The following is a 144,179-nucleotide window of genomic DNA, read 5'->3' as shown; positions in this document are numbered from 1 at the left end:
GCCATAGTGTGACTGACTCGCCGACCGAAGACGCCAACAAAACCGGTCGCCTGACTGGTCGCACGACGCGTCGTCAATCGACCGAGAAGCGAGAACTGCGCCCCGACAACATTCGTGCCGCAATGAACGCGGCTCTATTTTGTTAGTTTCTGGAGGGTAATAAGCTCAGTAAGTTCCATGAAGCCCATACAACTCAACACTAGCGCTAATGCGATCCGTATTTTGGCGTTCGACGCTTCGGCCGTGCTCTTCGGCGACGCCGCTACCCCGGAATGTGTGTGCGATCGGCTCGCCTGTTGAAAATATAAGGTCAGTTTCGTGCAGAAGAACAGTTACGTAGGGTAATTTGGGTAATAAGGGATCAGTATCGGCAAAGGTTTTTAACGTAAAACGTAAAACCAAAGTACGGCAAGCACTATCCCTTCAGTGCAAAATCGCAGTCGCAGCCGGGCACACTTATTTTTGCGAGCGCTTTCGCAGAAGAGCAGAGTTGATGGCGATAAGCTGTCGCGGGGGCTTCGCGGAACCTTGCTGCGCAAGCGCTATTTAAAAAATGTGAGTTTACAAGCCAGGAATTCTGTAAACTAGCTAGTAAACACCGACGTACGACTCCAAGGATGGGCCTCCATCTAGTACACCGGCCATATCGCGAAGCGCAATCGTTTGTTCGCTGGCTCAGTGGTCTCGCGCGTTCCGCCAATCCGGTCAACGTTGCCGGTTCGATTCGCGGCGGGGGCAGCTTTTTTTTTTTTTTTGCGTTTTTTTTAGCATTTTTATGGTTTGCAAATCCATGGTTTTCATTTGTCTGCATCCGAGGATGCAGACAAAGAATCCAGGTCGGAGCTGTCGCGGCTTGACGTGACGAGTTGGCGTGTTTACTTCCGTGGTGAAGCACGTATGTGGAGGAGCAGACGCCGCAGTAAAGTCGCAACGTACCGCAGCGCCGCATGGTAGACACGCGTGGCAGAGCGTCCGCGCAACCATAGCCTCCTATATAACCTACTAAAGGAGGCTATGGCGCAACGCATTGACGTCACTGCTTGAATCGGCGCCCAGAAACCGAAACCGAATCCTGTTCACATGAATCGTGCGATAATAAATTTTTCACTCAGAATATGTGCGTGTGAGAGCATGTATCATGCTTTCTAACGAATTATAAAACGTTTGCAACAAAGAATGCACAAGCAACAAATTTGGTGGCACAACACCTTTAAGGATGGGCGTAAAAGCTAGCGCATTTAATTGACAGACTGCCTATTTATCTCTGGCTTACTTATGTCAAAAATATGGTGTTTAGAGATGGGCACCTTTTCTTATTTTTCATTAACTATATACGCTCCGACATTTCATTTATCTACCACCAATTCACCGAAGACTGCGAACTTTATTGTGGCATATGTTCCAGTTCGAAAAAAAAGTCATTCACAAGAATGATTAAAAAAAGACAACAGGTGCCCGATGGCTGATGCAGTTCGATATACGGAAATTCTTAATTGTCGCGAATTCACAATGAAGAACTCTGTGAAATGAATTATCCTAGAAGAAGTAGAAGTACTTATTATCTTGGGGATAGGCCTTGAAGTGAAGTTAAATAGGCCGCCGCCGCCGCTGCTGCTGCTGCTGCTGATGTTGATGATAATCATGATGATGATGACCACCAGTGGGGTGTTTACTGAGAGGAATATGTGCACAAAACGCATTCCCTCGGCAAGTATGCCAACGCACTTCACTAACTATCACATCTTGCAGCTGTCCACACGGAATCCTTGATGAAGGCCAGAAACGTAACACTCAGTATTAAGGAGGCTTTCAAGAACGTCATCACGCATTCGTCCTGGATGCAAAACGAGACCCGTGAAGTGGCCCTACAGAAGCTCGCCAAGATGCCTGTCTTCGTCGGATTCCCGGGCAACATTCCAGACGCCAACAGCGTGGAAGACCATTACGGTTAGTTTAAGGGCTGTCGTCTAGTAGATAACGCTTTCGCATAAAAATATCTTGATTAGTTTGACTTTCCACGATAGTGTTAACAGAACGAAAGATAATGATAATCGATGGAGGTATTCAAATAGGCAAACGAAGTAAAACATTTTTACACCCTTTAAGGTGCTAGAAGGGTGTACTGAACATTTTGCACCCTTTTTGCACTTTTCAAGCGCCCAAATATTGCTCGGGCACCCCACATCGAGGGTGCCAAAATTCAGGGGTGTAATCAACAGTTTCAAAGGGTGCTACGACCGTTAAAGGGGTGCTAAAAAGAAGAAACATCCCCCTCGCGAGGGGCACGATCAAATGCAGAGACTTTCTGCGGGGGCGGCGTGCCTGCAAGTCGTATGGATTACGTATTGGTTGTTGTTGTAATTGTTGTCTTCCAGCGTAGACATTGTCGATGAAGTCGATGGTGAAACGTGCCGTGAACCCCCTGCCGCGGCTATGACGCAACGTGGAGCGGCTATGACGCAACGTGGCGCGGCTATGACGCAACACAATCCAACACAATCCACTTTAATCCAATCCAATCCAAATCCAAGCCAATCCAAGCCAATCCAATCGAATCCAATCCAATGCCCCTCGCGAGAGAGTGTTATAGCGCCGAAATCGCCACCAGGCGAACGCGTGATGCTGACGTCACGATCACGCCACAGATGTTAGCGACCGCAGCGCGCGCGAACGACATATGTGGTTTAAGCGCGAACCGACCACGGCGAGAGAGCGCGATGCGAGCGCCCCACCTGTTCTTGCGCGCGAACCTAACGCGGCGAGAGAGGGTGTTGCGCACGTCCCCACCTGTTGTGCGCCCGAACCGAACGCGGCGAGAGAGGGCGTTGCGAGCGGAGAGAAGGCGAGGAGGACGCGGGGGAGAGGGCGCACCTCTGGCCGACGGTTGAATGAGTCAAGGATATAAGGCACGTTCGTAACCTTCCGTTCTGTGTCGGCTTTGTGGCTCAGTTGGTAGAGTACCGTGCACCTTGCGTTCCGCCCGCAGAGTCGTAGGATCGAAACCTGGCGCCGGCAAGTATTTATATAGTGTAGGGGGGAGCGATGAGGACGCGGACTACGGACGCCAACGCGGGTGACATCGTGAGTTACTGAAATGCTCTGCATTTAAAACAAACAAACAAGCACGCGTGCAGACATCTTTGTGTGGAGTCTGGATAGCACGCCATTGCACAGAGATAGCTTGAGTAGGCTTCTTAACACAATGACTTTTCGCTCTACTTTACATTCTATCAGCAAATACATCTCTTGGTCGTATACTGTCTGTGCTCAGTGTAATCTCGGTGTGGTGAAAGCAATGCATATAACGTTGCATTGGTGGCACTACTGTAGCTGAGCTGTAGATAAAATAATGGCCGCCGTCCCTTCCTCCTGTAATGAATTTCTAGCGAAGGTGTTGTAAGCCGCAACACATGCTGTTGCGGAAGAGTATGGAATGTTCCACGTCGTCTCGGTGGGCTTGTCACTTGCGCTCGGCGTCTCCTGCGGCAAATGCTGGGCACTGTCTAGCCTGACGCGTGCGCTCGCCCTCGAATGACGTAAACCCCTTTTCGAGAGCAGCTGAAAAAAATATTTACCGGAATTGATTGTTCACAGGCACCTCATCAACCATCATGTGGTTGCGATGCTTAGAAGAACGACGAAATGGGCGAGTTGGTACCGATTTGGTGTTTTTTCTTTACATTGATGCTGAGCTCTATGCTGCATGCCCGATTAGCCTGACGCATTCGCTCAGCGTCTTGGACGAGAACTGCTGGTTCCTGCCTGGGTTTTTTGCTTACGGCCATGAAATTTTCAAACTAGCGAGAGGCTAACAGCTTCACTGTAGCAGCCTTTTACTGCTTGTTATGGCGGCTGGATATAGCCACGTAAATCTTCCATTGCGTGTACTAAGTTTTTTTTATTTATTTATTCCAAATACCTACAGCGCCCGTTGGGCATTTTTGTAGGGGGGTTAATTATTAATCACAAAAACAACAAGTAATCATAGAAATTCAAGCTATATAATGGGAATACAGGTTTGTCACTGTAATAAGAACGCAGCAGAACATAGCAACAGAACATAATTCAGAACAAAGCAACAATATACGGTCAAAAGCAGTAAATCAAATGTTAGCATTCAGGAAACACTTTCAAGAGCAGTCAAAACATTTAGTGAGCGCACAATTTCATTCGGGAGCACGGTCCAATCGTTAATTGTTTTGGGAAAGAAGGAAAACTTAAATACATTGATGCGGCACTGGAACGGTTTAATTTTTTCTAAATTGTCTCTTCGTGCGGACACGTAATTCGGCGTTTTTAGGTAAGTGTTTTTGTTAATTCCAGTTGACCCTATCTTAATGTTATGGAGAAGCTTTTCTACGCGAGCACAATGTTTGCGACCCTAAGTTATCTCGGATGACAGAGCTTCTTACATTGAAGTTGAAGTTCCCTGTAACAAATCTGGCTGCACGCTTCTGTACCCTTTCCAGCTGTTCTTTCAGCACTTCCGTATATGGGTCCCACACTGCGCACGCGTATTCCAAAATAGGCCTAATGTTGGTGAAATAAAGTGTTTCTTTTAGTGATTGAGGGGAATGTTTGAAATTTCTCTGAAAAAAATACAAGAGCCGAGAAGCTTTTGCAGCTGTTGCATGAATATGGTCTGTCCAATCTAATTTAGAGCTCAATGTTACACCTAGATAGTTCATTTGCTGTACACTTTGTAATACATTATTGTTTAAAAGATAACTACACTGCAGTGGTTTTTTCTTATTAGTAAATGTTACATGGTAGCATTTAGCTATGTTTAAATTCATCTGCCATTGCGCACACCATTCTGATACTTTGAATAAATCTGATTGTAATACATGTGAATCACTGACACTCTTGACAGGGTAGTACAAGACGCAGTCATCGGCGTACAATCTGATATTTGACCGGATACCATTGGGTAGATCATTCACAAAAACCAAAAACAGCAGCGGGCCAAGAACTGATCCCTGGGGCACGCCAGATAGAACTTCAACTGGTGATGATGAAGTGCCACTTATGACTACCCGTTGTTCCCGTGCAATAAGGTACTGTTTTAACCAACCAAGAAGGCGACTAGGGATTCCTAAAAGTGATAACTTATGCAACAAGAGGTTGTGTGGCACTACGTCAAACGACTTTTTAAAATCTAAAAATACTGCGTCTACTTGCAGGCCCTGGTCGAAAGAGAAGGCAACATCATGAATGAACTCAGTTAATTGTGTGACACACGATAAACCAGAAATCGAAATCGCTAGCTAAAATGACTGCTATGGAATGATGTGCCCCAGCGAGCTGCTTTTCCAAACAATAGAAACAAGTCTACAGAAAGGACGTTTATGACAGAATACCGCCAACAATGTGGTTTCATACATCTCTTTATCCATCTTCGTTCATGGCTGTGCGTTTGCTGAGCCTGCAACTCCACAGGCACGTGGAGCACCTCAGGATAAGTTTCTCGAAATGGAGAACTGTCCTACTAGCTTTTTATTACGATTGCAGGCAGACTCGGTGACTCCAGCGCGTCTCGCTTCTTTCACGACTGGCGAGTGGCCCTGGAACAGTTTTCGAGGCAACTGTTCCGTGACCAGAAGCACGCGTGGTTCCCTCTGGCCGAAGCAAAGGCCTTCTACCTGGCTACTAATGCCATCGGCGTGGCTGCCGCAGCACTCCAGCCACCTTTCTTCTACGGAGCAGGACCGGCGTCGTACAACTTTGGCGCCCTCGGCACTGTGAGCTGACGATAACGATGATAATGTTTACCTTGCCATTTTTCGAACCCTATATGTGTCCGTAGGGGTCGAGAGGATCGTTGACGGAGCCTCCTCGAGAGCTTCTTCCCTACCCTAATGCTACTTATGGCAGTAGGACTAAGTTGCCACATTTCAGTTCAGCTCTAGAGTGGTCCCACCTACTCAACTTTGAATCCTTTTATACATATTTTAATCTCACGATTTTCCACGATGACCAGCTTGCTTCCAGCGTACGGTTTTTCAGTGTTAGGAATTCACAACTGCAGGCATTATTTTTTTTTGTTCGTAAGTGGCTGGCTAAACACAAATTCTGTCAATTATGAACATACACACAACGCAAAAAACGTAGACCAGGAGTGAAGAAAAGCACAGACAAGCGCTGACAAGTTGGTTCATTCTTAACATTCACACAAGGCAATAAACGAGTACCAGGAGATAGGAAAAGCACAAACAAGCGTTGACCAGTTGGTTCATTCTAAACATTCACACAACGCAAAAAACAAGGACCAGAAGTGAGGAAAAGAACAGAGAAGCGCTGACCAATTGGTTCATTCTGATCACGCACGCAACGCAAAAAACGAGGACAATGAGTGAAGGAAAGCACAAACAAGCAGAGCACAGACAAGCGCTGATAAGTCTGTGCTTGTCCGTTCTTTCCTTCATCATAAGCTTTGCCTTCACTCCAAGTTGTGCGCTGTGTGTATGTTAAGAACGAACCAACTGGCCCCACTTCAGACGCTAATTCTTTCAATTACTTCGGTTCGTTCACTGTCCCTATCGTTTTGTGTATGAATTTAACGGCTTATGTTCTCAAGCACCCTGCTAGGAACTCGTACATCAACGCTGTGGCTTGAAATTTTCAGAGGACGTTTTCTTCCCTTGAGAATTTTCTGTTGCTTCTAATTCTTTCTTTGTAGAAAATAGAAACGCAATGTCTCTTTTACGTCGTCCACGTGTTGATGTTTTTTGAGCGCCCTTTCATCCAAAATGTGGGGACTGCGAATGCCAGTTTTCATGGAGAATTATAGTACATGTCAGGACTGCTAGGTGGCTTAAGCGCATTGCAGTTTGAAGTTCATTAGGAAGTCTGCATATAGTACAGTACATATATTGGTAAGGAATACAAAAACATGTCCATAGTTTCTTCCTGGAGGGGGGGGGGGTGGACCTCTTGTAAAAACGTTCATAAAAACAGGTAAAACTAAGCGGTCAGAATAAATAAGCAGAAATATAATGTAGATGTATAGACAAATCAATTGGACATAGATACATGGACTCAGTGAGATGATGGTCGTTCATTACTGGCCGAAAATTGAAGTGGTGGTTAAAAAAAAATCAAGACGCATCACTGGACATCAAAAATGTTGAAAATTAGAAGAAAAAGAGTTCAATTGCGGCCAAACAGCCTCGGCTGATCTGTTAAGCCCTCATAAAGCAGACAGAACATACACGTGTTGTTGTAAATTCATTTTGCACAATAAACGTTTAACGGGGATTCATAAAGCAAAGTGCGTGCACTGATATGGATCAAGAAAAAATTGAAGCCGTTCCACTCAATGTGAAAGGTGGTGGAAGTGCAGAGTAGTGATTCGCCGTAATGGGTGGTAGCGCCGTTATCCGCTCACTGCTACCTCCCATCACGCTCTTCGCCGCCCTGTCTCACTCCTCTCTTGATAAATATGCAATTCAAATTTCCCGCCTTCGCAGTGCTCGCGCGCAACCTGCCTGCAACTGCGCGAGCGGGAGCTCTGTTATTTCTTTGATTGTTTTAATTTCGTATGCTAGAGCTGTTTTGCGTCATTTGGAGAACGTAATTTTTTTATTGCGCGTCTCGAGCATTTCTGCGGCATTTCGAACGCGTCATTTTTTCTTGCGCGGCTGGAGCCTTTCTGCGTCCTTTCGGACGCGCCATTTTTCCTTGTGCAGCCGATTTTTTCGCTTACTGTCGTAAAAAACAACCCAACGAGCGTTCTTAACTGAATGAATGCGGGGGCTGCCGACATATACGCAGATATTGCCTGAAATGTACCTTTGGGCAATAAAACGGGGAGATGTATGACAAGCGCCAGTTGTTTACGAGGTTTGAACGGTTACGACCATTTAAACGGTTACGACTATCTAAACCGCGTGGTTTCTCGAAGCCTCAGCGGAACCCCAGACGACAGTACACCGCGCTTTACTTGGGTCCGTTATCTCACTGCGCCGCCTGATTCCGGCAGTAGCTTGACATCCACAGCCAGCGAGCTACGACGACAAGGCGAGCCCATGAAGTGCTGTGCACTTGGAATAAAATCGCGGCGAACAAGGTAACGGCGATTAGCTGGAGACACACAGCTGCCCGGTTTTTATACGTTTTCTTTGGATTTATAGGGTTAGAGTGAATGAAGGACTATTCAAGAAGGAACATCTAAGTGATCTCCTAGAAGATGATAATGGGTTTCGCCTTTTTAGGAGGAGGGGCAGGTTGTTCCACAATCCTATCATATTGAATTTAGCCGACTGTTTTCCGTAGTTCGTACGGACTGGAGGAAGCAAGAAATTATTTCCCCTTGAAAATTGCCTGTTGTTGTTGTTGGTGAGTGTTGCAACAAGCTTTCTGAATGAGTGTTGCGACAAGCTTACTGAATCAATAACACCGATTTACGCCGTATAACTAATAGGTCGCACGACATTATCCGCCTTATCACCCTTACGCAGGCTGTGGCCCACAATATCATGCATGCCTTCGATGCTGGAGACTCCAATATCGACGACGCCGGCAACTCTCGTCGGTGGATTGGTGACGAAGTCACACAACAATACGCCAACAAGTCCTTGTGCCTGCGAAAATCATATCAATACGTGCGTATCGTTCGTAGATATTTTTAAAACAAATTTTCACCTTTCACCACTTTTGTTTTTCGGGTGCGATCTTCGTTTCATACGCTATAATGCTGCCATGATGAGATAATTCGTTATACACAGGAAATTCGCTATAAATTGGGGCTGGTGGATAGAGTGATCGCGCCACGCGAGAAGGCCAATGGGAACGTATTTTTTTATTTGCTAGTACATAATAGTTGTCAGCAGTTCATGGACAATCCCGGACTGCTCTCGCAGTGTACGGAGCCGCTCTGGTACAGTTCTGGGCAGTGCAAAATTACCAATCGAAGAGAACTCTTCTTACGTAAGAGAGAGACTCGCCGTAGGACGCCAGTGAGCATCCTCGATTTACCAGTCCTGAACAGTTCGAGGGCAGTCCGAGGTTTGCATTCGGATCGGAAGCCGCACGAGAATACACGGGAACATAGAGCGCTGGACTGCACTCCGAGCAGTTCGCGGACTGTCCAGGATTCTTAATCGATGAGGCCCAGTGGCTCCCGTCGCCACAGTAACGGGCGCGTCCTTTGCCGATCACTGCCGCAAGAACGAGGCCTGGCCGAATCACCGAATCGGTACCGCGTGCCTTCCTGATGTCCTTAAGGATTAAGCGTTTTTCACCTTTGCGGGCAAAGCGATAATGCGGCGGTACAGATTAACCACACCTAACTTTTTGGTAAATATTCTGCGAGGAGAGGACGCACCAACTCTAGTACAAAGTATTAATTTCCTTCTTGCCAAATTCCCGTCGCTGACATGCGCCAGATCATAGCAAATTGATTCCGATTTTGCTGGCCACGGACGAAGAAAAATGTCGGAGGCTGTTGCCCTGAAACTTGACAAATAAACAAATAAGTGAAGGCAACCGCGTTGAACGGCGTATGGGAAGCCACCAATCCATTATTTTGATTTCCGACAAAAGCAAGACCATACCAGCTCAACATTAGACATTTCCCAGCCGATGCGGAACCACTGCTTTGACCGTACCGCCAACATGTATTTCCAGGTCGGTCTCAAGGTCGGCTCGGATCGGGACAATGGCGGTTGGGATATCGACTGGGGCCTCCCTGGCTATATCGATGCCTTCAATGGCCTGCTGTGGGCGAAGGAAGCCATCGCGGCGCCGCGACAAGAGAAGCGGGAACGGAGGCTACCGGACCAGTCGCGGAGCCTCAAACAGGTATTCTTCTCCAGTTCTGAAAACTAGCTTATTAAAGACCCAAGAGGACAAAACACAGCTTTTTATAGTTTGAGAGGAGGCTAACTCAACTTTATTTTAGCACGGTAGACGTTTTTGACCGAGAAAGCGTAAGAGGTATAGAAAAACTGCAAAATTCTGGGCTACAGTGAAGTAGCCATCTGTATTGTACTCCTTAGCCAGCGAATCGGTACTGCCTACGCGGTGGACTTTAAAAAACACCCAAGACCCGTACTAGGTACGGTAGATAAGATACCAATTTTCAGATACCACTGCTCTGAAATAAAACTGCAGAACACTGTGATTGTTGCAAACGAAAGTGTAACAAATTCAATAAGAAATTACTGCTAGAACTTTGAATTGAATACTTATAATCGCCATGCACTTCTTGCACTCTGTCTGTAGATGTGCTTTTATGAATCAGTGCCAGCGAATCGGTGCTATCGACATGGTGGACTTAAAAAAAAAAAAAAACTCCCAAGACCCGTACTAGATACGGTAGATGAGATACAGATTTTCAGATACCACTGCTCTGAAATAAAACTGGAGAACACTGTGATTGTAGCAAACGAAAGTTTAACAAATGCAATAAGAAATTACTGCTAGAACTTTGTATTGAATACTTATAATCGGCATGCACTTCTTGCACTCTGTCTGTAAATGGGCTCTTTTGAATGTATTGTTTATTACATGTTTACTATACGTTTATTAGGTACAACTTTAACCAATGGGTTGTGTGTTTGCAAACTACAAAACCGTTTTAAATTGTATTTAAGTATTCTACAGCCGTATATGAGAGCTTGTGAATAGCGGTATTCATCCCTGTCCCCCGTCTCTTGTTTTACGCTTCCAGTGTATTTTTGTGTGCATGATCTACGCATGGTGTAATTGATATTTATTGTGTTCATTGCTCATTGCACTGTACTGCCTGGAATGCCGCGTCCAGCAGGAGCCTATGTCAGGCCGTAGCCTTTAGCTCTTGTGACCCTTTCCACTGATTGAAAGAATTGAATAAACTTGGAACTCAAAACTTACTATTAGCAGGAATTGCATAATACCGTCCAACAAGGAAAACATACTTATCGGTGTGTTAAGCATTGAAGGGATGCAAAAAAAAATTGGGCCCATCTCCCCGCGAGGGGTACTCGAGTAAATGCGTCGCATAGGGGGTGGGTGTATTGCGTTAACGTTTAGTGTTTGGGGAGTTGGTGGTAGTGAATGCGTTGTATCAGCAGTTTCTTGACGGAGTCAAGGATATAAGGCGCGTTCGTAGCCTCCCATTCTGTGTCAGCTTTGTGGCGCAGTGGGTAGAGCACCATGTACATTGCGTTCCGCCCGCAGGGTCGAGGGATCGAAACCAGGCGCCGGATAGTATTTTTTTTATATAGGGTAGGGGGAGGGGTGCGGACTACGACTACGGACGTCAACGCGGGTGACATCGTGACTTACTGAAATGCTCTCCATTTAAAAGAGAGAAAAAGATGGAACTAGAAGGACCAGTCATGTTTCCTGGCGATGGCTTAGGGCTGCGGCCGCCAACCGCGCGTACAAGATTCTGTGACGTCATAAAAGATTCTGCGATGTCATCAAGAAATTGCTAAAAATTCCTGGGGGGTTGGCGCTGTTTCATCTTTTTCCCCCAATATCTCCGCTATTTGCTCAAAGTTTTGCGATAAAATTGGTATCGTTGCTACAGGGACAAAGCCGCCTTTTAAACGAACCAAACCTGTATTTTGTCTTCGTGGCCCCTTGAAAGAATAGCGTATCATCTGAACATTGGACTATTCGCCAGCATTCCGGGCGAGGTTTTGCGCAACCACCACGCTCACTCTCCCGCCAACTCCCCCGTCAACCCCCAGGTCAGTCCCAACATCCGCTCGGCTCTCCCGGATGACAATATCGACTCGGAGAACCTTGCCGACTTCGTTGGCCTGCTGTTGGCGACCGAAGCCTTCCAGGCGCTGCCAGAGCAAGAGATGTCTCTGAGGCTGCCGGAGCTGCCCCTGAGCGCCGAACAGCTCTTCTTCGTGGCCCACTGTCTCAGGTGGTGCGGCCTGGTCGCCAACGACACGGACGTCGCGCACCACGCACCGAGGCGGTTTCGGTGCAATGTGCCCCTCATGAACTCGGAGGCGTTCGCTCGCGCCTTCCAATGCCCTGCAGGATCTACCATGAACCCGGAGAACAAGTGCGCTTTCTGGTGATCGCGTGACTATCACCGTACAGGTTCTCTCTCTTTAAACCTGATATTCACGAACAGCCACCGGCAATTTTCTCTTCGGTATTTTACGACTTAATAGATTTTGATGCTCGTGATTCAATATGGTTCATTACAGTGCAGTTTTATGGTCCAGGCGCAGCCTTTTTTGCTCATGCAGTTGTGTTACTCTGGAAGTATTCAATGAAATGCAATTGTTTTTCGCGCGGCTAGAATTGGGGCCGAAGTGTTGCTTTGTGTACAGTTTCAAGGTTAGCACTTCGCTCTACCACGTTACCAGATTGGACGCTACCATGAACGCTATGTACGGACAGTTACTTTTGACAGAATATTGCACAAAAACTATTGAGTATTCTACAAAATATTTTAAAATGTTGATAGCCAATTCGACTTCTCGCTTTATTGCTAAATATCACTTGCATACTATGGTTTCGCTTGGTTCCTGAGCTGTCGGAATCGAGAAAGCTGGAGAAGACATCGGCGCCTGTATGAGCAGGCATTTAAATTTTCGCGCGTTTCCTTAATCGTTCTGCGTTGACGCGCTTCCCACATACGACATTGTTTGGTATTTTACTGGTTACAAAGCTGCCCTGCTGAAGCTATAATCTATTGGCAATGCATTTTTGTGCAAGTAATCACCTCATGCACCACCTCCCCGTATTCGGGCGCTAATAAATGAATCAAAATAACTGTGTTTAGAGGCTTTATACGGGCTCAAAGGCGGAGAAGCAACAAGCAATAGAACGCTTGATGGCATAGTACAGACAGGGTATTTTACACACAGTGGAAGCTCCTGCAGTGAAGGGAGGGAATTTGACTGGTAAAGAAAGCATGTATTTGTCACCATTCTGTGATCTTGAATAAACGCACGGCACGTGACCTTTTGGTTGGATACTAATTGCACCGAAGAGCTGAGCGGGAATTAAACAAATAATGCATACATTAAGTGATTTTCTGACGTAACTGCGTTAGAACTTTCTGACTTTCAAGAATCAGGGCCACTAAGAAACGTAGCAAACAGTATCGAATAATGGTGCACAACGCACCTTGTCCGGGAGGCGTGCCGCCATGGGGGGCTCCGGATTAATTTCAACCATATTGGGATCTCTAACGTGCACCGAAATGTCGACACACGGGCGTTTTCGCTTTTCGCCTCCTTCAGAAAAGCAGCCACCGCGGCAGGTACCGAACCCGCATTCCGTGGGCTCGGCAGCACAACGCCTTATTCACTGAGCCACCATGGCGGGGGGCAAGTGCCTGAGCTTCAGGACTTTTGGTTGAGCCTTGCACTCACGTTGCAAGTAGGTCACAGGAACCGTGCATGCTACAGATGAACTCGGCAACTGCGTAAAAACATTCCTAAGGGCACCTAAGTCTGCGTACGTGCGTCGAAGGCAAGCTTGCGGTACGCGTTAACAACTTTAATACTACTACATCATATCTGCGCCCCTTTTCTCGCTTTGCAATTTTTTTTTGTCTGCTGGCGCGAAATACTTCGACCGGCTTGTTTTCTGCCACATGGTGTTCGAGTCTGTTTACATTCCGTTGTCTTACTGCGCGATTTGCGTCAGCTTCGCTAGAGTCGGGAATCTTCCCGGCTGGTGTGTGTACTCACATGCCGTCGTGTACAGGTGTCATGCGGCGCGCAATATTCTACAGTTTTTACGTTTCCAATTCAGTTTAATTAGTTAATTATTTTTTATTTATTTTTGTTTATTTATTTATCACAGTACTCACAGCGCCAGTTTGGCATTACAGTGTAGAAGGGGGGTAAACAGTACACATTTCATTGATAAATGAAAGCAGCTAGTACTGCACACGTGTAGACAACAATTACAGTTCATGGCAAGTTTCTGAAGCAAGCAAAGAGCACGAGAAAAAAAAATCATACATGCCTGAAGCAAAACACAGCGGTTCTCGAGAGCAAAAAAAAAAGAAATCAAACGGCTGAAGCAAAGGCATCACTTGAAGATAACAATATGACATCACGGGGCAATTTGTTCCACTCACTGACCGTTTTAGGAAAAATATACATTTTAAGAAACTCAGTTTTACATCTATACTCTTTAATCTGAAGTGCGCGGTCACGCCTTGAAGAAGTGTAATCTGGTGCTTTCATGTAGGTATCACGATTGAGGCCAGTTTTATCATGCGATATGTTGTGCAAAAATTTCAGTCTGTATGTCTTTATACGATTCTGTAGTGTATTTTCCAGCCTAGGTTTCCCTTTGTTTGTGATGCCCTAAAATACCGTGTATAATTTTGAACTACAAAACGGGCTTCTAAGCTTGGTACTCTCTCTAGTTTCGTTTGTGGTCTCTATCGTCATTTTGTGGTCTGTATCTCATGGCAGAAAGCAAATTTGGGGGGGGTGGGGGGCGGTATGTTCCCGGTTCCCTGTTTGCCACCAACTGCAATCAAGGTGAACAACTGCTTGCTTTTATACAGCAGCGGAAGACATGAATACGGAATAAAGTTTCAGAGAAAAGGCAAGGTGTTTTCAGCAACGCCGATGCGAATTATACGACAGTATTCTTCAGTATTTTTCTCTATAGTCACGAGTCTGTACTAGTTAGGCTGGCGTTGACTCGAAGCACACTTGCCTAAAGCTCACCAACTTGTGTCGGATGGCAATAGCATGAGCCTTCATATATCAGAGGCATATCATATATCCCTGCTAAATTTTGAAGTCAAATTTTCGCGGTAGTGCCACCAAGATGACGTCACTTTTTGACCGGATCTTGCGTCACATCCGGTTTACAATTTGTTCCGCCGGAAGTGTTCCCTCGTCACACAGTTGGCGCTAAGCTCCATGAGCAGCTTAAGAGCTCTCTTGAGGTCCAGGGCCAAAATAAACTGTTAAAAAGTCATTTTAGAAACCCTCAGCGAAATAAACTGCGGCGAAAGAACCTTCAGGTTTGTCACAGTGTTCCTATCCAACAGAACAGCAACGGTACACTGTAAAAACAATCCGTAAGTTTACGGACAAATTACGGACCAGATGGCCGTAATAAAACAGAGCCGTGTTCTGTTTGATGCAGAACAAAGAAAACACCCGTAATTTAACGGAAGTGCACTCCGTTCCTCAGTATACGGATGCTCTCTTTATTAGACGTCAAACGGAATCTTTTTCTGCTTTGCAAAATACGGGCGTTTCCTGTATGATTCAGAACAGAAATAGATCAGTTTATTAATAACTGCAAAAAATATATTGTCGTGTCGATCGTCGGGAATCGATTGAGAAGCGAAAACTGCGCCCCGACAACATTCGCGGCGTAATGAATGCGGCTCTGTTTCGTTAGTGTCTAAAAGGTACCAAACTTAGTGAGGACCATGAGGCCCATACCGCTCAACACGAGCGCTGTATCTTGTCTTTACGACGCTCTGGCGACGTCGCTGCCCCGGACCTGCAACCTGCACATGCGTGTGTGACCGGCACACTTGTAGAAAATATAAGGTCACTGCAGAAGCAGAGTTGCGGAAGGTAATTTAGCTCTTAAGGAATCAATATCGGCCGAAGTATTTAGCCTAAAGCTTTAAACCAAAGCACAGCAAGCAGCACTAATAATGCAGTGGGAAATCGCAGTCGCAGCCAGTCACACACATTTTTGCTAGCGCTTTCTCGGAACAGCGGAGTTGTTGGCGATCAACTATTGTCGAACCTTCGCGGAACCTTACTGCGCAAACGCTATTTAAGAAATCGCACTTTATCAGCCAGGAAATCTGTAAGCCAGCTAGTAAACACCGATGTATGGCACACGCAGGGTCAGCATCCATGCAGTATACAGGTTGTTCGGCACATGTGCAGCGTTCGTGCGGTGGTGCAGTGGTCTCGAGCGTCGTGCCCATTCGATCAACGTCGCGGGTTCGATTCCACGTCGAAGTATTTTTTTTTCTTTTCTGAAGGTTCTATCAATTACGGAAAGACATGCTTTTTGAAACAGAGTGTTTGTTTTGTTACGCCCTTTCCGTACTACGGAATGTCCGTCCTTAAAATTCTTTCCGTTGTCTAAATTACGGAAATGTGTCCGGCAACATTTTACCAACAGCTTTATCTGTAAAATTAGCCATTTTATTTACAGTGTAGGAAGAGGCGACCTCAGATTGGAACCCTTTCACATGTCAAATGCCGGCACGCCACAGGGATTCGTCATATCTCTTCTCCTCTTACATTTCGATGATAAGGATCGCCAACAAGCTGATAGAACTCCCGAACATTGGACACGTCATCTATGCAGATGATAAAACGATATGGGCGATGCAAGGTTCAACTACAGTCTGATCCAGAGAGCCAAGGTGGGAGCCGTTGCATTTGGAACCCTGGACGTCGAACTCCCGCTCAACTTTTCACCCCTCGTGTAAGTCAGCGCGCAAGGAACAAGGACGAACGAAGTGAACGGGGTCACGGAGCTTGTTCATTTCCCGCTTACTTACATTATGAATGACCAACTCGCCCAAGAAACCACTCTGATGGTTTTCACTCCGGTCCCATTCCCCCTTCTGAATATAAAAGTTCTACTACTACTACTTCATCAAAGCACTCTGGCGGGTTAGTTGGTCTGACATGATGAAAATAAGCTTAAGATCAGCTTAACTAGCTTAAGAGTAGCCATTTTATGAACGTACGGGCTTCTATGGAAGTTTCGCTATCAGTTACCTTGTCCGCTCCCCGCCTCCATGTTATACAATTTTCCCTCTCTCCCTTCTTTCTACACTGCCGTGGTTGCCCTGCCACCGTTACAATGCATGGTCTTCACAGTGGCTTGCCCTCAAAGCCGCACACACATTTTCAACCCACGAATGCTCGCTGCTTTCGTTTTAAGAGCGAAGAGCGAAGGAATGAATTTACGTTTCAAGGGTGAATTTATTCTTTTAAAGTGAAATATTTCTTAGTGGAACCCATGGCGTTCTGTCAAAAAACAAATGCATTTCCCCATAGAGCGCTTGACCGATCTAAAAGCTCTGCTAAGATTTTCGGACATATGATATGGCGCGTGCGTGAAACTCCACTTCCATTGTGCCAGAACTTTTACTTGAAAGTCGCGAAAAAGGCACGGTTCTATGACAATACACTAATAGATCATGAATAGTATACCATAGTATAAGAAGTAGTCATATGACGTCACCGCAGCGCAAAAGTAGCAAAAGTATTCTGGCAACCTGGGCCGTGCAGGCGGCGGCCATAACGGTGGCGGCGATCAAACTTGCTTGGGCTAAGTGGGAGGCGGTTTCGTTGCGTTACTGTTGTGATCGTGCACGGCGTTGACAGTGATCAGACCAGTGGTGGTTGTTTGGTTGTGTTTGACAACTTATGCTTCAATTTGGGTGCAGACGCTTAAACGTTCATTGAAGAAAAAGCAGCGGTGGTGGTGCGTCGATCCGTCGCTGCTCGGGAACCGACTCTGTGCTTCTGGCTACAGTGCAAGGCTCGGACATTTACCTCGTTAACACGATTAGCTACGTGACGCATCAACCCTTTAAAGCCATTAAGTCACTAGGTGACCACAACCGTTTGACTAGTGGTTGATCGTTCAGCGGCCACAGCTGAAGCAAGTTGGCGGCGGCGTCATTGTGCGCGGAAAGGTAAGCACTTTTCGCAACGTTTTAAAAAGACCTTGCCCGTATCACTTTCGATTAGCGGCCGTGACCGTGGTTATAATTTCGTACGACAGAAACAACGGTGCTGGAAACTAGCGATCGCACTTGCAGCAACTTGCGAGACTACGCAAAGGCGGGGCGAGGCGAGGAAGCGAGAAACAACGGCGAGTTAGTGTTGTCTCTTTGTTTCGCTACGTTTTGGCTCTCGTTCATACGTTATGTTATGTACTGATAAGCTCACACTCGGGCGATCTCCAGCTAGCGGCTAAAAATGCTCTGAGCGCTATCGCGAAGCCGGTGTTCTCACGGCGCATATCGTGCTCGGCAGATCGCGGCTGCGCTCGAGCGCAGCAATGAAACGGGAACGCTCACAACGTGGTCCACGACAGGGCCATGCTTTTCGTGGACAATTGCAACCACGTTGCAAAAAAACTGCACAGAGAGGGCAGCCAGGTGAAGCAGTTGTTTGCCCTCCCCTGGTTTTAGTTGAGCACCTCGTAAGCATTATTTTGCTCATACTTTTCCTCATTTGCTCACGGATGCTTATGCCCCTCGGTTTCAGTTCAACATTCCATGCCATAACGATTGACTGCAGTTACCTTTACACAAGCTTTGTTATTGATGGCTATAAGTAGTGTTGACATTTGTTTGTACTGTGCCCAATACATACTTCATCACCCTTTAACCACGCTGTTTACATTCGCAGGTGAACAACTCCTAGGCGCTGTCGACAGAGCCACTGGGGGATGCTGCTGAATGGATGTAGAGGCTCGATGTGTCCGACTCACCTCGATGCTTATTCTTTGTTGACGTCTGTGTGTAACGATGTATCAATCAGCAGTTGCTTAGTGGAAGCACCATGTTGTGTGCACATTGCTTAGGATCTTTTCTTGTATGGAGGCAGTCGCAGCATTTCTCCCGGAGTTGCCGCTGGTGAGGTTACAATGAAAGTTGTACTCCAAGTGCGTCTCGTTGTTCTTTGTTCGCTATCATCGCTTAATGTTTGCAAATGTGGGTATGCAGGCGTGCATTTCGTTTTTAATCTCAATTGCCATCTTGTTTTGCACACTGAAGCAGCCCGTTCAGTGTGTCGTTTTACTTGTGCAAAATGTGATTGTTTGAATATTTATGAGAACCACTTAGCCACAGAATGGTTTATGAGAAAGGGGAGACGTTTATTACATACGTGAATTTCTATGTACAGAAGAGCAAATGTATGCACACGTCTCAGAGAGAAGATTGTCAGTCTCTGATTCCTAAAGCAGTCGAGCTCATGTTACATTTGAACCACACACAATTGCCAATAATACCCTATCACCTGGAGGCAAGCTGTCGAGTATGCTGTACTCTGTCACCTTCCTGTTGCTTGTCCTACCTTTCCAGCCTTCATAAATAAAAGTCATGACTCGCTGTCGGGCAATCCCAAATAGAAACGAGGCAGTATTGTGATTCTTGTAGCTAGACCACGTCTTTGCACCAAAGATGGCATGTAATACTTCGAAACCCATGCTACAACTGCCACCAAAGTTCCAAATGCCTGTTTGAAGCACGTGGGCACGGCGTGCCATAGGTATCCTTGTTCTGGCCCCTTTGCAACGCAAGCAGGTGCACATGCACAACATTGAGCCCCCGGCGTTCCACAATCCTTGTCCGAGTCGCTTGACAGACCTGCAGAGAAGGGGAGGGGCAGTGTAAATAGTGGCATAGTTGCACGTCTTGTCTTCAAATGCAACTACAAGCTACAGTATTTTGTTTTGAACGTCCTGTTATGTGTGTAGATCTTTCACAAGCATTGTAGTTCTGACTCGGGGCCCTGTAAACAAAAGGGCAGCCAGTAAGAAAAGAAACATGAAAACTTGGGTGTAATAAATTACGACAAAACATCCATTCACACTGTCATTATTTGGACAATTGTGCTTGAAGGTTGCAGTACTGAGCTAGGGCCTGCAACTTCATGGTGCTTCTTTTTGTCGGCTCTCATGGACTGTCATTTATGCCTGCAATTGCAACAATTGCACGAGAATTCTCGTGCAACAATTGTACGAGAATTCCTCACCCTGCATCTTATGCGATGGCAATAAAAATATTCATGGCACAACAGCACACATTTTGCACATAAACATAACAGGGCAGCATTCAGAGCAATGCCCCTCAGTTTAATTAGGGCACAACATCGGCTTTCTGCTGTCAGTACTGCTGTTGCAAATAAACTGGTGGATGTAATAAAACACAAGGTAGAAGCTCCACCTCACTAAGTGCTGCACTTGTCTCATAACCACTAGGCTGACAATCAGGGCACCATGTGTCAAACTTGTGCTGCAAAGAGTGAGCAAATACCTCAATCGAAGCAGCTTTGACGTAGCTTAGGTTAAGTCTTAGATCCCAGCGTTGAGTTAGTGTAATCTGTCAGGCAGCCTAGTTTCCCCGCAAAATGCAAGCAGACGCAGAATTGTTAGCGGCGATAACAGGAAACAGGACATCGAGGGGTTTTATGTAATGAGCGCCGAGCCGTACTGTGCATGTGGGAACATCAGAGCTTACGTTTCGAGCTTTTTCATAAAACATTCAAGCTGCCATCGCTTCGCACTTCCCCGTGGAAAAAAACCCGGGTGATAAGGCAGGTGATTACGGTCAGGGGGACACGTACTGTCAGTTGAATTTGCTGTTGAGTACACGACTGCGAGCACCTAAGCTCGACGATTGTCGCTGCGCATTGTTTGTGCGCGTCGTGGGCAGTAAATATTATGCGGAGGCACTTTCTACCCTTCTGACACGCAACTCAAACCTATTAGCGCGCACACGCAACATTAGGACCAGACGGCATCGTTCATTGCATTTTTATGTTGTTTTCAGTCCCAGCGAGATCGCGCTTGAGCAGCAAAGTGAGAAGCTCGATACACTGGCAGCGCGCTACTCCCGCCAGCGCGCTCGCTCGGCACGCACGAAAACAGTGCATGCACATGCGGAGCTGTAAATGTACTTACCAGAAACGAAATGATTGCAGTAAACTTTGGTGTGTATCGTGTATGTTGATTCCACCGCCGTTCGCCGTTGACAGGACGAAATCACCCCGAGTGCACTCGGCGCGACGCTTTGTCTACATTTCTTTCGCCTTGTGCACAGCGTCAGGCGCCAAAAGGAAGCTCACCTGGTGGTTGTTTTCACATCCACCTCGATTGCATCGACGGGTTGCAGCTGTGTACGTAGTACTGAAGTACTATTAACCGCCACCCACAGGCTGCTAACCAACAAGCACACCAGAAAACTACCGCCAACGTTATGGCGGATCGCCGAGTCGCCCTTCCCATAAGGCCTTGCGGCAGCGCGGCTGAACCGCTTGTGAATGCTCCCTATACCTTTAGCTCGAACATATGATGTTGAATATTATTATAGGGTTTAACGCGCCGACGCTATGCAGGTAATGAGGCGCGCTGCAGCAAAGGGCTCCGGATTATTTTTGACCAACTGGGGATGCTTACCGTGCGCCGAAATCATCGAACACACGGGAGTTTTCGCTTTTCGCCTCCGTCTGGACAGCGGCCGCCGTGGTCCGGAATCGAACCCGCTTAGCTCATAAACCACGTATCGGTTTCCATGTAGAACGTTCGCAGATGCGTTCACTTACTGCGCGAAAGATTTTCTCAGGGGTTCGTTCTCCGTTTTCGATTGGGGTAAATCTTTAAGGTTCGACAATGTGTGGTCGGTCAACGATCGACAGCCCACCCCTCCCACTGCCTTTAATCTGGGGCAGGCGTAACCTTCGCGGAGAACAGTGACAAGAGACGGGGGCATGCGCCTTCTTGCACGCCGCTATAACCAAAGCCAATTTGTGAAGAAGGGCATGTATGGCATACAGCCTGAAGAAAATATCCACACGACTTTGTGAGCTTCCCAAAGATGCCAAAACCTCCTAATAAGACGTTTGTGACGGTGCAGAAAAATTAAAGCGTTAGGCGCAGGAAGAACATTCATCTGATACAAGTCAACAAGGAAAGATATCGAAGAAAGCCGTTTTATGTGCTCCTGTGCGATGCGCGTGTAGTGGCCTGGTGCTTGGTGCCTAGAGCATTACAGACTTGGGCATCTTCATAACAACATCTCAAACATACTTAAGGCAGCCTACGCGTTTTGAATACTTATCGAGGAGATCTGGGCACTGAACCTCGCAAATAAGCTAGAAAGGACGAGTTTCACACGATCTTGTGACCGATGCTGTTGCTCTCTCTCTCCTCATGTGCTCCAAACTTGAGCGAGATACAGCTTGAAATTATTCAGAGGTGTCAGAAGTTGGAAAAATAACTAAACTACTGTAAATACACTTTTTTAATGCAGTAAAGCATCAAACCGGGCGATTTATAGCACAGACACTCCTGCCCCTCACGAGCGGAGTGTAGCAGACGACAGCAGCGCGAGTCCCTAAGCAGTCGTCCGTAGCCAGGGGGCGCCACTCAAACATCTCACCGCCGATAGGGAACGGACAGCTGGACGGGTGGCGCCACCACTCCGCATTTTCCCCGTTACTGGAATGGGCCGGCGCTTTGGTCTACGCAGTGTTCTGTCGTTTTTATTGTGTTTGCTCCGGTGCGTTTAATGCTTATGTGGTGTTGTGAGCGGCTGGACAGCCGTGTTCGATCTCGTGTGCGGCGCGTGGAACTGCTGACGCTGGCCAGGCACCGCTGATGATGATAGTGGCATTGATGATTACGATGACGATGCTGTCGCTACAATATCAATGATATTTTCAGTGCTTTTCCTTTCCTTTTCCTTTCACTCAAACCACAAAAACTCGTGCAATACGAACACCTCCAGAGATGAAATGTAACGACGGGTGCGAACAAAATGCTCGTGCCGATGATTCGAGAGCTGAACGAGCTTTGGAGGGCCGGCTGGTGACGCTGTGACGGGTTCGGCCTCAAAGTTCAACAACAGATTAACAGGAGGTCTCCAGGCGATGACCAGGGAGAGGAATGAGTCCAGGGGGGAGGGGGGGGGTGTATGAACGGGTACGGTCGCAAAGTTCGCCACAAGGATCAGCAGCACACCAAGCAAAGGTCCAATTAATCTTTTGCTTCCACATCCTTACAGATGCAAGCATCGCCCGTATTTTGAGCAAAAAAGCTGCGACGTTCCAAGAAAGGTCAACCTAGCCCTCCACACGTACACTATGCGCTGTCAGCATAATCATCACACCACCACTATCCCCATCACCACGACGCAGACTTCTCCATACAACGGCTCTTAACAGCGCAGCCCGAATTGCCACAAGGATCAGCAGCACACCAAGCAAAGGTCCAATTAATCTTTTGCTTCCACATCCTTACAGATGCAAGCATCGCCCGTATTTTGAGCAAAAAAGCTGCGACGTTCCAAGAAAGGTCAACCTAGCCCTCCACACGTACACTATGCGCTGTCAGCATAATCATCACACCACCACTATCCCCATCACCACGACGCAGACTTCTCCATACAACGGCTCTTAACAGCGCAGCCCGAATTAATTTTTTGGCTGCTCTATTCAACGTTTATTCCGCATCCTCATACTAAATTTTACCATTCCGTTCCTTCATCGAGAGAGAGAGAGAGAGAGAAGTAAACTTTATTGAGAATGTCCGAGTTAGGTCTTCCATAGAGCTCTGCCCTTACTACCCCAACTTCGAACCCCCATTGTGTGTCCCCATTTTATCGCTTAGCCGTCCGTTTACCCTGGTCCTTCGCCTAATTTCCATTCTCAGAATTCCACGCCCAATTACCGTAGCGGGCTGTACTGCATGCTTGACCAGGTGGGCGAGGAATGCCCTCAACATTCCTCCTAGGTATGGCGGGGATGAACTGCTTGCCTCGCAAATGCCTCGCAAGGATACCGTGATGGCCATGAGGCGCACAGGGGGGAGGAGGGGAGGGGCAGAGGGGCCTGCCGGGATACATAATGAAACAATTTCGGAACCATTGTTACCTTCCAAAAGCTGTTTACTTTCAGCCCTGAGAAGGGGGGGGGGGCAAAAGCAGGCCGTTATGGGAAACAAGTTATCACTTGACATTCATTTTTTTAATCTATTGGGGAGCTTGGCCTCTTTCGACTTTTCCTCGTTAATAACGTGCGTAGCACCGAGTTGCAAAGCACTTGTGTTGCAAATCCATCTCATTGAAATATATAACCACTCCCCGTCTTTGCACTTTCTTCTGACCTTTAGGCCCTAATCGAGAACCCTGCGCACGCCTATGGTGATGGTTACCATTAATACACTAAATACACTACCATGCACAAATGGCGGGAACATTCTATAGGTTTATGTGGCACAAAACTAGACTGAAAGCAGCCAGACCCTTGATTTGTACGAGAGTCTTCTAGGGCAGGGCGTTGACCATCGCAGAACGCAAACGGAAATCAACCTGAAGTAGAATAGTAAAGCATTATCCCGTAGAAATACTGCAGTATATGGTCAGTATAGTGAAGTTGGCTCCATGCACAAATGGCGGGGACATTCTATAGGTTTATGTGGCACAAAACTAGACTGAAAGCAGCCAGACCCTTGATTTGTACGAGAGTCTTCTAGGGCAGGGCGTTGACCATCGCAGAACACAAACGGAAATCAACCTGAAGTAGAATAGTAAAGCATTATCCCGTAGAAATACTGCAGTATATGGTCAGTATAGTGAAGTTGGCTCCATGCACAAATGGCGGGAACATTCTATAGGTTTATGTGGCACAAAACTAGACTGAAAGCAGCCAGACCCTTGATTTGTACGAGAGTCTTCTAGGGCAGGGCGTTGACCATCGCAGAACACAAACGGAAATCAACCTGAAGTAGAATAGTAAAGCATTATCCCGTAGAAATACTGCAGTATATGGTCAGTATAGTGAAGTTGGCTATTACTCCATACGATAAAAACTGCTCCCCCACCGAGCGCGCCTGCAAGAAATTAAGTGTGCGTGCAAGACGAGTCTGGTAGTTGGCATTCTTTAATCCCTTTTGAAGGCCGACGGCTTGCTCTCGTATCTGTAAACAGATCCATGAGAATGCATGCGCTGCGCCTGCTCGCCAAAGCTCCTCGTGACGCCGCTATCGCAGCCCTCCACCTCGCGGCCCAAATTCCTCGATGTCGAAATGGACAGGTTCGTCAACGCCGGCCTCGAGACGCCATTCTGTGCCGTCATCTCGCCGCCAAAATTTTGCGAGCGGCTCCCCTCTTCGATCCCGTACATCGGTAGCGCTTCTACGGTGTTCCTCGATGGCGGTCTGTAAAGACTCGCCTGTTCGGGCGACCGTATACCCAGCATGTTTAGGACGGGGCAGCCGTTGCCACCCCGCGTGGAACTTAGGGATTTTACCACCGCCTCGCAATGTTTAAGAATGCTCTCCAAGTCCCTCTGCGCTTCGGAGGACATCCGCCCGGTGACGCTTCGTTTAAACGCGACCCCTTCGCCTTTTTTCTTCCCCCGTCGAACGTCCGAAGAGGAGCTGGATGAAGACGAGGAGGACTCTTTCTTCGCGGATTTGCCCTTACCGCGCCTTCGGCTGCCTGAAGAGGAAGAGCTGGTTGACGAAGGCGACCTTCTAGTCATAGATTTAGACCGTCGCTTCGACCGCGACTTCGAGCTTTTGGTCGAACCATCCTTGCGCCATCGAGAGGTGCGCGAACGTCGCAATTTGCCGTCGGAGGATGAGGAAGTCGAAGACGACGACTCCTGCCGCCTCCTCGAGGGCTGTCTCCGTGGCGACGAGCTTTTCCTCGAGACGTCGTAGTCGTCCCGGAAGCGCCGAGATTTTCTCGATTCAACGTCTTCGTCGCGGATGCCTCGCGGAGACGTAGTTCTCTGCGCGACACAGCCGACTCGGACCCGGCGTTCCTCTCTTTCATCAATTTCATACCCCGTGACTCCTCGGTGCATTTCATGGTACATGCCGTCTGCGCAATGCTCCTGGATGTCCTCCCGTATCTTGCGTAAGAGGTCCAACGCCGTTTTCTGCGAGTGCGGCTTTTGTGCGGCCCGCCCCGGCAACTCGTCTTCCCAGACGCTTCGCGAATTTTCACCAGGAAAAGCACGTCTTCCATAACACCTCACATTTGGCGGTGGACCGTCGTAGATATCTGGTGGACGGTCGTAGCGCTGTGGTGGGCCATAGTAGCGGTCAGACGGACTGTAGTACCGGTCTGACGAACCGTAGTAGCGGTCTGACGGACCGTCGTAGCGACCTAGTGGACCATTGTAACGATCTGGCGGACCGGCATAATCGGGAGCCAGTCGCGTCGGCGGGTCGTTTCCAGGCATGGGCTGTCTTCCGAAGCCCCCAGTCGCAATCATCGGTTTTTCAAAACTGCCTGGCGTCCTCATGGGCGGCCCGGTGTAGCCGCTGCCGGACTGTACCATTTGTCCCTCGTAATTTCGGGGAAGGTTGATTATGTCTTCCAAACGGCCTCCCATGTCCATCAGTCTTTTGACTTCAGGCCGCAATTCGGAGAGCTCCGGGAACTTCAGCGCCGAGTGCATTTCCGCGAATTCCTTAAACCCCTCGCTGCTACGCTGCACGGCCAAACTCGTGCCACTGGACGGTCGTTCTGAGGCTATGGGCTGGCCGTAGCCGCTGCCCATTGGCCTCCCGCCGTCGTAGCCGCCGCCAATGGGCTTGCCGCTGCCGTATCCGCAGGGTTGACCCGGTCCCATGCCCATTGCCATATTGTACCCGAACTCCGCTCCGGGCGCCATTCCCGGCGCTACTGTCCGCGTAGAAAACCTCTGCTCGGGCGGCACAGCGTCCGCAGGCATGCTCTCGATGTACATCTTGCCCCGCAGAATGTTCGGCCCCAGCTGCTGCTCGTAGGCCTTGACCGCCGACAAGTACTCCTTCTTGGCACTCTCGGAGGGCGCGCCTTGGACCGTTGCCATGGTGCCGGTCCCCTCTTGCGGCTGCTGCTGCTGGCTGGGCCCGGTCGTCGGTGGCGCGGGTGGTGGTGCAGCGTACTGTGGCGGTGGTTCGACGGGAAAGGCTTCCCGAGACGGCGTGGCCGAAGCCGGGCGAGCAGGACCGAGGGCTTGCCCAGTTGGCGTGGCCGAACCCAGACGAGCAGGATCTGGGGGTTGCCAAGTTGGCGTGGCCGAAATCGGGGGAGCAGGACCGGGGGGTTGCCCAGTGGGCGTGGCCGTACCCAGACGAGCAGGATCTGGGGGTTGCCAAGTTGGCGTGGCCGCCGCTGGGGGAGCAGGAGGGGGGAACTGTCGACTCGGCGTTCCAGAAGCTGGCAGGCCAGTTGCGGAGCCCCTCCGACTTGCTGTGACCGAAGCTGGGGGAATGGCGCCGGGCGCACCTTGACCTGGCGATGCCGAGAGTGGAGGGAGACGCAAGTTCGGAGATTGCCCTAGTGGCGGCATCAATGCCGCGTTTGGTGTACCACCAACACCTGGGGCTCGGGGAGCTCCAGCCATATTAAGCGGGTAGCTGGCGCGCGGCTTCGATTTTGAATGGTTCGGGGGAAAGGTGATTCAACTCGGCTCGACGCGCTGCCGTTCGACGAGGAGGACGCACAGCAGGGGTGAACCTGCAAGGTAGATACAAGACTTGTGAAGGCGTAGAGCAAGTTGTTTACCCGTTACCCTTCTTCGCTCTTTTCATATTTCTTCTTGAATACAAACCGGTGTACTAGCAAGCAGCACGAGTGCTCGCAATGTTCACTTGCTTTTATTGCGCCTTTTTGTCACAGGGCATAAAAGGAATGGAAAAACGAATGCTCAAGTTTACACTCAGGTCTAAAGAAACAAACAGGGTAGGGAAAAGAAGCGACAGCATGCAGACGGCTTCATAAACTACAGAATACTGTATAAGCTAGTCTCAGCTCGAAAGTCCAACGGTTGCTTCTAGAGAGGACCGTGCCACACATGCTTCCGACCAAGAACGCCCATAGGGTAAGCGGCGAAGCACATCGCAGAGCACAGTGATAAAACTGTAATCTTTATACTAAAGAGAAAACAAAGTACCCAGTCGTGTCCTGTGTGTAGGCGTTAAAATCGCAAGGTTTTTGAAACCATTTAAAGAATGATATATTTTACGAAAACAAATGGCCGCGTATCTGCTTGCTCCGCTGCGGCTGTCGTTCACAGACGAATGTCTTTTGCGTCCACTGTGACTATACAGACCCCCCTCTCTCCCGCTTTCAAACAACGGGCCCCTCGCTTCCTCTCCCGCTTTTCCCATGAAAAATGTCGCGCCGATTTTCAAAATTCAAACTGAATTTTCCCGCGCTCGCACAACTCCCGCACCACCTGAGTAGAGAATGCGACACTTTCCTCACTTTTATCACATAAAAAATTAATTAAATTAACGTTGTTTTAATTAAAAGAACGTTACTTTTGACTAATTTTTTTTTGGCCCTGCATGAGTGCATGACCCAGTCCGTAATCACATTTGGAATGGTTTGGCCTATACATGTACTTCTTGATCGAGAAATATTTCGAAATTTGCGGGTGATCGGATTTTGCGAAAGACGGTCAGATTTTAGAGGCGAACCACCTTAGGAGGTCGGAGGAACGGCGTCTCCTGTCGTCTCATGTAGTCACTGTATTAAAACACCGGGACACGATTTTCAACGCTTCGCACTAAAACGTAACGCGTGCTAAAAGAACCCACCGCGACACTCGTTTTGCAAACCCACGCGCTAGAATGTTTCATCTGCATGGGCAAAAACGCGTGCGAGAAGAACACACCGGGACACTCGTTTTCCAACGCCAGGAGCTAGGACGTTTTATCTGCATTGGCAGAAAGGCGTGCGAAAACAACACAGAGGGACACTCGTTTTCCAACGACTCGCGCTGCTTAGCATGCTGCTGCATGTGACACGAAGACAGCCTATGGCCAGTCTGTCCCATTTAATTGCTTAAATCCGGTTCAACGCAAGTGACGTCGCCACCGTCTCAGCAAGCGCGTGATTGCTCCTCGCACCGGCGCTTCTCCGGCGCCCAATCAGTGCGCGCCGTGGGGCGACAGAGAGAGACTTACAATTTTTAAATACTCTTACACTGCATGCTTCGCTGTCCTTAGGTTTCGTGTAAGTGCAGATAGCCAGAAAATTGGTAATCTAAATTTTCGCTTTTAAGTAGCTCAAGGAAGAGTATTTAAAAGGCGAAAAAAAACCTTGAGCTATAATTGCCAATTAGCACATATCGCGGGAACGTCCGAATTTTTTAAAACGATGCTGTTTGTCTTGATGTTCATCTCGATATGCATGTCCCGCATGCACTCCCAATGGTACTAACCGAGCCGGCCAAAGACCGCCAACGGAAATCGGGCACGCCATGGTGGCACCCAAGATTTGGGAACGCGGGAGCAGCGGAGACACGGGAGTGGGGTATACAGTCAAACCCGACTATAACGAACACGGATAGAGCGAGTTATGCTGTATATCAAACAAAAATAAATAAGTTACGGAAATACGCGCGAAACATATTCCTTATAACTAACTTCACATCTGATATATCGAACTCGGCGTGCTTATAATGGCCGCCAAAATCCATGGTCTCAGAGCGGCGATTGAGATGATTGGCCGCGACTGAGCAAAGGCCGCGACTGAGGCATTGCGCCTCGTATGGAGTGACATGACGCCCGACACATTCGGTAACTGTTTCCTTCGCGCGGAACTCACGACGGAACCCGCCCAGTCAATGAGTCCGGACCAAGACGGCAGCTCGCCAACCTTCCCGATGCTGTGCCGAAAGGAGTGTCCTTCGAAGATTTCCTGAGTGTCGACGACGACGTTGCCGTCACTGTAAGCCCCTCAGACGCGGACACCGTCAGCAGCACCGTCGTAATGCTGATGAAAAGCACCGAGGAGGCACAGGATGTCGCGAGTGAAAGCCGTCCCACGCTTAATGAAGTGTTTTCGTTAGTAGATGTCATCCGCCAATATTTCTTCGATATTGAACGACACGGACTCGAACTGGTGCAAACAATGTTTCATGTAAATAATGCTGTGCTAGTTCACGCTGCCAAAACAAAAGGAAAAAAAAATCATCGCTTTTTTTGGAAGTAGGCAGTTAAGACGTTAAGGCGGAAAGTAGCTGTATTATTTGCAATAAATCGATTGTTTTGTGTATGGTAATGACATACTTTATTTTGTTCGTTACTGCATGCGGGGATGACAAGGGGATTCCCACGTATTGCGAACTTGTAAAAATAAACTCGTTATTGGCGGGTTCGGCTATATCGAACTATTCAATATATCGAACTAAAAGTGGCGCATATTGCAGTTCGCTATAACAGGGTTTGACTGTAGTAGAGAGTTTTGGCATATCGGGTGGCGGGACCACAACCCGACTGCGCATGCACGCGCGTGGACGGCGAGACAGGACACTTAGAAGAAGTCGCTACTAGCGAGGCAACACAGAAATGATTTTAGGGCTTGTTATACAGAACACCAGCCGGCTATATTTGCGCTCATCTATCACCGTTAAGGCCTGCAGGGAAAAACGAACTGGTAAACAGCACTAGTATAGGTTAATTTATTTTGCATGAAAAATGGACAAAGGATAAGCGAGACCTATTGAAAATGGTTGAAAAAGGCTCATGAAACGCGGGACGCTCGCATTTGACGGGTGAAAATTGGAACTTTAACGGAAATGCAACTTTTTCTTATGGGGTGTATTCAAGGGGCTTTGGTCCGTGCAGCGCCGCTACCTGCGCGGCGGCGATGACGCCACAGTTGCACGCCGTCGTGCGGGCAGCGCGTTTCCCTCCGCGAAACGTGGTTTGCGGCGTGGTGTAGGAAAGAACGTTCGTGTGGACTGTGTTAAGGGCGAAGCGCTTTAGGACCTCGCAATGTCCGTGCCGATGTCTGGAGTTGTCCGTGCGCAAGGGGCTTTACGTGCGCACAGCATTGTATGCCATCTATCGATAGCGGTGCACACTGTAGTAGAATCCTCGCGCGATCTGGGGATAGCGCTGGTAACTGCAGTAGCAAAGAGCGCGAATTTCAAAGGGTGCAAAGCGCAAAAATAAAGTGAAAAACCCTAAACTATCTAACGATAATTCGCGGAAAAAGACGCCGTGAACAATGCCGTGGGTGCGACATACTGGGACGCGAATTGTCTTTCGTGAGGCGCTTGTCATTTACAGTGCATTTACTCCACTTCAAAATCATTTAAAATGCAAAGTGCATCAGCACGAACGGGCGATGACGCTCATCACACAGGCAATACACAACTTGCGTGCCAGTGCTTCGCACTGTCGGCACCGTTCACGGCGTGGAGATGTGTGATTTCTTTTTCTGCTTGATTTGTGTTTTTGCGAATGCCTTCTCACAACGAGTAGCTAGCACTGTTTTCGCTTCGAAATTCCGGACTGCGCTGGTCTTTTACAACCGCAGACCTGAGGAAGGCGGAACGACGAAATCAAGCGCTTAAAATGTTCGCAAATTTAGGTAGCGGGTGTAGTTGATTAATGAAACGAACCAGACTGGGCGCCCACCCTCAACATGAACTCGTTCGTGTGCTCAGGCGGTGAGCACACGCGTACATGTAATGTCACGCAGGTAATTGCGGGAATCCATTTCATCGCCGCCTTCGACTTTTCTTAAATGACCAAGCGTGTTTCGTGATAACACAGTAAAGGTTGACGCTGGCTACATTGTTTGACTACTTCAAAAACTGCGCAGAGACGAAGGCGTATGCAGTGACAAACTAGAACACTGTCACTTGTCTCTGCGCTGCTTTCGAAGTAGACAAATCGTGTTTCGTAAAAAGGAAAACACTTGAAAACTCACATCGGTGGAATCTTTGTCGTCGCCAACAGGCCTAATTCTGTCACGTGCTTACCTCCCGATCGTTTCGCCAGACCCTGTGCGGAATCGCTCAATTGCATTGTGAGCTCACATGGACGACCTTCGTGCGTTCAACGGATCAGAACACTGTCACCAGATCACCTCACCTCTCATACTCTTCAAGAAGCACGGAACATGCCTGGGTGCACGGTAAAAGCAGCGCCTCGTCTCACACGCCACCACCACATCAAATATTCTCAACTCCAACCGCGTTCGTTTGAAGCAACGCAGGAAATAAGGAAATCCGCGCACAGGGATGACACCAAGATAGCGCGAAATCGCCGAAACTGTCTGGGTTATGCAAGCCGCTGGCCGCGCCTGTCAAACCGTTGGACAGTTGCATTCGTCGCGCGAAGTCATACCGTCTTCAAGAACTGCCCTGGGCTTTCGCTTCGAAACAGCAAAACAGAAAAAAAAAAATACCCAGCGCCCTTGCGTTCGTCGTTCGGCCCACTTAGGGTTAGGGTCCGCGGTTGTAGGAGACGTGAACAGCGCATCCGGAATTTTTCAGCGAAAACAATGCTGAATACTCGTTACGACAAGACATTTTCAAACCCACGAATCACGCAGTAAAAGACCGTTCGAACGTTCTTGCCAAAACCACGTCGCAAACCATGTTTCGCCTCGGCAAACGCGCTGCCCGCGCGCCGGAGTGCAGTCACAGGTATGGTGTCATCGCCTCCTCGCAGGTAGCGCTGCGGTGCGGCCCAAAGCCCAGTGAATACACCCTATAAGCTTGCAGGCGTTCCCCACTTCGCCGGAGGTTTTAGCGCTAACCCAACTGCGGTTCGCGTGTTAGAGATACACATAAATGTTTTCGAAAGTATAGTGCAACCTATTCCTTCATCTACACCGGAAAGCTTTCGAGGTGATTAATATTGTTAATAGGTGAAAGCAAGGGAATAAAATATATTACAAAGTATTCAACACCCATGAGTGAAACTTAAGCGCAAACAGGCACAGGGACGAGAAAGAGAAACGACACCAGCGACACAATAAGGGGCGTGCTTCTACCATCGACCACAGGACTCCGCAGCGGGCGTAGAATTTCATCGTCTAGTATGTCTAACAGCACCGACCCTGCTCTGAGCAATGCCCCCTTCTTCCCTCCCGTAGCACTCTAGACGACTTCTACGCTGATGCAGTCTCACAGAGACCTGGTGTGAACGCAACGCTGCGTGGCCAGGAAATATTCTTCCGCAGCGGTGTGAGCTAGCGCGCTGACCACGAACTCGCATTGTCTTCCAGGAAGCTAGCCGAAGCGGAGAGTGCGAGGTTAGGGCGGCGAACAGAACACTCTTAAGAGCTGCGACTAGCCCAAGCAAAAAAAAAAAAAAAAAAAAAAGGAAACACTCGGGAGCCGTTGGGCTCCTTGGCGAATTTGCCTAGCGATGCCGTTATGGGGAACGATGATGGACCCTTAGCGAAAGCTGTTTAGCACCCCGTTCAATTTGACAAGGCCCTGAGAGCAACGCAGGATAAGAGGCACTCACTCTTGCAGTCGGCAAATTTTGCGGTGTCCCGATCCGTGATGGGCCTTGGGGAGGCAGGGACTCATTGGACGGCCAGCGGCTGCGGTCCCTGCGTCCTCAGGGCTCGATGTTGGGCCGATGGGAACGATGGAAGCGCCCGGTCACCGCCGCCGCCGCCGCTGCCGAGGAACGAGGTGGCTCGCGCTGAACCCTCGCGATCGTCGCTTCGACCTCGTCTTCTACGCTCGAAGCCGATCCGCGAGCCTGTCGGTGAATAACGGTGGTGCAAAAGCGCGTCCCTGATTAAAACGCGCACTTCTTTAAAAGAGTTATGAAAACAAAATACAACTGTGTTTCGGTAGGAAATTTAATCAAGCCACTGGTAATTCACTCAGCCCCAATCGAGCCACGAAAGACGCCGGAAAAACGCCAGAAATATTAAAAAGCTTTAAAAGTCGCACCACATAGACGTAATACGAGCAGGAGTGACGCAGTATAGGCCATGAATAAAATATTTTGGTCAGTGTTAACTGCACATTTGCCTGCAAGTGATTCGATCAAACGGAGCTGGAGGCCTCTTGCGGTGGCTTAGACGGGCGGCCGCCAGTCGCGCAGGGAAGATTCTGTGACGTCACAGAAAAAAATTCCCCGCATTTCCCCGAGGGGAAGAACGTGAAAGTGCGAATGCACGAGTTGAATTTGCGCGGTTCGGTAATGTTCGCGAAAGAGAGATCACACACACACACAACTACAAAGAAAGAGAGATGCATTTATTCACAGACACCTATTTGTGTTGTCGTTGTACTTGATTGCTAGAGCGGATCTCAGCTTTGAAATTTCGTGTCAGTACTCCTTTAAGCGGGTGCATTAGCCCTTCTCACGCCCGATTCCTGGCCAATCCCCCACGTGGGTATGTGCCATGTCAGCGGCCAGGCAGCGCGCGCCCATCTCCCCCCGTTGCCAAGGAAGACGAGGAGATTCCTGGCCAATCCCCCACGTGGGTATGTGCCATGTCAGCGGCCAGGCAGCGCGCGCCCTTCTCCCCCCGTTGCCAAGGAAGACGAGGAGCGCGCGCACCCGCAGCTGTTGCTATGCGGACGGCGGCGGACGCTTCAGGCTCGCTTAAGAAGTGTATTCACACTTAAAATCGCCGGGGAGTGGCTGGGTGGGAGCAACTGCTTCATACGTTGCCCTCTAATATCTCGGCAACTCGCTCGAAGTTTACGATAGAATTGCTATCACTGTCATTATTACCAAATTTGTCTGTTGTCTTCATGGGTCATTTAGAAATTAATGAGCGCTACCCTAAAAAGTTTGTAGATCTGTATTTGTTGTAGTGGTGGTGGGGGAAGAGCAACAATAGTACTACTACTTTAATAGGGTAGTCTTGTTAAGAGTCGGCGTACAGGGTGTGGGGCACGTTGCAAGGAGCGTGGTATTGCGGGGGTAGGAGTTCGTTTGCAGCGGTCGGAATATGGGAGCTTCGGTTTTCGGAAAGGTGTGGGTATTGTTCTTTCAGTGTTGTTGTTCCTTAAATAAAGTTCTCTTAGTCGGTCAAACCCGACTGACCGACCGACTGACTGAAAGAACTAGTTAGGAAAGGAAGATGAGGAAGGGGCTAGGGAGTAGGACAGGGCAGTATTCGTACTTGGAACCCTAGGTCCAGGGCAGCAGTTGAGAATGCTACCAGCAGGTTGAGTTGGTCCTGTAGAGATGTGCTTGCCAGGGCAGCCGTCTTTGCTTCCATTCTGGCAAGCCCTTTTGGAGTGTTGTAACTGGAGAGTCCCGGTATGCTCCCAATGCCCTCTACTCGGTCGCCTGCAACACTCTTTCGGTTCTCCAGATTAGCTTCCAAAATATTCCCGATTTTAGGCCTCAGTAGCCTCGGTATAGAATCAAGGAATGAGGCTCGAGCAGCCCGTGTTAGAGCCACATATAGCAATGCTAATTTTGTTCCAAGACCCGCGATATTTTTACTGCACACTACGCAGCACCCCACCCATAGCTTTCCTGAACCGAAGCTACCAAAACCCCCAATCCACATGCGATCAGTTTCTGACCAGCTCCGACCTCTGCTCCCAGTGTTGCCTGGTGAAGAGTTCCCGCGTAGCCAGCGCAAGCCATAGAGGAAATGCCCCACCACGTGGGTGCCCAGACATCAGCACCTAAGTCCCGCCTTGATACAGTTGGGTACTCCTCCTGTAAAATTACTTGTTAGTGCATTCCTTTGGTAAATACGGATAGTTTCATATGAAGTTTACGTCGGTTTACGGGTTGCGCGTGGCATATGGACACGTGTAAAAACGCTTTCATTGCACTGGTACTATCGCTTAGGCATGGCAAGAGAGGACCGGCTAAAGGTTATGAGAGAGGATTCCGTCCAGAAGTGGATAGAAGCAGGCTGCTACTGCTGCTGATAATAAAGTTGACGGTTCGGATGAAGCTCTTTAGGACGACGCTGCTGATGCTGATGGTGAAAATGATGATGAATAGGTGACGCTTCCCAACAAGACTGACCGCTGTCGCAACCAAGATAAATAGAATATTTGACTGTATCCCGGACTGATATATCAGAAACACCCTAAACAGAGCATGGCCGTGCTCTCGGCTTGGCGTCCACTGCATAAATTGACGCGGATAACATTCCGGGGCCTAACTTGGAATACAGTCAACTTGCCATCATGGCAGCTACATCGAACGAAGATTGCTTCGGGTCCAACTTCTGGTAATATAAAGGATTGGAATGATGTTTCCGAAATTTGTGGCACAAGTTCGGCAGTGTAGATAAGGTGGAATTCCGCAATTTCTTTTTTTTTTCTCGCAGGGAAGGGGGAGAGGGGGTGTCATAATTTTGTGCAGATGTGTCGCTAGAAGTTAAGAGGGTGCGCTAAATCATTACTAGAAATCATTACTTGAACGAATTCACATTCGGACACCTGAGCGTTTATGTTCACATTTCTACACTCGCATTTGCCTTGGCCTATCGAAACAAAAATGAGCCACGCTGTTCAGTATGGCTTGCAACGCTTTGGCCAATCCCCCCGAGTATTGCTACGCATTACCTCACGCAGACCAACAACCTTTGCCTTTAAATACTACTATTACTGGTAGTGCCAGGCGACGACGACGACGAAGTGAAGTGGTGTCTACCCCATTCTGTGCTCTCCGGAGTTTATTTTGTGAACTGAAGGTTCTAGGCAGTTAAGTGTGATTATACTGGTGTTCACCGACGATCACGATGCTGCCCGCGGGCACCGCGGAGCCGCCCAGCCTCCCTCGCCCGCCCGCAGCAACCGCCGACATGCAAGCTGGGTCCGCTCCTGGGGCGCTAGGCCTACCGCCAGCTCCTGGGCCTCCGGTAGGATTGCCGGCGCAGCAACCAACAAATGCGTCACCTGCAGGGACTGCACCACAAGATCTGAGTGCGGCCACGTGCGCTAACAACACCCAGGGTGTCATGGACCGTGATGGCAGCTCGATCTCTTCTATCTCCTCTGAGTCCCTCAACACTGTGATTTACGAGTATGCCAACAATGCCACACCGCCTTCATCCGAAGACGACAAATTTCAACTTGTTGTTCCATCCAAACGGCGGCGTCGAGCCTCAAAAATGTCTCTCGCTACTCCCGACAACACTGTGAATGCGACTCCCCCGAAGCATGGGCTTACTGTGATTCTGAAGCCCGTGGACTCCACTAAAATAATCACGCGCTTCAACCCTTTGGCACTAAAGGAAAGCTTAGAATCAAAGATGCCAGATGGGGTCTTGCAGCTACGGCCAAATTATAGGCTAAACCTACTTGCCATCGATACAAGAAACACTGCTGCTACAGAACACCTCCTGAAGATAACTTCCATCGGAGACATACCTGTCCGCACCTACGAGCCCCGCCCAGAGAACTGTGCTCGTGGAGTCATCAGAGGAGTGCCACAGGACATCTCTGATTCTGAACTTCATGACAACTTGCGGCAGCGAACACCAGTGCGATCAGCGCGGCGTTTGGGAACCTCTGGGGTAGTGCAAATTGTATTTGCTACTGACACGAGACCAGACTACGTAATATTGGGCTACACTCGATACCAAGTGTACGACTATTCGGAAAAACCGACACAGTGCACCCGCTGTCAGCGTTTTGGCCACATCGCAGCGACATGTACCCGCAAGCTGCGTTGTGCGCGCTGTGGGGGAGATCATGAGCTTGCGGCATGTACGTCTGCTGAAAAGCTATGTGCAAACTGTGGCAAAACACACCAAGCCGATTTCCCTTACTGCCCAACGTTCCTGCAAGTGAAAGGCATATATCGGTACAAGAGCGAGAACAAGGTTGACTACAAGGCTGCGAAAGCGGCGGTCTTATCTAAAAAACGCTCTGGGAAGCGAAACGCGAGCAAGATTCACACAAAGGAGCCAAGTCAGCCAGTGTCTGAGGATATGGACTTCGACGTTACTGACTTTCCGCCGCTACAACCCCAGTCGTCAGACCAAGTTCCTCAAAGTCCTGCTCGGCCCGCAGGCCCACAGCAGCCTGCCTGGAAACGCTCCAACCAATTGCGCATGGGTCGTTCCAACAGAGAGCCGTCGGCAAACTCAAGCTCCTCCCTTCTTACGCTCATTGAAGCTGTACGTTCAATCCTAGCGCCTTTTTCGTCTCCTGTGGTTCAAGCCATTTTAACCCTCCTAAACACCATTACTCCGCTCTTACGGGAATGGCTGTAAACCATCTCGGGAGTAACGAATCAGTGCCCATGCAAACACTTCGAAATCGGGCAACTGTGTTTCAGTGGAATGCCTGTGGTCTGCGCTCCCGCTTGTCCGACCTGCGTCAGCTAGTTAACAAGCATAAATTCCCGGTCATTGCCATCTCAGAATCCCGCCTGCGATCGGATATTCGTCTGTCGGGGTACACACTGCACCAGTCTTCGACGACCTTCGACCAGAGCAGAGTGCTACTCGGAATTCGTCAGGACTTGACCTTTGCGCTTCACACTGTCGCACAAGACGCATCCAACGAATACATTGCAGCAACAGTAAAGCATGGCCGTGCAACCTTCACCATAATAACCGGGTACGTCCCACCGAGGGCAAAATTCAACACGAAGCTCCTGGAAGACATTTTGTCCACTACACCTCCCCCGCACTTGCTCACAGGTGATTTCAATGCACACCACCCAGCTTGGGGCAGCACAAAGACTACATCAAGGGGAAGCAGTTTGCTCCGTGTTGCCAACGAAGCGGGCCTGGACGTGTTAAACACTGGATGCCCCACATTTTTCCGCGGCAAAATTTCAAGTGTGTTGGATGTCACTATGGCCTCTGCTTCCATGCTGCCGTCCGTGTCCTGGCATTCCGATATTGAAAGCTTTGGTAGCGACCACGTGCCCACATACACAATAATTGAAGGAATTTGTGGAGGACCGTCTAAGCGGAAGGCATACTGTGTGAACTGGGACACCTACCAAAACCTATTAGAAGATAATGCTGGAGCCTTCACAACAACCGAGGAGCTCGCAGTTGCCGTTGGTCGGGCCAAATCAGAATCAACACGGCAAAGTCTACTTCCCAAGCCATGGTCTACGTTTGATGGGGACTATGAACATCTTCGCGCTATTCGCCGGAGAGCCGAGCGCCGGGCCAGAAAAACCCTACTGCCAGACGACATCCGAGCTTCCAGGCGTGCGCAGAAGCGCGTTCAGAAGCACATGGCCACGCTTGCCAAAAACCGCTGGGCCCAGTTTTGTTCTAAATTAGATCCACGCAAGCCACTGACACGCATATGGCAGGTATTCCGCAGCCTGAGAGCCCCACCCAGTCAGATTCACCCATTTTCTTCAGTAGCCCTCAAGCGTGGAGTCAGTGAAGTAGACGTCGCAGAAGAATTTTGCATAAAAGTCAGTACTCCCCAGAGCCCTTCTCTGATTCCCGCGCAGCTGACCGAGTGGCTTCCTACCACGAATGCTGTGATGATGGATGAGCCCTTTACCATCAATGAGCTATCTGCAGCGTTAAAATCTGTTAATTTGTCCACCTCGCCTGGGCCTGATGGAGTTAGCTATTCGGCTCTGCGACATCTCGGCAACAAGGCTCTTCTGCGGTTGCTGAGTATATACAACGCATCGTGGCAGACTGGCTGTGTTGAGGCAAGCTGCAAAATTGCCCGACTGGTACCGGTTCTCAAGCCGGGAAAATGTCCCACAGACATAAACTCTTACCGACCAATTGCTCTATTAAGCTGCATTGGTAAGGTAATGGAAAAAATGGTACTACAGCGGCTTGTCTGGGACCTCGAAAACAGGAATGTCTACCCGCCAGAGATGTCAGGATTCAGGCAAGGAAGGAGCAGCATTGACAATGTGATCGCCTTGGTAACAGATGTGCGTGCACAAAAGGCTGCGAAAAGGTTCACCATTGCTGTCTTCCTAGACATAAAGGCAGCATTTGACAGTGTTTCCCACGAAGCAATTAGAAGGGAGGTGGCCTTTGTAGGACTTCGAGGCCGAATGCAAGCCTGGATCGGTGATTACCTAAAGGATCGGTATGTCTACATGACAACCAAAGACGGTGACACGACACGACATGCCATCACGCAGGGTGTCCCACAAGGTGGTGTTCTGAGCCCGACACTGTTCAGTATATGCCTCATCCGCATCACAAAGGTACTACCTCAAGGAATTCACATCTCGGTGTATGCTGATGACATCTGCATCTGGGCTTCGGGCAGGAACCGCAGACACATACGAGCAAAAGTGCAGAAGGCTCTGTTCGCCATTGAAAAATACCTCAGCAGCTGCGGGCTGCTTCTGTCTCCTGAGAAGTGCGCTGCCATGGCTTTCACCAAGCGCGATGTATCTCGATACCCACTGGAGATACACGGCGTGCAGATACCCTATGTTTGCAATCACAAATTTCTAGGCATTACAATTGACCGTTCGTTGTCCTGGGCTCCCCATATCAGGCGGCTAAAGGAGCGACTCCTTTCGTTCGTTCACGTTTTGCGGATGATGACAGGAAGCACCTGGGGCTGCTCAGTGTCAGCACTCTTGCGACTCTACAAAGCGCTTTTCGTAGGCCTCTTGCGATATAGCCTTCCAGCTTTACATGCTGTGTCCAGGACGAACTTGAAGGTTCTGGAAGGCTTGCAAGCTCGAGCACTGCGAACATGCCTGGGCCTTCCAAAATGCACTTCCACGATAGGAACCTTATGTGAGGCAAGGTGCTTTTCTGCGACCACTCTCCGTTCACAAGAATTGCTCCGTACTGGCCTTCGACATGTTTCTCGATGCTTTGCTCATCCACTGGCTGCCGCTTCTGCATCTCGCGTGGTGCACGTCCTGCCATCTATTACCTCCGACCCAAGCTGCCTGCTACTCCACCGTGGTTGTACGCGGCATGGGCTGTGTGCACCACTGTACCTGGAATAGGCAAAAAGTCGTCTATGCCAGCATCTGCCTTGACATATTTCGTCTTGGAGCATATCCAAACCCGTTATCCAGACCACATCCAAGTGTACACGGATGGATCCGTGGCTTCGGCGTCTTCTGCAATCGGCGTATGGATTCCGTCAGCGGGACGGTCCATTAAAGAAAAGCTCAGCCACAGAACATCCTCCACGGCAACTGAGCTAGCAGCTGTCAGAGCAGCACTTCTTTACATAAGCGGAAGACCCGCTCGGCGGTGGGTAATTCTTTCTGATTCCCGTCCAGCCTTGCAACTACTAAATAAGCCGCCTGATTGTCGCAATCAACTTGTCTGCGATATGAACGATATATTTTCTAGTGCGGTGCGCGAAGGACATGAAATTTTCCTTCAGTGGATACCAGGTCATTCTGGTATAACGGGCAACAAGATCTCCGATGCGGTCGCCAGAGAAGCCCACGACCTCAACTTCACCGTTGGAATCCCGTTTTCCAACGAGGATAGCAAAGCAGCTGCAATCGACCTAGGATGGCAACTCCAGCTGCCGGCTTGGCAGGATCCTCTGAGCAGCTATGCGCCTCTTCATGCTATAGACCCTCAGTGCGATTTCCCCTATCCACGGGGTCTGCCAAGGCGCACTGAAGGCGTGTTACACCGGCTGCGACTTAATGTTGCATACACCCGAAGCTTCTTGTTTAAGCTGGGCTGGGTAGAGTCGCCATTGTGTACAGTGTGCTCTACTACCGACACCATCAGGCACATTTTAAGCCACTGCTCGCGATATGCCACTCAGCGGGCAACAGCGTCGAAGGCACTTGTGCGACTACGACGCGGAGGTACTCTAGAACTTTCACACTTCCTTGGACCCTGGCAAAATCGTGAGGAGGCAGTGCTCGGTACAAAAACACTGCTTACTTTTCTTGCGGAAACAGGGCTGGAAGAGGTTCTGTGAACTCTCTGAGCATGTACAATTTGTATATGTGTGCATTTCTCCTCTTACTCCCCTTTCTTTCTTTCCTTTTCTTTTTCTGTCTATTTTTCGCTGTCACCTCACTTTATTCACCCCATCTGGAGTAGCAAGCCCTACCGTTAGTGGGGCTGACCTCTTCAGCTTTCATTAAAGGCTTTCTCTCTCTCTCTCATTACGAATACTATTAATAGTGGGACCCCCACCACCATTACAACAAGTGCACATCCACAAATATTTGAGCACAGCGCTCATTAATCTCTAAAGGAGGCATGAAGACAATAGACAAGTTTGGTCCTGATGACAATGATCCACAATTCTATCGTAAAGTTCGAACAAATTACCGAGATAGATAGATAGATAGATAGATAGATAGATAGATAGATAGATAGATAGATAGATAGATAGATAGATAGATAGATAGATAGATAGATAGATAGATAGACAGACAGACACACAGACACACAGATAGATAGATAGATAGATAGATAGATAGATAGATAGATAGATAGATAGATAGATAGATAGATAGATAGATAGATAGATAGATAGATAGATAGATAGATAGATAGATAGATAGATAGATAGATAGATAGATAGATAGATAGATAGATAGATAGATAGCCGCTGAGGCCTCTGATGATGTAGACCGCCAGTTTCTGTTGCTCTTGGAGACTCGCTGCAAAGGGTTGTAAGGGAACTCCCACAGAATGTGGTCCTGGATAGAGGGAATAAGACAGTGTGGACAGAGTGGGACAGGGGTGTCTGGCGTGCGTTGGAATAGATGAAGATGAGTGGGTGTGCGAAGTGTATGTGTTTGTGCCTCGCCGAATGACTACTTGCTGGCGACGGGTAAGGGCGGAGTGGCGAGCAGGGAACTTGCGACGGATTTATAGAAGGTCTGCTAAGGTGGAGAGGCAGGGGGAGGACAAAAATTTGTACCGCGGGCGTCGACAAGGGTCCGGAGGAGATCTTCGAGGGCAAGCTGATGAGCGCGCTCGTTCCCTGCAACGCCTGCGTGACCAGGGATCCAGTGCACGTGAAAAGGCCCTTTAACGTTAATGAGGAGGGATAACGCAGAGGGGAAGGCGAGACCCTAGGCCAGGTGGTAGCATGCTGACCTGGAATCGGTGTAAATATAGGTCTTCCGGACGATGGATGTGTTGTCAGCAGTGGCAAAAGCGGTGGCAAGAGGTTCGGCTTGGGTGGAGGAGGGGAGGGTGCAGCTTCGAGTGATGGAGTAGTGAATAGTACCTCGTGAAGTGATGAAGGCGACTGCACCAAGGTTATCTTCAAATGCCCCGTCTTTGAATACATGGCGGGTGTCGGTATCACGGTTTATTTTCGTGGTTCAGTATGCGCCACTTATAAGACTGCATTTTGGGATTGCGTTCCTTGTCCATGTGGCGGTGAATGGATGCTACGCTAATATGTTGGAGTATTTTGCTGTCTACAGGAGTCGGTTGAGGTCGGGGGGGGGGTATGGTGCAGATATCCTAATGTGCGTCAGATATGAGGACGGGTTGCAGTCTCGAAGAGCGGGTGAACACTAAGTTGCGCAAGTCGGGTGCTGGTAGTGAAGAGCGGAAGACCCATAGATATATTTGTTGCTTCGCGGATAAGAGCGTCAAGATTCCTTCTAAGGGGCGCGTGAGAACGACATGCGGCGCTTGATAACGAATGCGGGAGATGATAAAAACATCGCGCAGTTGAAGAAGGTCCTGCTCTTTGACTCCCGTGGAGTGTGTAGTGACACGACTCATCATGTTAAAAATGGGTTCGGGATGACGGAGAATGCATTGTATGGCCGAACCACCTCCTCCATCAGATTGCATGTGAAGGCCGAGAACTTTCAAAGTTTTCTGTGGGCGAATGGTGTAGTCGTGATGATGAAGGAAAGTTTGAGGTTGGTTCCAATGAAGGGTGTGCACACTGAGCAGTGAAGTTTTCTCATCCGCGCAAGCTAGACCGATAGTGTGAGCTGCCAGATCAACAGCTCCGACAGCGGCTTGAAAGGTCTCTTGAATGAATCCTGGACTGCGGCAATTTATCCATATAGGGATATCGTCGGCATAGCGAGAGTAATTTATTTCGGGGAAAGATTTTAAAGCGCGATGGATACGGTGGATGGCGAGGTTAAATAATGTAGGAGAAAGCACCCCTCCCTGAGGAATGCCTCTCTGTGGGTGAAGTACCACGTCAAGCTGAGGTCACCAATTTGTATGGACAGGGTACGAGATTTACGAAAGTCTCGGACGTAACTGTCCACGTGCGAGCCGCACTTTGTATCTGCTACTTCTGAAAGCATAGCGTCGTGATCCACATAGTCAAATGCCTTCACGAGGTCTATAGCGAGGATGGCGTTAAGCTGGAATGAGCTGGAAAACGTATGATGCTGTGGCAACTCCCTAGCCACTTCCTGCAATTTCTGTATGGCGTCATACAATTTTCATTGTGCGACTGGCGGCCGCAGGCCTAAGCTATCACCAAGAAACATGAGTGGGCGATTGTAGAGGGGCCTATAGCTCCGTTAGCTCGAATCAGTTGAGACAAATATGTTTTATTCATGGCCTGCATGCACTGCGTTACTCCTGCTGCTATTAGGTCCTTGTGTTGCGAAATTTGAAAGTTTTTTAGTATTTCTAAGGTTTTTCCGGCGTCTTTCGTGGCTTGATTGGAGGTTAAAGAGTTACCAGAGGCTAGTTATATTAGGAGGGCGCAGAGAAGCTTTCTAACGTCAGCTTTGCTTCTCCGACTGCCTCGCGGATGGGCCTTGAGCGTAGAAGACGATGTCGAAGCGACGGTCACGAGATTTCTGCGCGTGCCACCTCGTTCCTCCGCAGCGGCGGCATGAGCAGGTGACCGGTGCCTTCCATCGTTCCCATCGGCACAACATCTAGCCCTGAGGATGCAGGAGCCGCAGCCGCTGGACGTCCAATGAGTCCCCGCCTCCCCTAGGCCCCCTCAAGGATCGGGACACCGCGAAATTTCCCACCTACAAGAGTGAGTGCCTCTAATTCTGCGTTCCTCTCAGGGCCGTGTCAGTTGAACGGGGTGATAAAACACTTTCGCTATGGGTTACTCATCTTTCAGTACAACGCCATTGCCAGGCAACTTCGTCCAGGAGCCCAACAGCTCCCGAGTATTTTTTTTCTCGAGATAGTCGCAGTTCCTAAGTGTTCTGTTCGCCGTCCTAACCTCGCACTCTCCGCTCCTGTCAGCTTCCTGGAAGACAATGCGAGTTCGTCGTCGGCACATTCGGTCACACCTCTGCGGGAGGATAATTTCTGGCCCGGCAGCGTCGCGTTCACACCAAGGTCTTTTTGGAGCAGGGTCGGTGCTGTTAGACATTCCGAATGGTGGGATTTGACACCCGCTGCATAGCTCTGCGGTCGATAGTAGAAACCAGTACCTTATTGTACTCTACACTTTGTAATATATTGTATACCCTTGCTTCTGCCTATTAAAAATATTAACCAGCTCGAAAACTTTCCGATATAGGCAATGGAAGAGGTTTCACGATGCCTTCGAAAACAGAAAACATTTTGTGTGTACCGCTGCCCCTAACACGGAAGCCGCAGTTAGTTTAGCGCTAATACCTTCGGAAAAGCGGAGAACGCGTGCAAGCTAATCAGAAAAAGGTGCTTGCATTTCCTTTAAATTTTGCATCTGCACCCGCCAATGCCGAGTGCCGCGCGCGTCAGGAGAATTTTCGAACCATCTTCAATGGGCGCCGCGTTTTGCTTAAGCCACGTTTCGTTTAAACAATGAACCTGCAAGTGTGGTTTAACCGTTCGTTGTTCTTCACGGGCCCTAACGTTGATAGACGCGCGGAAATGTAACCGGCTGGTTTTCTGTTTAACAAGCCCTAAAATCAGTTCTGTCTTGTCTCTCAAGTAGCGACTTAATCGAAGTCTTTTGTCTCGTCGTGACCACGCGCGCAGGCACAGTCGGGTCCCGGTCCCGTGCACCCATAGCGCAGCCTACGCTAGCGGCTATGCCACAAGTCTCTACTATTCTCCCTCTCCCGTGTGTCCGCTGCTCCCGCGTTCCCAGATCTTGTTGTCTGCCGTGACGCACCCGATTTCCGTTGCGGAATTTTCTCTACTCGATTACCACCATTTGGAGCGCATGCGGAGCATGCATATCGATATAAATGGCAAGATAAGCAGCATCGTTGTAAAAAATTGGGACGATCACGCATTATGTGCTAATTGTCAATGCAGCTGCAGGCGCGACATCTTATAACGGCAAGATTTGAAGACTATTTAAGGACTAGTTTTAAGGACTATAGTTTAGCTTGGGCTACTAAAACGCGAAAATTTGGGATCGTCTGTCACCCAAATTCAACCACCCGCAGATTAATGTATTATTCATCGAGGCGTGCATGTATAAGAATAGCAGTTTTAAAGAAGACTACGGGAATTCTACATGCGCTCATGCAGCGCGAAATAAATATATACCCCACAAAAGCAGCGTATCTTAATTAAGAATAGACGTGAAATTGGTTTTTAGTATAGAAAATAATCAAGAACACATTAACAAACTGGCCGTAGCTTAACTCAATTATGCCTGGGTGGGCGTAGCTGGAGGAACGGTTGATGTTATGGTTTAGCTTGGTTCTCTGTACGGTTATGACGGTTATCGAGGCGTGCGGCTCGGTCTTCCTCCGTCTCCTCGGCTCGCTGCCTCCTCTTGGTTTCGTTCAGACGACGAAGCCTGTCGTATGTCCGTCTCACCGGCTCACTTTCCATATCTGACGAGGAATGCCACCGAGCCGCGCATTCTATATATGCGAATTTTTATATTTCTAATATATATAATAGTCTTGTATTTTAATTATTAATTATTTTATTTTAGTTTATTTTTACTTCCTTCTATCTTTTTATGTTTTATTTTTGTTTTATTTTTATTTTTATTTTGAGTTTTCGGCGTGGGCAGCGGTCCTGTCAGCTGCAGCGGCTAGGGAATCGCTAGGTTCCCCAGCCACCGCAGGTTCCATAGGAACCGCTGCCATCTGGGGAACTGCTCAGCTCCCGGTGCGGCCACCGGTCACACCGAAACGGCGAGAATACGGCCGTTGGAGCTCTCGCTACAAAAGGGAGGAGAGTTTCGCGTTTTCCGAACAGATGGCGCGCCAGTTGTGCCAGCGCGGGAAAATTAACCGTGGGCAAAGCGCAAGGGGAAGTGAAGGGCCCGTTGGTTCGTAGCGGCAGAGAGGGGGGCGGGTTACATTGCAGCGGTTCGACGACAGTCGCAGCGGAGCAAGCAGATACGGGGCTATTATTTAATCGTTCTCTTACAGGGACAGGCAGCCGAATTTCGTTGAGTATGCTTCCTTTATCCCAATTGAAAGGGGCATCACTTTAAACAGCTTAACCCGAAAATGCTTTGCTGATAGCGCCCCAGAACTTTTGAAATCTGAAATTTTAGATATACCAGCCAAATTTGTCCCGCCAAGAAAAAATTCTGGAAACTATGACAGCGAGTCTTGCGGAAACGCACTTTTAACTGCACTTGAAATGAAGAGAGGTGTTGAAATCAACGGAATTGTTTGGATACGTAATGTAGTGTCACGTTTAGACACTAGGCGTCGCCACCTTTCAGACTTATTACTTACCTTTGCCAAATTAAAATTATTTCCAACTGTTTATTTAAAAGTTCCTTGCAGTTAACCCTGCATATAAAACGCTGGATTTCATACCAGCTAGAGGAAATGCACTCAACAAAAATCGGTTGTCTGTCCCTTTAATGGTTTCGAAAACATCACAATTCGACAGCATACACAAAGGCAGGACTGCATATTTCGTTTTCCATTTATTGGTGAGGATTCCAGCCTTATCACTGTGCTTGGCGATGTGATTCACCGATTTATCTATGGGCGATCTTTGTCCAAAGCATGTGACCCTTGGTCCTCTCTGCAAGCAACCATTCGGCTTTCTGGCTGAGACTGGCCTATGCAGTATTCTGTAGTTGATGAAGCCGTCTGCATGCCGTCACTTGTTTTCCCTACCCTGTTTCTTTAGGACCCATATGTAAACTTGAGCATTTGTCTTTCCATTCTTTTGATGCCCTGTGACAAAATGTCGCAATAAAAGAAGGCGACCATTGCGAGCACTCGTGCTGCTTGCTAGTACAGCGGTTTGTGTTTAGGGCGAAATATTAAATGAGCGAAGACAGGTAATAAGTAAACAACTTGTTCTACCGCTTTACAAGTCTCGCATCTAACTTGCAGGTCCCCCCTTACTGTGGGTCCTCCTCGCCAAACTACAGCCGGTCGAGCCGACACCAGGCACCTTTACCACGAACCATTACAAATCAAAGCCGCGAGCTTGCTACCTGCTCAAGATGGCTGAAGCTCACCGAGGCCCAGGTTTTGACGGATCACGAAACGCGACTCCGATCACGCCACTCGGACAATCTCCAAATCTGGGTCTCCCGCCACCTCCGGCAGTACCAGATCAAGGTGTACCGGCGCTCCTCCCCTAGCTTCAGTCACAGCAAGTCGGAGGGGCTCCGGCATTGGCCTTTCAGCTTCTCGAACGCCGACTCGGCAAACCCAAGTCCTGCTTCCCCGGCTTCGGCCGCGCCACCTCGGCAACCCCACGGTCCTCCTCCGCCGTCTCTGGCCACTGCGTTTCAAGAAGCTATTTGCATTGAGCCACCGCCACAGCAGGTTGCGCCTCCCGCGGCAACGACGACCGGGACCAGCCAGAAGGAGCAGACGCAGGAGGGAAGCAGCACCACAGAAACGGTGCGAGGCGTGCCGTCCGAGTCTCCCAAGAAGGAGTACCTCGCGGCGGTCGAGGCGTACGAGCAGCAGCTGGGGCCGAACATTCTGCGGGGCAAGATGTACATTGAGAGCATGCCTGCGGACGCTGTGCCGCCAGAGCAGAGGTTTTCTACGCGGACAGTGGCTCTGGGGATGGCGCCCGGAGAGTAGTGCGGGTTACAACATGGCGATGGGTCTGGGACTGGGGCAGCCTTGCGGCGACGACGTCGGTTGCCCCATGTTCCGTGAGAATTCGCGATTCATCGGGGAAGACGGCGAGCTGCCGCGGCGGGCCGCGTCAAAGCAGTACTCGGAGAAAAGGGCGTCGGACCTCTTACACAAGGTACGGGTGTACATCGAGGAGCTTCGCGCAGACAGCATGTTCGAGCAAATCCACCCAGAAGTCGCGGGATATGAAACTGATGGAAAAGACGAACGCCGGGACAGAGCCGGCTGTCTGCCGCAAAGCAGGACAGCGTTCCCGCAAAGCTTCCGCGATGATGGTGATGGATACAGATGAGTTTGGCCCACAAGCTCGTCAACTCGGCGCTTCCGGGACGACTACGACGCCCCGAGGAGGAGCCCCTCGCCACAAAGAAAACCCTCGAGGAGGCGGCACGAGTCGTCCTTGTCGATCTCCTCTTCCTCCGACGGCAGATCGCAGCGTTCGCGCACCCCTCGGCGACGCAAGGATGATTCTACCAAAAGCTTAGTCTACGACCGGCTAAACCAAAAAACAAAAGGTCGTCTTTGTCGTCCAGCTCTTCCCTTTCACGCAGCCGAAGACGCCGGAAGGGCAAATCCGCAAAAAAACGTTCCTCCCCGTCGTCCTCCTGCTCCTCTTCGGACGTTCGACGGGGGAAGAAAAAAGGCGAAGGGGTTGAGTTTAAACGAAGCGTCACCGGGCGGATGTCATCCGAAGCGCAGAGCGACCTCGAAAACATTCGTAAATTTGCGAGGCGGTGGTGAAATCCCTAAGGTGCACGCGGGATGGCAACGGCTGCCCTCTTCTAAGCATGCTGGGTATACGGGCGCGCGAACAGGAGAGTCTTAACAGACGGCCATCGAGGAACGTCGTCGACCTTCAATATGGATGAAACAGTGCCCACTTCGCGACTTGTCTTTCTGGCACAGTTATCTTACCTCTAGCCAAGAGTGTGCAATGTGTAATTTTTATCGCGTGTTCGCGTGGTATGAATAGCCAACTTCACTATACCGAATATACTGTGGTGTTTTCTTGAAAATGCTTTAATATTCTACTGCGGGGTGATTTCCGTTTGCGATCTTCGATTGCGAACGCACTGCCGTAAAAGCCTCTCGAACAAAATTAAAATGTCCGGCTGCTTTCAGTCACTGCTTTGCACCGTTAACACACAATAAATCTTTCCGCCATTAAAGCATGGCAGCGTAATTGTAGCAATAACGGTATACTTGTGAGGCATTTGGGACTCAAGTACCTCTGCCCCGCCATACCCTGAAGGAATGTTTAAGGCATTCCTTGCCCACCTGGTCAAGCGCGCAATATAGCCTACTACATTAATGCAGAAAACAGGGGCGTGTAACCCTGAGATTAGGCTAAGGTAAACGGTCGATAGTGGCGCGGACCTGGAAGAGGGGCTCAAAGTTGGGGCTCTAAGGCCAGAGCTCTAGACGCAACTCGAAAGGAATAGTAAAATTTAGTAGAAAAAATTCACAGCATATCCACGGGGTGAATGATGATGAGTGGGCGAAGCTCCTGAGGGGAAATCATCGGTAAAACCGTGACTCTTCAGTGAAAGTTCGCCCACTACATCTGTGTCCGAACGTAACGCCTAGAAAGTCTCGCTTAAACCGCGCGTCGGCACCTTGGGGCTGAGCTCGCCTGATGCGTTTGCAGACGCCTCACGAGCTCTCACTGCATCGGGGTCTGTCTGCCGATACGCGCGCTTTCTCGCCGCTTCCCGTTCTCTGACGTTTTGGAGATCCTCTTCGCGCCGCAGCCGTGCCGCTTCGCGTACGGCAGGGTCCTCGCGCCGTTGCCGTGACGCTTGGGCCTCTCGTTCTCGAACGCTGGGATCTTGGGGGCGGCGTCGCGCAGCCAGACGACACGCTTCGGCCTCCCGCCCTCGTACGGCAGGATCTTGGCGGCGGCGTCGCGCAGCTTCACGGAGCGCTTCGGCCTCGCGGGCTCGCACATCTGCAGCCTTATCCATCGGGCGACTCCGAGCGCGCGCCAACAGCGAACGGATTTTATTACAACGCTCCCCGCCATCTAGTAAACAATCCAAGAACTAAACTAGAGGTAGCCACGCCATCTAGTAAACAATCCAAGCGCATCTTTTCATCATATACAAGTACCGCCATCTAGTAAACAATCCAAGAACTAAACTAGAGGTAGCCACGCCATCCAGTAAACAATCCAAGAACTAAACTAGAGGTGGCTACATACATACGTCGAGGATGGACAGACCCACGCCTTAAGGAGCTTCGCCCCTAAAAGTTAATTCAGGGCTGCGCAGTAAAGATCAGTTGTAAGTAATCGGGAAAAGCTTCCGCCCTAATGATGGTGATGGTGGTGGAGTGATAATGATGATGACAGCGGATAGCGTACGTGTCGAAGGCTCTTCTTGGCATGTCAAAACTTTTTTGCCGAAAACACGGAGGATGCTAGAATGTGGAAGCGAAAGATTAATTGGACCTTTGCTTGGTGTGCTGCTGAACCTTGTGGCGAACTTTGCGACCGTACACGTCCGTACACCTCCCCCTGCACTAATTTCTCTCCCTCGCCATCGCCAGGAGACCTCCTGTTAATCTTTTGTTGAACTCTGCGGCCGCGCCCGTCACAGCGTCACCAGTGCGAAGCTGCTTCCGCTCTCGAATCATCGGCACGAGCATTTTGTTCCCACCCGCCGTCACATTTGATCTGTGTAGGTGTTCGTATCGCACGAGTTTTTGTGGTTTGAGTAAAAGGAAAAGCGCTGGAGATATTATCATTGATATTGTAGCGAAACCATCGTCATCGTTATCGTCAGTGCCACAATCATCATCAGCGGTGCCTGGCCAGCGTCAGCAGTTCCATGTGCCGCACACGAGATCAAACGTGCTGGGTATACGGTCGCGCGAACAGGAGAGGCTTAACAGACCGCCATCGAGGAACACCATAGACGCGCTACCGATGTACGGGATCGAAGAGAGGAGCCGCTGGCGAAATTTTGGCGGCGAGATGACGGTACAGAATGGCGTATCGAGGCCGGTGTTGACGAACTTCTCCATTTTGACATCGAGGAATTTTGGCCTCGAGGGGGAGGGCTGCGACAGCGGCGTCACGAGGCCGCCATCGAAGAGCTTTGGCGAGCAGGCGCAGCGCATACGTTCTCATGGATCTGTTTACAGATACAAGAGCAAGCCGTCGGCCTTCAAGAGGGTTAAAGAATGCCGACTTCCCGACTTGTCTTGCTCGCACACTTAATTTCTTGCAGGCGCGCTCGGTGTGGGAGCAGTTTTTATCATATTGGCGTGTTATGAATAGCCAACCTTACTACACTGATCATACTGCGGTATTTCTACTGGACAATGCTTTACTATTCTACTTCAGGGCCATTTCCGTTTTTGCTCTGCGATGGTCCACGCACTGCCCTAGAAGCCTCTCGTACAAATTAAGCGTCTGGCTGCTTTCAGTCTAGTTTTGTGCCGTGTAAACCTATAGAATGTTCCCGCCATTTGTGCATGGCAGCGTCATAATGGTAACCATCACCATAGGCGTGCGCAGGGTTCTCGATTAGGGCCTAACAGTCAGAAGGCAGTGCAGAGACGGGGAGTGGTTATATATTCAAATGAGATAGAATTGCAGTACAACTGCTTTGCAACTCGGTGCTACGCACGTTATTAACCAGGAAAAGTCGAAAGAGGCCAAGCTTCGCAATAGATTAGTGATAGCTTGTTTCCCACAATGGCCTTTTTCTGCATCCCCTCTTCCAGGGCGGAAAGTAAACAGCTGTTTGAAGGTAACAAAGGTTCCGAAATTGTTCCATGATGTATCGCGGCAGGCCCCACTGCGCCTATCCCCCCCTTTGCCCCCTGTGCGTCTCATGGCCATCACGGTATCCTTGCGAGGCATTTGCGAGGCAAGTAGTTCTGTCCCGCCATACCCAGGAGGAATGTTGAAGACATTCGTCGCCCACCTGGTCAAGCATGCAGTACAGCCAGCTATACGGTAATTGGGCGTGGAATCCTGAGAATTGACAATAGGCGAACGACCAGGGTAAACGGACGGCTAACCGATAAAATGGGGACACACAATGAGGGTACGCAGTTGGGGTAGTAAGGGCAGAGCTCTATAGAAGACCTATCTCGATGGAGGAACGGAATGGTAAAATGTATGACGATGCGGAATAAACATTTATTAGAGCAGCCAACAAATGGAATTCGGGGTGCGCTGTCAAGAGCCGTTGTATGGAGAAGTCTCCGTCGTGATGATGGGGATAGTGGTGGTGTGATGATGATGCTGACAGCGCATAGTGTACGTGTCGAGGGCTAGGTTTAGCTTTCATGGAACGTCACAGCTTTTTTGCCGAAAATAGGGGGGATGCTTGAGTCTCTGCAAGGATGTGGAAGCAGAGGATTAATTGGACGTTTGCTTGGTGTGCTGCTCAACCTTGAGGCGAACTTTGCGACCGTACCCGTCCATACACCTCCCCCTGGACTCATTGCTCTCCCTCGCCATCGCCAGGAGTCCTCCTGTTAATATGTTGTTGAACTCTGCGGCCGCGCCCGCCACAGCGTCACCAGCCCGCCCCGCGAAGCTCGTTCCGCTCTCGAATCATCGGCACGAGCATTTTGTTCGCACGCGCCGTTACATTTCATCTGTGGAGGTGTTCGTATTGCTCGGGTTTTTGTGGTTTGAGTAAAAGGAAAAGCACTGGAGATATTACCATTGATATTGTAGCGAAACCATCGTCATCGTTATCGTCAGTGCCACAATCATCATCAGCGGTGGCTGGCCAGCGTCAGCAGTTCCACGCGCCGCACACGAGATCGAAAACGAATGTCCAGCCGGGCGGTAGCTCGTCTTCGCCGCTCCCACTTCTGGCCGGGCCTACGCTCTCCCTCCAAATAAATGTAGGAAGCCGCATCAGCCACACCAACCGAGTCTGCTCCCTACAATATTATTGAGCTCCGCAGGGAGCTCACCTGCAAACAACCCAATGTGGCGGAGCGGGAGCAGAGGGCGAGTCAAACAGGTTGGTCGGCTTCTGATAGCGGTGTACCCAAAGCAGCTGTTAGCATCAGTAGCAGAATAAATAATGCAGAAATAAAAAGAGAGGAACGAGACAGTGACGGAGATGGAGAAGGCAACAAACGTGATAAACTTACTGTTATTTCTTACATGCACCGGATAGCGCACAATTTGACAAAAAAATAGGAAAAAGAGCTAGCGTAGAAGTTGTACTTTCTGCTCCCAACAAGCTTTCCTCCATGCGTTCGAGAGTAAACAAAACCAAAAGAACAATGCAGTCTTGCTCCGTAAAGCACGATAACCGGTTTGTTGAATGCGTCAAAGGCGTCGTCTATTCTTCGGCTGTCCTGTGGGAAAACGTACGTAGGCCAAACTGAACGATGCCTCAATGAAAGAATAAAAGAACATAACTATAACCAGAGTCCTTCAATGCTTTACTGGTCACAAAACTTCGGCGCTCGCTTCATGACCGCGCGCGCCACTACAGGCGCCACCGTCGCACGCAGGTCATCCAGCCGCCGCGCGTGCGGCGTATTGGCCAGCTCTTGTAGTGCAAAAGCTCGCTGCTTTTGGTGTCTGCGCGCTGACTAAGTGTGTTTTTTTTCGTAGTAGTAAGCGATGAATAGTCCAGTTATTGTGTTTATCACCTGACCTCAATGGGGTTTTATTTTTCGAAGTAAGTTACCGTAGACTTCGGCCGCGAACGGCAACGGCTTCTGTGTGCTCATGCACAAGCGCTGCGCCGTCGTGTTTACGGATTTTAAATCTATATTGCCTTTTCTGTTGTTTTGAGAGCGAGGTATGGGATTCCGTAGGTAATGCGGCTAATAAAGAGCTTTCGGTTGTATGAGATCTGGGTGGAATCTTCCCTGGGACGGGAACACTCTGGCTCCATTCTTATTGCGCAACACTAACGACGACTACGCTCTGAACGTTTTCTGAAAGCGAGATACGAACAACAAGCCGACGTACGTGGCAGGGGCTGTAAAAAATCAACATTAAGTCATTAGTAAATATATTGGCATGCAGGCCTTCGTACACGTACTCTAGCATACGCGAGAACAAGTTAACTCGCCGACTACTTCAACGCCCACAAATTAGTATTCAAGACACTGAAATCGATTCGTCAAAATTTTTTATGCGACCTCACTCAACCAAACGCAGTTGAAGCTGAACTCGCGCTATGGGAAGCTTTACCGGGCGTCGATGTTTTTCTTTGGAATTCATTTCAGCGAGACATCAGCCGGAATCGCTACGAACATTACGAAGGCCTTGTCCGCATTTTTAGAGTATTCGTTTAAGTTTCGCAGCTGGTAAAGCGGGGCGCGTCTTTATTTTGCAGAGGCTGGATTTCCAAAGGCGAATCATGGAGCTGCAGTTGATCCTCCGGGTTACCGTGTTCAGCGTTCTGCAAAAGAAACGAAGTGAAGTACATGTGAGATGAACGGCACGGTACATTATACATCATTTTTCGCTCTCTCTCGGTATGTGTGTGCGTGCGTGTGTGTGTGTGTGCGTGTGTGTGTGTGTGTGTGTGTGTGTGTGTGCGTGCGTGTGTGTGTGTGTGCGTGTGTGTGTGTGTGTGTGTGTGTGTGTGTGTGTGTGTGTGTGTGTGTGTGTGTGTGTGTGTGTGTGTGTGTGTGTGTGTGTGTGTGTGTGTGTGTGTGTGTGTGTTAGAGAGATAGAGAAGGCTCTATATTGAAAAATTCATCGTCACTTCCACTCTGTGAAGAAAAGAAGGACCAGCAACGAAGCTATGGTGTCGTGGCGTGGAGATTAACGGATCTATGCGTGAAACACAACACGTCTGTTTGTGGCTTACGATTGAAAAGTCAATGAGCTGAAAGAAACTTGGAAGGAGCAGGGCTTTATTCTAGCGCATAGACATCAAACTCCCCGTTCCCCTCCCGTAAAGCAAAAATAAAGGAAAAGCAAAAACCGAAAGGCGAAAAGCAAAAACGCGTGTGTTTGAGATTTCGGCGCACAATAAAGATCCCAAGGTGGTCAACATAAATCCGGAGCCCTCCACTACGTCGCGCCTCATCGCCTGTGATGCGTCGTGGCGTTACACCCCAAAATCATCATCCCCTTCCGTAGAAGCTTATGTACTAACAGCGAGCAGAAATTTCAAAATATATATTTCCCTGTGAACTACTTAGCTGCTAAAAGTAAGTAAATCTTGGTGTGTTGTTAGAATCGTCATACAGGCTCACGATCACATAATTTCTTTCGGGTTAGTTTTGATAAAACAAGAGTTATAGCTGTTTTCTATAACCATACATCTTCAGTATACAGCCATACATTCACAGCAGACGGGAATTACTTAACGTTCTCAACATTACTGTGAACGAACTACTTATGACAAGTCAATGAAACTCGGCATAATGCACTCAGTCGTCTTAGTGGCCAATTTTAGTATACTTTTTTATAGATTACGAATTTTGGCAAAACTACACTAGTTATGGAGCTACGCAGTATTCGGGAGAAACTAGAGAGATATTTTTTTTCTTGTCGACGCGACTCTCAGACGACGCGACTCTCAAACTCTGTGTTAGACGATCTCACTTCTCCGTCTTTGCCGCCGCCAACGGAGGCGACGAAATCCGAGGCAGAGACGGGGAAGTGAGATGCCATGCGCTAGGCGCGCACATGACCGCTACACGTGCCGTGGGTGGAGCGCACAAAGGCGCGATAGGTGGCGTGACGCTATCACGTGGCATTCATCGAGAACGCAAGGTGTAAACCCGCAGATGTACTCGTCGAATGCACCGTCGGTGTACACCTTTTCCGCGTGTGCTCGTATCTCAATCGGTAAGACAACGGGCTCTCTCTCCGTTTCTCTATTCGTTCCAGGTTCTATTCCAGGCGGTGCCAGTAACTTCTTTTATTTGTTCGCGGGAGTTTCCTGTTGACACCAACGGTGCGCGACAGAACCCTTGGGGGGTAGAGCTAAGAAGCTTCGATTTAAAATAAGCGTCGTTTCAGTTACTGAACGTGAGTTTCGAGCAATTTCCCTGCTTAGGGCCTCCCCCTCTAGGCACACCACTCCTCCTGGCCTCGCCTCCCTCTTCAATCTCGGAGGTGTCAGATGTCGTCTAGCCGATTTTACAAACGGAGAACTGGCGCTGAAGCGTAAATATGTACTGCATAAAAGCCACTTCCGCCCCCTGGCAGTATAGGTATACGCCTTCGCAAAACGTTAGGAATCGGATAAATTGCGTGAAAATTTGGAACGATCTCGATAGTCGGGTTGAGGAGGCAGAACCATGCCTACTGTAATGTGATCGGACAGGGTGCCAAATTTTTCCGCTGTGACACTAATCTGAAAACGCTCTCTGCTCGTATGACGAGAATAGAAACACCGAGTATTGATACCATTCGTAAATGACGACGGCGAAGTATTCGTGTTGTCAAGGTAACAAATGTTGCGAGAAATTAGTCAAACATATGCGTACGCATAAAATGCCGCGCTACCTGAAACAATGAACATTTCGTGTTGAACTGTACGTTTCACTGTGAGCCGAGATGTGGGCGCTATCATTTGAATGCTGTTTGCCACAAACGGAGTGCAAATCATGTGTTCCATAGAAAAAAAAAAGACTGATGAAAGTTAGGTACCTTTTTGATGTGCCGAAGGAAGCCTGCTTGTTTCCACAGCTTCAATGCCGGGGGGCTTGAGAGTTCTGCAGCTCTTTCCAGGTTATCGCCCGGTTTAGCTTATGAGAAAGCGAAAGGAAAAGTTAGGTTAACCGAGCCCCATATCATGCGGAGCAGTACTTTTTAGTGGTTTTGGGCACATCACAAACTCATACGACAGAAAAAAAGCTAAAAGGAATAATAACTACTGCCTTTAAAAGATAAAACGGTAAAACTTGCAGGCGACATCTACATCTACGTATGGGTGTTTAGATGCAAGACGTGATAGCGTAACTTCGACTGCCAGGGAGCGTTTTCGAACGCAGTACCTGTATTTACGACCTATGCTTCACGAGCACTGAAAGTCAGAGAAGAAAGAAAGACTATCAGGCAAGGTTTTTAATTGCTGTTGCACAGAAGAGACAAAGCCCGTTGCGTTTCTGTGGCTTAAGATGTAAGCGTGAAAGGGTGCGGCTGCGGATTGGTTGTTGGTCAGTTTGAGCGAGAAGGTGTAAGTGTCAGTGTTTCAAAGTGTTAATTCTGCAATGGTTAAGCCGGCCTGCACATTTCTGTTTTTTGCGAAGAGGGAGAGTGTGTGTATGGAGATATTTGTTGCGGAAGAAATACAGTAATTCCTCGTTATAACGAAGTCAGCGGGAGAGAGAAAAAAAATTGTTATTAGCGGTATTTCGATATAAGCGACCAGTGGAGAAAGGCTAACTCATTTGAGCTTTAATTCTGCCACAGCTGCTAGGAATCAAAGCACAACATATTCGCTGAGGCAAAACATTATTCAGGTGCAAACAAGTCAGTGAACTTTGGCTATTTCAAGGTGTTACGGGGTGCGAGCAACACGTGCTCCTATTTGGCCAAACATTGCATGACGCTGTGGTCCTAGAACATAAAAGTAGCTCTGTAAGTGGCGACTTTTATAGGCGGGCATGCGGACGTCACGGAACGCTACCACAGTTTTGCGCTGGAAAGCGCCGCAAACACCGTGGCTCGAGTCTGAGGTTGTGTTTTTTTAGGTAAAAAATGGTTAACGGCTCATTGTGGGTACACAACGCAATCATGATAACTGACCGGTTTTGGGCTAGTAGCTTTGCATGATCACTGGGCAAGTTTTTCCCGAGGTGTGCAGCCGTGAAGTTTGCAACACAAGAGTTTTTTGGCGCCCGGTTGTCGACGACACTGCTAATTATACGGTTCGAGTGTGTCAGTCTTCGGGCACCGTCGCGTCCACGGCATTGAGCAATGTCTAGGAACAAAATTCAATGGCCCTACCACGCACTTGGGCCGTTTTTACAAAGTCAGATGGGGCGAATCGAGCTTGACCGGCTCGAGAAGATCGCCGGGGAAGCACCAGTTTGGGTTGACCCGCCATGTTGACAGCCTGACTCGCCGCTGGGTCGCCGCCGCTCGGCGCCACCTCCGCTCGCCACTCTGCTCTAAGTGCGTCAAGCTCTTCGTGAGCTTCGAGTAATGCGGCCTAAAATGCACGCCTTTGGGTTGGGACCAGAAGAAATTTCGCATGAAGCGATATTTCGAGTAATCTCCGTTCACAGCGTAATTTTCCGTTAACAGCGTTGAAGTTATTAAAAAAAGATACGGAAGCCTTGGGTGACTCAAGAACACATAAATATGATAGAAACTACAAGTCGCCTCTATAATGTTTTTGCGAACCCGCTCGGTGGCCAAGCTTAAACAGTTTAAACATTTCAGAAATCACCTGAACATAGAGTTGCGGTGTTCAAAAATACATTATTATCAACATATATTTGAGCCTAATACTCGGCAGCACCCTGATGTTGCTTGGAAGACGATAAACGATGTCCTCGGTCGGAATACTAATAGGTCTGCTGTGGAAATGTTAACTGTGGGCAACCGTGAACTTAAAGGCAAAGAACTTGCGGACTGTTTAAATAATCACTTTGTTAATACAAATTTAACCGATAATTACCCACCCGATATTAGCAGTCACAATAGCAGTTATATTGATAGCATATTTCTTAAACCAACAGACGAACATGAAATCCATAATACGTTTATGATCTTGCGAAATAACAAGTCACTGGATATTGATAACATTCAAATTCGACCTGTTAAGTGTGTCTTGCAGTTTATCACTTCCCCACTTGCTCACATCTTTAACTTAGCAATTGAGTCTGGCATTTTTCCCCGATGCCATAAAAAGAGCCCGAGTATCAGTTATATACAAAGGTGGAGGCAGGAACAATGCTACAAATTACAGACCAATCTCTGTTCTACCTGTTTTTTCCAAAGCGCTTGAAAAAATTATAGTTTCCCTATTAGCAAACTTTTTCGACGCAAAAAAAGTGCTGAGTCTCAACTTGGCTTTCGGGCAGGGAAATCCACAGTATTGGGTTTATTGTCCCTAAAAGCAAACATCATAAGAAACATCGAACAAAACTTGTATACAGTAGGTCTTTTTCTGGACTTCAGTAAGGCTTCCGACGTAATTAACCATGACCTTCTTACTGCTAAGCTTGCACAATACGGTATTCGCGGAAAACCTTTGCCTTGCTAGACTCTTACCTGCACGGCCGACAGCAATGCGTTATTATTAAAGGGGTCCTGAAATACCTTCCGTCGATGCATGGATGTACATGTAACCAAATAAAGGAATGTATTAGCAATCTCCTCCCGCAAGAAGTTTGGTAAAGCGATGAGTATTAGCTGAGAAATCGTAAATCAAAAACCGCGCGTTATCGTCGCGCCGCGTTTCCTCCTCCTTTCAACTTACTCTCCGCTGTTGACGACGCGCGAGCCTTCCCTCCCATGATGGTGCGCTCCTCAGAGGTGACGTACTTCCGCTATTGCGCTGCTCAGACTGTCGTCTGCTACGGGCAAGCTTTGTTGACACCATGAATCCCGCACTCCGCTCAAGGCTGGAAAAGCGAACGAAAAATCTGGCCGCATGTGGGCGGCGGCCTGGCTTCGCCCTTTCGCGGTGTACGTTGGTGCAGTTGCTATCGGCGGCACATGACTTTTTATCGGCGGCGAACTCGCAGCCGCACGGGGAGGATCGTGTGCTCGTTCTCTTTGATGCACCGCGCACTGTTTATCCAAAAAGCGCCGTATCAGATGTGGCCCCGCTGGTGCCGGGCTTATTTTGCGGCGGTTGTAATTCCTGCCGGCGGCATGTGAAAAAGACATTTTAAACTGATACAGAACCCGTGCACAAAACGCTTCAATCATGTGACCAGTTCAGCTTGGGGCGACGCGTGGTGGAGAGCGGCAACGTTGGCAAAACATTCTCCGCCGCGGCTCTGAGCTTTCTAGCGCTGGAGCGAGCGCCATTTCTTTGACAATCTCAAACATCGGTTGCCTTGGCAACGAGGCACAAACCGCTTAGAAGTCAGTTACGGTTCCGTGATCCCGGTTCAGCTCCGGGCCCCACCTCGCGACATGTGGGCACTGCAGGCGTATCATTCATTCCCATTGGGAAGTGCGAGATGCGTTTGGCATTACTGGAGCTGATGGTGTGTGTGTTTGGACGCCTTTGTTTCGCGATGAAATGCGACGCTGTGCTTCTGCGGGTGGATAGTGCTTCCCATGGCCTGGATTATCTTTCTCGAGCGACGTACGACTCAACCTCGCATGGGGTATGTGCAGTGTGCGTGGCTAAAAGCCATCTCGGCTTGTGCGCCATAGTTGACTTGCTGTTCGTCCCCGCAAACCGCGCGCGAGGTGAGTGCCGAATTTACGACGGGCCGGAGGAGGCAACCCATCGTCTGTCAATCGCTGTTCAGACTTGCAACATATGTTGTGACGTTGTGTTCGTTCGAAACGCATCTCTGGATTGTTTTGAAGTTGAATAAAAAGGTGTGCGTCAAATCCGGGCATCAGGCTCAGGGCGTTCTCTGCGATTGCACGAAAGAAGTGCCACGGGGCTTCAACGCTTTCTTTATGGAACATACTCAGGTAAGAGAATATCCATGTCGTGTTATGACCGTGTTGCATTCAATACAAACGGTTAAGCGTTTGTTTACACTTGTTTCGTTTGTCGTAAAATGTCCAAGCACTCCGGCACTACGCTGGCAGATCAGCCGGCGAGCCGACGCTGAGCAGAACACTCATTTCTTTGCCGGAAGTTAGTGAAAAAGTCGCCCAATAGCAGGATGCCTAGCTCATGACGAACATCTGGGAATCGATGACGTCGACATGTGAAGATGGCGGCGTCCAAAAACACGAAGGGAAGGGTGACAAAAAAGCGACAAATTTTGCAACAAAAGTGTGAGCTTTCCGCTGCGCGTAAAAGAGTAATACTTGGCACAGATAACGTTGACGACCCAATCTAACGATTGCGCTAGTTCATTTAGTGTGCTCAAAACGCCTTTCAGGCCACTTTAATAACCACAAGTCATATCTTTTACCTGTTTCGCAGGAAGTACTTCAGGGTAGTGTATTGGATCACCTTTTATTTATTACTTACATAAACGACATTGTCCACGTTGATGGCGAAGTTAAATTTATGATCTATGCTGACGATACCACTTTTACTGTCTCAGGTTCTAATCTAGATAACATAATTGTAAAATGCAATGAAGTCCTTAACAAGGTATTTTTGTGGTCCAAAAGGAATAAGCTCATAATTAATCCAAAGAAAACGAAGGCCATCATCTTCCGTGCTAAAAACAAACAACTATCTTTTTCTCATCAACTGAATTATGAACACCAGCCGGTTTCCATTGTTAGTGACCACAAAATTCTAGGAGTATATTTTTCTTCAAACTTAAAGTGGGACACTCAAATCGACTTTTTTAGCAAAACGTTGTCGGCAGTTACAGGACTACTATCGCGTTGTCGTAGCATCCTTCCGCTAGAAGCAAAGCTTCAAATCTACTACGCCTTATTTTATTCATACTTTAATTGCTGCATTTTGGTCTGGGCTACAACCACTAAAACCAACATGAATAGGATTGTCACAATACAGAAAAGAACTGTTCGACAAATATAAAATCTAAATCGCACAGACACAACCAGAGAAGCGTCTGAAGTGCATAATTTGCTACGAGCCGATAAAATGTATGAGTTTCGCTTATTGCAATTGTTCAAACGTTCACGTTTTCACCAACTGAAATTGTTGTTTACCTCTCCTTTCTGGCATCGTTAAAACCTTACTCACAGGCCGTGAAAACGCGCTGCACCGATATATGGGCGGTACCACACTTCCGTAGAAATTACGTTTCAATCATTAACTCATAATATTCCCATGACTCTAAACAAACACCAAGAAACTACTGGATACAGCAGGAGGTAGCTTCGAAAATACATGGTACAATTATAACAACAAAAAAAAGATCTGGAGTGTTCAGTCATTATTATATCTAGCTTCCGTGTCTGACTTGATGGTTATGTACAGTGCGCCTGTACAGTGTGTTGTACATCATGTTTTGTTTCTGCTTTCGTAGTTGTTGCATTGCGATTATATATTGTGTATATGAATTTTCTGCATGAGAATGAATCTAAATTTTCAATTCTTATTTCTGATCCTGTCATAAAGTTTGTTTCTTTTCCTTTCTTCCCGAAAATTGCTTCTTTATGAAATATTTTTGTGAAACTTAAGCAAAAACGTGTCTTATGCCAGCTGTATTTATGTACCTTGTCTGCTGTGCCTTGTAACGGCTTCCTGGCCTTTGTCAAGCTGTTCAAGCAGCGTTTAGCCAGGAAGTCGTCCAGTTGATTCTGGGAAAAATAAACCTGAATTGAAGAAAAAATTGAATTTGAAAAAAGCAATTTCGCCGTAACGAGGGAGTTAGTTTAGCTTTAGGAAAAGGGGGTAAAGAGTGCTAGGGAGCTCAAATTGAAACCTGAAGTCTAGGAGGAAAGATGCAGCAGCTCCTTCCCATGTCCTGATAGAAGTGGAATATGTAATGATTGAGTTGTTCTCCTGTGAGCATAACCTTGTAGATAACTATGTTGCATTGAAGAGGATGGACGTTTCCCTGATTTTAGCAGAGTTAAGTTAATGTGTGATGTTACCATTAAACGCTATCTCCCATATAGATTTGTAGATACTTGTGTTAGTTTATCCTCCACAGAGTTTGCGATTCTTCGGAATTGAGGCCCCCTTGTAGCGAGGGAAAAAATTGTGTTCCTAGGCTTAGCATGAGAAGGCATTCACAGCGTTTTTCTTGAAGGGGAATGCGGTAGCCGTGGTCGAAAGGAGGACGATATGCGAGCCGACCTTTCTGACTGGGCGTCCAGGTGACGCTATTATTTTTCTTAATTGTGGAAGAGGGTACCTTACAAAAGAGCTTAGGTATTCTGCCTGCAGAAAACAGGCAGAATACCTAAACGTGTAATAATGTGTACGCTTCTATTCGATAATTCCGCTAGCCGTATTGCCAAGAGGAAGTTTCCAACTTCCGTTTCTTTGTACCTGTACGTAGAAGGGCTATGCAATCACCAAGATTGCCTAAGTAGTCAACTACGACAACTGCTGCTTCGTACTTTCGTACGTGCCAGAGGCGGTGTACACTATGTGATTAAAACTTTCCTGAAATGAACTTGATCCTGCCATATGCCTATTCTTCTGTAGGTTTGGATCTACAATTTTGGTAGAGGAGGCTTTTTATGCGGAGTCGCTGAATTGGTGACCTGTGTATCATGGCGTGCAGTGGTTTCTTTTCAGAGGGTGTGCCTGGCTTCCATAGAATGACCGTCCCAATTCCGTTATGAAGACACAATTTGAGGGCGTTTTCATCGTCATCGTCATCAACATCCTATTCAGGTCGACTGCAGGTTGAAGGCCTCTCCCGATGACGTTCACCGCTCTTGTCCTCCGCTGCCAGAGTCCATTCTTTGCTCCGAGTATTGTTATTTTGTCCTTCCATCGATTCAATGGCCTTCCCTTCTTCTCGACCTTTCTCTGGTTGTCAATTCTATTACCCTGGCGGACGACCGCGTCTCAGTTCGTCTCACGTTCAAAGTTGCAAAGTTGAGGACTGCCCTTTAGACTGCCCTGATTGTGGTTTTCGTTTATTTTCTTTGGTGCGGAAAAATTTGTGGTACGGTAAGCTCTGCAATATACACCTCGTGATCAGTGGCTCAACGAGTGCTACCCCTAATTTTTCTTTTTTTCTTGCCTTCTCTTGGTTAGGCGTTTTATAATGCCGGTAATTGGTAACGGATTTTCTCTTTCTTGGCGACTGTGAGTTCGGCGCTGCCACTTTACTCTAGAGCCACGCGCAGCGCCCTTACGGGACTGTTCTCTGGTTGGACATCCGTACCTTCTTTAGAGTGATTTTTAACTCGGCCGCGTTGCGCCCTCCGTCGTTTGACAAATGGAGCTTGCAGCGGAGACAGAACCGCGGGAATGTTGTAGCGTATGTCGAAAATTCATTTGATTAGACCCCTGGGTTTTATTTTAGTTCGTTTCTACTCATAATGAATGCCTCCCGTGAGTTCTGAGAGACTGGCTTTAATACTTTGCCCCTCTTTAATTTAAGTGGATGACCCAATGCTGGTGCCGGCATCATTGCCGGTGATTACTTGTAAGGCTGGCCCAGCGGGTAAGGCGTCGCGCAGCTAAGCCCAAGGACGTGAGTTAGCTTCCTGGTCCCGGCGGCCGTCTTTCGGATGGAAGCAGAAAACTTAAACGCCCGTGTGTCGACACTTCGGCGCGCGTTAAAGAGCGCCAGGTGGTCGAAATTATTCGGGAAACTCCCGCTACGACGTGCCTCGTAGCTCTGGTGCAGCTTCGGCTCATGAATTACCGGTATTTTATTTTAATTTCTGCAGGAACGACGCTTTGATGGGGAGGCGTCAGTTGTGGGCATGGCTGTAGACCGTGTCTGCCGAGCATGCTACCACCGACTGGGCATAGAACTAACTTCACTCCGCAGGCGCGGCAGCTGCTGAAAATGCGTGCCCTTTTTTTGCCTCCCCCGTAGTATCATTGTCTTCCTTTCGGCACTTTAGTTGAGCCGATTCAGGCCAGCCCTCGAATCTTGCTGCTTCAGTCGTAGCGATAACGTATTCCCGTGGACACTTGATGAGCACGGCTGATAGCGGACGGCTAGCAGCCACGGAAAAGTAAAAAAATGGGCCTAATAAGCCTATCGCGTAAAGAGGAAAGGCACCCCTTACCCCCTCCCCCCCAAAAAAAAAATTAAAAAAAATTAAAAAAAACAACAGGGAGCGGAACGACAACGCATGTGTGAGTTCCTTATCCCTCTTGTTTATTTTAATCTTTCATCTCAGCATTTGACGCACATCAGCGTTCGTTGAGATAAATACAGGCGCAAACATCACCCTCAAAAAAAAAAAAGAAACGGCAAATTCTTGTTGCTTGATGGGTGAATAACGCTCTAATGAGTTGCAAAAGTAGCTGCGACGAGCGTATCCAGAAATACAATAGTGAATGTGAAGACTCCAATAATGCGTGTGACGAAAATTCAAATTGATGGCTGCACGTACCACATACGACGCTCAGTGCCAGGCCGAGCAGAACAGTTGCGCACGTGGACACAAGGGAACACCAGTAGGGTGACAGCCGGTACAGAGAAAGAACCTGTGAACTGGGAGGAAACCCGAATCAGAACAGCAACATCTTTCATAGGGAATATTGGTAAAACGAAGATGTGCAGCATTCTCAGCGAAAAGAATATCGGGCTTGGAGCTTTCAGCCCAGCACTATTCGTTCCGAAGTGAATATTCTATAGTTATCCGGTGTAACGCAAAGATGTTTCGCACAGTTATAACTGAGGATAATCTTGCATTCTGAGGAGTTTCAAGTTTTGCACTTTGCTACACCGCGCTTCAGAACTATGTGAACTACCCATTTTAATGTATGGGCGTCAACACTCCCCAACAAATTGCACGAAAACTATTTAGAGTTTGCAAATTATTTCTACTGTCTTAACACCCAAGTCGAGTCCCTGCTCAATGCAAAATATCATTTTCCTACAATGGTTTCACTAGGTTCCTGAGAGGTCGGAAGTTTGAGGGAGTAAGCTGGAAATGAGTCAGTGCAGGAGAAAGTAAAAAGTAAATAGCAGAAATAATGCAATCCTAGGCAGACCTTCAAGGGAAGTGAACAGCTGTCTTCAGGGGTCATTCCCCAGCCACTTACACAAAGGTTGACGTTCCCCAACAAGTTACACCCGTCGTGCATGCGTACTTCCAGCCACACACGCGAATGCTCTGCGGGAACACAAACACATCTGCGGTGTCAGTGAGGAGCGGTCATATCTGACCAGGTACAAGCCACAACCAAATCAGGGGAGTCACGCTATACCCGTCTCTCGCCCGACAGGTTGCAGTCAGGGGTGAAGCCACACCGTTCGTGTCGGGGTCGGCCGACCCAGCCACAATCCTCGCTGAACCGCACTTGGCGGGTTCTTGGGTGGCCTCAAGGGCACGCCTTGGAGCCTGGCAGGCTCAGTCGGCCGCATGCGCCGTGCAGCCGGCGTCAACAACCACCACGTGCAAGCACCGAAGCGGAGGAAGTTGAGTAGGAATATCCTAATTATTAACTCTGTGCGCGGTGGGCCCAGATCCTAGTCCAGGACCTAGGTTGATCTTGCTGCTGTCGTCACCCTATTTACCAGCCGTAGATTTACTTCAAAGCGAAAGCGGATCAAATCTCTTTGTGACTGCTTGCGCCCAGAGTTTGGGTTGGTGTAAATTCTTGTGCCGAGTTTACAGGCACGTGGATTCCCTACAGGGAATAATGAGTGTTGTCCGCTACCCGCCGCGGTGGCTCAGTGGCTAAGGCGTTGCGCTGCTGAGCACCAGGTCGCGGGTTCGATTCCCGGCCGCGGCGGCCGCTTTTCGGATGGAGGCGAAAAGGGAAAACGCCCGTGTGTACGAGATTTCGGCGCACGATAAAGATCCCCAGGTGGTCAAAATTGATCCGGAGCCCTCCACTACGGCGCGCCTCATCGCCTGCGTTGCGTCGGCGCGTTAAACACCAGAATCAATCAATCAAGAGTGTTGTCCGCTGCAAAAAATTAGAGTAGTTTATTTGTTTATTTACTCGGATTGCCCATGCCCCGCTACACTCGCGCAATCCATTGCATTCTTACGAGTTTAAGCGAGAGCTCTGACGAGCTCCGACTTCACTCATGAACGCCGGCTGGTTTTGAGGGGCTGTCGAGGCTGGAAGACTTCAAGGGGTCTTGTACTGGGGACTCCTTCTTCTTGCTTTTCGTAATAATCATGTTTACTTTATCTCTTTATCTTGAATGTTTTTATTGTCCTGTCACCTGGGGGTTAGTTATTGGCAAAAATAGCCGCCATCCCGCCCTGCGAAAGTGGATATCCAGCGAAGCTGTTGTAAACACTTGCACATGCAGATGGGGGAGCGTATGAAATGTTCCTCGTCGTGTCCGAAGGCTTGTTGCTTGCGCTCGGCCTCTCTGGCGGCAAATTCTGGATTCTGGCTAGCCTGACCCATGTGGGCGCCCTCGAATGACGTCAACCACCCTATTTGAGAGCAGCTGCAAAACTAATATTGACCAGGAACACATTGGGGAGGGAGGACGGCAGAGGCTCCCATTGTTCACAGGCGCGTTATCATAAATCACGCCGTTTTGATGCCTGTTTAGTATTTTTTTTACACAAATACTGCGCTCTAAGCTGAATGCCTGATTAGCCTGACGCATGCACTCGGTGTCTTGGGCTAGAAATACTATATGGCCTGCGAGACCTACTGGATTTTTGCTTACAACCGCACGAAATTTTCACACGACGAGAGTCCAAAAGCTCCGCTGTAAAAATGCAACGTTAACGTTCCACACTCACGAAAGCAGCTCCTGAGACGCGCCGACAGATCTGGGCTTAAGCTTTGCACCCGAGACATGTTTTCAAGAGCGGTTCATAACTACTGCGCTAGTCCCCGATCCTTGCTGTGGTCTAATTCCTTGTGCGCGAAAAATTAAAAGGTATAGGAACAATGTATACCTTTGGCGGTATTCGAGCGTTGACCCGTTGAAGGTAGTTAAATTAGTTGGACAACTGTCCACACTATAAGTCATCCTCTTCAGCTCAAGCTGAGATGCCAATCTGCCAACTGTTTGCCAGACTTGTATGGTGCAGACTCCAAGCGCTGCTATAGCAGTGCCCTGGAAAGTAGAAAAACAGTGACAACTATGGTGGGCGAATAACAGGCAAGCAGAGGGCTACATGTATTGTAAACTGTGGGGCTTACAAGCATTTTCCGAGGATAAATGTACCCATCTGCTGTATAAATTACACTTCCTGCTTACCTCAAAACAAACACTTGTATTTAAGAAAAACAAACCGGAGCAGTTGAGACAGCTTTCGTTTTGGCGCAGAGTCGCTACGTGCTAACATATTGATGTCTAAAGACACATCTGCTGTACTTCCGCAGAGATTAGCAAGCCGCCAAAAATTGATCGTAAAAAGTTGTCCTTAAATATTCCAGCCAACAGAACCAGGCCAGATAGCTTCCGGCTGTCTAAAACCTCACGGAACCATATCTTCGAACAATAGGAAATACAGATCAGCGGTTTGCCTTTAAGGATAGTCTAAAAGAGAGCTTTGCAGACGATTATATAACCGTTGAGCGAACAGACAAAAATGTGGAGCAGTGTACCAAAGCGTTCATCCAGTTGTAAGTTCGTGAGTTGTACAAGACGTTTGCTCGTTGTATGATAACAGCAAAGTGTTAATAAGGGTAACAAGTTGTTTAGTTTTAGAAAGAACTCAGGCACGCAAAGCAGTTACTTAGTCCCAATATTTAAACGAAGTCCCGGGACTTTGAACGCTTACCTTTGCGTTGGCCCATGGAAACAAAAATGCGAGAATGATAATTCCCGCGAACGGCCCCGAAGCAGCAGCATACAGCGCGATCAAGCACTGCGAGAAGGAAGAAAAACATAGCAATTTGCTCAGGTAATGATTAGGTCAAGGGAAAAAAGACGGAGAAATACCGTACAGCCGGTGACAAAATAGTTCAAACTGATAAGGTATATGGCACAACAGCAGATATCCACTTTCGGGGAAGTTTCAAGTTATACTTTACGCTGACAGCAAATAACCTGGCTGCAGTCCCGCTGGGACAAGTCACTGGTAAAAAAAAACTATTTTTGGACTGGTCAAAAGAAGGGGCTTGTAGCCAAATGTTGCTGAAAATGAGCGAGTGCTATTCGTTCAATGGGATATATTTGCGTAAAAGTAGGTGTCTGCAAAGGGGCCTTAAGAAGTCCGATAATGCATCGTACCTTGCAGATTTCCGATATGTATACTGCAGTCAGCCAAACTCAAAATTTTAAGAAGTACGGTGTATGCTGCTACGAATACAAAAACTCAAGATGACAAAGCAAATCACTGCTGAGCTTACGCTTAGGGATTCGTTAAGTTCAAGAAATGCAAACAAAAACAAAACTTTTTTACTTATAGGACCACAAGCGAGGAAGCGAGAACATAATCGACACAGACATCTTGAAGAGCACAGTTCCCAGCTTAGTGCATTAAGCTTTATTTGATGTATTACTGGCCAATCCTTTCATTGAAATGAGCTATAAGTGAGTATGGGCTTTTGACGTCTTTAAACAAGCCGACTCGTCCGGCTCGCTTATATACGCCGTAGCAACCATCTTGCAAGTAAACAAACTAATGGATGTTCGGGAGGGAGATAGGCACGCACCCGTCCTTCGGATAAAAATGTGGTGTTCTAAAGGCACTGCGGCTACATCTAAATATGTTCTTGCATGCACGGGTGAAAGGTCGTACTGATCGCGTGGCGGTATGGGCCATGCACGTCGGCTCTGAAGAAAGGCATCTGCATTTCCTTCCGCTTTTCTACTTAATATGTCCTACTTGTGTTTAAAGACAAGGATGTTTGAGCAACAAGGATGTGTTTCAGCAACACATGACGAAGGTATGCAGCTTCCTAGTGCTTTACACTTGCTTGGGTGAGATGTATTGAACAGTACTCGCTGTGGCTTATCGGTTGTTCTTTTTAGTGACAAGCAGACGTGCAGTGAAGGGGTGAAGCGATGACAGACAGACAGACAGACAGACAGACAGACCATGCTATCTTGTCACGTGTTTATTTTTTAAACAAAGCTACCACTTTGAAAGAAAGAGAGAGGACCCATCTTCGAAAGTTATAGTGCTTTTGGTCAATATACTTACCCTCGCACCAGATCCAATGTGTGGAAACGAGAGACCAAGGGCTGTCATTATTATCCCACTTGCTGCCGCTGAGAAAAAGGGGTGCTCTTTAAGTAGGCGACGTAATAGTTTTAGTCCAGACACTTAATTTGGCTTTACGTTTCGTCACCGAGAAATTCGGAAGTACAATATCATGTCTTTTTAAATTAATGTAATATTTCTTTATAATAGTCGCATGTTAAAGTAGCAGGTGTATCGTTAGTGCGTCGCCCACAACTCGCTTTTTCGAAGAAAAAGTATTCGCATCTGCCTTGTTTTGAAATTCTTGTTGCGAAACAAATAAACTTTTGCGGAGATCGAACAAACATAGATGCGCAAACCCACAATGAAAGAAAGCAGAGCGTTCAGAGTAATCTTACCTAGTCCGACCACCACAAGAGCAGACATCCGTTCAGAGACGCCCAAGTTCGGTGACACTATGTCCACATACAGGACGGCTGCGTGAGAGTTCACAATGGAGGATATTGTGCTAAAAGGCCAAAAGAAAGTATACGGGAAAACCGTTGAAACTTGATAGAGCGCATCCAAAATTTCAGCCATCTTTCCTGCACTATGCGGCGAAGCTATTACTTACATTATCAATGACCCTTCTCAAACCGGGCAAAAATACTTGAAACGTTTGGTGCCCAATTCAAGGCAAAATATTGTAGTGCGGAGCAAGGCAAAGGGACCAAATCTCGGTCCCTCGTAACGACGCTATACTGTATGGTGTTGCACTAAACTACGCAGCAGCGTATGTAAAGCGACACCTGCAGAGACTTCCAGCAGTTACCAAAATAAAATAGCGCTTAGAGGCACCGTCTCTTCCGGGGGGGGGAGACGACATGGATAGAAATTTCATGCATGGCATTGTTGTCTGTACATTTGATGTCCGTATTGTGAAACACCGCTGACGCCGCTTTCTTTATTGGCTCATATCCCTAGCCTTTCCAACTCTTCAGGGAATTCGTTCAAAAAATGATGGTCACTCTGAAGGTTTAAGACGAAAAACGTTGGACACCTTCGGTTTTGGAAACGTTCGGTTAGTGTCTTGACAACAAGAAAGTAACCGAATGCCAGAGATGCGCACAGAGTAACTGCCGACTGTTCACGTGGGTATACTGAATGGGGCTTTCTGTCGGTATGTATGCTTGTCTATTTAAATGAGAGAGCAAAAAATGTTTTCACCTGATAGAAGCGCTTACAACTCCAGCGAGAAACAAGCCTCGAACTCCACCGATGGCGCCGAATTTTTCGTTGATGTAGTACGGTACAATCTGCATGCGCATACGCAGTAATTATGTGTCAGAACAAGGTGGCAGCCTCTAGAATTGAAGAAACCAATACACCACAGTGGGGCAGACAAGAGAACTTCACGCAGAGGTTTCGGAAGTGTTCAGAAGGCTCAGAAAGGGTGATGTGCTCTAGAGGATCGCTGATCGTCGATATTATTATGACTAATATATTCTGCTATTTTGAATGCGCAAGGTCATTGTGGCAATCGTAGCCAAGGGTTCCTACCCAATTTAATCAAGCACAATACCGTAAAAGCTCCTTAATTCGAGCAGCAAGGGGACGCCATCTGAGTTAGAATAAATGAAAGTTCGACGTAATGAAAGTGAACAATAACAACCGTACACTGGAACTAGGAACACGTAGGGCATGTCAAAGCTTTGATTCCTCAAAACGCCCGTATATATAACCTTTCTCTCTCCACAGGTGTTTTCCCACTCAAAATGCAAAAAGCGAATGTACTGGCAGTGTTCAAAAAGGGCGACAGAACAAAGTTGTCGAATTACAGACCGATATCTATCTTAACGGTATTGTCCAAAGGTCTTGGAAAAATTATTTTTTGTCGCCTCTCGGATTTCTTTGAAAGTAAAAATATAATCACACATAACCAGTTTGCTTTCCGTAAGCACCTGTCAACTCAGTCTGCCCTCCTTGATTTAAAAGAATCTATCTTAAAAAACCTAGATGAGCGCTTATTAGCGCTTGGTGTTTTCCTCGACCTATGCTAGGCATTTGATCTATTAGTCATTCACTGCTGCTTAAAATGCTACCTTGTTATGGTGCTCACGGTGTTACCTTAAAACTTATCAATTCATATTTAGCAAATAGAACCCCGTATGTACAGCTAGACACCCCCTCCAAAATTTAATCGGAGAAAATTGGCGTTCCTCAAGGAAGTATATTAGGCCCTCTACTTTTTAACATGTACACCAATGACATAGTAAATGCGGAAATATATTATTTATGCTGATGATACTACTCTGCTATTTAAATCTAACAAAGTGAGGACCCTAATACGAAATGCTAACTCTGTGTTCAAAAGCATCCATGAATGGTGTGTTGAAAATGGTGTGAAGTAAACACAGGCAAAACTAAAGCAGTATTATTCCATGCAATAAACAAAAACATCACAATTGAAGCAGATGTAACTTTGGCCTCCTCAAAAATTGAAATCGTGAGTTCAATGAAAACATTAGGCGTTTGGTTTGATGAACATATTACGTGGAGTCATCACGTACACTGTCTTTCCTGCAAACTTTCCCAAATCGTAGGTACACTTTTTCGTCTTAGGTACCTCCCCCGCAAAATCAAATTACTGATTTACAATGCCTTATTTTTCAATACACTAAGTTACTGCAACCTTGTATGGGGTACAACATTGGCAACACAAACCTAAATTGTCTCTTCCTACTTCAGAAAAAAAGCAATTCGAATAATTGGCAATAAGCCGTACGATTTTTCTACAGAACAACTTTTCATTGAGGTCAGGGTATAAAACTTGTACACTTATTTTTTTATCGTTTGGAATTATTATACAATAGGGAACAAAAGAATAATCTAAACTATATTTCTGATATAGCTTCTCTGGAGCGTCACAATATTGGCTACAACACACGAGCTCTTGATTTCTGGAAAATACCCCAATCAAGAACTAACTAGGAGTACAAATGCTACGCCACAGATTACAACCTTGTTAAATTATCTTATTGATCAAAACGTAAATCCTGGATCCCAATCAAACCTACTGTCATTTTACCTTCAGTAGTGATGTTACTTCGTCTGTGATTGTATTTTTTCCTAGGTATTTTTTGAAATCTTATTTCTCCCACGTTTTTCCTGGTGCTATGTGGTGACAAAGGTGTCATTTTTTTAACTACATTATACTGGTGATTCTTGTTTGTATTTTATTTCTGTGGTGACAAAGATGTCACTTTGTTTTGATTACATTGTACAGAGAATTTCTTGTTTGTATTTTATTTTTACTTTTTTCTCTTTTCTTTTCTGATTTCTTTCTTTTATTATTTTTTTATTTTATTTTTTATTTTTGCCTCGTCCCGCTGTCTTGCTGCCCTGTGTGTCTACCGGGATTTTGGGCTGGTCAAGTCGCCTGCGAGCAACTTTTTCCCAAATCCTCCGTTGTACTGTTTTTGTAAACTTTACGAGAAATAAAGTCATTCATTCAGTCATTCAATGCGGCATACCAACACTAGGTTGTCAGAGCAGCAGCAATCACTGAATGAGAATCAGCACAGTCATTTGGCGAAACAATGTAGCACCGCGGCTATGTGCCGGTGTTTGTAGCGGCCGCGGTGTTGTACAAACAACTGGGGCGATAATCGAGGCTTTCCATGCCCTCCATAATGTCGCATGATTGAGGATTGGCTTATTTAAAGACACGCTGGTGTAGCCATCGCGGGAAATAAATTACGTTTGCGCAGACGTGCCAGTTGTTTGTCGTTTTTAAATATGATTTAGCACAACCTGGGTGACTGATAAGCAGCGTTTTTCTAAAATAAATTAGTTGTGAGTGCAGCGAAGTCCTGCCTGTTTCTCACCTTCGGTGACTCGTTTTTTTGCGCTGATCATTAATGATGACGCGACGGTTTCCCCTGATTGTTTGTGGGCGTGTCTCGTTCGTTTCTGTTTTCGTTGTTACGTGAGTTCGTCAGGGAAAGTTTGCGTGTTACCTCCCCCAGCAGCACACTCCTCGCTATGACATGTGCAAGCCCGCGGGACGGAGAAGCCGTCTGCCAAGGGAAAAAATTACACCCGAGGAAGGAGTATTCACATCGCGCAATCTCTGACCACAAGTTACGCTTCGAACAACTAACTGCAAGTCTGGCGAAACAACTATTTTGCAGCCAGGAAAACGCGGTCTAGGCGGTAGCTACGCCTCACCGCGCACCACCAGATCACCCCGTACATCGAATAGACCACACCACCGAAGAAAACAACATACATGTGCACCCACGCCGCACGTCCGCGCACACATGAACATGCACGTCCAGCTACACACCCGTGCACTCTCATGTACTCACACGAACCCACACGCACTCACGCACGCGCAAACATCCATGCCCTCCCCCTTCCCACACACCCGCCAGGAGGAAGGTAAAAAGGGCAAATTAAAACAAGTTTGTTTTCTTTGCAGCAACATCATGCAAAGTTGGAAGTTGGAAGTAAACATGGAAAGTTGGAAGTAAACTCCACATTAAAAACGTTGTGGTTCAGAAGTTGGTGTCGGCTGAATTCAAATGAACGAACCAATAACATGAATTAATTACCTGATCGTATCTGGCTATTGAACCAGAAAGCACTGGATCGCAGTCGCTGAACCAGTATACTATTGCCACCCCGGTCAAGGTGTAGAGGGTGTAGAAAAATGTCATCAAACAAAAGCCAAAAAAGGCCACCCTGAAAATTCAAGAAAGCAGTGAGGTCAAAGGTCAAGTCCTGTCTGCTTGAAGAAGTACTAAACAGATTGGAAGGGCTCAACAACGTTTGTTTTAACTCAAATACCCCACATTTTGTACCTCTCTCGGGTTAGGTTCAAAGGCTCCCGAAGCCTTGTTTGCTGAGCTACAAATAAAGCTTGCATTGTTCTCTCCATTTTTCTTTTCATTTTTGAGCTACATTAAAGAGGTCACAAAGGAGTGAAACACATTTAAATCAACTTGGCGGGGACAATATTTAAGGAAGAAAACACACAGGACTTGCGCTGGTCCTACGCTAGTCCTGTGTGTCCACAGAGCGCTGGTCCTGGGTCCAAGACCCGCACTTACCGCGCTGTTTTTATGTTTCACTGCTCAAGCAACCAACTCGCCCACATTAATGCATCGACAGGTGACAAAGCACCGAGAGCGTTTGGGTGCCTGCATTATTGATTTTACTTGATCGTCGCAAGCTTCATGAGCACCTGTTTTCATTGGCTTTAATTTCAGTTGCAAAGATGGTATGCCAAACAGGAACAATTTGTCCTGCGGCCATTTTTCCCCAGGCATAACCGGTCGTCAAGCCCAGACCCCGCACGCCACCCCTGGCGAAGCTTTCACGGGAGGTGCTGCCGCCTAGAAAACACGTGCCGTTGCTCTGTGACGTCCCAACTCGGTGGCGCTAATGTTCCCTGATTTTGCCAGAGGCTGTTGCATATGTAAAAGGAAGTGGTAAGTCGGTATGCTAGGCTCTCGCTTTCACTCGCTTTCACCATTTGACTGCGCTTGTACGCAAAGAGAAACAATTGAGAGAAAGCGAAACTGAAAGAAAGCCTAGCTCCTTTGCTGAGATTTTATGACGTCTGAGTTTTGTAAATACCCACTAACAAAAGTCCCCGTGCTTGAGTCAGAGAAACGCTTAGGCAACTCGACCGATTCCGTTTGACCATTCAAGACCTGTGATCGCGAAAATCAAAGTCTGGGGATGCATACGGGGCAGCGATACCTGTTTTTGTACATTTGGAATTTAATAATACTTCATTTGTACTCATGGTGGGTGGAACCAGGCGTACAGGGCTGCAAAAGGCAGAATTGCCCATACCAGTCAGGCTTGCGCGCCCAAATTCTACTGGGACTTACGAGTGCTATTTTTGTATTCCAGACCCTGAAACCGACACCTATGTATGGACAGAGGCCAACTCGTCTTAACACTGTGAGAATTGTGAAAACCCGCGATACCGACTCGGTACACGGTTATCAAACGAGGCGCGTGAGGCGCTCCGAGAAGGCGCCAGCCTTGGCGGTGGTGGTTGGTGGTAAGTTGTAACTACGGCGGGGTTCGCTTGCTCCGCAGGAGATGGTGCCACCGGTTCGGCGGCAGACAGAGCTCGAAGGATTCGTCGGCGTGGAGAAGGGACTTGGGCAGCGGCACTCGGCGCCTTGGACGAGACGAACAGGTCATAGTATGGTCCCTAGAATATTTTTAGGGACCATAGTCATAGACTGTCCCCCACTCACCTCCTTCTTCCCTATCTTTCTCTCTTCCTATCCTGAAGCCCGCCTTCCTTTCCCCGGACTGGGTTGTACGAGCGTGAACTCCCCCCGTTAATCACCACCACCCGCAGGCGGGTGCTTGTGCCGAGCGAGGACATCACTGCGTGCGGCGGCGTAGCGACCCGCTTTTCCCCTCCAGCCTGCACGGACCGTCGTACACCGGTAGCGCCGATGTAGAACGACCGCGGCCACTCAAGCAACGCGGGACCCGCCGACGACGGGGCACTAGGGTGGTTTTGAGTTAGCGTCGGTAGCCTTTTGCCTTCGTGTCTCGCCTGACTTCTACGCCTGCGCCGCGGAGACGGCAGCCGCGTGTGGAGGATCGTCCACGTCTGACCTAACTCCCAACACGAAAAGAGGTAACCATAACCAACGAATGCTAAAAAGGAACCCCGCTGCACTAACTGTTTTCTTTTCTTTTTTTGTGGAGTCTCTGCCTGGATTTGCAGCGAGCCTTTGTGGCAATACAAAAAGGGACATTATCAGACCTCCCTGTTGCTACAGCCGGAGTCCATGCGTTGATATTGTTACGGAGCTGTTATGAAGTGGCGGACGCTCCGGTAAAAGCTACGGTGCGACACAGCTGGCGCACAGCCTAGATATGAAGAAATTGATTGATTGATTGATTGATTGATTGATTGATTGATTGATTGATTGATTGATTGATTAATTGATTGATTGTAGGGTTTAACGCGCCGACGCTTCTCGGGTAATGAGGCGTGACGTAGTGGAGAGCTCCGGATTAATTTTGGCCACCTGGGGTTCTTTAACGTGCGCCGAAATCTCGTATAGACGGGCGTTTTTGCTTTCCACCTCCATCAGAAAACCGGCTGCCGCGGCCAGAAAGTGAACCCGCGACCTCGTGCACAGCAGCGGAATGCCTTAGCCACTGAGCCACTGCGGCGGGTCAGACGAGGAGAGAGAGAGAGAATAAACATTTTTCATTTCGAGCTGAACAGTGCAGGATGGTGAGAGCACCGGCAGAGAAAGCTTGGATGGACAGGGAAGGTGCTCGAAGAACAGGAAGTAGAAGGGCGCTGGTTTCGCCCGAAGGCTTTAGACATAACGCCCGCAATGTTATCCATTCCCCTTTCCCGCCCTCATCTGTGGGATAACGTGACGGCCAGCGCCGCCTTCGATGCCCAGCAACTTCCTGGTGTATGGGGCTCTCTCCTGAAATGAGGAACCTCTCCCCCTCAACCAGGCTCAATTAAAGTTTCTCTCCTATTCCCCGCTCAGGCTAAATCTTTATTAACAAAACAAATTCAGCCAACACACCCGAAACACTTCGCAAGTGGTATACCCCTCACCTGCCCCCTCGATGTCCTTACTGCCATACCACCACTCCATCTGACCTCACACACCTAGTTTGGTCGTGCCCAGCTTTCGCCAGGCACCGTACATGCAAATCACCCCAACCACATCCCGATCTACGACAAACTGATGCACAGCTATTATATGAAATAGCAGTTTATTCAATTGTTTGTTTGGGGTTGTTTGAGTGGGTTCTCCCCCGAACGAACTGGCAAACCTGCACAAACTCTTGACTCTATAGCGATCCCTATTGTGATCACCACGAACTGGCCCAATAATTGGAGGCTCCGAGAACTGGCCCAGGTATTGACTCTACTGAGAACGACCATCATTTGTTTATTTTCTCTTATCCTCCCTCCCCAATCCTTTCGTCCGTCGTGACCACTGTTCTTTTTCTAATAAAGGTTCTCTCTCTGTCTCTCTCTGTCTGTCTGTCTGTCTGTCTGTCTCTCTCTCTCTCTCTCTCTCTCTCTCTCTCTCTCTCTCTCTCTCTCTCTCTCTCTCTCTCTCATCTCCGGACGTGCCCTATCATTATAAATAAACCCATCCCTCCAGTTACATTCGTAACAATATTAATAAAGAATAAAGAAGTTGGTCTGCACGCGGTATTGCTTTTACTTGATCTCTCTTTTTGCGTCTCGCTATAAATATCGTTGGCGGGCACGAAAGATTCCCACCCTACCTTGGTTTATTAAATTGTCACCACGCGGATTAATCGGCTATTCGCTGCATCCGAGTTCTCATACAAGGTGTTTTTACCCTGGGAATCCCGGCAGGGGTATATGGATATTGAGGAACGCTGAAGTGCATACGCTTACGACGCGAGGAGCGTGGGAAACGTGATTGTTGGGCGATCTGGCATTGTCGCTCTTTAATCGACTTGTTCCCACTACACGTGCTCGACCGGCATAAAGGATGATAAGAGAAGTCAAGGGGGGCTGCGGCACATCGCTTCATACATCTCTAACTATGGAAGTCGTACAGAGGTCCTCCATGCACTACCCACTTCGGCACGGCTGTTTATTATTTTATTTTATTTTGACATACTGCCAATCTCATCGGGGACTTAAGCAGGAAGGGTGTGAACGTAAAATTTCGAATAAGTGCACAATACAGACACATGCGTCGATAAGGACAGAATAAAACTAAGAGAATCGGATCATTTAAAATTTTCAGATCAAGAAAAGCATAAAACGTTAGACTAAACAAAATTTGCCGTAATGAAATAAATGCAACGAAAATGAATTATGGTAGACACATTGGCATATTCATCAAGAAACACAACAATAATAAGAAGCTACAATCATAAGAAATTACAATACGGCTAAGTAAACAATGTGAGGGCCAACTTATGCACACACAAAGAAAACATACATGATCAAGAATCACCAGAGTATTTTGACTTCTCCTGAATTCAGTACTAAATATTGCTTAAACACAACTACACACAGAAGAGAGAATGTGATAACATGATACTTCGCTGGGTACAATATACGCACGAACACTCGAATGAGAATCAACCAAGTGATTCCGCTTGCATAATACAAAGTTTATTTTGGACCACGGTCATTAACGTCGCTGATTCAGAAGTGCTGGAAATATTATCGTGTCGTCCGGACGTAACTGTTTCTACCGAAAGGTGACCGTGCTCGGAAAGCGTGCGTCACGCCAACACTGTTAACAGCGCAAGCGCAGCGGGGTTGCGAAAGATGCGAAATCATCGCCGTGCTGCCTGTGGAAATGCTTGCGAAAGGTCCAAAGAACGCAACAAACTCTCTATCCCGCCCCTGGGACCACTTCAACGAGCGCACTTTGTCCCTTGCACTCCTCCACGGGCCACTCCAGGCACGATTTGAAATTTCAAAGTGCGGCGGATCTCTCCCTATATTGATCCAGGGCCAGTCTCTGCCAGGGGGGTAACTTCAAATCACTACTACAGTCAAACCCGGTTATAGCGAACTCTAATATGCACCGCGATTTGTTCGATATATGCAATAGTTCGATATAGCAGAACCCGTCTATAACGAATTTTTTGTTACGAATTCGCAATACACGGCCCGCGCTGCTAATCTCATATAGAGACACGAACACATAAAGTTTTCCATTACCTTACAAAAAACAATCATTTATTGCATGCAATAAGGCTACTTTCCGCCTTAACTGCCTACTTCTCAAAAGAGCGGTGATTTTCGTTTTCACTTTCTCTTTGGCGGAGACATCGTTAGCACCAAAGAGCGGTGATTTTCGCTTTCACTTTCTCTTTCGCGGAGACATCGTTAGCACCACTTGAAGTCCATGTCCTTTAATATCGAAGCAATATTGGCTGACTGAATGGGTTCCGCCATGAATCCCGTGCGTGGGAAACAGTTACGGAAGGTGTCGGGCGTAACGTCGCTCCATGCGAGTGTCAACATATATATCGCCGCTCCGAGACCCCATTCCTTTTTGGTGGCAATTGTAGGTGCGCCGAGTTCGATATATCCGATGTGAACTATGTTATAAAGAATACGTTTAGCATGCATTTTCGTAACAGATTTGCTTTTGGTCGATATATAGCATAATTCGCTGTATCTGGGTTCGTTATAACCGGATTTGACTGCACTATTAGATCTCTATTTCTCAGTGCCGTTGTCTTACTGCACTGCGGGGTACTTGTTTCTGAGTTCATTCACAGCGGACATGCATTCACAGAGGACAAGCATTTGCTGCTTTTGATGTCTGCAGTGTAATAGTTATGTATATTTTGTTTACTATTCAACAGCAGCATTTCCTGCTCGTTGAACATTTATTATGCAAATATGGGTTTAGTGCGTCCTTACTTACCCTCTTGCGTCTCGAAGTGATCTCGCGGCGAGAAATCTTTGCGTGATCATTTGATCAAGGCCGAATTTCATGAGCTGGAAAGGGATAGATGCCAATGACACTGCCCAGATAGTTTCGTCTGAGGTGAAATCCATGTCAGTTCTGCAAGAAAGGCAGCGCTGATGTAATATGAGAGGTAGTTGGATTCGCAAACTTTCGATGGGCCGGATTTATACCTGAACTGGAAATAATAAAGCAGTAGCAGAGCTTCCTTCTCCATTCCATTTATCTAACTTCTTAACATCTCTATATCTATTATTTTCTCTTCTTTTCAGTTCTTTATCTTCAGTTTCCTTATCTTCCCTGCGATACTTTTGTGGTGCAGGCTTGGCTTTCTTGCCTATCTCACACTCAGCCTGAAGCGGTAATAGGAAGAATGATATCAAAATTTCAGGCAATATATAAGAATTGTGTGTATACCCAAGAAGCAGCTAAGTTTTAAAATTTTGCTTCGAACAACTAACAGAGCATTCAAGTGAAGCGTTTGATGATTCAGTTGGATATAGAAATTAATTATAAATAGCTCTTCATTGTGGACAGGTAGATAGGTAGATAGGTGAAAAGAGTTACTAACTGGCTGACTGACATCTACTCACAGACTGACGCGGTTTTGTGCGCCTTTAAAATATTGACGTCAGGACTTGTCGCTCCGCAGAAAATAAATCTCAGTATTCCTCATAAGTATGCGGAACAAGCGTTGCCCAGTGTTGATAAACCTGCCCCAAAGTTTCACTACAACAAATACTGACATATCAAATCATCGTGCTCCAAATTTATTATGAATATTCGTTGTGTATCGTACGCAGCCCGAAAAAGTGCAGAAAAGTTATTTCCGTGTGTTATTTGTTATTGGGTAATATAGTCAATGCTTTGTATAGTGAAAAGCTTTTTTTTTGTTTGCTTGCCATGAGCATTGCAGAAGGCTCCATGTCATTTAGAGGCTGTAAATGTAGTCTTAACCACTGGGCTACTCCCTAATCTTTAAAAGCAGATGTGTTTATTCTTGTAGCACCACCATGGAGCGTTGCCAGAAACCAGCCGAACGCTTGTGAGCATGCGCCTCGTGAGGAGCACCCGGCGTCGGCCAGCTCGACCTTCCAGAACACTCTTCCCAGCGTTCGCGGCATGGTCTCTCGCGTGCTCTTCTACTCGCCAGTTCACGTGCGTTCACGCTTGAAGTGGGGAGCACAGACACCGAGCTCACGAAGCCGGTTGTCCGCGATTCTAACGCGTGCTAACGCGGTCCACTTTGGGAAGCTGTGAAAGCGTGCAGGCAAAACGATCCAGGCCTGTCAGTCATGGAGAAATTTCAGTTGCAAGTTTGGAAATCCATTAGAGGTGCAACAGCCAGGTCTGCGACGAAGAGAGAGGGTCCGCCAGCTCTGCTGTTTCTCCAGCATTGCACTCCTAGTGTAAGCTGCGCAATTTTCTATCTTAAAGGAGCCATGAAGAGAAAATACAACTTCGTTTAATTTGAAAGAACTAGGATTCAGTATCTCACTCAGCTCCATTAGAGCCACAAAAGACGTTTTTTTAACGAAAAAAAAAGCAAGAAGTATTTAAAAACTTTCAAATTTTGCGCCACACTGACGTGTTATGAGCAAGAATGACGTCATACGGGCCAACAATAAAACATAATTTTCAGTGCGTTAACTGCACATTAGCATTGAAGTGATGCAGTCAAATGGAACTAGAGGTCCCATTACAGACGTCCAGTCATGTGTCGTCGCGACAGGTCAGTTAGGCGGCCGCCAATCGCACAAACAAGGTTCCGTGACATCATACAAAAGTTGCGGGAAATTGGCTAGGGGGTCGCCACGGCTTCACACGTTTTCTTTAATATCTCCGTTATTTGTTCGAAGATTGCGATGATAGTGGTATCATTGTTATCGGGACTAAGCAGTCTTTCTGTTAAACCCAACTTGTATTTTGTCTTCATGGCTCCTTTAAGCATGAAAACTTAATTGAACATAATAACATTGTTTAGCATTACTACATAGTCTCGAGAAACGTATCTTCAACTGCATGCTCTCACACTACAATATATTTTACGGAAGTCGCTTTTGCACTAATTGTGCTAGCTGAAACGATTTGCTTGTACCGGCCGGGGCTGCTGCAGAAATATTTGAATGTTATTGGATAAGTGAATATTTTCATTACTGCTTCCTCCTAAATATACAACACGAGAAAAATGCTCAGGAATATTCGACGAAAGCCCGATTACAAGCTGTAAATACCGGCTGGGTGAGCACGGATTTCTGATGGCCGCTTTCGCGTTGCTATTGGAAAAAATGACAGTACGTCAAGCGCAGCACATCGAACAGTAAACTCCACAGCCTCATGTTTCTCTTCTGAATGGTGACCTGATTAAGAGATGGGCTATAAAAGTAAGAGCCCTCGAGTGGCAGACGGGAGGATGAAAGCTGTTTCGGTGACCAATCAGCGGAGCAAACCTGCCCGCAGGGGAGCGCGCAGCGGTTATGCTGTGATCGTCAGGTTAAACCTCTGTTCCTGCTGCTTTGCCAGAGTGAGCACGATAATATGTGTCCTAGATCGGTCTCCTGGACTTCATGCGGATGTCCAGAGCTGGCGTATGATGAATACGCCAGTAGTCGAGATGGATCGACGTGAACTAACAAAGCATCTTGCGTTCACCTTATGAGAGGCCGGTGCTCGCGCATGTCGCAGTGATAGCCTTCATAAGACGAAAGTCCGAGACCTATAGTCTCAGGACTGAGAATCTAACGTTCGAGCATGGTCCCACTTCTGGAGATGGAAAAAAGTACAAGGGCTCACCGCAAGAGATATGGTGCGATGTTTAGCTCTGTCAAAGGCCGCCGTGGCATTTGGCTCCTGGAGGAATCGTAGATTATTTTGCAGATGATTATAAGCGGTGTAGACGCCATGATCAGGGCCTGGATTGTGTCCGCCCACACGACACTCCGAAGGCCACCCTGAAGGAGTGATGGAAGATTTGTTGTATGACTGATACAACTCCGCGCACGCGGCGTCAACGTCAGAATTATCGCGTTCGCGTGAGCCACGCACCCTCAGCGGACTGCTGTTTGAAGAGACCATCACATATAAAGATGCTTGATGGTTTTACGGGTGCAAGGCCAACTACGGGCAAAGAGCGCCAAAGGTTTATTAAATAACAGTGGTGCAAAGCTGGATGCTAAAATTGTTCAGCACGAATAAAAGTGAAACCAGTTTAAAGGGACCCTGCAACACTCTTCGTGCAGTGCAAGTAAACCTGCGCGACGCTTAGATTAGACTTCCAGGAACACCCGAGCCAAATATTACACGTGCACGTGAAGCGGTAAGCGCGCAAATCGCCGTGAAAGACGCGGAAAAACCAACCGCTCTCTCTTCAATTCTCCTCATTATGCACCCCTGTCTCGGCCTCTGCGACGTCAATCGGGCCTTGGCTGTCCTGGCTGTCCTATTGGCTGTCGCCGGTCAACTTCGCGGCTAAATTCTGGCATTTCCCGGGACGATCAGCCGTCGTCGGCGCTGTGTATGAAGCTCTTCTATCTGAACCTGTCCGCATGCTTTTGGTGTTTTTTTTTGTTTTGAGTGCGCGCGGAGTATGAGTGACGAACTAAATATTCCACTTTCAACGAGCCCACTCGACAACAAACGTTTATTGCTCCAAAAACGCCCTACCAGCCTTAGCGCTTGCTTGTGAGCAGGCCACCATGCCTGCTTTTTTGTGGCACCAGACCGGAAATAGATCCATCTACGTTGCAGGGAAAAGGACGAAACTCCCCGGCCTGTGACATATCGAAGGCCGCCGAACAGAACGCCGCACGCCGCCCCCCACTCCGGGAGAGAGCGCGCAGCTTTCGTCGCGTTGTCCCCGGTTCAGTTGAGAGGGAACATTTATGCGCGATTTTTCATCGCCCGTAGTTTCGGAGATAGTGCACGGATTTTCATAATTCTTGCGGGAGGAGATTGCTGGGACAATAGACTTTACCCCAAAATACATTCCGAGTAGTCGATGGTAAGTGTTGCAGGATCCCTTTAAAGGCAATGAAGATGGCTGGTGTAGAGGACCAGGTTATAAGAAAGCGTGATAAAGATTGAAAAATGGGATATTGCTAATAAGCTGAAAAGCGGGCTTAACAGAAATTATGTGAAGCTAGAAAGAGTGGCGGGTGTAGCGGAATATGTTGTCTATAAAGTTCAAGGAAGTGTTTGTGTCGTGTTGTGGCGAGTGCCTTACACTAAATTAGGATGTGAATTACAGATAGGTGTTCTCCGCACCTGCTACACAGGGGTCTCAGCAATACATTGAGTGGGTGCGAGTGTGTTGCATGTGTGTTGCCTATACGTAATCTAGCCAAAGCAACTTCGATGAATCTGTTGTTGGAGTCAGTTGTGTGTCGTCTCAAGAGTGGTTTTATTACAATTAGGTTGCTGTGTCATTCATTGCCCCATTCTTGCTTTGTTCGAGCTGTTATCGGTGACTTGATTGCATGATATAGTTCAGCACATCTGACCTTTTCACAGCGGAGCTGTTGTATCTGGCCGTAATGGGTGGCGGGTAATGCGTAACGGGTTAAAAATACAAACAAAATGCCGAGCCGAGCGCCCCGAGTGTCCCCGGCTCTTCCAGCGGCTTTTGCAAAAAAGAACAAAAAACTGGCGAAAACCTTGAGGAGGGCCTCGCGTTGCTTAGCGGCCAACAACGATGCAGCTGGGGCAACACCTGCTGCACGGAACCTCGACGCGACTCCCGGAGTGCCGCGCATGCGTCGTGCACGTAGGCGCTGCCAGAGTTCCCCAGTTGTCGTCAAGCGTTACCCTGTACTTTATGCTTGGCATGAGGAATACGACGATATCGCTGCTTATTAAAGACGACAGTCTTTCTTGGGCTACTTAAACCCAGAAATTTTGGTCTGTCTGTCTGTCTGTAACTCGATTCAACCACCCGGACAAAGCAAAATAAGCACATCGCAATAGTCTTATAGTCACAGCTAAATCTACCTGTCCGGTGTAATGTTCATACTTGTCAACATTGTTGAAGAAGAACAAGACATTACGCAAATATAAGACAACAAATTAACACAGAAGGGATATGTGCAGTGTTCATGCATGCTTGATTTTCGCAAAATTAAATACTTCATCAACTGCACAAAAAAAAATTCACTTTGCCGCCGCCTGCTGTCGCCCGCGCAACTATAGCTTCTGGCGGCCTTTTAAGAAATCAACCACCAACAGTTACGAAATGTTTCACTAGATACGTTCTCCGTTCTGCTTGGAACGCACGTGGACTGGAGCAGCGCAGTTCTACAAACGTTGAAGTAGGGCGCCTCGATCCACGCGCGTCTCCGCCGTGCGGCAGCGTTGTCATCGAGACACCCGGCCGGCAGCAGTGGAACGCGGTAAATTTAAAATGATGTAAGCAAACCTTTGGCGTATTTACCTTGGGAGGAGCGCGACGCAAGAGGAACAACATGAGAGGTGAGCGGGAAAGCGAAGGAAGGCATTTACTTGGCAAAAGTCGATAACGGCTATCGTCTTTTGTCGACATTTTCAACGAAAGGAGCAGATACGCGGCCAATTTTTTACGGTGACTACTACTACCACAGTACAAAGCGACGACGAAACACCTAAATAAACAATTTTAAACAAGCTGTACAAATGAGTGGGAATATGTCCTTCAGTTCTCACGTAAAAAGAAAAATCTGCAGCTTGAGCCTAGCGCGGCTGAGTGCTAGCTTCCCAGGTTTTTTTTAGTTCTGTATATTCTCTTCAACTGCTGTTAAACCTCGAAGGAAAGAGATAGACCAGGATAGACCAGCAAGACTTCGCAAGGGCCTCAATATCTACTAGGACGGCGTCACGCCTGTTTACCATTGGGCGAATTTTCTGGCTTATGAGTTTAAATGGTAATCTACGCCATTGATACTATCGACTTTATTTTACCGCTAACTACACCATGAGTGAGTGCGGGCACCGTAGCCCCAGAAACCTCTGCTTCGCAGAAATCCCCTACATCTGTGATAATGTGAGTAATAACGTTGTGCATAAGAAATGAATTCGGCGTGTTGGACTTCACACTGGAAGCGGGAACCGAAACGCTGGACCGAAGCCCCACAAGTTCAGACATGCTTACTTGTACAGAGAAAGCTTACTTAGCGATAGCTTACTTTTGCAGGGAAATTAAATAAATAAACTGCTCACCAGTGCTGTGTACGACGTGCCCGCGACGCCCAGAATGATAATGGAAGCTTCTTGCGATATAGCAAAAACTGCAAGGTAAGTAAATTGCAAGGAATTTTGAACTCTATAGCTTAAAACAGAGCCAATGAAAAGAAAATAGTAACAACACTGCTGTTCTTACGGTTTGCAGGTGTCTGGTGTCTTATAATCCGGAATAATGACAATGTACTGATTATTAGTCCACCGGTTAAATGTGACGTGCTTGAACCAAAAGCTACTGTCTTATATTGATTATATTGATGGTAAAAGATAAAGCCTAAACGATACGAGTTCCCTAACTGTGGATTAGACATGCACTAAACCCTCCTTATATCGAAATTGTTTTGCTCCAATGATCGCTCTATGCAGTATTTTGTGGTATCCACTGCAGTACACGTGGAGCACATCATACCCGCATTTAACGAAATATCGCTTATAACTAAGTCCGTTTTCTATCCCGAGGACGTCGTTGTAACGCGTGTTTAAAGCGCTTACCCATTAAAGGGGTCGTGAAAAAAATTCAAAAAAATTGTGTTGTGTGCGCGCTTATAACCGTGGAACCTTGATAAACAAACAATGCATACCCGTTTCGTTGCCCGATATGGGCAAAAAGGAAAACAAATGCAGTTTCGGTTTCACCGAGGCTTTCCTCCTCAACTCGTGAAGTGACGTTTCAATGAGTCAGTAAGAAGCCAATCATAGTTCTCCTTCGTCTGCACAATATGTCGGCATAGAGTGGGCTTGCAGGGGGTCAGATAAAACCACAACACCGGCGCCATGATGAAACTCGCCCTGCAACTGAACGGGCAGATGTCTGATCTCTGATACGACTGATCAACATGGTCGAACTTCCAGTCAACAACACCGGCGAGTGGCGCAGGCAGAAGTAACCACGTTTAATCTAAACTGGGCATTCGCAAACTGTTTACACTGTTTCGCGCGAGTCTAAACTATCGTTTTGCTAGCCCATATTCTTGTACAAGTTTGCTGACATCTGTCTCACGTAGCCCGTAATGTGAGTTGCGCGAACGTGAAACGTCTGACCTGACGAGATAAATGACCGAACGCTTAAAATGAGAATTTATTGCATAAACACATTTATCGAAGGAACTTCGAGTAGTCGGAACTTAAAACCCATCCATCATTTACTCATCAAGCGCAACAATAACCAGCGCGAAGCAGCGATACAGCGCCGAGTTGCCGAGTCCCACCATCACGCAGTTCGACGATTGCTTTCCTGTTTCCTACAATAGACAATGCTGCTTACGCTGTTTCTTTGATTGTATACGCTCCCCTTTGGCTTACTGCAGAAGCGTTCAACAGTAGGTTGGCGGTTAAAGCTCTGGGGTGATTAGAATTTATGAAAACACGACAGACTTCTGGGTTGCAAATGCGAAGAGGCTTTTATGCCTCTTCGGCTGTCCGTAACGTTGGGATGGGCTGGAGGCCGCAAGTTCGAATCGCATACGGCGCAGATTTTTTTTTTTTTTTTTTTTTGCTTGAGCGGTTTTATGCCGTTTCAGGCAAAAAAGGTAAGATTCCGAAGAGAATTCGGCAAAAGAACGTGAGATTCAGCGCTACAAACTGTACAAACAGCCAGTAGGTCTGAGTTCTGCTGGAATGGTTGCCAGACAACTGAAGCGGTCTTGACACCGCTCACGTGGACAGAAAACTATTTTTTTGGCAACGAATAAAGAATGCATTATTTTTTGAAATATCGGGTTTGCATCTTTGCAGAACAATATACACAAAGAACGTTGAACGCGTTGAACTCTCGAATGTACTTGACGTGACGTCACCGTAGTTGCGCTGCCGACCGACGATGCGCGCATGGTCGCTTGCGATGCGCCTCAAAACGAGAATTTCAAAGGCACCTCCTAAATTCCAGAAGCAATGAATGGTGAAAATATTTGGAATGTATGTTCTTAAAAGGTCGTTCAAGCAGACAAAATTAAGCAAAGACAAATGCATTTTCTCTTTACGACCCCTTTAACGCCCTTCGCGTCCTGCATTTGCGCCTAGCCGGTTTTACCATCACGAGTCGAAAGTTATACCGACGAGTACTTTGTAATTTCTTCCTGGGAGGAGTTGGTGCCTCACAGCCACTTCAAATTACTTACTCGCTGATAAAATTTTTGCCGGTGACTTCATTTCGGCTATGACGTCACGGGTGTCACTAAAGGAGTTTGGAATCTTCACTTTTAGGCAAATAGTTTCCGAGCTAATAACCTCGCAGTCAACTAGAGGCGACCTTGCATTGTCCGCTACGGTCTTTTCAACTTTAACGTTCGGAGTGAAGTCCCGCTCACACTTGCGACAAAGTGACGCGATGAAGCGACGAAAGCGAAAGTGATCGCCACCCTTGTGTTCACACTTGCACGTGACATCGAGGGACGTTGACGACTATTTTTTGCTTTTCTTGTTATTGTCTTGCGTTCGGAGTGGGACATCACGGGAGTTTCGCCGCTTGTGGAGACACAACATCAAGGTGCTTTGGCAGGATATGACGTCAGGAAGTCTTGCCTCCTGCTTCCGCTTCAAAAGGGGCAGTGCGAGGGCGGCAAAAACATTTGTCGAGAACGATCGCTCTCGCCGCGCGGCGAAAGCGATGTCAAACGACGAAAGCGACAGAAATTTTCGTCGCGTTCGTCGCTTTCGCTCGCTTTCGTCGCAAGTGTAAACGGGCCTTGAGCTTACTTGTTGACATGGCGACCGCCGCGCTGTACATCCCGGCTGCACCTGTAGCTTGCTGGCAAAACATCAATCAATCAATCAATCAATCAATCAATCAATCAATCAATCAATCAATCAATCAATCAATCAATCAATCAATCAATCAATCAATCAATCAATCAATCAATCAATCAATCAATCAATCAATCAATCAATCAATCAATCAATCAATCAATCTCAGTCAATCAATCAATCAATCTCAATCAATCAATCAATCAATCAATCAATCAATCAATCAATCAATCAATCAATCAATCAATCAATCTCTAATACCTATTCACTATGTACGGAACAACTGGTGGATCAGTTTTTCTGCCCCACAAGCTAGATTTACCCCAACGTTTGCAAATCTCGTAGAAGCAATAAACACGCTGGCCGCATGCATGAGTTTAAAGACAGGGATAAAATGGTTAGGTGATGACATGCTGGTGGAGAAATGTCCTACTCTCCCTTAATGTAATCACCGTGCAACTTACGTATACAATATTTGAAACATTGGACGGGGTCCTTGTCCTGATGTCGACACGTTGGGCTTGAAATGTTCGGCTATCCCGGCGGGAATGAAAGCAGGCGTGCCCTGTTTGTGCCCCTGCCCTCTGACTCCGGGATTTTGGAGCAGATTGGCGAAATTACGTTTAACTCGGCCTGTGCGACATCGGTTTATGGAGAGTGTGCGGTCGGCATTGGACGCTCCATAATGAATGACGCGGACGGCATGCTTAAAGGGACGGACAACCGATTTTTGTTGAGTAGATGTTGTATAGCTCATATGAAATCCAGCGTGTTATATATTGAGTCATCATCATCATCATCAGCAGCAGCAGCAGCAGCCTATCTACGCCCACTTCAGGGCAAAGGCCTCTCCCATTATTCTCCAATTACCTCGGTGCTGTGCCAACTGTGACCAATTTATCCCCGCAAACTTCTTGACCTCACCTTCCAATCTAACTTTCTGCCGCCCCCTGCAACGCTTGCCTTTTCTAGGGATCCACTCTGTTACCCTTAATGACCAGCGGTTATCTTGCCTTCGCATCACATGCCCTGCCCACGTCCATTTCTTCTTCTTAATTTCTACTAATATGTCTTTAACACCAGTTTGCTCCATGACCCACTCCGCTCTCTTCTTGTCCCTTAATGTTACACCTATCATTTTCCGCTCCATTGCCGGCTGAGTCGTTCTCAATTTAAGTTGAACCCTCTTAGTGAGCCTCCAGGTTTCTGCCCCGTAGGTGAGTACCGGTAAGATGCAGCTGTCATACACTTTCTTCTTCAGCGACAATGGTAGGCTGTAGGCGACAATGGTAGGCGGTAGGTAAATAAGTAGGTAGGCGACAATGGTAGGCTATATTGGGTAACCACAATCAATTTATAAGCAAATTAGCGGAAATAATTTGAATTTGGCACTAAACTTTTCTCAATCTGAGACGTGGCGGTTCGTAGTGTACAAACGTGACACTACATTACGTGTCGTTGCCACGTGACGTGCTAACCTTGCAGCTGCTCAACTGGTGAAACGTTTATTCACTTATCGAAAACCTTTCAACACAAGTATTTGTATAACTTTAAATTGTTTATGTACTTTTAACATTTTTTTTAAATTTTTTAAGACCCGCCGGCCGCCGTCGCTGGGTTTCCCTCAGTGTGGCTAACTGAACCTCCATGCCCAGAATCAACGGCAGCGTTCAGTAAACAGACACGGTGAAAGAGCTTCCTGCTTGTGTTGTACGTTGTTTGACGATTCGGCCTCAGGCAGCGGCGTTTTTTCCGCCGAAATATTCGTTTCATTTCCAAGAAACGCTAACGGCAGCTTCGCAAAAAGGACGCGCCTGGAAGAATCGAACTTCGACCTCGACCCCATAACGCCAGCATTCTACCCCTCGTCCATCCCAACAGATGGCGCCTTCGGAGATTATAATTCTGGTGGACGAAAAGAAGAGAGGGGTATATTGCATAGGACCGATACCACATGTAACCGAAAAAATAAGTATTTGATCCTAGCCTACGAGCAGCACTAGTATTAAACGAAGAGTATAAAACATAGATATATTAGTTTTTTAGTAAGACGACACGGCATTACCCCGTTACAAAGGGGATACAACTAGCAATCATCATCATCACCATCATCGAGTATGTCCTAGTAGGTCATTCATAAATACAGCTGGCTGCCTCTAGTGGTTATTAAACAGACACAAAAAAAATGTTGCCGCACTACTGTGTCATTTTAGCCAGCATTATTTTTTTGGGGGGGGGGAGGAAGGGGGACACGTACGGCTCGTAGATTTAAAAATTTCGATTTAAAAAGTTCCAGGGCGCTATCAGCAATATACCTTTTCGCGTTCAGTTGTTTTAAGGGATGCCCTTTCATTTTGGATAGAGAACATTTGTTTGACAAAAATCGGTTGTCTGCCCCTTTAAAGGTGATTTGAGGCGGAAGGACAAGTACCCACCCACCCCTTGATGTAAGTGGTCACACTCTCAAACAGAACGAATTGCATTCACACACCATAATGCTCACCAATTCTGAGATATTTCATTTCAACTATTATATGAGTGGTTGTATAGGCAGCAGTATAGTCTGTGTCTCGTGGCACTTAACAGTGCTGGCGCACAGACGCTTGATTTATTTCCGCAGCAATAAAATCCCCGTAGGCTCAATAATGTCACCGATCAATCGGTTCGTTGAAAGACATACACAATTACTGCACTAAAGAATCATCCACCAAATTGTCGGAAAGGGAGGTGGTACAAATCGTCTCTGCCTGTGTCAACTTTCGGTTGAACTACAATCCAGTCGAAGCGGCCCTTTTTAGTCAGATAGTAACACGGTTTAACCTCATGTGTGGACGTGTACTTACGCTGAGCAAAAAGTATATTAGAGACGCAGTTATTCCCACGACGTTTCCGTATCGCAAGCGAAGGTACTGCGTAGAAAGCAGAGCACCGGTCAGACTAAAACGTTGTAGGCTCTAAAAGCGTGCATAAGGACTCCCCGTGCATGACAAGTTATTTAAAAGAACCTAGTGATTTAATCTAAGCTATCACGAAGACATGGCTGCTTTTCACAGCGCCGTTCTTCCAAGGGCTCGCACAGTGCACATACATTTGCACAAATAAGGCAGGACGTACTACAAACACGAAGATTAGGCCTTGAAGGATCAATCAGTGAGTCATTTAGTTTGCCATTTCATCAGGTTCAGTCAAGCAGCTATTTGTATTCAGTCAGTTACGGTTAGTTTCAGTCAGTTAACCAGTTTCAGTTAGTAGTTTTGTTAGTATCAGTCAGTCATCCCCGTAGTTGGCTTTCGTAAGTTAGCCAGTAAGATCGCTTCATCTGTCAGTTCAACTCAGTCGGTCAGTTTCAGTCAGTGAGTTAGTTCCAGTCAATCAATTTCCATCAGTCCGCCAATTAGTCAGCTTGTTAGTTTCAGTCATTACGTCAGTTAACTTCAGTCAGTGACTCGGTCACTTAGTTTAAGTCATCAGTCTGCTAGTCAGTCAGTTTCAGTCAGTTAGTAAGTTAGTTTGTTTATTTCTGTCCGTAAATCTCCCAAGAATCCGTACGGCAATGTGATAACAGTAGGTAGACAATGTCTACAGCAATCTGAGATAGTGCGCTCACGGCATATACACGTTTACACTATAGAACGACCTGATATTTAGTTCTTTGCTTGTTGAAAACTTCAAGGGACTTCAGTACGTCACCTGAAAGATGGAGGTGACCTTCAGCCTGTACAGGACAGGAAGAAACAGGTAGGTGACCACCAGTCCTGCCGGAACAAAGGCCACTATGCTCCAGAGCGTGTGCATTCCGTGCAGGTAGTAGTGGGCCACGAAGGCTATGACGCCGACAGCCGTGACGTTCGAAGCCACCATCGAAAGGGCCAGTGGAATAGCGTGGATGGTTCGGCTGCCCAGGAACGCCTCATCTTGAGTCTTCAGGCGACCCCCCTTGCGAAGGGAGAGGTACAGGCCGGTTCCTGGTTAGGGCGGGAAAAAAGGAATTCACGTATAAGGACGTTGATTAATTTGCGCCAAAGTAAAACCATGCTCAGAGTACTGGCGTAACGGGTATCTATAAGCTATACACGTAAGAAATGTCACTTTAAGTTACCACTGCAGGAGCAATACATGGCGCTAAAATTTGCGTCATCGATCCGTGGACTGAGAGCGACACAAAGGGAACGATAGGTCGGGTGTGGAGCGAGGTGACGTTAGGTTGAGTTGGCAGCGTTGGCGCTGCCTTCGCGCGGTTGCCGGCATTGTTCGAGAAGGTGCGGCTCTTTGCTGCCTGACGCGCCGTTGCCCGGCATCCCAGCGTGAAACGCAGTGTGAAGCGGGTGAAGGGCCGACTACGCGGCAGAGAGGATGGAATAAGGGGCGGGCAGCTGCACGGTGGTGCATCGTTACTGAAAGTTCAACGCAGAAATTTGGGCTAGCTGGTGATATGACTTCGACATGGTAAAAAGCGCGCTAGACGGGGACAGAAGAAAAGACAGTGACACAGGACGAGTGCTCATCCTGTGTCACTGTCTTTTCTTCTGTCCTCGTCTAGTGCGCTTTTTACCATGTCGAAGTCACATGAAAGGGCCAGCGCACTTAACCACGGAGCGCTCCATTGTTTTCGATGTGTTCGCTTCGCTGCTTTTAAAGTTTAGGTGGTGCTGTGAGCAGATATGTGCGTTGAAAGGAAGTTTACGCAGATGTGTTGGGTTCTTAGATGCCCTAACGGCTACGTAAACTCGTCGGATACTTGGTAGGTTGGGCATTGCCCTAATTAATATGGGCGCCATTCTGCATTGCTGTACGTCTGGCTCCACCTTATTTGAATACGAATACATTTATTAGTATTACTATTCATTTCTGCCGGTGTAAATTATTTACACTGGTTGCAGTCACTACGGTTTCCGCACCAGGCTTAACGTTAAGGTGAGATACCTGGGCACGTGTGCTTTGAAGAGAAAGGCACTCACGTCCGAGTTCGATTACCGTGTGGCAGTAGGAGCGCCGCGGCAGTTTACAATTTTTCTCTGCTACTGTAAGCTTTGTGCACGCTGTTTCCATGAGCGCCAGCATGGGAGCCTGCCAGCTGATGTGGAACTCCCGCGTTTGTAGAGGTAATTTTATGGAGAGTCAAAGTAATTCCACCACGCAACAGCCGAAGGGAAAAGCTCTACCCCCTCCGCTTCCCATTTTACGGTGTGTGTGAAATAATGGCAGGCAGCGATCGGCGGCAATTGCGTTAAAAAATGTGGCAGATTTTCAACGTCAACCTGTGTTTCTTGATGCGTAAGCAGTTTTCGTCGTGTACCTCAACGGAAACCACGTCAGCCGTGTCATAACAGTAAATTACAATCATTGAAAGACAACAAATGAAAATATAACCAAAGGTACTAAAGCCGCCCAATTCGGTTAGTGACACACAAATCTGGCAACGCCCGTTCGTTGCAGGCAATTGAAGATAGAAATATGTTCAAAATGAATTATTTATCGCAGTTCTACATAATCATGCGCCTTCAGGCGTGTTTAAAAATTGGCCGCGTATCTGCTCCTTTCGTTGCAAATGCCGTCAAAAGACGATAGTCTTTATCGGCTTTTGCGAAGTAAATGCCTCCCTTCGCTTTACCGCTCACCTCTCATGTTGTTCCTCTTGCGTCGCGCTCCTCCTAAGGTGAAGACGCCAAATGTTTGCTTAAATCATTCTAAATTTCCCGCGTTCCACTGCTCCAAACCGGGCGTCTCGATGCGAACGCTGCCGTACGGCGAAGACGCGCGTTAATCGATGCGCCCTACTTCAACGTTTATAGAGCCGCGTTTCCCTACTCCACGTGCGTTGCAAGCAGAACGTGGAACCTATATAGTGGAACCTTACGTAGCTGTTGCCGGTTGCTTTCTTAAAATGGCGCCAGAAGCTATAGTGGCGCGGGCGACAGCAGGCGACGGCGGAGTGAATTCTTTTTCTGCAATTGATGAAGTATTTAATTTCGCAAAAGTCAAGCATGTTTGCATTTTTATAAAGGAACGCTGCAAATATCACTTCTGCATTGATTTGTTGTCTCATATTTGCGTAATGTCTTGTTCTTCTTTAACAATGTTGAGAAGTATGAACATTACACCGGACATAGACAGGTAGATTTAGCTGTGACTATATAAGACTATTACGCAGGCGTTCTTTTGCTTTGGCCGGGTGGCGGAATCGAGTCACAGACAGACAGACGGACAGACATACAGACATACAGACAGACCAAAATTTCTGGGTTTAAGGAGCCCAAGAAAGACTATCGTCTTTAAAAAAAACGTACTGAGAATACACTGGCGAAATCAACGCGTTTTCCCATCCCGCGCTCTCAGATGGTTAGCTATACGTGTTTAGGCACTTAATGCCTCCGAGTAAACGCAGGGTTGGTGAAACAGTAACTGAAACGAATTTTTCGCCTGAGCCGACAGTTCTCGAATTGTCTGCTACTTTTTTTTTGTTACAGCGGTTTCAGTTCAGTGACATCGTTTTCAGTGCAGTGCAAGCGACGCAGTTTCCTGATTACTCAAGCGCAGGTGGCAGTTCGGGCTAAAACTAGACCGCCGCATTCAGTTGTAAAAATGAAGGCAGGTGTTTGGCATTGTCGTGTAACTCGTCCTCCAGCTGTGAAGCAATTAAAAAAAACCATGAACGAAGTAGCCAGCAACCAATTACATGCATAACGCAATGCGTTTCAAGCACTATCTTTCTACTATCATGTGGCATTTATTCTGGAAACAATCCCCGGTGGCTGCTGTAAACGTGTTTCCGTAGAATAAACCATGTACGTAATGAGGTTCCGCAGCGTCACCCCTCAACCTTTTTGTTTTGGGGTAGATCTTATAAGGTACCCCCAACCTTGCCTTTCAGTCGTGCATGCACGGCGCCTATCTTTTTCCAACTGCCACAAAGGCCAGCACAGCAGCATACTTGGTTCGCCTGCCCACGCAGGCTTTGCAGGAGCATTTAGCTGCAATATGTTCCTCAATGCGACAAACTGTACGCAGGCAACAATACTGCACGAAACATTTGCACGAATAAACGGACTACCAGCTTGGCGCATGGAGCGTCATCTGTGGTTTGCAATTACTGAGAATGGGTGTAAGTCATACACATAGCATGCCTCGTAAATGCCTCCTCCCCTCTCAAGATTTACCAATCTGAAAAAGTCCTTGTGGTTATCTCGGCTTTGCAACCCGCCCCGCAGCAGAAAAACAGAAAGCCATGCACAAATCCACCGCGCTGACCGCCACGGGAATTCCATTGACGAGCGGTTCGCCAAGGGTGGCGCTGTTCGCCGAAGCGACGGTAGTGCCGTACAACGGCCGCCGGGTCCCTATGGGAATGATGACGAAGGGTTCCCGATGCTGGTGGACAACAAAAGGAGCTTGCAACCCGCCCCGCAGCAGAAAAACAGAAAGCCATGCACGAATCCACCGCGCTTACCGCCACGGGAATTCCATTGACGAGCGGTTCGCCAAGGGTGGCGCTGTTCGCCGAAGCGACGGTAGTGCCGTACAACGGCCGCCGGGTCCCTATTCGAATGATGACGAAGGGTTCCCGATGCTGGTGGACAACAAAAGGAGCAACGGGCATCCAATGACGCTTCTGAACTGAGCAAACTTGACTCTTGAGACGCGATATGGAGGCAAAGTACAATCGGTACGGTGTGCGAAGGACGTGCGGGAAACGTGGTATGTGCGTCACTAAAGCCGTAGTAATGAACGCGCGTCGGACCAAGCCCCAAATTTACAAGTGAGTGGGTTCAGAGGCTCACACGTCCTAAAAAATCGAGCAGAAATATTTCATTAATGTTAGGTTGCCCGAGATGTCAGATGAGGTTCCTGTTGAGAAATATTGCGACGGTTGTGACAGGAGAAGGAGTAGCAGCAATATTTAAAACTGGGCCTAGGGGAGAGGGGTGGCGGAGGATGAAATGCTCACCGCGACCGGGGCGTCCCGGTTGGGCAGTGCAAACTGAGCTTCCGGGTCGGAGCTCTCCAGGGCTTGCTCCCAGTGTAATGGGGTGGGGGGCTGGGGAAATAGGTTTTGGGGACTTCCGCAGAGGGGATGATAGCAGGTATCCGGCGCGAGATATTGAGGACAAAGAGGCGAAGTGTAGAGAAAGGGGTTGATGCGACGAAGGTTAGTTCGGCTGGGGGTGGTGTGGATTAGAGGTAGCCACAAGTGGCGAGCGGCTTCATGGTGAGGGGGGTGGGTGTTGGAAACGATATATCCTGTGGAGTAGGCGGAAGTGTTCGGTAGTGTCCCGGTACGAGACTATAGCGTCTGGTCTCAAATTGTCGATTGAGAGTCCGAATGGACGACTCTGGGTCTGGGAGACTGTACTAGGGCGAGGGTGATAGCCGCCCCCTACGCAGCGGTTGCTGATGTATGTATTGTGAGTGCGTCCAAGGGAGGGCTGTCGAGCGACGAAATAGCGGTTGTGACGAAAGCACCTGCAAAGGGGTTGCCTCTCAGGCCCAGGTGCTGATTGCCAGGCTTCGACCGTCGAAGACACATGACGCCACATCGCACCTGCGGTCGTTCGCTCTCGTCGGGCAGTTCACCTTCTAGCGCGGCATGGGTAGGCCGGGCGTGGATCGCTCTGTCGTAGAGCAGGAAGTCAGTGAAGAACGTACACATTGCCGATAATCGCAGAGGAATAATCTACGATAACACATACCAAACATTTGCGTTCGGGTAAAGCTCAGCAAAATGAAAGGGTTAAATTTTACTCGATCGGTTGTTTGACGCTTAGATTTTGGCAGAAGTCTTCTCGTGTTCTTTTTGCGGTTATTGCGTTTCGATTTTGTTGTTTTAATTTTCACTTGTCATTGCGTTTCCATTTTCAGCTACCTGTGCACTCCGGTTTTCGAAGGGCAGGAGTTTGCTAATTGCCTATTATTACTCATTTATTTATTTATATAGAAGGGGCGAATCAAGGTCTAGTCGGGGCTGAGGAAGGAGACACAGGAAATGAGGGCCCCTGCGCATTCACTAGTGTAACCCCGTGGTACTTGAAAAAGTTCAGAGGGATATGACAGTCTCTTTTAGGAACTCCTGGCCGAAGGAGGCGATGTCCACTATTAGATATAGTCTTGATGTTCGCCGGAAGATGGGCTCTTTTCTGCGCCGCGAGCCCCGAGCACTCCCACAGCATGCGGCACATTCTGCTCCTGATTGGTGAGTGGCATGAGGAGCAGGTGGTGGGGTCCGTGGGGTTCTTGGGGGGCTCCCTCGGGTGTCTTGAGCGACAGGGAACAATTGGCGAGAACGCCTTCCCTGAGAGCAGCCCCGGCTCTTATCTTGTGCACCAGAAATTTGGGCCCCGTGGGAAGGGGGTTGTTGCGTCGCTGAGTTTAACCTTGCTGTCTTGCTTGGCAGCGGATCTGCCGTCCGCAGCCACGGTGACCGTGGTAGTGCTGTGATAGGGGAACCGGGTGCCGTGGGCCGGAGCGGATGCTTGCTTTGTCGCTCGCCCTTTTCAGACAATAAAGCAAGTCCCCCTCTCATGCTCGCTCCGTAAACCATCCCGCGAGCGACTACGCGGTCCCATGTCGCGTGAGGGGGCGGAGTGTACGCGCACTCACTAAGTGCTTGCCAACTGTTTCCCTCGTTCAAAAAAAAGCATGGGATGTTGTCACCCCTGGGTATAGGAGGAAACAGGTACTTCAGTTACGAGCAATGCTACAAGCGAAAGCGGGTAGTGCAGCTGGCACTGACGATGCGACCTGTGACCTACAAATAACCGTAATTGTGACACTGTTGGCGTTGCTGGCCCACATTGACAAAGACGCCTGGGTTCCGCGGTGATGATGGGCTCTAAGCCTGTTGGTTAATGCGATTCGTTTTTGCTGAGAACAATGTCGACCTAATCATGGTCAATTTTGTAGACAGGCCTGTACCTAGAGTGTTTGTGGTCGAAACCGCTGTGAGAGTGGGATGCCTAAAAAAGAAACATCCCTCTCGCGAGGGGCACGATCAAATGCAGAGCATTTCTGCGGGGGGGCGCGCCTGCAAGTCGTATGGATTACGTATTGGTTGTTGTTGTTGTAATTGTTGTCTTCCAGCGTAGACATTGTCGATGAAGTCGATGGTGAAACGTGCCGTGAACCCCCTGCCGCGGCTATGACGCAACGTGGAGCGGCTATAACGCAACGTGGCGCGGCTATGACGCAACACAATCCAACACAATCCACTTTAATCCAATCCAATCCAAATCCAAGCCAATCCAAGCCAATCCAATCGAATCCAATCCAATGCCCCTCGCGAGAGAGTGTTATAGCGCCGAAATCGCCACCACGCGAACGCGTGATGCTGACGTCACGATCACGCCACAGATGTTAGCGACCGCAGCGCGCGCGAACGACATATGTGGTTTAAGCGCGAACCGACCGCGGCGAGAGAGCGCGATGCGAGCGCCCCACCTGTTCTTGCGCGCGAACCTAACGCGGCGAGAGAGGGTGTTGCGCACGTCCCCACCTGTTGTGCGCCCGAACCGAACGCGGCGAGAGAGGGCGTTGCGAGCGGAGAGAAGGCAAGGAGGACGCGGGGGAGAGGGCGCACCTCTGGCCGACGGTTGAATGAGTCAAGGATATAAGGCACGTTCGTAACCTTCCGTTCTGTGTCGGCTTTGTGGCTCAGTTGGTAGAGCACCGTGCACCTTGCGTTCCGCCCGCAGAGTCGTACGATCGAAACCTGGCGCCGGCAAGTATTTATATAGTGTAGGGGGAGCGATGCGGACGCGGACTACGGACGCCAACGCGGGTGACATCGTGAGTTACTAAAATGCTCTGCATTTAAAAGCAATTCGTTTCTCACACGCCATTTCTGAAGCGGGATAGAACTGTTGCACGCGGAGCCACACGCGGTGTTTCAGGAAATGTAAACCTAGATGTCCCGTTTTCTGGAGCAGGACTCAGATCCCGATACATCTGTCCTGTAACCCCTTGCAGCCACATAAATGTTCAGAGAAATACGTGCGAAGGCGAAACTTCATAAGGATGCGATCTATGTGAACACGTAGCTCATGAGACAACAAGCTAATTTCCTTGCAGTGCAAAGCAGCCATAGATCATGGCATACGTGAGACATCATGGGAATGAAAAAGAAAGCAAAAGGTTCAGTTACTCTGCGCTCGCTGCGGAGTTCCCATTTTCCAGATTAGATTACGCGTAGCTGATCCATGCCGCTGATAGCAATATGGCCATGTTACAACATCTTTGAGGATAAATCTAAGCTATAAACAAGTGCTTGTCATCTGGAGAATCTAGGGGTTTCTTTGAGCATTCCTTTTATGCTTGCACATATGTACTAATTATTATAAGTCGAGGGGTTCACAAAAGTGGTCGGTGGAGCTGATCGATGGAATTTTCAAGACAAAATTTCGGAATGTCGGCTTCAAAAAGATATGTTGAAATAATTGTCAGAAGTTCTGCTTTGTCTATGGTGTGGTTGTATCTGCGGGTTTTTTTTTTGTATCTGTGTATCTGTTTAGTTTCTGTTTTGTATCCGTGTATCTGTGGTTGTATCTGTGTGTTTTGCTGAGACATCCTGCAGAGAAATGTCGGAAAGATGTTTGTTGTCCGTCCCGTTTTTTGTGGAGCACTTGGTTTTGTTGGCCCGCAGTGATACACCTGACGACCTTTTTTTTATCTTGCTCTGCATGTACAGCCAGCAAAGATCGCGCTTACCTGATCACCATGCTGTTAGCTGCCACGCGGAGTGTGTATTCGGCGACGCCTGGGCCTCCTGACTGGCCTAATCCTTTTGCAAAACTCCTGGCTATGCGCGACTTTTAGGCCATATTGTATGTATGGGCTAAGTTACTGCGTTCATGGGAATTGTTTAAGTGTGTAAAGCGGCGTCGCTGTGAATTTACATGTACCTACTTTGTTTAGGGCTGCGTAACTAGTGGCCGTTTTGGATAAGCTGTCTTATGTGACGTTGGAGCAATGTTGTGTATAAATTTGTGCATTTACAGAGTAAGTTAATTGCAAGGTATGTGTATGTAAGGAGCATGCTAGCTGTACGTATGTAAACATACTAGTTGTACGTATGTAGAAGGCCACATACATGTGGCATTAATCTGACCCTGCTTCTTCTTCGCTGAGTGAATGCGTTTCCCGTAAAACGAATTTTCTTGCATGGAACAAAAGAAAGAGCTGTGGTAACCTTGGAGTTACGTGATTGCCTAGTATGCCGGATGACCTTGGTTTTAATCCGCTAATTTTTGCTTTCCACAAAATCAGCGGCTTTGTTTGTAAGAGCTGGCATAAGAAAGGCGGCTAGTTGCGAGAGTTCACTGACTCGTTTTTTATCCTAGAGCGGGCCGGCCATTTCGTGTGCCATCCGGTGACCATGGTCTACTCCATGGATGACGCATGTTAGGTAACACAACTCGTGCTACAACAGTTCCGTGTGCTGGCTCTAGCGCAAACTTCTTTTAGATGCAGAGCATCTCATTCACTCGCCTTGTCCCTCCGGCGTCGTCATCGTCGTCGTCGTCGGCGTTGCCCGCCCCTCCCCCATTCTCCTCGCCCCGGCAGCTGCGCTCTCCGCCGCTCACCCCCTCTCCTCGCCGATAGCGAGCACTCTTTCGCGAGGGGCATTGGATTGGATTCGATTGGATTGGCTTGGATTGGATTGTATTGGATTGGATTGGATTGGATTGCCTTGCCTTGGATTGGATTTGGATTGGATTGGATTAAAGTGGATTGTGTTGGATTGTGTTGCGTCATAGCCGCGGCACGTTGCGTCATAGCGGCGGCAGACGCGCTGGGGCCGGCACATGTGCAGAACTCTCTCTTCCGCGGTTTCCTCTCCTTCGGGCGCGCTGTGCATATAACTGGTGTGCCGTTCTCCGGCGAAGCAACATCCACGCTTGGCTCAAACACCTAGAGTCCACGCCGCCTTACAAGTACGCCAACGTCGTCATCGACTGGGACCGGCTTACGCAGTCCCCTCAACGTTATGCGCGCTATAAAACGCGGTCCCTTCGCCGCTCCGCCTATGCGTCGCATCTACACAGGGGTTCCCGCGAGGGGAGGTGGGAGTTTTTTTTTAGATTATGGGTCCAATGCTGTACTTTGACGTGGTATGTCTCGGGGCTATTAGAAACGTATTTGACGCGTCATTATTTGAACCTTCCCTCTTGGCTTGTTTATGAGTACTTCCTCTGAGTGTTTTCTGTTTTCTTGTTTTGTGTGCACTTCCCCCTCCTGTAATGCTGCAAGGCGCTGTGGGTGCCAAATAAGTAATAAACACTAGTGGCTGACCAATACTTTCTCAATAATACATGTTAACAGACGGTAGGCGAAGTAAGAATGCTGATGAACTGAAAGATATGGAAAAGTGCAAGGTTGGTCCGTTTTTCCCAAATATTTAAGGCGAAGCTTTCCTTGCCTCACTGATGGCGACTGCACTAAAACGCACTGCAAGAAAGCCATCTTTACACAATGGGAGGGTACAAGATTTTGAGGGTTTTCCACAACGGCACATGAAGCGCCTCAAAGGGAAAAAACTCCCACCTCCCCTCGCGGGAACCCCTGTGTATATGCGACGCATAGGCGGAGCGGCGAAGGGACCGTGTTTTATAGCACGCATAACGTTGAGGGGACTGCGTAAGCCGGTCCCAGTTGATGACGACGTTGGCGTACTTGTAAAGCGGCATGGACTGTAGGTGTTTGAGCCAAGCGTGTATGTTGCTTCGCCGGAGAACGGCACACCGGTTATATGCGCAGCGCGCCCGAAGGAGAGGAAACCGCGGAAGAGAGAGTACTGCACATGCGCCGGCCCCAGCGCGTCTGCCGCGGCTATGACGCAACGTGCCGCGGCTATGACGCAACACAATCCAACACAATGCACTTTAATCCAATCCAATCCAAATCCAATCCAATCCAAGCCAAGCCAAGCCAAGCCAAGCCAATCCAAGCCAATCCAAGCCAATTTAATCGAATCCAATCCAATGCCCCTCGCGAGAGAGTGTTCGCTATCGGAGAGGAGAGGGGGTGAGCGGCGGAGAGCGCAGCTGGTGCGGCGATGAGAATGGGGGAGGGGTGGATAACGCCGCCGCCGCCGCCGACGACGACGACGCCGGAGGGACAAGGCGAGTGAATCAGATGCTCTGCATCTAAAAAATTCACCATCTTCTCGTAGGGGAACCCGGAGTAGTATGCGAAGCAGCCATGGGGTCGACTCAAGTTGCCATTAGTTTTCAGTTCAATCGCGGCGTTGCTGGAGAGGAATGTGGGGAGCGGAGCGCGCGCGCGCACGCGTCATTTATAGCGCGGAGCTACAGTGGCGCCCCTAGAGGAGTATGCAGCGGATACCGTCGCGGTTCTAACCCTAAGCTGCTTCGAATTATCGCGCGCGGGGCTGCAGGTGTTGCCATTCATTGCGCAATCCCGGAGAGGAGAGGACCTTCGGAGAGGAGAGGAGCATCGAAGAGGAGAGGACGAATGCCTCGCTACTACTCAGGGTTCCCCTACGGGAAGATGACGGTGGTTGAACGCGAAACTATCTCGTGATGGATTGTTTGGTTGGGCAATCCCTAGGGGAATCCTGCCACAATCGTCATCAGCGGTGCCTGGCCAGGCGTTCGCAGTGGGGGTGTGGAAGCCGCAGAACGGCGCCCACACAACAGCGGAGGGAACAGGCTCGACCATAAGCTGCTTCGCATCTAAAATAAGGCATGCTTCCTTTGGCCTGAATCGAACCGGGGCCCCTATCGTTATGAAGCCACCATCTATGGGATTGCAACATTCCTACCTTTTTTCTTTATTGCATACAAGACTAGGCCCGAAAGCTTTAAAGGGACACTGAAGTGATATGTAAACATTGCGGGATTACTAGCGCAAATTGTAGTCCGGAGTCCCCAGGCCATGTTTCGACCACTCTAGGCGCGTTTACGCGATTTTATTTAGTAGAAAAACTAATTCGAAAACGCTGTCCTCCTCTCTTTACGCTCGCCCATTTTCTGTGGCGTTTTCGTGTGACGTCAGGAGGGGCTGAGCTGGCAATTGGCTGCGCCACGGCTGCGCTACTGCACGGCTCCCCGGCCGACAGAGTCAGTCGGCCCAGCGTTTCGTCCGCCGGCCACCGGCGGGTCGTCGCAATCAAGGAGGTTAAAAAAAATTGCTTGGTCGCAATTCGTTCGCTTAGTTGAAACGAAGCCAGGACACGTTTGTGAATGGAAGAATGTGCCTTTCTTTACTTGGTTTGTTTGTACACTGTATCTAGCTCCAAGTCAAGGTCGCTTCACACAAGCGCTGCACATGCGACGCTTCGCTAACTGGTACGCCAGTAGGAAAATATAAAGCCTCTTGAAGGCGGGAGAAGAGTCAGCGAAGTCAATATAGGTACTAAGCAAATAAAATCAACTGATATTTTTACCGTACAGCGTAAAACTAGGACGCGGGAAGCACTTTTTTGCGCTGGGCGGACAAGCACAGCGGTCAGCAGCACGACTACGCATCTGCGAACGCTTTCCCGTCTACGAAATGCAATTGCTAGACGTGAGCTACTGTGGAAACTCGGTCGACGCTTACTGCACGATCGCAGTACAACAAATAGTCACGTAAGCGGCTTGAAATGCCAAAACTAAATAAAAGTGTAAACCTGTTCTACAATATATACCCTATATTAGCAAGGCCTTCGCGTCCCGCTTCGTAGCCTAGCAGTCTTTTTGAAGACCTTGTAAAAGGCTGCAGTTAATCCGTCTGGACCCGGTGACTTTCCGTTGTTCAAACTATCGATCGCACATTCAACTTCAGCAACTGCAATAGGCTGGCTTAAACTTTCTTTGTAGTCTTCATCAATCCTTGGGAAAGCACTGATAAACTCGGTTTTAAAGGCCTCCACCTCAGCCCTGCGGAAGGCAAACAAATCTTTGTAGTAGTGATGAAAAGCCCGTTCAATCTCTTGCTGATCACCCGTCACCCGTCCTTCCCACTCTATCTCCCTTATATGATTACGTCGAGCGTTCGCCCGTTCTATACCCAACGCACGCTTGGTAGGGGCCTCTCCACCGGCTAATCGGTCCACTCTCGCTCTCACGAGGGCTCCCCGGTAGCGTTCATCGTCAAGCGCCTCAAGTTTCTGTTTCATTTTTCTGATATCCTCACTAAACACCCCAGGCGCATTGCACTCTTCACGGATAAGTTTTTCTAGGTTTGACCTTAGTGTCTTTTCTATAATTTTCTGTTCGTATCGTACGACAGTGGACCTCTCAATGGCCCTCATTTTTACCTCCTGTTTACACCACTCCCACTGTTCACCGATTTTATCCCCTTCTATTTTCCGAATCAAACCACTCACTTTTTCAAAAAAGATTTCATCCGTAAGTAACTTATCATTCAATTTCCATAGCTCCCACGTGAAAGTATTGGTCCGTTTCCTGTATCCTAGATTACACACCACCAGGCAGTGATCTGAAAATGATACAGGTTTTACTTCGTACCCTTCACATTTTTCAATTAAATCACACGATACATACACTCTATCCAGTCTAGCGTGACTGACGACTTATCGCCACTTTTGGCAGCACTATTTAATGAGGCCTTCGAACTAAAGGCATTGCCACCCTCTTACGGAGAAGCGCACACGATACTCATACCTAAAACAGAGGACACGGACAAACTTAAACATGTTACAGCATATCGCCCTATATCCTTGACAAATGTCGATTACAAAATTTTTATGAAGGTGCTTGCACAAAGAATTCAAACAGTCATCAAGCAGATTGTTGGGCCTCACCAGACGTGTGGCATAAAAGGACGCACTATTTTTTCAAACACACACAAGGCGAGATGTGTGCTGGAATGCTGCGACGCTGCCCGAGCTCGCGTGGCTGTTCTCCAGCTTGATTTGGAGAAGGCGTTTGACTGTGTGTCCCATGAATTATTGTTGCTGATTTTAGATCATGTGAACGTTGGAACAGTCATCAAGGAGGGGGTGGCTCTGGCGTACCGAAAGTGCACCACGAGATTAATTGTAAACAAGACGCTGGGGGCCCCCATCAGCGTGGAACGGTCGGTACGCTAGGGCTGTCCTCTGAGCCCACTTCTTTTCTGCCTGTATATCGAAACGCTCTGCTTAAATATACAGTCGAACACGGATATATCGAACACGGGTATATCGAATTATTGTCTATATCGAACTCATAAATTATCCCCTTGAAAATTCTGTGTAAAAGTATAGGAATTCATACGCTTATATCGAACCGTATTTTTCCCGACATTGGGTATATCGAACGCCGCGCGAGTTGGAAGGTGCTCTTCGGCGGTCGCTTCACTCCCGGTTGAGGTTGAGGAGTATGGGGAGGAATGCGCGGGCATGGCGAAGACTGGCTCGCGGAACTAATCCCTTCTACCGGAACGAATTTGCGCTTTCCCAGTGGGGCCCCGCTACCGGCCGCCGTAGCGTTAGCGGACCGAGCCCGGCATGCTAAATCTCTCTAGGCACACGAGCCCGAACGCTCGAAAAATATGACAGTGCGAGGTAGGGATGCCCCGACTGCGCACGTCCTTTTTTTTTTTTTTTCGGCTGCGTACGTTCCCCGGCTTGCCGAAAAAGAGTTCTCTCTCTCTGGGTCTGTCTTCCCCCGATGTCGTCTCGGGAAAGGGAAGAGGGAATGAAGGCGCTGGCGGCCTCCTCCTTCTTTTGCATTTTGCTGCTGTTGCTGCTGTTTGGCGAGTTGTCCCGCACCTTTCGGAGATCACTGTTTCTCTCGGAGATGACCATCGCGAGCGCTTTGTTGGAGTCCGTTCAGAGAGCCTTGAAACGGTTACCTTCAAAGTTCTTGTGGTACGTGCGCGCTGTTCTTTGTTTGCGTGCGTGTTGTACAAAGGCGCAGCGTGCTGCTGGAATTTTCTAGTTGTGCAGCCTCGAGAATATCGAGACCAGCGTCTTTAATTTCATTTCCAGGACGAAGAAGCAGGCCAAGATGAGCGATTTTTTTTTTCACGGAAATAAACTGTCCTGTTGCGTCGTGAGTGCGGAATTAGTTGTCATTCTTGAATGCGACGATCGGTAAGTGATCGTCCGCCATAGGTGAGGTCTCAGAGCCCATATTTTTTATATCGAATTTTTCATATATCGAACTAATTCGCGATCCCCTTGGAGTTCGATATAGCCGTGTTCGACTGTAATTGAAAGCGAACACATTCGCGGGTTTAAGCTATGCGAGGCAGAGGTAAAACTTCTGGCCTACGCAGACGACATTGCTCTTTTCTGTACGACCAAAGATAGTGTTACAAAAGCGGTGGACATTGTTAAACGTTTTGGGTCAATCACAGGTAGTGGGGTAAACTGGGGGAAATGTTTGGGATTCTGGCATGGGGACTGGTCTTTGACACCGGATTTTTTTGCCAACGTGAGCTGGGAAACGAGTCCCGTTAAGTATCTAGGGACGCCACTGGAGTGTTACCAGGACAGCGAACCGTATTGGCGTGCCCGAACGCAGGACATACGCGACAGGGCAGAAAAGTGGAAAGGGGTTATTCTTTCAATGTTTGCTAAAGCGACTGTTTGTAATTTATTTTTTATTGCCAAAGTGTGGTACGTTATGCAAGTGTTGCACTGCTCGCGTTTGAATGTACAGAAAATGCATCGTGCATTTGCTGTGTTTATCTGGTCATCTACATGGGAAAGGTGCAGTAGAGATAACCTTTTTCGACGCGTCAAGGAGGGCGGGCTTGGGTTGTCGCACCTGTTTGTCCGCCAGTTGGTGAATAGGTTCCTTTTTCTTCGCGATACAAGCGATCCTTTTTTGCGAACAGTTTGCCAGGTGCGGCTGTCTCAAGCACTGCCGGAATTTGTCGTATCCAGTTTGCACATACAGGGAAGGATTTCAGGATATTTTAAAGAAGTTGTCATGTCACTCAGGTTTCTGTCAACTCGTTTTTCGATGGAATATTTGAGTACAGTGTCACGTAGAAAATTATATAAAGATGTTTGCGACAGTCTGTTCCCGATACCACGATATAGAGAACTGTACAAAGAAGGCCCAGGGCAGGATGTACTGAAAAGAGTTAAGCGTATGGCTGTAAAACCGGGGGTGAAGTCATTTTTTTTCAAACTTCATTCGGGGACACTTACTGTGCAAACATGGTTAAAAGAAAAGGGGTTAGATACACCGTGGGGTACTGACTGTACAATTTGTAAACAACCGGATAACATAGACCACGTTTTTATACACTGCTGGATGGCGGTTCACTTTTGGGATGTTATGCAGCGAACTTTACACAAAGACTTCCCACTTACCCCGCATGGTATACGGTATTTACCCACACAGAATAACGAAGGAGTCCCCTACGATTTAATAATGCTCCTGGGCCTTCACAGCATATGGAGGGCGCGCATGGCGTGGCTCCATGGTGACGTGGATGCCCGACCGGCCCGGCAGTTTCTGCGGGAGAGTGTCACGCAGTTCGTTGAGGGGCTGAGAGTCCAGCAGCCAGTACCAGATTGGTTGGATTTTTTAGAGCCGTTAATTTCTCTAAAGTGATGATTAAATAACAAAGCCTAGCCGGAAGCACGGCTGGTATGTTAATGTCGGTGTTTGTTGTACCAAATGCAGTGTGGTTATTTTTGTGTTGTAAGTGTGTGTTGATGACTGGTAATAAAGAAAAAAAAAAAAAAAAAAAAAAGTAGCCTAGCAGTCTGAGGCGCTAGGAATTCATTGCAAATGTTTTGCGAGTCACGAGTTCGAATCCCCGCGGGTACGTGCTTTTTTTTTTTTTGTAAGTTAACTTTTTTGTTTTCCGCCGATGTTTTCTATATTGAGTTCACCTTTTTTGGGGCCGCAACGTTCATGGCTACACGAACTAGTTCACAAAACGCGCGCAGGCTGGCACTGGCGCGCTAGCGAGTTCTCGTTGGCGTGCTGTTGCCATAAGCACCGACTGCTTGCAGGCAGTGGGCACAGGCCAGAATGAACAGACCCTTGGCCTGGTGCGAACACGCTTTTTACGATACAGGCGTGAGGGTGGCAAGCTCCAAATATGGGGGAAAAGCGCATGACATTTGGGCGTCTGCGGGTACGCGGAGGGCGTTCATGCACTGCGTAGGTCTCGGCTAGTGAATGCTACGACTACAAGCCGTCCTGGGAGGCTTATCTTGTGCATTTTACAGCCGACAACATGGCAGAAGCGCGGTACGATGATTACTGAGATATTGAGAATGCCCATCCAACAAAGCCATTGGTTATGTTTTACAGAACCGAAACCGAAACCGAAACTTGTGTGATTGCTAACCTTGGGCATCGTCCAATCACGGCGCCCCTCCTCTCAACGTCACAGCCTTAGTTGGTGCGGCCGCCGCAAACCGCGCATGGTAGTTTTTCTTCTTTCGCGCTTTGTAAAATAATTACCGATTTGTCAACCGGATAAACGATGAAAAGTGTGCTAATTTGAGCCAGTCTACACAGTGCAAGCAAAAACGGGAGCTTGACAAATTCAATTCAGTGTCCCTTTAAAGTCGCACACTATCAACAATGGCAGCACGATCACTGACACACCATTTAAAGGTCAATCAGGCACACGTACCAGTCCCACACTTTTCTTTAACGTATAAAAAATTTAGACAAATTCAGCCAAGACAATTACCACACAATATAAAAACTAACAGACAGCGAAGAGTAAGCTCATCAGTGTAACAAAGATGGGCACCATTTGAAAACTCAGGCGAGCAGACGCACGCATCGAGAAGATGCAGCTACTCCGGTGATCACTCTGCTCAGCAGAAACGGCCCGCACCTACGCTGCCTGTTACCGAAAAATGTACTTGGTTGGCCTAGCGGGTTCAGCATGCCGATCTATCATGCGGCACTTCCACAAGCAAAACAATCCTAGCAGGACAAACACGTCATAGGGAACCCGATCTAAATCTTCAAATGGCAAGAAGCGTATTGTGTATGTACGGATGCTGATGTCCTTTTTCACTATCCGTTGAAAGACGCCCCAGACAAACACGGCGGCATGGCTCAACACAAAACAATGGTCAATAGTCTCTGGTTGATTGCACAAGCGGCAGTGTTCGATCAAGGGAACAAAATGCCTTTTCCGCGCAGCCATGTTTTAATTGGAAGCGTTTGCGAATGAAGCCAAAGAAAAAAATGTGTTAGAATTTGGCGGTACGCACACACGCTTGGCAGGATCTAAAACACTTATTATGGGTGCGCACGTATGTCTGCCGATAATAAGGTACCGGTAACAGATTATGAATTAAGGTGTTCATCATAGCCTTGCTTCAAAGCATAAACAGGTACTCCAGAGAAAGCCGCGTAGTAAGGAAATGAATAGTATCTCCAACTTCCTTCAGAAATCCCATGGCGGCTTCCTGTTAACCTCGACAGTAGAAACAAGGAGGAAAGGTAAATGGTAACTTATGCGCTTCTGAAGTATAGTAAGTAAAAGTGGATAATCCGCCAATTTGTATAAGAAAATCTGACACACAAGTTCGTGCTCAAACAAGTGCGTTAATAAAAAAAAACACCAGACACCAAAAAAAGAAACAAGTCATCCCTACGCATTGGCTCTCATTTAAAGCTCCACACGAAGGTAGCAAATACTCTTTGTAGCGCCTCGATTTGATCCTACCCTTACGAAAATGCTATATATGGCCACATATAAAAATTGCCATATATGGCCACGTCAGGAATTGGGCATATGTGGCCATATATGGGTGTGCCATATATGGCCATATATGCCAATTCCTGACATGGCCATATATAGGTGGGGCCATATATGGATGTGGGCCATTTATGGCCTTATATGCCCAATTCCTGACGTGGCCATATATACACGAGGTCGAATGAGTTCGGAATTTTGGTTTTCCCCTTCACTCGGGTAGCGTTGAAAAAAGTTTAACGTTTTTCCATCGTAACCATCTTTCTCTTACGAAAGGGTATTGATCTTATTGGTTGTGATTTTATCGTTTTTTTTTCTTGAATTTTTATTTATGTCTTTGTTTTGCTAGGAGGAGAATAAAACAACGCATATTTCGGATTTCGTATGGTTACATCCCTGTTTTTATTTGGTGTTCTTTTGTTTTTCGAAACTTCGTTTAACCAATCATCTCCATTTAGGCTATTACGGCAATAAATATGTTAACTCCGCCAATTATAACTTTTGATGCAAGATCAGGGCGTTACACGGTCGGGGAGATTGGGTACTCCGCAAAGTATGCTACATGCACAATAAAAAAAGTATTTGTTGGAACACGTTTCACAAGAGCAGTCTCCGGCACAGTGCGGCTTAACACTGATGCATTTGGAGGGCAGAAATAAACCTCCGACAGAACTATAAATATACAACGAGGAGAAATGGCACTAAACTAACTACACAAGAAAAACAAGCAAAGAGTAAATTGGGGTCTAATGCGGCGAGGGTACATCTGGACTACGAGGTGCGTCGTTTAAAGGGCAACCAATGGTTGATTCAGAAAGGGATAATTAACGACTGCCGGCATAGCGTTCATACAGCTGTTTTGAAAGCGATGTTAGCCTACCTCGGCAGATTTCGCGAACGCAGACAGTCGTTCACTCGGCGAAGACTACCGTGTTTTGCAGTTTGTAACTCGCTTCGGCAGCAGAGGAGCATGGTACGACGCGGGTGTGCGGCGGTCCAACGCTAGACCTAACGTAACACTTTGAGGCCTAAACCGTGAAGCGAATGGCCTGTTTTTGCACGCGATTTGTATGTGTCGTATGTGTATGTGCTCGTTTTTTTGACGCCCACGGGGAGCTGCTTCATCGTCGGTGAAAATGACGCGCGTTTCAAAGCGCTAGAAGCAGCCGGGTTGCCCACAGGGATGTTTAGGTCGATCAACGCGGCGGAATTTGATGGCTGCTTTACTAAGCCGAACGGGCGACGTATGATAGTGTAGTTTTCGCCGACATCATCCGTTCCTTTCCCGCATGGACAACTTCGTTTGCACTTTCAATTAAATTTTCGCAAGCCATTGGGTGTCCCACTTATTATTACCCTCTGCGTTGTTTTCCTGCTCAAGAAAAAAAAAAAACACGGGGACGCTTATTTCGGCTAAGGTCAGTATTTTCGTGTACGGAATGTCAGGCGTGCGCAGCGTCTTTCCTAACTCCCGCTGGATGGCGCTCCTCGTTCACACTTGGGGAGGTTCCGGTATGCGAGGGGGCGTGCGTGAGTTACGCGGGTGCGTTTGGTTCGACAATGGAGGAAATAAAAGTTTAGGGGGGAGCGTCACGTAACAATCGCGATACCTTGTCATAAAAATTGCGCCCCAGTCCACCCTGTGAAGCTGGTTCGAAATCGCAGCTGGAAACTACACCCACAACGATTACACATGCGACGTCACTTTTATTCACACACGTGGCTCTAGAAAGAGCCGTCTATAGCCAGAGACAAGTGAAATGCATTTAACCACACCTTTTATTACTTCCAAGAGGTAGTCTTTGCTACGGTTAAATCAATGCATGATTCATGAACATTGGTTTGTTGAGTTGTATTGGTGAAGCACATGAAAGGAAACTCGTTTTTATAAAAGTGAAGGAATCTCAAACCCGGTGTTAGACGATCTCACTTCGCCTCCGTCTCTGCTACCGCCAGCGGTGGCGACGAGATCGGCGGCAGAGACGAAGGAGCAGTGCCATGCTATGCGTTGGTGTGAGTTTTCTTATAAGTCCTAGTGCATGAGCAAGGTGCCCACACGGCCGGTACATGTGCCGTAGGCAGTGTGGCCCGAGAGGTCGCGTGGCGCTATCACGTGGCATTGAGTGAGAACGCAGAGGTTAAACCCTCAGATGTGCCCCCTGAGGACACCATGTTTTTCCCCCCTCTCCGCGTGGGCTCGTAGCTCAATCGGCAAGACAACAGCCTCTCCTCTCCGCTTCTCCATTCGTTCGAAGTTTTATTTTGTCTTTACCAATAATAACTTCTTGTATTTGTTCGCGGTAGTTTTCTGCGGGCACCAACGGTCCCGACACAACCCCGGGGGGGGGGGGGGGGCGGGGGAGGGGGTGTAGAGGTAAAAAAGTTCGCTTGTCACAATGAAAAGGAAAAACTTATGGTAGCTGCGCCCTCACGGGACAGGCAAGCGGTAGTTTTTTGCGCCTCGTGTGGCCGCCCTACCGCACTGCATGCGTGCGGCTGTCCGTTCGGTTGGCGGGTCGTCCGGGTATTCGGGTTTCGGCAAATTGGTCGGACGGGAGGGACAAAAAACATCCTTATTTATTGAGATTTCGGATCCGTTGATGTTCACGCCGCAGTCGAAGTGTTGTGTGCCGCCGCTGTGCAAAAGTGGAGATGACAGAGTGCAACATCCATGCCTTATATTTTATTTCACAAAAAACAGCGCACTTTCTTGGTTCTGATCATTTTTTTTCAACGTTGCATTGGGTGGTAGCAGTGAGCGGATAACGGTGCTGCAGTCCACTGTGGTCAATATCACTGATCTGCACTTCCGGCGCCTTTCACGTTGAGTGGAATAACCCTAATTTTTTTGTTTTACACTTTACGGTAAAAACGTCGGTCGACATTGATTCCTTATCACCCAATAAACCTTCCGTAACTACCCTTCTGCTCTTTTAACTTGGCTAATGCTTTGTACTAGGGTGGCTGGTTGCAAGGGAATAGGCCTCCTGCGCTGGAGTTTTGGCGACATGCAGTGCCCAAAAAGCAGACGACCCTCGCCGCCCTCAATGTGTTTGAATTACAAGCCAGAGTGAAAGTTGGTTCTGGCACTTTGTGGCGTCTTTAAATGACTGCATACTGTATGAAATAGCCGTTAAAGTAGTTGCCGAGGCTAAACAAAATAATATCCGCTAAAAAAAACCGATTTATCGGCTTTCTTTTGAGCGAGCTGTCGCGGTGGTCGCGGCGTGGGACAGTATCGCCAGGTCGGGTGGTTTAACTGTTTGACGACAGTTACAGTTTTTTCTTCTTGCGTGCGGTCGACAAAGGAAAGTTCATGAGTACCATAAACACGGAACGCTGCTCATCCTATATCCTGAGGTAACTGCAAAAGGTTGCTTCAGCGGAAGCATGCAAGCGAACGCAAGAATTGCACAGCCGACTCATGCAGCTGACATTGCTGGCCTGGTACCGCCTTTGAAACGAGTGGAAATTTTGTTTAGTATTTTCGCAAACTAAATTATTCTTGCGTAACGTTTTACGCCGCACGATTTACGAACGGCAGGGTACATGTATACTAGCAAGTAGGTGGGGCGATAGCGCCAAATAAACAAATTAAGCGCTATTAAAGGACGCAAAACATGCACCAAATCACACGCCCGCTGCCTGCAGAGATGTGTACTTCTATAACATCACATAACACAGCATAACATAACACAGCCGCATACACGGCGCGGGGCCCCGAATATTTACATACGATCATCACTGACTGTGTTGGTTTTCTAGTGCAGGGGTCGTCGAATCTGAACGCCGACACGCCAGTTTTGACTTCAAATGGAGTTAGACAGCAAGACAAAAACCGAGAATTGGCGTCCTCCAGTTGAATTGCCCCCCCCCCCTCCCCATCTTTACACTTCGCCAGATTATTGTCAAATATTATTAGAAATTCGCTTAATTTTTTCTCTTTGCATTCAAAGCCCTCCTCCTCCTCCCACCCGATTTGCCGTCCAGCCCTCCGCCGTGTCGGCTGCATGGAACTCGGCCGTTGCTGACCCTCATTCTAGGCTATTAAGTGCGAACAGGGAATGTATGCTGTAAGAGCGTAATAAAGTAAAGTGAGAGCAAACAAGGAAAGCGAGCGGCCTCTTAGTTCGCCCGACCAATTTGTTTTATGGCCACTAATTTCGGAATCGCAAAACAGGTTTCACGCTTCTGACGGTCGCGGCATTTTGTTACTGAGACACGCAACAAAACGGCAAGCTAACGCTGCACCATGTATTCGTAACGGCGACGCAAACGAGCACTGTTTAATGAAAGTGCACGGAGAGTGTGCAGGTACGCGAAAGAGCGCGATCATCGCCGATTGCGTCACTGTTCTTTTTTGATCGGCTGTTTTTGAGAAGTGTTTGTCACCTAGAGTATTAGTTTAAATTAGAAATTTCACTTAAAATTTCACTTCGTACGACCATCGATCGGTGAACCTGTAGCAGACGCCCTCACGGTCCCGGCACTTTCGTCGGCGCTGTGAACGTGTTAAGCGCTGCAAAGCTTTTTCCCCTAATGCCAAGTTGATCGCTGAAATAGATGGGACGCGTCGGGGATGAGCCGGTGACCGCGTCGCAAAATAATCGGGAGCGTCGAGCTCATTTTGCTTCTGTCAACACGGGATCCTATGGGACCCGTGCAGCTTTGTACTACCCGGAAGTACTGCCCGGAAGCCGCTTGCGCAGCGCCCCCTGGGCAGCGCAGGAGGCCTATATGAAAAGGATTGCCGGGAAAGCGAACAGGCGTAGCGTCCTAAACCGAAATATGTATCGCATTACCACTAGTGCTGTGTTGTATGGACTTCATGGGCCTTACTATGTTTACTGCACTCTAGAAACTGACAGAACATAGCCGCATGCCTTACAGGACGAATGAATTCGGGGCGCAGTTTTCGCTTCTCGATCGGTTCCCGATGACTGTTCGGCCGAACGGTATTGTCGGCGTCTTCAATCAGCTAGCCAGTCACACCACGCGGACTTTCGATTGGCCGAGGCGTTCGTGTCGCCTTCGGCGTCTTGTGACAAGGAAGTCTGCCAACTCGGAAGCCAGCGTCGCCGTCGTGTCGTCGCTGTGTCGGCCTAGCCAACGCGCCTGAACGAGAAGCGTGGTAATAGAGTAAAAAAAAGAAATATGGACGAACACGATGGAGTTAAGCGTGCTGTAGGAAGATCTAATTAACCAAAGGCGCTGCCGCGAGCAGTCGACGCTGGGCAGACGGCGCTTCTCTTCGTCCGAAGTGCGAGAAAAAGCCGTCCGTTATCAGGATTCCTGCTTCGTGACGCGCATGGGAGAATCGATGACGTACATGCGTCGGAATGGTGGTGCCGAAAAAGACGCAGGAAGGGGTGGGAACGCGGCAATAGACCGTGAAACAAAATGGCGAGTTTTGCTCTGCACGTAAAAACAATATACTTGGAACAGGTGACGTCAATTGCACTTGTTTGTTTAGTGGCGCTTGCTTATTTAGTGGGCTCAAAACGCCTTTCAGGACCCATTCAACAACCGCACCTGCCACAGCTGCGTATGTAGTGGCGGCGGTGGCGGTGAGTGCGAATGCGGGCGGCGCTGCAAAGCACGTCTCAATGACGTCACCTTACAGATTCTCGCATTTGTCGTCTGCTTCACTCGGGCCTGCTCTTCCGGCTGTTTCTTTGAGCTCAGTAGTCTTTTGATGCTTCTCCGCACCAGGTTTTGCGTATGCGTAACTTTTTATCCTCATAAAATGGTTAAAATCACGTACCCTTGCTCAAGGCGTGATTCAAAGTATAGTTTTTGATACCGCTCCGGAAGAAACGTTGCCCGCGTCGCCCCATTCCTTGCGACGCCGCTCCTGTGCGGAGCGCGAAGAGTCGGAGCTGGGGGTCAGCTTCTGTATCGTGCAATATTTCGAAGAAAGCGAACCGCCACAGTCTAATAACCGACAACAGCGAAAATGCAATACCAAAACAAATTTCAGGCGTACGGGCAGTCGGCTTTGGCAGAACGCATTACGATTCCCAGTTCATATTGTGAGGTAAAACAGTTTTCGAAACCTTGTCGGATGGTCGAACGTATTGTATCACATCACTTTACGTTGTCGTGACATGAAAGTAGGCCGGCATGCAATATGGGGCTTAAAAAATGTGGGTTGAGTTACAAATGTGGGTTTAGTTCCCACTGTGTGTTGGCGCATGCTGGTTTTATACCAGCTTGCGCGTGCAGTGTGGAGGCTTGTTGAGCAAAACGAGTGACGTGTACGGCAAAAATACAGTAACGCTATGTTTGGTCAGACTTCGAGGGATATTTCTATACATTTCGCAACGCCATATCTTCCGAATGTTCAGATATGCGCTACAGTAAAACTGCACTCAAGAGGAGGAAGAGAAGGAGAACACTTTACTTAGCAGCAAAATCGATGTGGTTACTGGACGGGCTCCTCACTATAGGACAAGAAAGTAAGAGTAATTTTCTTCAATTCATGGAACGTCATCCCGAGTAGGCCAGGATTTGTTCTTTACGCCTGAAGGGTTTGTAAAACAATAAAGAGCTGCTTGGCCATATTCATCGGTTTCGATTCTTGTTGCACTGAAAACCGGCACGTATACTATTTATTCCGTTCGTTAGCGAGTATATCACGCCTTCAACAGCGTAATCATGGTATAACTCTTCGGGTTGAGATACAGTTTGTTATAGTAACGATCGTTACGATAGAAATTCGGGCACAAAAACCGCTTTCAAGTCAGTCCTCTCGACAACGTTGTCTGCGCCGTTTCGCAGCGGCGTAGCAGAAACCTTTTCATTGCATTTACATGGGAATAAACAAAGCACGCAGCGGATATGCACCGTGTTGCACGCAGCTATAAGGAAACCCAATTTGTGAGAAGGTACTGTATGCGTTACAGCCAAAGAAAATACCCACACAAACCTTGTGAGCTTTCCAACATCCCCAAGCCTAAGGCGCTTGTGAAGGTGCAGAAAAAATAATGCGTTCGGCACCGAAAAAACATTCACCCGATAGAACTCAACAACATCGAAAGAAATAGAAGACAGCCGTTTCATTTCCTCCTGTGCGGTGCGCGTGTAGGCACCCGCTCCATGGTGCGGAGCATTACACTGTTGAGTCTTCATAAGAGCATCTCGAAATACTTGAGGGAAGCTTACACATTTTGAATACTTATCAAGGATCTCTGAGCACCCAACCTCCCAAATAAGCTAGAAAGAACGAGTTACATATCATCTTGCGATCGATACCCAGTCTAAAATCACAACAGGAATACCGCAAAAACCTAACAGGAATTCCGGTCGTACGACAGAAAACTTTGTTCTGACAACGACAAACGCATCTGTTGTCACGACACACATTGCTGTCGTAACGACAAAGTCAATTTTCTCAACAACAAACATTCCTGTAGTTACAACACAACTGCCATTTACGCTACTCTCCACAATGGGCAATAACAATCAAAACATGTGCACCTACCGATGGAACGTCAGGATGACGACAAGACACGAATTTGGCACGCCGTAACATCAAAATCAGGACAGGAATACGAATCACGACAGAACACCAAAATCCCGACACGACAAGACTACGACAAGACGACAGTACGACACGCGAAAATACGACAAAACTACAGACTTTTTTTCTGTCGTCTTTTCTCAGAAATTTTTTCTGTAGACTCGTGCAGGATACAGCTTGAAATTATTCAGAGGTATCCGACACTGGAAAAATACCTGAATTACTGGAAACACGCTTTTCAATGCACTGAAGCATCAGGGCGGGCGATTTCTAGCACAGGCAGTGTTGCTCTTCACAAGCGGAGTGTAGCGGACGACAGCGGCGCGAGTCCCTAAACCGTCGTCAGAGCCCGGGCGGTGCCACTCAAACATCTCACCGCCAATAGCGCGGCCGCTTACCGAGCTATGCCGCGCAAACGTAGGCTCAAAAACGTCACCGTCACCCATCACCGGTGTTTTCATATTACGACAGCCTATATAGGTCAATACACCTGTCAATATCCACGCAGGATCTTGTGCAGAAAATGTGCGTTATCTTGTTGGGATTTTGTTGCTTCTTTTCGGTGCAACTGCACCTGCGTGAGCTGAATTTCATGGTCACAAAGGTGATCGTCCTTCTTTTTTCGTCTGCTACTCATGCATTATGCACATTTGTTCGGCCTGCTGCCGTTGTTATTTCATTCGTTTTGGTGGGTCATTGCACTTATTCTGCGAATTCGTCATGAAAATAGGACGGGGTTGGAGGTGGCATGCAGATATGCTGTGGGCTCGCTGCGTGAATACATGACCAGTTCTATACACTTTTCCTTGAATTAATTACTGTACGCGATGATGTATTGTTGGGTGCAGCTGTGGAAGAGCAGCAGCCGCACGACAAAGCGAATTACTTTTCACGAGCGTTCCGTCACTTCGGTGTGCTATCAAACTCTGGAGATATATCAAGATAACCCAGTCCTACCACAAGAAAATTCAAGAGGCCCCTAATATCAACTTTGCACGTGGACTGCAGATGTTCACGCAAAAAAATAAACCCTCTGAACGTATACGTTCGGACGCCGAACGTATATGGCTGCAGGTATACGTGTTGGCTGAATTGAAAATAGACATGGAACACGCGAGATTTATTTCTGTAGGCTGACGATTGTATATGTAAGAGGGGGAACTAGACTGACCAGTACGTTGTAGACACTGATCGGCGCTCATTGGTACGAGCGGTACGTTTTATGCCACCAGTCTTAGATCGCTTTGCAAAAGACGCGAAGCTGTCAAATTTGCTGTTGATGATGATTATTATCACTATTAGGATGGTGATGATGACTAAAGTAATAGCGGAAGCGGCAAATGACATCAAACAGGCGTTAGGTATTTAACTACCACTGCTTTTTCTAACCACGACGCATACTTCAGTTCCGTTCACGCGCTGAAGCTAACTATGGTTGCGACGACTTTCAACTAACCCCTTTCCTGTTTCTTCTCCACATTGACCCTCGAGCCTCCCAGCTTAGAACTCCAAGCCCAGTAAACTGCATTTTATTTTATACGCACTTTACTAGTAAAGTATAAAGTGAAACTCAAATTTACACTATTTTTACACCCCGAACATGTTTCAGAAGAATCGGGTTAAACCCTATTTCTCCTCGACCTTTTCAAAGTATCGATCTGCACAATTGTGGGCTGACGGTCCGCCGTTCTGAAGCAGTGCTTGCTGGAAGAAAGCGGCATAAGCACAGCTTTCGAAGTCACTGAGTATTGGCGTGATTCTGCCAATCGCTACAACGGGCTGTGAAAGGCATCACTGACACTGACGTGCCTCGCTAATGGAAGCTGTGGTGTCGAGATAACTTCATCCCGGCTGAGGTACACGTTCAACAATCGAACAGGTCTCGAACGGAGATCGACATGTTGCGATTGGAGATGAAAATGCACGTGAACAAGGATGTGTCAAAAAAAAAAAAATCGAAGACCAGCTTTTCATGAATAAAATGTTTAATTTCTTGGAGGTTATCAATGTTTGTTACTTGCATTCTTTCTAATTCATTTCCCAACAAACCCCAAACTTCGGAGAGTATTTGCTAGGCAACGCTGATGTCCCCACCATTTTCAGCTTGAAGCAAGCCCCAATGTTAGCGAATTAGAAAAGCTCGTGACACCTTCTGATAGAATAAGCTGAGTGTATTACATGGAACATATGTAGATTTCACAGGAAAAAACCGTAATTTAAGAATGATTTTACAAAAAAAAAAAACAATTTCTCCCAGGTTACCAGTTTGAAAAATAGCACCCGATTCCGCCCCCCTCCCCCCCTAGTTTTAAAAAAAAAGAAACCCGAAAACGAAGAACCGAAGTAAAAACCACGTATAGGCACAATATTTTGTTACATACCCATGCTGAGAGCCGTTAGGGAGACGAAAATGACGTAGTCTGGTACACCAACGCTGGAGCTAGCCATCACAGCTGTTACGGGCGATCAACAGCTTCTGTTTACACAAATAACACAAAGCTGTTCGTAATTTGCAAAGAGAACCTCCGCAACCAGTTCACTTGTGCTATTCGCTCGGTGTATCTGGTTGGCATGAACAGTTTGCGTGAGCATTTAGAGCGTTTTTCGTTTTGTTGTACCTGCGGCCGGGAGGCAACTGCAACGTGCTAGTGGCAGGTGCTCCGAAGCAGCTGTGCGACACGTTTTTCTGTTTCTCGCTCGAATCCGTGGTATGCCACGTTGCCGCGAAATAACCGCCAGATATGGTTTTTGAAACAGCAGAAGGTGCAGGGCGTGGGCGAATGGTGTCATGTGAAATCATAAACGCAAAAAACCTACTCAGCTATGCGTCACTATTTTCTCCCGCGGTTTCTCCGTGGTTTTCTTTGTTTTCCTGACGTTTAAAAAAATGCACGCAGCTTGTCAAAAAAATTGGCCGCGTATCTGCTCCTTTCGTTGCAAATGCCGTCAAGAGACGATAGTCTTTATCGGCTTTTGCGAAGTAAATGCCTCCCTTCGCTTTACCGCTCACCTCTCATGTTGTTCCTCTTGCGTCGCGCTCCTCCCAAGGTAAAGACGCCAAATGTTTGCTTAAAGGGAAGTCGAAGCGGTTTTAGAATTAAAAGAAAAGTTGACTAGCAGCAAGTACACATTGAATAGTTCATGTGTACGAAAAATTTTCGCAATACATGCAATAGAAGCGGCGCAATGAGCAAACATAAAGTGGCCCGATGCCCCGCCCCCATCTCGCCGCGCGAGGCCGGAAGACCGAAGAGCGCGGGCGAAAACCGGCTGAAAAACGTCATACCTGGACTTCCGGCCGGATCGGCCGCCTCGGCCATGCTCTTTTCGCCGTGTTTCCTTGTGAATGATACTTGTTGTTGTGGTTGATAGCACTCATTTGTAAATTTTTTGTGTTCAAAAAGTATGCACGAACGCCAAACGAGGCATACGTTATCATGCCGTATTCCTAAGCAGAATAATGGCACGCCTTGATGCTTGATAACATACGGAAGCAACAGCCGAGGTGGCTGTGCTTGATGACAGAGAATATACTACACTACGTTAAATACTTTGTAAACCGCTCCAATGCGGTTTTCTTTGTTTTTTTTTGATGCGACGAACGTGAATGTTCACATTAGATTCTAGATTTAGGAAGGATGGGGAATACTGCTGTACTTTGGCCGGGGATGTTTCGTTCTATTCTAGAAACCAAGTCACATTTGTTGAGCAAATACTTGTTTCGTTAAACGCGTCGGTTTTCTTTCCCTATGGGCTCAGGACAGAGTTCAAAAAAACAATTTTTTGGTGAAACTAAAACAAGGGGCCAATCCTGATAGAAGTTTTCTCCCGGCTAAGAGGTAAACAGTATTCCTACAAAGTAAAAGAACCAAGACGACCAGATTACTTATTTTGCAAGTATGCATGTCACGATAAGGTGATGTTTGTCTGGAATTAAAAAGAAACACCACTCCGAACCACCATATGCACCGTGCCATAATTTGTGTTGACTGCGGGGGCCTAATTTTTTGCCCAAGATTTCGTGTGGCTGCATATTATAACCTGGCAAGCACTTGTTGTCACTGAACCTCAAGTGTGCTCCAGTGATAGTCGGTGATATATATATAATGATGATACTAAAAAAATTAGGAGCGAAGAGTAAATATACGGCCTCTGTCCGACTAGCGCGGTAAATGCTTAAATCTAGAAATCCTGAAACAGGCCAACAATTCATTATCCCAAACGTTTGGCGATTGTTACATAATGTAACGTAACTACAACGTAACTGCCTTGTCCGACTGGTCTGTTAATTATAACGAGGTGGCCGTAATATTGTAGCAGAATGCGCAGCGCACAAGCGAAAATCAAGTCCTACTGCAGCCAATAATGCTGAGCAGGCACTAGTATGCTGCAGTGTTTTCAGAATAAATGCATGTGAAGCAGTAAGACGCCACTCATCGAAGTGCAGCTAGCAATCGCGGAGGCGCCGTAGCGCCGCTGCCGAAATGGCGCGCGCGTGTGGGTCTGTGTACGGGGATGAGTAACATGGCTAGGGTGGGCGACAACGAACAAAGGAAATGCGGAGGCAGAGTCTGCTTGTTGGTTTATGCGTGTACCGGCAAGATGTGTCTCGCATATACGTTTACAGCGCATGAACGCTATTTTTTCGCGCAGTGCACGTACGTGCTTTTCGCTGGTAGATTGTTTATAAAACGCCCATTAATCTTCTGTATAAATGGTTTTGTGTATAATAAGAAACAGTTAAGGCAGTACCTAATATTAAAATAAGGTATAAAATCCCCCTATGCTGGTTGACTAATTCAAAAATATTTTTATGGAACCCACTAGTCGACATCACAGTCACTCCTTTGGGGTTCTCTGTCGTGTAAAGCAAATTTAAGCTCCAAGATAATTGAACCAACAGCACGGGAAATTATAAAACAAACTTCCAGTCATGTGCGAAAATTAAACTGCAAGCCAAATTGCCGCAAAGGCAACCGTGCGATCGTTCGCAATGCTTCCGACAAGCCGCGCGGCCGAAGGGTGTCTTCCTTTGACGTCATGACGGGCGCAACCAATCAGGGGCGTCAAAAGATAAAAAGCGCGCGTCTTTCAAACGGGGCCGCGCTTTTTGCAAGATAAATGCCACTTGGACTCATGTACGATAAATTTCAATGTGATATTCGGAATCAGCGCACAAGATACTATATAACTGTTAATTTAACTCAAATTTTTTGGAAAGCGCTTCAGCTTCCCTTTAAATCATTCTAAATTTCCCGTGTTCCACTGCTCCAAACCGGGCTTCTCGATGCGAACGCTGCCGCACAGCGAAGACGCGTGTTAATCGATGCGCCCTACTTCAACGTTTATAGAACCGCGTTTCCCTACTCCACGTGCGTTGCAAGCAGAACGTGGGACCTATCTAGTGGAACCTTGCGTAGCTTTTGCAGGTTGCTTTCTTAAAATGGCGCCAGAAGCAATAGTGGCGCGGGCGACAGCAGGCGACGGCGGAGTGAATTCTTTTTCTGCAATTGATGAAGTATTTAATTTCGCAAAAGTGAAGCATGTTTGAATTTTTATAAAGGAACGCTGCAAATATCACTTCTGCATTGATTTGTTGTCTCATATTTGCGTAATGTCTTGTTCTTCTTTAACAATGTTGAGAAGTATGAACATTACACCGGACATAGACGGGTAGATTTAGCTCTGACTATATAAGACTATTACGCAGGCATTGTTTTGCTTTGGCCGGGTGGCTGAATCGAGTCACAGACAGACAGACGGACAGACAGACATACAGACAGTCCAAAATTTCTGGGTTTAAGGAGCCCAAGAAAGACTATCGTCTTTAGAACAGTCTATTTGACACAATGCTTTACTGCCCAGTTGCTTACCCGCAACACTGTTGATACACGCTCCTTTACTTCGGGTCTGGAAGCAGTGCGGACGCTATAGTTGTCGTCAGTATAGAGAGCTTTAGAATAACGCATTCAGGAGTACGCAAATGGTTAGCAAATGCTATTTCCTTGCGTCGTTCGCACTGCGCATGCGCCGTACGCTAAGCCAGTGCTGCGCTTAGCGGACGGAAGACGAGCGGACGCTATTTCAGCAAAATAGCCTGCGTACGCGAGGCCGCTTACGTTTCCAACATGGCGGCAAGTAGCGCGACAACCATCCCCGGTTCCGCTCTTCTGCGGACAGTAATTTCCTTCGGATGGACCAAGTTCTTTGCTCCTGTGTTTTAAAATACGTCGGGTGGTTAGCACTGTATCGTCGTGACATCGCGGACCGTCCGAACTAAGCTCTGTAGCCAGGCCAGCGACCGAGGCTATGTGTGTGTCTGTGTGTGTGCTGTGGAAGCGCTTGCTTCGCGATGAAATGCGACGTTACGCTTCTGCGGGTGCACTGCGCTTCCCATGCTCTGGATTATCTTTCTCGAGCGACGTACGACTCAACCTCGCATCGGGTATGTACAGTGTGCATAGCTAAAAGCCTTCGCGGCTTGCGCGCCAGAGTTAAGTGACTTGCTGTTCCACACCGCAAACCGCGCGCGAGGTGAGTGCTGAATTTACGACGGGCAGGGAGAGGCAACCGATGGCATACCTGGATTGTTTTGAAGTTGAATAAAATATATATGCGTTAAATTCGCGGGCTTTTGGTTCAGAGTGTTCTGTGCGACTACACGAAGGAAGTGCCACGGTGCGTCAACGTCTTCTTTATGAAACGTAAGATAATATTCATATGTCATGGACGTGTTGCATTTAATACTAACGGGAAAGCGTTTGTTAGCACTTCTTTGAATAGTCGTAAAATCTCCAGGCGCTCCGGCACTCCGCTGGCAGATCAGCCAGCGCGTAATTTCGCAAAACCTTCGACAGATGGCGCCGTAATCATTAGGGTGTCGCTGAACAAAACTGATGAGACGCTCTACTAAAACTGCCCTCGGGGCGTTTACCGAGCTGACGCAAACATTTAGCGTTTAGCGTACTCAAAGGCAGCAAACACTGTTCTAAATCTCCCGTATATAGAACGGAACTACGGAATTTGCTCGTCGGAGCAGATTTCTTTTTCGAGTTTTTGCTTTATAATTGTTTCGATTCTCTTTAGAAATGCTATCGAATTTGTTTATTGTTTGCTGAAAGGAGCCAGCCGATGAACATGACATCGCTCGAAGGACGTCATTAGAGCGTGCAAACACCAAGAGCGGGAAATAGAGAGAAATCTTTTGAGCAAGTTTCTAAATGATTTGGAGGTCTGATTTGGTTTGAAGTCTGTAAGGAAATGATGAATGTCTGAAATGATTTGGCTGAGCTATGTTGCGATCGCCCATTTTAAGTACTGGACGCCTTTGTTGACTACGCTCTATAATCATTTCAGATTTGCAACCAGTTGAAATAGGGTCCCCTTCAAATTAATTATAGCGCGAAAGGACTGGGACTCTGGAAGACAAATAGCTGTCATCCCGTCTACTTACTCCAGAAAACGATTTTAAGACTATTCGAAGGATATACAGGTCCACCTCGACTTCTCCATACCCGCCCATTGTTTAAAAAAAATGATATTGCGAGCAACCCAAGTTTACTATCTAAAGTTATTACATTACATCAGTAGCAACAAACAATACGTTAGCGACACTTGTGCCCTAAGAGCGCATTACACTCTCCGTAAACCGCAAGTAAAGAGACCCCTCATTACAAGTAACTATGACAAGCCACACATGAAATACCAAATGCCCACTCTGCTAAAGAAAGTGGGCCACCTCATGGACCTTAGTAATATAACATCAAAGAAGAAATATAAAACACTACTTATAAAAAATGACATACACTTGTCGTAATGTTTCAGATTGTGTATGTAAATGGCATGCTCGAACTTGTCTTTTTTTGCAGATGCTTCCCTTTTGGGCAAAATTTGTATTTTTTGTTTGCCTGCATTCACCATGCTAACATTATATGTTTTGATGTATTGCGGGATGTATGCTTTTTCAGGAACTTTGTTCTTTGTTTTTTGTACGTGTGTGCAATTCTGAAATAGTGTTTTGGTGTACATCAAAGATGTGTGCCGTGTAACTTTTCTTAATACGTTCTTCATGTAAATGCATAGCCGTGCAAGACTGCTGCCGGGCGTAAAGCCTCTGTCAGGCTTCTAACCTTTTGCTTTTCACCCGCTCTTTCCGTAATTTCGCCCCGTATGCGGAAAGAAAAAAAACTAAACTTCAACTTCAACTTCTCTTTTCTTTTTTCTCTCTTCCTTTTGCGCGCAGTTTAATTGTGTTATCTCTCGCGCTCCTTGGCAAAGTCGCCCTCGCAACACTAAAATACAAGATTATAAGCATCTTCATCACGGCCAACAAAGAGACAACCGAACGGTGCTCAGGATGTCGGATGGGTAATCCTCGAGACGACTGCGTTCTCTTTTGCGCGATCCATGCTACACCGTGTCCTGAAAGTTTATCGATCGCTATTTTATAGAATGCCGTTCTATCACGGACGTTTTACCCCTCCCATTTGGTCGAAACAGCTTCTCCGAAGCTTTTTATGCAACAAAATCTGCAGTACTTTTCTTTTAATTTCCTCCGTGCTCTGTATGTGTCGTTAATGAGCAAAGTTTTTCCACCGCAAGTGTTCTTATTTCAGAATAATTGAGGAGTTATTTTTTTCTTAGCAGCTGTTACGTTTCTCTGGTGAGAAAAGCTTACCTAAACATCTTCTTGTTCTAATTATTGAACAACTGGAACGCTTAACATGGATCTCCTTCTTGCTGCAGTGTTGTCTGGAAACCTCAGCCTATTACGGGATTCCGGCATATAACTTGGAATGCGATTGTCTTTTTATTTTTATTATTTCGCTGTTATTTTCACACAGTTCCGGTTAAGTATTTTGTCGCTCCGTTTCTGCGTGCGTATACGTCTCTTCTTGGAGCTCATATTTCGAATGTTAAAAACACAGTTGGAAATCTAGCAATCGTCTTCTTTAAGCGTCGTGATTCCTAATACGCGCAGCATTTGTCTGGTAAGGGCAGTGACGTACGCAGGATTCCATTTGCGCGGGAAAAAGGGGGAGGGGAGTTTCCCAACCAAACGAGGTGACGGGAACATAATAGGAGAAAAAAAATGGGGAAAATAACTAAATACATCAACAAGGAGCCAGTTCAAAACAAGAGACTTACGCCTGCAACTGGCGCTGCCTGGATAACCCTCTTGGAATTTTTTTTTTGCGATAGTATGCCCTTTGGCATGAAGTCCTGGAGGTACAAGTTGGCACCCGTTTCCTGGAGGAAATCCAGAAGACAGCGGTGGTGGGGCCCCCACAGCCATCGTTGGAGATCAGGGGGTCTCCCAGGATGCAGGCCTGTGCCGCGAAGGTGTCTAGATCTCGCTGCACTCAGGGAAGGGCGCGTCCATAGCAGGTGGTTGGTGTCGACGTCTTCGGCAGGAACCGTACAGAAGGGGCAGGTGTTAGTAAACGGGGCATGGTATCGTGGTGGCCACTCCAGGGTTACCGCAGGCGAGAGGGCCACCCCAACTCCAAGTCTACGCAGCGGGACCTCCTCCCAGCGAGCGAGCCCACTAGGAAGGTCTGTTCCACCCGGTAGGATGACAGCGCGTGTGGCGCGACGCAGATCTTCCTTTAGTTGGACAAATTGTTCATTTGGGTCCGTTGTCAGCAAGGCCAGCGGTCGTGGAACAGACCCACTTGGAATATTTTGTTGTTTATTCAGGAACATTGCAGATTGGCTGGGCGTTGTTGCTTGAACAGACATCGGTGCCGCCAAAGTTGCAGCGTAAATTGCGACAGAAAGATAATTACGAGTGGTAGTTATTTGATGCTAGGCGGAATTAGTAGCCTCAGTAATATTAGCCCCCTCCCTCCTGTCCTGCGTGCGTCAGTGGCTACTGGATTAGCAGGCCTTCTTCTCGCCATTCTTAGAACACAAGGGAGAAACATTTTGTCACAAAGTTTGTCACCATAAGGCAGGTTGGTATTAGGTCGTATTTTCATCAGTATTTCTAATATTGTTGCTCTTGGCCGAGAGCACGTTGTTTTTGGCCGAAAGCCTCCCACCGGTGATTTTGAAAGGTTTCTCGTGTTTGTGGAACCATTTTGAACTATGTCAACGAAAACAAACTTTTAATGTCACCTTACTTGAGAATAATTCAAGGAGAGCACACTAACATGCCTGGTCACACAGAGAGGTTTTGATATCCTACGTGCACCAAATTACTATGTTATCTGCTACTCTCATTGATTTTTTTCTAACTAACCACTCTCCGTCGATAATTACAACAGACACAATATATGCTGACATTAGAGATCACCTGCCCGCTTTTATGATCGTTAAAAAGAACACAGTTCGGGACAAGAAAAAAAAAACCCGTTTTTCAAGATATCTTTAGCCAAAACCTAATATAATTCAGAGAAGTTACAGAAAAGCTTACATGGAAATGCGTATACAAAGAAAGTGACTCCAATGACGCCTATAAAACGTTCCTATCTGAACTAACTAAGGCTTATAACACTAGCTTCCCCATAAAAACCACGCGGAGAAGAAATCGCTATCGTGAAACCTGGATAAAGGACCAAATAGCTGACAAAGATCGCTTGTATCAAAAGTTTCTTCGTACGAAGGATAATAAACTTTTCCTTGAATACAAGCGAGTTCGTAATATACTAATTAATATAATCAGAAAAGCTAAAAAAACATACTATTATAACTTTGCCACTGATACCCACCGAACTGATAAATTCTGTGATAAAACGGATAAATTCTGTTCTAGGCCGCTCTCAAGAAAACAAGCCAGTTGAAGTGGTTTATCATGACGATAAGCCTATCTCGGGCGTCCGTTAGCAAATCTATTCAATGACTTTTTTGTGGATCAATTCGCAGGCTCCAAGTTTTGCCAGAACAATTCGTATGTCGTAGAGGAAGGCTCCTGTTCAAATTTCATATTCTTGAATCCTACAGATAAAAGCGAAGTCACTGCTACAATTCTTAATTTAAAAATACCAACGGCTGCGATGCAGCAAAATATGCAAATTAAACCTCTGAAGTATGTCGTAGACATTATAGCACTTCCATTAACTCATATATTTAACCTAATCCTGGCAAATGGAGTACTTCCCAACCGCATGCAACTTGCTATAGTTGTGTTGGTATTTAAATGTGGTGACTGCAATATCTTGAAGAATTATCGGCCGATTTCGATATTGCCTGTTTTTTCGAAGGCGATTGAAAAGATTATATAGTGTAGGTTGTCTAACTATCTCTTTAAAAACAATTTGCTTCACTGTTTTCAACACGGTTTTCGCAGGCGTTGTTCTACGGAAACTGCATTACGTAAACAAACAAAAAAAGGAATACTACACAATTTTGCCGAACATTTATTACCTCTTGGAATTTACATTGATTTATCCAAAGCGTTTGATTCGCTGAGTCATAACGTTCTGCTAAATAAATTACAGACCTATGGAATTCGCGGTACTGCTCTTGACCTTATAACACGTTACTTAAATCACCGACAACAGTACACATCCATAGGTAAGTTTGCATCTGAACTTAGATGCGTAAAGACAGAAGTACCGCAGGGAAGCATATTAGGTCCCCTGTTATTTTCCCTATATATTAACGATCTGCACTGTATTGTTACACGCCCTGAAGTGAACCTTAAATGCTATGCCGATGACACCACTCTTCTAATTGTAGGAAAAATGTACAACGGGGATTGAAAACATTTGTCAAGAAGTATTACCCATTTTCCGAGAGTGGACAAATAATAATTGCCTTTGTGTTAATGCTGACAAAACGAAAGGCATGCTCTTTAGGCCCCAAAATAAGATTGCGCCTCTCCCTAAACTAATGCTTGGCACAACAGAGGTGCCTATAGTTCGAACAATGAAATTGCTAGGAGTGCACTTTTCTAGTAGCCTAACTTGGGACGTTCACGTTAGCGAAGTTCCCAAAAAAGTCTGTAGAATAACTGGGATACTAAACAGAGCCTGTCATGTATTACGTGAAAAAATGAAGCTTGTAATTTACAGTTGTCTGTTGCTTCCCCACCTAACCTATCACCAGTTAGTGTGGGGCACAACAACTAAAACAACTTTTAAAAAGTTGCTTCTATCGAAAAAGAGAGTTTTGTGAGTCGTAGCAGATGTCGCATTTGCCGCTCACACAAATGAGCTGTTCGATGGATGTAAAATAATTAACGTTAATAGTTTGTACGACTTTTGTCTAACGCGAGCATATAAAAATGCAGTTACTAATCAACAGCACATTTTTTGCTAAGCTATCCGGAATAAGAAAAAAAATACTTTTCTGTACAACACGCGTTTCACAAATGCAGGGTACACGCCCACACCAAAAAACAAGTACGGCTTACAGTGATTGACATTTACCCTACCTGTACTTTTAAAAAAGCTAAATCCGGCTGAAGCAGACCTTTTACGACACTCCAAGAGAAACGTGCGATAAATATTCCTGCAGTTTTATTCTTTGTATTTCATTTTTATTCTTTAATTTTTTGTTCTTCCTGGAGTAACTATGTTCGGTTGTGGCATCTGTGTACCCCGTAATTTGTATTCTGTACGTCTTGTGATAACTGTGTTTGAGTGATGGATTTAAATTTGTGTATCTTTCCCATTGTAATGTTGTATTTTAGTAAACTCCTATTAGGTTGTTAAGCGGATGTTGTTTATATGGAATGTTTTTATTTTTTTTCCATGATTAAGTAAACACGAAGCCTCTTCTTGTTTTTCATTATGCTTGCCCTGCGATGTATATATACTCGTCGAGTTTCTTGCTAACACGTTTATGGCGATTTACGATTCAGACTTTACGATTGTGGTAATATCCCACCCGTGTGTCTTTCTTTTTTGTTTAGTTTTTTTTTTCTTTTCCTACACTTTTATAACTTTTTTTTAACATTACCAGTTCCTATAGCATTTTCCAATCCGACCTGTACACCGATCTTCTGAGTGTTCTTATTTTTGGCACCACAAACTCGTGTCGCCAGTTGCTGTCGAATGTAGGAACAGTTGCCTCGTCAAGCTGTCAAGTTATGCAGCTTTTTGTGACTGCCCCCTCCTTGCATTCTGAAGGAAAATAAAGTTTGACTTGATTTGATTTGATTTTATTTGATTCGACGCCGACTTAGCAGGCGGTGTAACGGTAATGGTGGCAACCATGACAGCCTTTTTACGGGTGAACCACACTCTAGAATCACATGGTTCAGGTGGCGATGCCAGAAACGTGGGAGAAAAATTCTTATTATCTGCCAACGCGAATATGCATTGGCAATAAATCGGATATGTGTCGGCCTGAAGATATATTAGGCGCGAATTCACTCCAGACGCGAGTATGCCCCGGCCTGACCTCCCGGCTGATTGGGACGTGAGATGTGTGGAGGAAGAAAAAAGTGTAATGATGTATTTTAAATCTTTTTGGGCAAGGTGTGGCCGGTGGCCTATGAAAAAATTGGCCGCGTATCTGCTCCTTTCGTTGCAAATATCGTCAAAAGACGATAGTCTTTATCGACTTTTGCCAAGTAAATGCCTCACTTCGCTTTCCCGCTCACCTCTCATGTTGTTCCTCTTGCGCCGCGCTCCTCCCAAGGTAAAGACGCCACACGGTTTTTTTTAATCATTTTAAATTTCCCGCGTTCCACTGCTCCAAACCGGGTGTCTCTATGCCAACGCTGCCGTACGGCGAAGACGCGTGTTAATCGAGGCGCCCTACTTCAACGTTTATATAACCGCGTTTCCCTAGTCCACGTGCGTTCCAAGCAGAACGTGGAACCTATCTAGTGGAACCTTTCGTAACTCTTGCCACTTGATTTCTTCAGATGCCGCCAGAAGCTATATGCCGCGGGCGACAGCAGGCGACGGTGGAGTGATATTTTTTTGTTCAGTTAAAGAAATATTTAATTTCGCCAAAATCAAACATGTACGATTTTTTATAAAGGAACGCTGCAAATATCATTTCTGTGTTAATTTCTTGTCATATATATGCGTAATGTCGTGTTATTCTTCTACAATATTGACAAGTATGAACACTACACCGGACTTAGACGGGCACATTTAGCTGTGACTATATAAGAATACTGCGCAGGCATTGTTTTACTTTGGCCGGGTGGCTGAATCGAGTCACAGACAGACAGACGGACAGACAGACAGACATACAGATAGACCAAAATTTCTGGGTTTAAGTAGTCCGAGAAAGACTATCGTCTTTGAAAATGCGGAATTGTAGACAGCCGAATGGCTGGGTCGAGAGGCGTGGACTCGGGTATGCCATGGCCGGACGTTAATCCTAACGTCTGTCTTCATCCAGTACCCGTAGCTTCTCGTACAATGCGGATGTCATTGCTTGGCACTTCGTTAAAGGAGCCATGAAGAGAAAATACAACTTCGTGCAATTTGAAAGAACTAGGATTCAGTATCTCACTCAGCTCCATTACAGTCACAAAAGATGTTTTTTTAACGATAAAAAAAGCAAGAAGAAATAAACTTTCAAATTTTGCGCCACAGTGACGTGTTATGAGCAAGAATGACGTCATACGGGCCAACAATTAAACATAATTTTCAGTGCGTTAACTACACGTTAGTATTCAAGTGATGCGGTCAAATAGAACTAGAGGCCCCATTACAGACGTCCAGTAATGTGTGGTCACGACAGGTCAGTTAGGCGGCCACCAATCGCACAAACAAGGTTCCGTGACGTCATAGAAAAGTTGCGGGAAATTGGCTAGTGGGTCGCGACTGCTTCACACGTTTTCTTTAATATCTCCGTTATTTGTCCGAAGATTGCGATGATATTGGTATCATTGTTATCGGGACTAAGCAGTCTTTCTATAATAAACCCAACTTGTGTTTTGTCTTCATGGCTCCTTTAATGATAACGTTTCCTAACATTAAAACTAAACCTAGGCTTAACAAGAACGATTAGCGAAGGCTCTTGGTCACAACAGCGCATAGAAGAAAAAAAAAAATGCAAGAAAAATCTGGTAATGATGAAAAGGAAGAAATATGGTCTGTTAGGGGTATTGTATGTTTTGCAACATCATACACTTAGCACGCTAAACGCAGCAGCACAAAACGTAGCGCCAATAAAGTTAGCAACGTAACTCAGCGACATAACAAAAGGGTGTTGATATTCAGCGCGCTGCTACCCTGTGCACTCGTAATACATGTTGTGCAGTGCGGTGGTTTTTGTGTGTTCCAACAAAGCCAGTCCTCCTCAAACAACTTAGGACTAGCCCGAATCACTCTGCCGCACGGGCCTTTGTTCACGACTCTTCACGCCCGCGGGAGTTGCAAAATCGGGATTAAACTGGTCCGCTATGAGGTCAGCTGTAATAGCAGGCAACTACCTTATTTGCGGCGTTCTCTAATACAGAATTTACATTACATGGACATTTTTTTATTTCCCTTTGCTCAGAACAGACCTGGACTGACCGGAAGCCACAACTTGGGACAAACCCAAAATTAAAAAATTAGTCTCGTCAGCGAGAGTTTTTTCTTCCGAACAACGAAAATGTCTGTGAGTGTGCTTTCTATATTGTACATGACAATTTTGTTGCCGGCTTACAATTAATTATATCGCAATGACATGCTATGCCAGACCGCGGCGGCCTGCAATTTTATTCCGCCCTTTATAGCGCGCAACAAGGCACGTTTCCGGGCGCGCGCAGCTTCGTCCAGCTCATGAGCAGTGGATTCGGTCGCCGCTGATGCCTGCGAGCGGCAGTGCAACCAGCGCCCCTCTATAGCCCAGCGCTGCCTTTTGAAGACCGTCTCGCCGAGCATGACACGCCAGCAGAGCGGCGATTAAACATATCATTTAGGGCGGCCGGGGCAGTGCGAACACACTCTCTGACCGGCACTCCATGGTTCCCGTCAGCGCCCGTATACGCGGCGCAGCGATGCAGTTCAGCCACCGCTCCCGTGCTCCGTTTACTTCTGCGCGGGTCTGTATATGCACACATACAGACTACGCACTCGTATATCTTCCGCGCGCGTACCACCCACACCGTTAAGTGCTGATATCAGAAGTACGGCACAAGGTAGGAGTAAAAAATGTACAAGAACGTCATAATTGGTAATCGCGCTCAAGCAATGTTATGATATAATATTGTCACGAAGTCAAAGATGACACAGTCGTCTTCAAGGAAAAACAAGTTTATTGGGGCTAACTTGTGATCCCCCAACAACTCAAAAAGTGCGCAGGCGGCGAAGTAGCAGTCAACAAAATGACGTGCGTTAGCGAGCGTCGGCGATTCGGAATGCCGCGGCGACTGCTTTGCAGGCTTTTATCTTTCGGCGCGAGTGTTTCTCGAACCGTCGATTTACATCTAGAACATTGTAGGTCAAAGGAGATTATTCGAGGCTAGTGACGTTAGGGCGAAACGCTCTCTGTATCAGATTGAGATAGCCCGTGCGGCATCAAAATAAAGAATGAAACATGCGCTTCGCTTGGGACACAGATAACATCGCCAGGCGTGGCCGGGCTGTAAAAACAAAACATAAACAAACAAACCCAATGCCTAGTTCGCGGCAATATTCTTCTATAACTAGAGAACACTGTCCAGTAATATTCATATTTTGCTTCGTACTATATTTGTGCTGCTATTGGTTTTACTAGGAGGCATTGATCAGAGATCAACATGTCGCGTAACAGGCGTCTGCCCTTTTTTTCTTCAGTTACACATAACTACGAAGCTCTTAGTAGCATTATCTCTGTCGATAATCAACTTCTCGCAGAGACGGCACACAGATAGAGAGAAAACACTTTATTGCTGAGACACAGGGTTCAGGTGAAGGGGTGGGGGGGTTGGGAAGGAAGCTCAGACTAGATGGCCGAAGCGACCTATAGCGCGAGTTGCACCAGCCTTTGTTGGTCCACAAGCAAGAGCGACCCAAGACAAGCTCCCAAGGCCTGCTCCTCTGCAGTGGTGGGGTTTTGCCGTGCGGATTGAGGCTTTGATTTCTGCTTTCGTTCCTGTGGTGGAGACGACGCCTCGCTTGAGGAAAGACGAAAAAGGAGAAGCCCGGCTCCTCGTGGGCGCGTGCTCGAGGAAGAACGCGACGAAGACGAAGAAGAAGAATAGCTGCTCGTCCTGACGCACGCTCCGAGGCAACCACCGCGGAAGAAATGCTTGCACCCTCCTCCGAAGCCCACTCGTACCCCGTCAAGCCACGTCTGACCACGCCCCTACTGTCGACGCTGGTCAGCGCCTGGGCGGGCTCCCTGTGCATGGGCGTCACCCTTGGCTACAGTTCCCCGGCAGCCGAAAGCCTCGCAGCCGCCACCGGAGCCGGGGCCGAGAGCTTCCAGGCAGTGTCAGACTCCGTCTGGTGAGCTCAGGAAAGCCGGGACGCGCCAAACAGGCTGCGGGGCTTTAGGATTTAGAAAAATACATCGCTGGAGAATTTGTATGTTGAGTTGACGGCACATCTTATTTGGCAAAGAGACCGGAAGTTTTTTTCACTTCTCCTCTAAGTAGAGAATCCGCTTTTACAACTTATGTTTCTGTAAAAAATGTTTTGTGGCCCCGAAAATGAGAAACAGTAACTGTAAATTACAAGATTACATAACATCTTTCTTTTTTTTTTGTCGAAGAGAAAGAGAGAACGACCCAGGCTTTTGCTATTAAGGAAGCTGGGCTTATAACGATTGCTAAGCCCAAGCCGCAAAGATGCCAGTGCGGGTGTGGGTGGTCAGACAGATATAATGAACGTACGTTGGGTTCAAGGACCGTGAACGGTAGCTGTATATGACGGACGGATCGAGAAAGTTAGCTGACCAAGCTAGCTGCAACTATATTTGCTGCTTTCCGCTTCGTCTTTCATGTACTGCAATCTGCGCACAGCGTCTATTCGCTGCGGTGGGCCGAGAACAGTTTTCAGCCTAGTAACAGTGCCTGCTGAGGGAACGATTGCCGATTTACGAAATAACTTGTGTCGAAAAATATCCAAACGTATTGCGTTTTTTAGTCCAGCAACAGTGTTGCGTGAATGATGGCCGATTAACGAACCAACTGGTCGAAAAAGATAGAAAAGTATTCCGTACGTCAGCGCGCCTGTGGCATTGCCTTTCAAACATGTTGGTCCCAGAGAAGAAATCATGGCAAGGACCAAACGCGCACATTGCATTGGCGAAAAGACCGACGACCACAGGGCAAGACAGGGCAAGATTCAAGTAATGTCTTCACCCTAACTTATTAAGCAACTAAATTAATGACATTCGATTTTTGACGTCGCATTCGTTTACCATGCGAGGCAGTGGTGTGCATTGGAGTTGCTGCCTTGCTATTCCGGCCACTGGAAAGGGCAAAACCAGCAATAGCCACCAATTGGAGTGAGCCAGGCATGGTCGGCGAGAACTTTTTGTCGTACAACTGTCTAGTCTCAAGTTCAGGTCGCAGGTTTCCCGAAATCAGTAGTGTTTGCAGTAGCGGAGACAGCAGTAAAGAAGCTTAAGGTCAGTTAAAAGAAGGAACTTCAAGAGCCACAGAGAGCTGTCACGCCTGAATTCGTTAGGGTGCAGTACCTCCCATCTATTAAGGGAGATCGCCGGAAAGCACTGAATAGAAACAGCCTTCCTAGGATTTGTTAAGCTTCAAGGCAGGAGATCATGTATCGCAAGAAAGAGTAAAAAAAGTATACTGGGCGGAAATGAGCACGCCAAGTCATAGGCGAACTGCAACGGTGGTACGGTATTCCATACTACTTAATTCTATTATGTGGCGACGTCTACATATAGCCGACGGCTCTGGAACACTACTTAGTTCATGATCATGGCCAGAGACAGCGCACAGACACGGGACGGAAGACAAGAGAGAAAGAAAGAGAAACATTCTGCGCCCGTGTTTGTCTCGTTCTCGTCTCCCTTTCTGTTTCTGTGCGCTGATTTTTCCTTTTTACCATGAGGAAAACAAGCACATGGCCCATTGACTGTTTGACTTGCACGTTGACGGATGCTACGGTACCTACGTACGAGAAATCGCAGAGGTCTGCTCACCAAAAAGAAGGGTAAAAATCGTAACACATCCATCCTTACATTGAGATAGACATTTTTAGTTCATGTTAGCAGGAAGATAGGGGAGGAGAAAAACCTCCATTTACAAGCTTGATAGGCCCACTTCATTTCGTTTTATTCCATTGATTCAACATAAGGGCCCCAAGGCATTACATAAGGGCAGTACATCGAAGTTGGAATAGCTTTATAACAAGCACTAATAAGAAGGCGCACACTCATTACAGGAAATAAAGAAAACGAACAAAAAGAACACACATAACAAAGCATAAAATTACATGACAGGCGATAAATAAATTCTGGTCCTAAAGTAAAAGCTCAACTATAAATCAAAAGACAACTGTGGTGTTTAGGATGCATAATTCGGTTTTGCAGAGGGTTAGCTATTCGCGAAATGCTTTGAGGTCCCTGCAAGAAACCATAACACCTGGCAGGGCATTCCACAGTTGTACGGCATGGAAGGAAAATGAACTGCTCATCGCCGTCGCTTGGCATTTTAGGGTCACCAAGGGGTGCGTATGTGACACGCTAGATGATATTCTTAATGGGCGTTTTAGCTAGAGAGGGTGTCCTGATTTGCTGAAGTAAAAGAAAGTGTGAAAGAGGCAGAGACGAGAAGTTGTCCGACATGACTCGGATTGCGCAAATGACAACGTTTATTTTAGTCCGGTTACGCCGATGTGTCTTGAATATTGTGACGTAACGAAACAAGATACGCCGTTTGGAACAGCTTCGATATAATCGGTAAGATAAGCTTGTGAAGGACGCCCGCCAGATGAACGATGCGTACTCCCGCTTTGGTAGCACGTATGATAGATATGCGAGTTTCTTTATGTCGGGAGATGTAGATCGCATGCAGATCGCATTAGGCTACTTACGACGGTAAAGCAGCCTAATGAGCTTGAAGCTTCAGAGTGGATGGTTTTAAAATGTTTTGCCGTGCTAGCGATGCCGTTGTATGAACTTCTAGATATTTGTAACAGCACGTCTGGTGAATGGGAACAGAATTAACGCACTAATTTTCGTGTTTGGTGGTGCGCTTGCGCGTGAAGAACATGACCTTGCATTTAGCGAAGTTTAGAGACATGTGCCATTTTTCGCACCAAGAAGTGGTCGCGTTGTAGACTAATTGCGTTAGAAGTATGAATGGTATTATAAAGAACGCAGTTATCTGCAAACAGGGGCAGCTGTGATTTGATGTTGTTGGAAAAGTAATTAGAAAAATAAGAAATAATCGTGGTGCTAAGCCTGCGCCTTGGAGAACACCGGAAGGGACGCTGGTAAGGGATGGTCGGAAATTACTAAAAAAGGAAAACTGAACGCGACCTGTAAAAATTGTGCGATGATGCTGGTAAGGGACGGTCGGAAATTGTAAAAAAGGAAAAGTGAACGCGACCTGTTAAAAATTGTTCGAGCCACTTTATAAGGTTATTAAGGCCACTTTAGAAGGCCACTTTATACCAAGAGCGGATAATTTGACAAGTAGGTGGTCGTGGGATACGCGATCGAAGACCTTGGAGAAGGCTAAGAAAATTTCATTGATTTTAATGTGATCGTCCGTTACCGCAGTAGGTCGTATGTAAATTCAGCCAATTGTGTTTTAAAGAAAGGCACTTTCGAAAACCGTGTTCAAAAGGGTAGAAAAAACTGCTTCTAGGTAGGTCATAAGGTTGGATGCTACGATGTTCTCAAGGAGCTTAGATGGAACACTAGTTAGACTGGGGGGTAATTACCGGGGCCTTCGTGCCATCCCGCTTAAAAAATGGGGACTGCTTTAGCTTTTGTCCAATCACATGGCAAGGTTCCTGTATTGAAACATTCCTTGAATATGAGGTACAGGAATTTGCTCGACAGTGCTATATATGTTTCAAGGAATTCAGAATTGATGACATCGCCGCCAGCCGAAGATGGTATTTTAATAGAGTGGGTTAGATTGGATGCACCAATCAGATATACTTGTATTTCACGCTTGTTTTGGGTAGAAAAGTGGGGCGTATGATAACAGAACAAGTGTTGGGTATGCGGAACACGGACGTGAAAAAGATATTTAGGGCAGCAGCTGTTTCATTGGGGTTTAGCAGTTCGTCATAAGTCAACAAGATTTATACAGGGACGTTGGCTTCTGTGTCACGCGAGACCGCTAACTCCACGCGTTAGAAAACATGTGTTACTTCGTTGATTGCGGTAAATGTACAAATCAAAACAATGATTGGGACAAGGTGCCGTTAATGGGCCCTGAAGACAAAACAAAATAGAACCTGGTTTTATGTAAAAAAACCTAGTTTTTTTTGTTAACTCACTCAGCTCTATTCCAGTCCCGAAAGGTTTTTTTTTAATTGAGAAAATGTCAGAAATATTAAAAGCTTTAAAATTTCGGGGTATATTGAAGTAAGACGTGCAGGAGTAACGAAATGCGGGCCAGCACTAAAGCACAGTTATTAGTGTGTTCATTCCAAGTTACCATTCAAATGCCAGGATCAAGCAGAACTAGAGGCCCGACTACAATCGCACAGTACCCGCCGCGGCGGCTCAGTGGCTAAGGCTTTGCGCTGCAGAGCACGCGGACGCGGGTGCGATTCGCCGCCGCGGCGGCCGCTTTTCTGATGAGGGCGGAAAGCAAAAACGCCCGTGTACGGGATTTCGGCACACGTTAAAGATCCCAAGCTGGTCAAAACTAATCCGGAGGACACCACTACGGCGCGCTTCATCGTCTGAGAAGCGGCGGCACGTTAAACCCCGCATCACTCACTCACTCACTCACTCAATCAATCAATCAATCAATCAATCAATCAATCAATCAATCAATCAATCAATCAATCAATCAATCAATCAATCAATCAATCAATCAATCAATCAATCAATCAATCAATCAATCAATCAATTACAATCGCCCATTCATGTTTCTTGGCGGTGGCTTTCGATGACGTACGGAAGACGCACAAACAAGGATCTTTGATGTCACGACGCCGGACAGTGACTGGGGAGTCGCCACGCCTTAATCTGCTTCCCTTCATACCTCGGCTACTTGTTTAAAGTTCTCAATAAAATTTATATCATCGTTATCGGCACGAAGGAGCCTTCTAAATGGAGCAAACTTGCAGTTTGTCTTCCACACCGACGCTTTGTTTGCGTGTACTGATGCTGTCGATCCCTGTCTTCGTTCCTCCCCCACACAAGGTTGAGCCATCTGCTCCCGGCCGGCGCCGTCCCCGGCGCGTTCCTCGGCGCTGTGGTCAGCCAGGCCATGGGACGCCGCGTGGGCCTGATGCTGAGCTCCGTACTTTTCATGCTGGGCTACGCTGTCATCTTTTTCGCCGGCTCGGGCGTGCTTCTGCTGTGCGGCCGCTTCGTGACCGGCGTCGCCGCTGGAACCGTCTCGCTCTGCGTGCCCGCCTACATCGCCGAAATCACCTTGCCCTCGCACCGAGGAACCATGGTAATTGATTGATTGAGGCGCTTCTCGACGCACCGAAGCTACGCCAGCGCTATAAGACAGCTTTGTAGAGGGCTCCGGATTTATTTAAACAGCTGAGGATCTTTAACGTGCGCTGAAATCTCAACACACTTGCGTTGTCGCCTTTCACCTCCATCAAACGAATTCAGGGAAGCTTGCACCCACGCGCAGGACTTGAATGGTGAAGCTGCTGGAGGTGGATATTGCCGGAAACATAGTTAAGTTTCAGTATCGTGGTTTATTTGCATAGTTGTGGTGCTAGTAATCGTCGTCGTATGAATGGAAGAAACCGTGTTCTTCGCTGCGAGTGGTGGATGTTAATTCATTCTCACCATTGTAGACATCCTCCAGCTCTTCGTTATTGACTCGAGGCAGCGGTGGCGGGATCGACAAATCGTCTCGGGAAGGAGTGGCACACTCGCAGTCATGTCTCCAATTATCTCTAATGGCTTTTAGAAACTACGGCAGCCGCCGTGACCTCTCCCAAACAGAGTGTCTTTCCATCGTTAGCATTAGCGCTGGAGTTGCTTTTTTAGATGCGCGGCAGCGCTCGACTACAGCGCTAGAGTTTTCTTCTTTTTTTTTAAGTGCGAATGCACTTTATAAGCGACCCCAAACCATCCACCGCCGGCGTCGGCGTCGGCGGCGGCGGCGGCGTCCGCAGTGCTCCTCTATATTTAAAAAAGAAACAGCATCCGGCGCCAGGTTTCGATCCGAGGACTTTGCGGCCGCAGCGCGACGCTCTACCGACCAAGTCACGGACGCTTTTTTTTTTCTTCTTTATTGCCTGCTTGGCGACAACACAACACGCACTGTTCAGTACACAAATTACTAGTTCCAGTCACCAATCGGCTGAAGGGAGTGGCTTAAAACATCTTAAATTGCGCTAGAACATCCAGAACGGGTAACCACTCAGGCTCTTCCGGCATCACTCGATAAACTTCTCTTATATAAGCAACGCTTTCAATGAAGTACTCTCGCACTGTGCGAGCATCCACTTCGGTATTTTGAACCGCCATGCGAGTTTTCCACATAGAATGCAGACTAAGTGCCATGAACATATCATAGGGCACGCCTCCATCGTTGTTTACGGGCAAAAAGCGAATGCCATAAGGCGTTAATGGTAAGTCTTTTTTCAGGGTTCATTGGAGGATGTCCCAGTGAAACACCGCATCCCAACAGTCCAGAAAAATGTGCTCAATTGTTTCCAGCTTTTGGCATAGTCTACAGTTAAGTGTCCATGGGTGTACATATAGTCCTTTTTCCTGCAGCCAGGGTTTTACTGGAAGCGTGCCGCTATGAAGTTTAAAGAAGAAAGATTTAACAGATGAACGTACTGGCATTCGTTTCACTCTTTTTAGAACATCTTTTCCTGAACCCACTGCATATAACTGACGATAAACCGGAACAGGCAGACACACATCAATCATATCTTTGTACAAACGTTTTCGCGGTACACTACTCAAATACTCCGAGGAAAACCTAACCCTTAAAATCCTAAGAGCATCCACAACTTCCCGCAAGAACCCACGCACACGTACACATCGCATTTCAGAAGTTGAAACTACATAGTCTGGAATGACATCACGTAGTCGGGCTTGTACCACAGTACGTAGAAAGCAATCTCTCTGATCTCTCAGAAACATAAACCTAGAAACTATTTGTCGGATAAACAAATGTGCCAGTCCCAATCCACCACTTTTCACCGAGCGAAACAAATTAGTTCGACTCATGCGCTCCCAACTTGAGCCCCACAAAAACACCGCAAACACTCTGTGCAGCTTTTGTATGTTCCTTCTTGACATACAAATCGCCTGTAGAACGTACCATACCTTGGCAACAGCAAACACATTACATACTGATGCGCGGGCAAACATTGACAGATCCCTTCCCCCCCATTGTGTTAATTTCTCTCTAACTCTATCAGTTTCTCCGTCCCAGTACTCTCTAGCATCCTGGTAGTTTTCAAGGGGGATGCCCAGATACCTGGCCGGAGTTGTCGTCCAAGGCATGTTCTCGAAAAACACTGGCTTACTTTGCCAGTCACCATGCCAAAATCCTATGCACTTGTTCCAGTTAACTGCACTGGCAGACAACTCGCAAAATCGCTTTAGATCGTTCACCACCTCCCTCACACTTTTCCTATCACTACAAAAAACAGCGATGTCATCGGCATATGACAAAATTTTAACTTCACTGCAGTGCAAACGGAATCCGTGTATATTTTCATTTTGAAGAATCTTTAAACAAAAGGGTTCAAGATAAATTGCAAACAACCAGGGACTCAAGGGGCACCCCCGCTTCACCGACGACAGTATATCAAAACTTCGTCCCACTTTTTTGTTTACAATAACACGAGCTGAGCACTGAGTGTACGACATCTTTACACCTTCGAGGATGACGGATCCTACGTTAACGTGTTGTAAAACCGAGAAAAGAATGTTATGTGCAACACGGTCAAAGGCCTTCTGCAAATCAATTTGGATCATCGCCACGTGGCCCCCTAGAGCGTCGCAACACTCTAATACACTTCTAGCGACATGAATATTGGTAAAAATAGATCGTCCCTGAATTCCACATGTTTGATGGGTTCCAACAATTGTTTTTATTACTCCTTGCAATCTTCTAGCCAAAACCTTCATGAAAATTTTGTAATCAACATTCGTTAAGCTGATTGGCCGATACGACTCTACCGCCAACAGCTTTTCAGGATCATCAGTTTTAGGAATTAACACAATATGACTATTCCGGAACGAAGGCGGTGTTCTCTTGGATTCATACACTTCCGTTATGACCCTGTACAAAATTAATGCTATATCTTCTTTGAAGAACTTGTAAAACTCGGTTCCCAATCCATCTGGCCCCGGTGACTTCCCTATGGATAATTCGTCGATGGCGTTATTTATCTCCTGCAAACTGATCGGCGCCTCCATGCTTGCTCTGTCATCATCACTTAACTTTGGCATTGACGGCAAGAAAGTAAGCTCGTAATCTTTACTGCCTTGCTTTTCAGTTCCCAGCAGTTCCTTATAATGTTAAAAAAACGCGCGCTCCACGACTTCAGGGTCCCTAGAAACCACATTATTG

General features: G+C 47.4%; 3 protein-coding genes across 3 annotated transcripts in view; 2 read left to right on the top strand and 1 right to left on the bottom strand.

Annotated features, from left to right (window-relative positions):
* LOC144161637 (neprilysin-3-like) overlaps positions 1-12,140 on the top strand; it is a 24,719-nt gene extending 12,579 nt beyond the window's left edge. Inside the window, exons 5-8 of the mRNA XM_077692268.1 lie at positions 1,750-1,947; positions 5,512-5,741; positions 9,628-9,801; positions 11,679-12,140. Coding sequence (XP_077548394.1) covers positions 1,750-1,947; positions 5,512-5,741; positions 9,628-9,801; positions 11,679-12,023 — 947 coding nt within the window. The 3' untranslated portion in view covers positions 12,024-12,140. The remainder of the gene's footprint in view (positions 1-1,749; positions 1,948-5,511; positions 5,742-9,627; positions 9,802-11,678) is intronic.
* A 42,004-nt stretch (positions 12,141-54,144) lies between these two features.
* Positions 54,145-121,177, bottom strand: LOC144161985 (sodium-coupled monocarboxylate transporter 2-like). The gene is made up of 16 exons (XM_077692524.1): positions 121,009-121,177; positions 93,163-93,437; positions 92,316-92,381; positions 89,425-89,476; positions 86,710-86,777; positions 83,317-83,474; positions 80,482-80,622; positions 74,644-74,773; positions 71,255-71,343; positions 70,447-70,556; positions 70,049-70,116; positions 68,681-68,767; positions 67,850-68,010; positions 65,363-65,463; positions 56,900-56,997; positions 54,145-54,689 (listed from the first exon to the last, which is right to left on the bottom strand). Exons 1-16 carry the CDS (start codon positions 121,073-121,075, stop codon positions 54,579-54,581), a joined length of 1,782 nt encoding a protein of 593 aa, XP_077548650.1. The 5' UTR covers positions 121,076-121,177; the 3' UTR covers positions 54,145-54,578.
* A 14,577-nt stretch (positions 121,178-135,754) lies between these two features.
* On the top strand, positions 135,755-141,086 carry LOC144161636 (solute carrier family 2, facilitated glucose transporter member 8-like). The gene is made up of 2 exons (XM_077692267.1): positions 135,755-135,957; positions 140,816-141,086. The coding sequence occupies exons 1-2, from the start codon at positions 135,755-135,757 to the stop codon at positions 141,084-141,086; spliced, it is 474 nt and encodes a 157-aa protein (XP_077548393.1).
* The last annotated feature ends 3,093 nt before the right edge of the window (positions 141,087-144,179 follow it).

Source organism: Haemaphysalis longicornis, unplaced genomic scaffold (assembly GCF_048455015.1).
Source record: "Haemaphysalis longicornis isolate Haplotype H1 unplaced genomic scaffold, Haemaphysalis longicornis Haplotype H1 scaffold_12, whole genome shotgun sequence".
In the NCBI taxonomy this organism is placed as follows: domain Eukaryota; kingdom Metazoa; phylum Arthropoda; class Arachnida; order Ixodida; family Ixodidae; genus Haemaphysalis; species Haemaphysalis longicornis.
The sequence above is the reverse complement of the archived record's forward strand: the minus strand, read 5'-3'. Positions and strand labels throughout refer to the sequence as shown.

Coding starts and splice junctions, on each gene's coding strand:
- LOC144161985 (XM_077692524.1), bottom strand. CDS start 121,075: ATGGCTAGCTCCAGCGTTGGTGTACCAGACTACGTCATTTTCGTCTCC. Junction 92,382..93,162: donor AGGTCACCTCCATCTTTCAG/GTGACGTACTGA, acceptor CTTTCTACGCAG/TACCTTCGCTTGCGATACGG. Junction 71,344..74,643: donor CAATAGCCAGATACGATCAG/GTAATTAATTCA, acceptor ATGCGCATGCAG/ATTGTACCGTACTACATCAA.
- LOC144161636 (XM_077692267.1), top strand. CDS start 135,755: ATGCTTGCACCCTCCTCCGAAGCCCACTCGTACCCCGTCAAGCCACGT. Junction 135,958..140,815: donor GCAGTGTCAGACTCCGTCTG/GTGAGCTCAGGA, acceptor CCCCCACACAAG/GTTGAGCCATCTGCTCCCGG.